The sequence below is a fragment of the Manihot esculenta genome, chromosome 10 (genome assembly GCF_001659605.2).
Source record: "Manihot esculenta cultivar AM560-2 chromosome 10, M.esculenta_v8, whole genome shotgun sequence".
In the NCBI taxonomy this organism is placed as follows: Eukaryota; Viridiplantae; Streptophyta; class Magnoliopsida; order Malpighiales; family Euphorbiaceae; genus Manihot; species Manihot esculenta.
Window position 1 is genome coordinate 2280726 of NC_035170.2, and position 121896 is coordinate 2402621.

The following is a 121896-nucleotide window of genomic DNA, read 5'->3' on the forward strand; positions in this document are numbered from 1 at the left end:
AAATTTGAAAAAGACCCAGCTAAAAGGGAAGGAGAGATCAATTAATAAATGGACTCCACAGGACAAGACACTTCAGGAAGTAAAATCACGGACTCCTTAGCTCAACTAAAAAGACGAATTCGCCACTCAACTCGAACTAACCCATAATGAACGAAGTACTCAAACAAAGTATAAAAAGCAATAATTAAGTGCACGGTCCGAACCTGGATGATTGCTAGAAAGGGGCATGGAAAAGAGGTCGAATGCCCTGGGTTCACAACAGAGACAAAGATTGGAACCGCCTGAGGTATGAAACCTATTTTAATAAGCCTATCTCTCTAAATGTTATATATAACTGAGCTCGGCTTGATGCTAAGCCCCGGATTAGGCCAATCCAATTAACAAAGTCATGAAAGAAGAAGTTTAACCAGTTACTAAGAGTTAAGTAAGTTAAGGGTGAGTTGAGAGCACATATCATCAAAAGTCTTCTTTGCTATTATGAATTAGGGAAACTTTATAAGTCCAGTAGGACAAAAGACTTCGACCTCAAAGAGACATAGACAGATCGGCGAAGCCAATGAAGCAATTTGAATAAAAAACAATCTAAGTATAAATAAAAATGTAAGCCATAGACAAATTTCATCCATCACTAAGACACGTGTTCTTAGATCGTCATAAAAACTTAGACAGAGAAGTAAAAAAGAGAAAGACAACACAAGCTTGGAAAAGAAATTATAGCTTTTATTTATTCATTCATCAACAATTACATCCGGCAAAATAACACTAAGAGACTCAACCTCAGTAATTACAATTGTCATCTACACTAAGTACATTGCTGTCCCTTGAGAGTCTGGTATCCCCCGCGAGCAACACTGCATCATCGCCCTCAACCTAAGATCCTTGAGGCCCATCATCACCCTCTTCTCGAGGTCCAGTTGGCAAAGAAGGAGTGCCCTTAGGTAAGGGATTATCATCCTCCCCATAGCACATCTCCTCCCCATCAGAATCTACTTCAGAGGCTAGGAGCCAAGCTAATGGGGTGGAGGGGGCATCCCTAGACTCTTTCAGACCTTGGTTGAATCCGAAAGTAAACATGCGGAAAGCTCTGTGCCATATCTCATTTTTCATCGTATTAGAAGTTTTGAATTCTACAAGTCGTGTCTCACAAGCCTCCTCAATCCTGGCTTTCAGCTCAGGGGAGTCCTTGTAGTGTTGAAGATGTTCCTCACAGACTTGCCTGATTTCAATCTTGAACTCCGAATAGTCCTTGTACTCTTGTAAACGTCTCTGACAAGTCTGATCTATCTCAGCTCTCAACTCAGCAGACCCCTTATACTCCTGCAAACGCTCTTCACATGCCAATCGGGCCTTGTCCTCAGTAAGTTTGGCATCCTCGAGCAGGGTAGAACATCTCCCCTCTAGGACCTTGACATCTTGACAGAGTTGTTGTTGCTGGAGTTTTAATTTCTCTGCTGCCAAGGTCAAGCCTTTCAGGTCTTCAGCGCGCTTGCTCAGCTCCTAGAAAATCTGAGCTAAGGCCTCTTCCCTCTGGAATATCATCGTCTCAAAACGGGCCTGGACGTCATCACGATCTGCGCTGGCTATCTCACATTGACGCCAGGCCTCATCCCGCTGAGCCATAACCCCATCCCTCTCTGGTTGGGCTTCCTCTAGAGAGGACAACTGCTCCAAAAATTCATCGCGACGAGACTCTGCTGCAGCTACCCTCTCATCTGCCCTCCTAACAGCATCCCGTGTCCAAGTAACTCCTCTTTAAAGGTCTTCAGATGTTCGTGAGTTGCGACGAGCTGACCCCGGGCGTCACTTGTTGCCATGAGATTTTCCTCATGGTGGGCCTCCTCAATTTGGCGGTCCACCGAGCTCCGGAGTGCCTGGTCACGAGCATCGATTTCCATAAAGACACCCATCACCTAGCGGAAAGAAGACGCAACAAATCAGAAAACAACAGGAACAACAACCCAAAACAGAGGAAATAACTCACCATGAGGAGCATCTCCCTAACTGTGTCCCCTAGCTCCCCCCGAGTCCAGGAGCAAAAACGCCACCTGCTCTCGGGTAGAGCAGGCTAGAAGCCCGGTGAGAGCAAGAAGACGTGGGTCTGAGGCATCAGTGACCCCATCAAACATCATCTCCCGTAGCAGCTCGGCAAAAATGCTCGCCGAGGACTGGTGAGTGATGTCATTAGCATTCAGGATCTCATTGTTTGGGATAGAGTATAGCGGCTCCACAGCGGATTTCTCCTTCTCGACGTGAGGCAGAGCTGGAGCAGGTTGTTTAGAGACTCGGGCCTTCTTCGAGACTAGAGCCATGGTAGGAGCCTCGGTGCAAGGAGCTTGCTTGCCAGCAGCCTTCTTGAGAACAATGCTACCACCGGCCGAGGACCTCTTTGTGCGAGAGGCAGCAGGAACGGCTTTGGCCTTTGCCCCATCCTTAGGGATGTTTTGGCCAACTAGGATGACCTCAGCCCCACCTTCCGAAGCACCCTCAACAGTTGGGAGGACCTCAACGCTCTCCCGAAAGACGACCCCAGTAGTAGAAGCGACCTCACACTTTCCTGGCAAAGTGTCCTCAGTGAATTCCTCAATGACGATGAGCTCCTGGGACGTTGGAACTGAGGTCGGCTTGGACTTTGGAGCCTTGGGAGACCTAGAGAAAGAATGAGATCAGCTGCAACTGGAGGACTTAGAAGCTCCCGAATGGAGATCCTTGGAGCCCGGCGCTAAAGCACGGGAAGAGGTCGGGGCAGGAGGAATAGCTCGACCAGTTGATTGGGGGGAGATGATCTTGACCTCCTGAGTCGCATCAGCCACTGACAGGCCAGCTCGGAAGGCATCCAGAGCAGCCCTCATGCTCTCCCGAGACAGAACAAAATTCTTCGGGGGCTTGATATTCTTCATGGGAAGTTTGGAAGCTACAAAGAAACAAAAATCAAATGAATTAGGAGCATACCCAATAAAAGATGAAAATAAAGGAAGACAATACATCAACAAAGCAAATATCGGCGTCCTTGTAGTCCTGGAGACTAGACACAAACATGCACTTCTCAACATCATACTTTCGCTTAACAGAAGTCGGCCTGAGAAGGCCAACCTGCTCGGAGAGGGTTAGCTAAGGAAGGTCGTTACAGCCCGGGGGCACGTCCCGCCAGAGAATATCCACCTGTCAGGACAACCCAGGACCTCCCCTCAGCTCTACCACGGCGAACCCCTCTTCTCAGCCTTTGATAGAATCTTTTTGTTCCGAGAAGATAGAAAAACCTCTCCGGGAGGCAAAGTAATAAAAGCACTGGCTAGCACGGACCACGCGGAAAAAGGTAGAGAACAGACGAGCTGTAGGAGTGAAACCTCAGCTCAGACAGACAGACTCAAAGGAACATATAAAGAGGATCGAGTTGGGGGCAAGCATACGAGGGGTTATTCCGAAAAATCTGAAAACCTCGACAAAGAATGGAGAGAAAGGAAAGGTCAGCCCAAACTCACGCTGTTTGACAAAGAAGACTAAGTTGCGGTCCCTCTGAGGATCAATAAGGCTAGAGGGAGGAGGATCAGGAAGAACAATCCTTTTGTTGCGAAGAGGAGCCCTAATCCGAAACAGAGGAGTGTCCAAGTACTCCCGAGAAAAAAAGGTCGCGAGAGAAGAAGGGGTGACATTGGACTCTAGGTTCAGTACATCAAAAAGTTTGGGACCTTCCATTATAGAGTAAAAGACGTACCTTAGAGATAATTTCGCAAGAAAACAGGAGAAATGAAGCACACGGAGGGCGAACGAAGAAAAAGAGTTCTGCAAAGTTTTGGAGTTTTTTTTTTGAATTTTGAAGACAGTAAAGCAAGGAAGAGACATTTTGATAGGAACAGTCCTAGAGCCGCGAGATCATAATGAATTATAAGGATTTACCCCCTTATCACTCATGCAATAATTGCTGAGGAGGTAAAGGGGCAATTGATAACCGCTAGGCTTCACCACCCTAGGATGAGGTTAGGCCCGAGAAGACAGTACTGGCCCAAAGCCCATGAAGCCTTTAGGGCCGACTAGTCCAGCGCCTTCAGCCTTGATCCAGACGCGTGGAGTGGATCAGGTCACTCATAACCCAAGTCCAGTAAGAGGAAGCTCAGCCCAGTGAGGTGACAAGAGGAAGGACAGCGAGCCCAGTCACTTTGTAGCCTTACCCGCATGCGCGCCGAAGAGAATTAAATGACCGACTGGCTTGGAGAGAGTGTCTGATGCTTTCGTACGTACGGACTTGCGTGACAGAAGCAGATAACACTGTAGCAGCGCTATGCTCTGAATCTCAGAACATTAAAATGTATATATATTTAATATTGTGCATTTTTTTTATATTTGTACTAATAAATAATTTATTATTAATATTTAAATATAGTAGCGGATTGAATACTCAATCTAAAGTTGAATCTATTTAATATATATAATACTTGCATTTATTTTAAATTCGATCAAAATTTATTATTAATTTATTTAAAAAATATTTAAATTCATTTAGTTTATGAAATTTAAAACTTTATCTAATTTGACTTCCCTCAAAAGATAGTAGAAACTTTTTTTAAAAAATTTATATCAATAACATAAATATTTAATTTGCATTAAAAAGACAAGTAATGACTTCGAGAATTTTGAGTGATATCATTAGTTAAATGGTTGCGGAAAAAATGTCACAGAAGATACGCGTATAGAATGGTATAAAGACGGAGAAGAATAGAGTTCGAGTCATAATTTGATACTAGAAATTGACTGAAATGTCAAATAATCAACGTACAATACGTCAAAAACTAGTTTGATTTTATATGCACCTAAGAATTTGAGATTCCATTGCCAGGTAACAACAAAAACTTCATTGTTTTTTCTCTATTTGATATTATTTATTTTATATTTTAATAAATTTTTATAAAATTATATAAATTTTTTTAAATAATAATTAGTTTAATTAAAAATTTTAATTTCTTTATTCCCAAAAAAGAAATTATTATAAATACCAAATGCTTACCCTGATTTTTTAATAACTCAACTCCCTATCTTCATCATCAAAATTTGCTAAAGAGAATGGCCAGTCTACTGTGGTTTGCTCACTCTATCTGCTTTCTTTTGTTTCACTTGCATTTTCAAGCTTTCCCTTCTCTATCTTTTTCTTTCAATTCCTCCTCTGCAGCCATACAGTGCCAATATGATCAGAGTCTTGCCTTACTCCAATTCAAGAAATCGTTATCCGTTAAAAGTGCTCCTTCTCCCTGGAGTTTCCTTCACCACCCTAAGCCTTATCTCAAGACAGAGTCTTGGAAAGAGGGCACAAATTGTTGTTCGTGGGATGGGATCACATGTGACACGGAAACTGGTAATGTTATTGGACTTCACCTTTCTAATAGCTTGCTCTATGGTTCCATCTATTCTAGCAATCCTCTTTTCTCTCTTCGCCATCTCCGAAAACTCGACTTGTCTTTAAATGATTTCAACCACTCTCGAATTGTTCCTCAGTTTGGCCAGTTTTCCAAGTTAACACATCTTAATCTAAGCTATTCTGGTTTTGTGGGTCAAATTCCTTCAGAAATTACTTACCTGTCAGGTTTGCTATCTCTTGATCTTTCTCGGAATTATGGTTTGATATCAGAAACCACTACTTTTACAAAGATTGCTCGAAACCTAACCCAATTACGGGAATTAGACTTGTCTCGTGTAAAAATGTCTTTGGTCCCACTTAGTTCCTTGATGAATTTGTCTTCTTCTTTGACTTTTCTCAAACTTAAGAGTTGTGAATTGCAAGGAAAAATTCCAGATATCAGTCATCTATCCAAATTGGTTTCACTTGATATTTCTTGGAATTATGGTGGTTTGTCAATGGAACCAATGATTTTTGACAAGCTTGTTAGAAATCTAACCGAGATAAGAGAATTGCACTTGAGTTGGGTAAATATGTCTATGGTTGAACCTAGTTCTTTAACGAATCTCTCTTCTCATTTATCATCACTTGCACTTGGAAATTGTGAATTGAAAGGAAAATTCCCAGACAACATTATTCAACGAACAAACCTCCAATTGCTCTATTTATTCGGCAATGGAGATCTCAATGGTTCCTTACCTCGGCATAATTGGAATAATTCTCTCAGGTCTTTGTCTCTTTCTTTTACACAATTTCCAATTTATTTGGACTATGATTTTATCAGTAATTTGAAGTCTTTAGAAACTTTGGGGCTCAGCAGCTGCAATTTTAGAGTTTTAAATTTGGAATTGTTGGGTAAATTGACTGAACTCTCTAAGTTGGCCCTTTCCTCCAATAATTTCAGTGGTCGAATTCCATCTTCCTTTGGAAGCCTTAAGCGACTCTCTCATTTATACCTCTCTTATAACAATTTCAGTGGTGAGATTCCCTCCACTTTTGAAAACATTAGACAACTTCAGATTTTGTGGCTCCAAAATAACCATTGCAGTGGTCCAATTCCTCATTATTTTACAAACTTCACACTGCTTTATATTTTAGATTTATCAAATAATCAATTTACAGGCCCCATCCCTTTTCAAGTAAGCAGGCTTTCAAGTCTACTGCACCTCGATTTATCCAATAACTTGTTAAATGCAACAATACCACCCTCTGTGTTTACCCTGCCTGAGTTGTGGTGTTTAATCCTCAACAATAACCAACTTACCGGTCATTTAGGTCCATTCCAAGACAATCCATTGAGATATATTGATTTGAGCAATAACATGTTGCATGGCTCCATTCCAAGTTCCATTTTAAAACTTGCGGACTTAACTGTTCTCATTCTTTCATCTAATAAATTGGTAGGAGAAGTTTCTTCAGCAGTTTGCAACCTAAACTCTCTCCAAATTCTTGACTTGTCAAACAACAGTTTGAACGGCTTCATCCCACAATGTTTAGGAAATTTCACCAATAATCTCTCAGTGCTACATTTGGGCACGAACAATTTCCATGGAACCATCCCTGAGACGTTTTCTGCAAGCTGCAGCTTGAGATATTTGAACTTAAATGGCAATCAATTGCAAAGGAGAATCCCGCCGTCCATTTCCAATTGTAGAAATTTGGAAATTTTAGATCTTGGATACAATAAAATAGAAGATTCATTCCCCTATTTCCTGGAAACCCTTCCGGAGCTGCAAATTCTAGTTCTAAAATCCAATAAACTCCATGGATTGGTGAAATGGTCCTCTACCTACTACTCCTTAAAGCTACGAATGTTTGACCTCTCCAACAACATGTTGAGCGGACCATTACCTTCAGGGTATTTCAATAATTCCAAAGCAATGATGAACTCTGATGTGAAGATGGAGTACATGACGGCACCAAATTATCCTTACGATTATTCTGTGAGTCTGACACTCAAAGGAGTTGAGATTGAGTTGGTGAGAATCCAGACACTTCTTACAACCATTGATTTGTCAGGCAACAAATTCACAGGGGAGATCCCACAGTCTATTGGAAAGCTTAAAGCACTTAAGTTGCTCAACTTGTCTCACAATCAACTCACGGGCAATATTCAACCATCATTGAGGGAATTGTCCAATTTGGAATCACTAGACCTCTCTTCAAATTTTCTTGTTGGAAGGATTCCTATGCAGTTGACAGATTTAACATTTCTGCAAGTATTTCGGGTTTCAGATAATCGACTTGAAGGACCCATACCTGAAGGAAAGCAGTTCAACACATTTGATAAAAGTTCATAGGAAGGAAATTTGGGATTGTGTGGATTTCCACTAGAAAAATGCAATAATGGGGAGAGGCAAAAACAAGAAATATCCAAGGAAGATGATTCCAATTCTAAATTTGGATTTGGGTGGCAACCTGTAGTGGCAGGGTATGGATTTGGAGTAATATTTGGTATTGCAATGGGATATCGTGTGTTTAAAACAAGAAAACCAATATGGTTTGTGAGGATAGTTGAAGGACAAAGACGTCCAAATCCAAAAAGATTCAAAAACTAGGATTTCTTGGTATTTACAGGTAATGTTTGGTAATATTTGTTTCTTCGCATGTAATTTCATCTTAATCAACTTTCTTTTTAACACGAGTTTCTTACAATTCTTCTTCTTTTTCTTTTTCTTTTTTCATGAAATTTCTAACATGTTAGGTAGATGAAGAATAAGTGAGCAGATGCAAAATGAAGATACAGATCGGACATGAATGCAGTGGAAAACAGAGCATTATATTTCTTTTTCCTTTTTTTTTTTCCTTTTAAAAATATTGTCTTTAATATGTATAAAATATTAAAATGAAGATTTTAAATAGAAAAATTATTTCTTGATCTGGTGACAATTCGGTCGGTTTGATTTTAAATCGAACCGAATCGAATAAATTAAAAATTAATATTATAGTATTTACAAAAATCGAATCAAACTGATTTTAATTAAAAATTGAATCGAACTGAACCAGATTCAGTTCGATTCTGTATAAAGTGTAAAATTTATTAAAAATCGAAATTGATTAAATTGAAAAATAATATATTATTATTACTAATCGGTTCGTTTTTTTTTAATTTTTTTATCAAAACTGGACCGAATTAAAATAATCAAAATTTTTAAAAATATTCAAAATGTTTTATTTTTAAAATCATTAAATTAATTAGTGGCGAGTAGTATTCGATTCAAATCGAAAAAAATCGACTGAATCAAATTAATTTAAAAATTCAGTTCAATTTTTTACAGTTTCAATTTTTTAATTCACTCTCATCAATAAATATAAAGAATTGTTCCGAATAGAATTTCTTAAATTATCTTAATAATATAATTTTAAAGTCATAGTTAAATTAAAAATCTTTACATATGAAAAGTGTATGATATTATGAAACCGGTGAGGTTTTTTTTGTGATTTATTGTATTTTTTCTGAAATTTAATAAAATTTATAAGTAATTATTCATTAAACTTTCAATAACAAATTAATTTTTAAATTTATTTTTTATTCAAAATAGTTTTTTTATTAAAAGAAATATAAATTACTGTTAATTAATTATAGATAAGAGATTTTAGATTTTTTAATGATGAAAATACTATTTTAAATGTTAATATTATTTTTATAATAGACCGTTATTTTATATATTATTTTAATAATAAAAAAATTAAAAAAATATTATTTTAATTTCCATTAAAAAGACCAGTAATGATCAATTTTGAGTGATATCATTATTTAAATGGTTGCGGAAAAAATGTCACAGAAGTTATGCATATAGAATGGTATAAAAGATGGGGAAGAATAGAGTTTGAGTCATTCTTTGATATTAGAAATTAAGTCCGTGCAATGGGTCGGTTCGGTTCTAAATTAAATCGAATTGAAAATATTGAAAATTGAATTGTGAAAATATTAAAAACTGAAAAAAACTGATTATAAAAATATAATTGAATCGAATCGAATCGATAAAATTCGGTTCGATTCAAATCGAAATTTATAATTTTTTTTAATTTTTTACTTTTAATTTCAGTAAAATTATTTAATAAATATTTCCTATAAATTTACTAATAAATATTATCTCAATACATAATGATAATACTTAAAAAATCTATAAAAATTCATGCAAAATTTAAAAATACATATAAAATCAGTATTTTACATAATAAAATTATATATAAAATCAGTTTTTTGGTTTTTCGGTTATTTAATACGTTTAAATCGAATCGAATCGAAAACCGAATAAGTTAGAAAATACTAATCGAACCGAACCGAATATTCTAATTAATCGAACTATTAAACTGAAATTGATCGATTCAATTCAAATTTTCAGTTCAAACCGATTTATGCGCCCCTACTAGAAATTGACTGAAATGTCTAATAATCAACGTACAATAAGTCAAAAACGTGTTTGATTTTATATGCACCTAAGAATTTGAGTGATATCATTAGTTAACATAGTTTCTTACTATTCTTTTTCTTCTTTTTCTTTTTTCATGAAATTTCTAACATGTTAGGTAGATGAAGAATTAGTGAGCACTGAGCAGACGCAAAATGAAGATGCAGATCGGACATGAATGCAGTGGAAAACATAGCATTATATTTCTTTTTCTTTTTCTTTTGTTTTTAAATATTGTCCTTTTAATATGTATAAAAAATTAAAATAACTTGATGTATTATAGTATATAGTGAATATATAAACATGAAAATGTGAGACAAAATTTGAAAAAAATTAATAATATTTAATTTATTAATATTATTATTTTAATTTGTTTATTATTAGGTGTATTTGAATAAATCTGAAATATTTGAGGTTTTATTCTCGATCTTTCATTTAAAAACCATATTTAAGAGAAATGTATAATTTAGTTTTGAAAAATAAAACTTGTAATGGGAGTTTTTCTTTTTGTAATTTTTATGTTGGGTTAATTTTTATTGTTTAAGAATGGAAAAATTTTATGAAATTATGTAAAAATTTTAAACACAAAAATTATTTCTTGATCTATTGATTTTAGGGGTGAGCATTCGGTCGGTTCGATTTTAAATCAAACTGAACTGAATAAATCAAAAATTAAAATTTTAGTATTTATAAAAATCAAACCAAACTAATTTTGGTCAATAATCGAATCAAATTGAATCAGTCTGATTCAGTTCGATTTGATCAATTTTGATTTTTAATAAATTTTTTATTTTTATACTTTATTTTTAGTATTTTAAAATTTAATTAAAATATTTTAATTTTAATATGATCTAATTTCTCAATATTATTGAAAATAACATATTATTATCACTAATCGGTTCGGTTCAATTTTTTTTATTTTTTTAATCAAAACTGAACCGAACCGAAATAATCAAAATTTTTAAAATTAAAAACCGGACTGAAATGAATAAAAAATTAAACTAAAATTTCAAATTAATTCGATTCGATCGATTTTTTCGATTTGAACTGAATACTCTCACCTCTAATTAATTTAATGGTTTTAAAAATAAAACTTTTTGAATATTTTTAAAAATTTCCAATAACTATTGATGACCGCTGGATTTCTTCACCCTGGTCCAGAGCCTCAATCACAGCCAAAAGCCCATCAAGCAGAGGCCCACACGCCTAATACACGAGGCAAGCTTGGCTCGTTCAACCTCCAAGGCCGGGCTCCACCCCGCTCTCTCATTCAGGCCGGCCTAGCCCGCGCAAGGCAAGCCTCCTCCTCTTGGGCTCAGCGTCCGGCCCAACTCTCGGCCCAGCCCAGCATCCAGAGCCATTCTCAGACAGCCTGGCAGATCCGCTCGAGCGTACGCACGAGAAGAATCAGAGGCCGTTATGTATGGAGCAGGCGGTTGATACCCTCGTACGCCCGAATCTGTATGTCAGAGACGCGTGTCCCAATCATGGAGAGGCCTTTACACGTCACCAGTAAGCAAAGCGCAATGGATAAAAGGGGAGCCCCCACCCCATATAGATTAAGTTGGAGAAAGTTTTACTCTTCAATATTAAGCATTATTCTGTAATACAAAACCCTTGTAAAACCCTATTCTATTGGATCTCAGATCATCAATTGGCGCCGTCTGTGGGAAACGAAGGAGATCTTTTCATCACCGGAGTTTTCACTTTCAAAACCCACTGAGATCCACGATGGCAAACCACCAAGAAAGTAACCTTAACATTCCAAATGACCTGAGCTCTGCCCAAGAAGGGCAGCAGTTCTCTTTTTCTAGCCCAACAACGATGAATAACCAAACGCCTGTTCCCCTTAATCCCTCGCCAAGCTTGGCAGGGAATACTCCCACTATGACCCTGTCTAACCAAGACATTCAAACCATGGCTCTCCAGTTGCAGAGTACCACCCACTGGTTGGGGCAAATAATGCAGCAGAGGGGCCTTAGCACCCCAGTAAATGCACTCCCAGTAGTGGAGGAACCCAGAACCAATGAGCCCCGACCCACCTCTGACCGCCTCCAAACTAACAGCCACGATACCGGAGAAGAGGAAGAACCACAGGCCCGAATCCATGCGAGGAGGGCGAAAGAGATGATAGAAAATGAGGAGGCGGATAACTATACCGCCGAAACAACCAGAGAGACGGGAACGGAAGCGGAGGAGGAGGAGGAATACAGCCCGGAAGACGAAAAGATGAACCAAAAGTTGAAAAAGTTGAAAGAGCAGCTCTTAACCGAGCTAGGTAAGAAAGACCTGAGCCTAACCTCTTTGCCTACTTCTTCTCCTTTCTCAAAGGTGGTGCAGCAAGAAACTGTCCCTAAGAAGTTCATGATGCCGTCAACGGCCGCCTATGACGGAACTGGTAACCCAAGGGAGCACTTCATGAACTATAAGACATTCATGGAGTTGCAAACTGATAGGCGGTTGTCGAAGCCGTCAAAAATAAACCTATTAAACGATCAACAAATAAATTTGCAGATAGTGGCAATAGGGTCGAACCACAGGGAATTGACACTAAAGACCTTCCTAATAATGACCAAGGTAAATAAATAACAAATAATTAAAAGAGGGGGTTTTGATTTGATGAATTAATATTAAACAGCAAAAGAAAGCAATAATTTAAAGATGAGTAAATCAATAGGAGAAAAGCTTCTAGTTGAAGAGTGGATCTTTTTCAGATTGTTTAGAATTGATCATTGATTCTTCAATACTCTTGTTTATCTCAATAAATTAGTTTAGGATGTGGAAGACGCTTCTCACAATCCAAATTCCTCCTTAGTTCTAGTTTGATTAGGAAACGTTCGCTAATCAAACACTCATCAACAAGTTGCCAAGGAACGTCCTTGGGGCATTGTAGCATCGAACAACTGTTGACTGCATTAAGACTTAGAGAAACCCAATTCTATCCTTGCCAACCGCGTGGTCAAGTTTAGATCATGCAATTTGATTAAATGTGTATTTGAACAACCTAAGCAATTACGGACCTAAATCATTCAAACAATATTACTTAAGCAATTTAAAAGCAATGGACCCTTATTGATTCTAAAAGCAAAGTAATAATTATGGAAAGATCAAATTGCATAAATATTGAAAGCAAACAAGAGTTTAACAATGGAGTTTTAAATCTCCCAATTCATCACAAAATCTGAAATTCACCAACTTCAACTAGAAAAGAGAGAGTTTAGCCACTCATGGTGGACTAAATACATAAAAGGATGAAAAGAAAAGAAAAGTGAAGATGCTGGAGAGTTTCTGGCGAGTTGAGTTGCTGATCAGAAGATAGCTTTTGCTGGTTTTGAGACTCCCCTTTTATAGCTGAAGAATTCTCTAGGGTTTTGAAATCCCTTTTTGATTTGGTGTTGGACTCCTCTTTTTATGTTGAATTTAATTGCAATTGGATTTCCTTGGATGAGAAGCTCTTTCGTGGCTCTTGGATTTGTGTTGGAAGTGATTGGATTGGATTTGGACTTCTGAAAATTCAGATTTCTGTTTGCTGCCCATTTTCCCGCTCTGCTGTAATTTTCTGCTGTCAGAGTGATTTGCCCGGTGATTTGACCAGTTTCTTCAAGTGATTGGGCAAATCACTGACCAGATCGCTTCTCTGTGAGTCAGTCCTCTATGTCTCTGCGAGTGATTTGGCCAGTGATCTTCGATTGTTTTGGTCAAATCACCTGCCCATATCACTGCTGTCTGTTGCCTCCGGGTATCTGCTTTAGCTTGATCTGGGCAGTGATTGGAGCAGATTTTCTGGTGATCTTGGGCAAATCACTGGGCAAATCATCCTTTTGTAAATTTTCTGCACTTTTTCTCCCATTTTCCAATTTCTTCCTTTTCTGTAAAAACAAGACAAAAACCATAAATTAAACTGAAAAATGTGTAAATAAGCAATAAAGAAGATAATAAAAATGTGGCTAAATTATGCTTGATCACAAACTCTTTCAGATGCCTTAATGTGTAAGGTGTTCCCAACGACGCTCTTGGGACCAGCACGAGCGTGGTTCAATAGTTTGGAGGTCGGAAGCATTAAAAGCTTTGGAGATCTCGCCACTTGTTTCATCAGCCGATTCATAGCCGGGGTGCCAGCAGATAGGAAGACGAGCTATCTGGAAACAGTGAGACAGAAAGCGGGAAAATCACTCAGAGAGTATGTCGCCCGTTTCAACACTGAGGCCCTACAGATTCCCGAGCTTGACGAAGGAAGGGCGGTGGAGGCCATGCAAAAGGGAACAACCTCTGCCGAGTTCTTTGGCTCTCTAAGCAGGAAACCTCCGACCTCGTTGGCTGAGCTGATGAAGAGAGCGGAGAAATATATAAGGCAGGATGATGCCTTGGTAACGAGTAGATTTGCCAAAGGGATGGCAGGAAAAGAGAAAGCCCCAGAGGAGAGGAGGCCAGAGAGACACGAGAAGAAACATGGGAAGAGGCCTGAGCCGTATAAGCAGGACTGGGAGAGAAGGGATTAAAGGCCTCCTCCCCATCCACGAGTTCTTGAACCAAGAATGCTCCCTCCTTGGGTTCCTGAGAAGCCAACTCCCCTCAACGCCTCCAGAGCCGAAGTGCTCATGGCAGTCTAGGATAAGGAGTTTCTCCAGTGGCCAAAACCCCTGAAGTCGGAAGCAGACCAAAGGAACCCTGACAAGTATTGTCAGTATCACCGGACGCATGGCCATGATACAAATAACTGTTTTCAGTTGATTGCGGAGATTGAGAGGTTGATAAAAAGGGGGCATCTCAAGAATTTTGTGAAGAAACCGGAAGGACAAAGGCTTCAGCCCGGTCCGGCAACTCAGATGCCTAGGAGAACAGGAGCTGGACCAGTGAATGATGGGTCCAGTGGGACCATCAACATGATTGTTGGAGGAACGGGAGGACGGATGAGCCGTCGAGGAAAGAAGAGAAACCGGGAAGGGGAGACCAGCAATGGTGAAGTCATGCAGATCGTGGGACACTCTCCCATAACCATCGCTTTCTCTCCGGAGGATGCACAAGGCATTTAGATGCCTCATGATGATGCGCTCGTCATTGAGGCTGTCATCAATAATTTTCGAGTGAAGAAGGTTCTGATAGATGACGGGAGTAAGGTCAACTTACTGCCATACCGGGTTTTCCAGCAGATGGGAATTCCGGAAGAACAGCTGGTTCGAGACCAGTCACCAATCAAAGGGATCGGAGGCGCGCCGGTGCTCGTTGAGGGAAAGGTGAAGCTGGCTATCACCTTGGGAGAAGCGCCTAGAGCTCGCACTCATCACGAGGTATTTGTGGTAGTCAAACTCCCGTTGTGTTACAATGCAATTTTGGGGAGGCCTGCGTTGTTCGATTTCGAAGCTGTCACTAGCATCCGGTATTTGGCACTCAAGTTCCCAACAGAGGAAGGAGTGGGAATAGTCCGGGGCAGCCAGGAAGAAGCAAGGGCGGTATACTTGGCCACAGTAACAGAAACAAGCTCAACGGGAGAAGCACTTGACTCGGAAGTTCTGGAGGTCAGGGATGAGACAAAAGAAGCCCGGACAGAGCCAGTTGGAGAATTGGAGACTTTCCCCTTGTCAGAAGCAGAGGCATGCAAGGTCTTCAGTCTCAATGCCGGCCTCACCGAAGAACAAAAAGGTGAAGTCATGGCCCTGATCCGAAGTCATGCGCCAACCTTCGCATGGAAGCCTTCAGACATGCCAGGAATTGACCCTAAGGTGATGACGCACAGACTGAATGTCCTCCCTGAGGCTAAGCCAGTGAAGCAGAAGAAGAGAGTAGTGGGAAGAGAAAAGCAGCAGGCCACCCGGGAAGAAGTGCAGAAGCTAGAGGAGGCAGGCTTTATTAGGGAAGTGATGTACCCGCAGTGGTTGGAAAATCCTGTGTTAGTCAAAAAAGCCAATGGCAAATACAGGATGTGCATAGATTTTACCGACCTAAATAAGGCCTGCCCTAAAGATTGTTATCCCCTCCCCAATATTAATAAAATGGTCGACTCAACGGCCGGTTTTGATTATATGTCTTCTTTGGATGCTATGTCTGGTTATCACCAAATCCCAATGGAAAGATCGGATGAGGAAAAGACCTCGTTTATAACTGAAGACGGGACTTACTGCTACAGAGCTATGCCTTTTGGGTTGAGAAACGCCGGGGCAACTTATCAAAGATTGATGAATAAAATCTTTAAAAACCAGATCGGCAGGAATGTAGAAGTATACGTGGATGACATGGTGGTCAAGAGTTCAACTTTCCAACAACACATAGCAGATTTGAGGGACGTATTTGGGGTGCTAGATCAATACAAAATGAAATTGAATCCAGCAAAATGTGCCTTCTTCATCAGGGGAGGAAAGTTCTTGGGATACATGGTGAGCGGAAAAGGCATTGAGCTCAATCCGGAGAAGGTGGAAGCCATATTAAATATGCCGGAGCCGACCTGCGTAAGGGACGTCCAGAGACTAACCGGGAGAGTAGTGGAGCTCAACCGATTCATGTCGAGGTCGGCAGAAAAGTGCTTGCCATTCTTCAAGAAGTTAAGGAAGGTGCCGAACTTCGAATGGACAGAGGACTGCCAAAAAGCCTTCACAGAACTTAAGAAATATCTCAGCTCGCCCCACGTGCTTAGCAGTCCCATAAAGGGAGAAGAACTTCTGATATACTTGGCGGCCTCAGAACAAGCAATCAGCGCAGTGCTAGTAAGGGTGGAAGAAGGAGAGCAGAAACCTGTTTTCTACGTCAGCAAAGTACTCAGAGACACTGAGGTCAGATACTCGAACATTGAAAAGATAGCCTATGCCCTATTGCTAGCAGTCCGGAAATTCAAAGTTTATTTAGAAGGCCATCAAGGGGTTGTAATGACAGACCAACCCTTAAAAAAGATTCTACACAGGCCGGAAACTTCAGGGCGGATGTTAGCATGGTCCGTGGAAATCAGCCCTTACTGTCTAGAATACCGACCTCGGACGGCTATAAAATCTCAAGCGCTGGCTGACTTCATAGCAGAATGCGCATTCAATGAGGAGAAAGGAGGATCATCCTCAGAGATACCAAGAAAGGAGGGAGAGCTTTCCCAAGAATTTAGCTGGAAGTTGTTGATCAAGCATAATTTAGCCACATTTTTATCATAATTATTATTGCTTATTTACACAATTTTTAGTTTAATTTATGGTTTTTATCTTGTTTTTACAGAAAAGGAAGAAATTGGAAAATTGAAGAAAAAGTGCAGAAAATTACAAAAGGATGATTTGCCCAGTGATTTGCCCGAAAATCTGCTCCAATCACTGCCCAGATCAAAGTTAAAGCAGAAACCCGGAGGCAACAGACAGCAGTGATTTGCCCAACAATTTACCCAAGAAACTCGAAGATCACTGGTCAAATCACTCACAGAGACACAGAGGACTGACTCACAGAGAAGCGATCAGGGCAGTGATTTGCCCAAGCACTTGAAGAAAACTGGTCAAAGCACCGGGCAAATCACTTTGACAGCAGAAAATTACAAAGAGCGGGAAAATTGGCAGCAAACAGAAATCCGAATTTTCAGAAGTCCAAATCCAATCCAATCACTTCCAACACAAATCCAAGAGCCACGAAAGAGCTTCTCATCCAAGAAAATCCACTTGCAATTAAATTCAACATCAAAAGAGGAGTCCAACACCAAATCAAAAAGGGATCTCAAAAACCCTAGATGAGAGAATTCTTCAGCTATAAAAGGAGGACTTCCAAAACAGCAAAGGCATCATCTGTTCAGCAACTAAACTCGCCAGAAACTCTTCAGCATCTTCACTTTTCTTTTCTTTTCATCCTTTTGTGTATTTAGTCCACCATGAGTGGCTAAACTCTTTCTTTTCTAGTTGAAGTTGGTGAATTTCAGATTTTGTGATGAATTGGGAGATTTAAAACTCCATTGTTAAACTCTTGTTTACTTTCAATATTTATGCAATTTGATCTTTCCATAATTATTACTTTGCTTTTAGAATCAATAAGGGCCCATTGCTTTTAAATTGCTCAAGTAATATTGTTTGAATGATTTAGGTCCGTAATTGCTTAGGTTGTTCAAATACACATTTAATCAAATTGCATAATCTAAACTTGACCACGCGGTTGGCAAGGATAGAATTGGGTTCCTCTAAGTCTTAATGCAATCAACAGTTGTTCGATGCTACAATGCCCCAAGGACGTTCCTTGGCAACTTGTTGATTAGTGTTTGATTAGTGAACGTTTCCTAATCAAACTAGAACTAAGGAGGAATTTGGATTGTGAGAAGCGTCTTCCACATCCTAAACTAGTTTATTGAGAAAAACAAGAGTATTGAAGAATCAATGATCAATTCTAAACAATCTGAAAACGATCCATACTTCAACTAGAAACTTTTCTCTTATTGATTCACTCATTTTTAAATTATTGCTTTCTTTTGCTATTTAGTTTTAACTCATCAAAACAGACCCCCCTCTTTTAATTACTTGTTATTACTTGCCTTAGTCATTATTAGGAAGATCTTTAGTGTCAATTCCCTGTGGTTCGACCCTATTGCCACTATCTGCAAATTTATTTGTTGATTGATAATAGGTTTATTTTTGACGGCTTCGACAACCGCCCATCAAAAATTGGCGCCGTTGCCGGGGAATTGATTTAAACTAACGTATTTTCCCTTTATGACCAGGTCTGGCCGTAAAGACACACTTCTTTACGACCCTGAGATTGAAAAAACTGCCAAGAGCTTAAGGAAGCAAGCAAATTTGAGGAACCAAGCCTCAAAAGCATCTTCATCAACAACACCATCTCATAGACCACCTACTGCCCCTGCTGAAGAAATTTCTGCACCAGCAGAAACTTCCACCACCACACTTGCTACCACTGATTTAGCACCAGAAACTGAATTTCTGGTCATGGCAGAAAATCCAGCAATGGCGGCACCACCTGCTGCACATGTAGAAGCTGAAAATCAAGCAAGAAACATGCCCATCCAAGCACCCCAGGCACGGGAAAGAACTCTCGGAGAGTTAGCTGAACCAACAGGAGATCAAACACCCTTATGCATTGAATATCCCCTATTGACAGCACCATTCGAGCTAAGGATAGGGCTGATTCATCTCCTACCTAAATTCAGAGGCCTAGAAAATGAAGATCCTCACAAGCATTTGAAGGCATTCCATGTTGTGTGCTCAACCATGAGACCCCAAGGCATTCCAGAAGACGATATCAAGCTTAGAGCCTTCCCTTTTTCCCTTGAAGACTATGCCAAAGAGTGGCTATTCTACTTGCCACCCGGATCCATCACATCATGGGCTGATATGGTAAGAGCATTCTTGAGAAAATTCTTTCCAACCTCAAAAGCCATAGGCATCCGTCGAGAAATAAGTGGCATAAAGCAAAAGCACTCTGAAGGCTTGTATGAGTATTGGGAAAGGTTCAAAAAATTGTGCACAAGCTGCCCTCGGCATGATATTTCTGACCAATCTCTCATTGAGTACTTCTATGGAGGATTGCTACCCTCAGAGAGAAAATTTATTGACGCAGCATGTGGAGGAACAATTGAAAAAAAATCACCTCGAGAGATGAGGGACTTAATTTCCTCCATGGCTGCAGCTTCTCAACAATTTGGAGACCAAGAGCTGCCAACAAGGAATGTAAATGAGGTGAGTAATTCCATTTTATCATCCCAACTTTCTGAACTCACCAATGCTGTCCGTAGCCTTGTTGTGAGTCAAACCCAACAAGTTCAGCAAATTCAGCAGCCCAAGCCATGTGGAATATGTGCAACAACCACCCTACTGATCTATGTCCTTCCCTTCAAGAGGAGGACCAGCAAGTCAATGCTATTGGAGGTTTCAATGGGCAAAGAAGGTATGATCCCTATTCTAATACTTATAATCCAGGTTGGAGGGACCATCCAAATTTCAGTTATGCAAGGGGACAGCAATATCCAAGCCACCAGCAAAGAAACCAAGCTCAAACTGCACCACAGAATTCTAATGCATCTCTTGAAGAGATTGTGAAAAATTTGGCAAATTCTGTGCAGAATCTTGAGAAACAAATGGGGCAAATGGCTTCATCCTTGAACAAAATTGAATCACAAGGAAAGCTACCTTCCCAAACTGAGGTAAATCCAAGACAAAATGCTAGTGCCATCACATTGAGGAGTGGAAAGGAGTTGCAAGACAATAGGGCTGAAAAATTGCAAAAACAGGCCATGAATGAAATTCTGCCAGAAAGTGATCAGGGCAGTGATTTGCCCAGTTCACCAGTAGAAACTGACCCGATCGCTGGGCAAACTGAGTTGCCCAGCAGTAATTTGCCCAAAATTCCAGGGAAGGCAGAAAGTGATTTGCACAAATCAACAGACCAGGCAGAACCAAGTCAAAGGCAGAAACAACAACCTATGGAGAAATTCAAGGTACCTCCTCCCTTCCCAAAGAGATTTGCAAGGTCCCAAAAGGAGAAAGAGGAAAAGGAGATACTTGAGACACTCCGCAAGGTGGAAATTAACATTCCCCTACTTGATGCTGTGAAGCAAATTCCAAGGTATGCCAAATTTCTCAAAGAGCTATGCACCAACCGAAGGAAACTTGCTGAACGTGAAAAGGTAAGTGTGGGGGAGTGTGTTTCAGCTGTCATCCAAAGGAAACTACCAGTCAAATGCAAGGATAGAGGAATGTTTGCGGTTGTAATACCCGGCTAGACTCCGGTATCGGAATTCCTACCGTCCGGTGGAATCTCGGATGTCGGAGATCTCTAGAAGGGTAGAATCATGTTTTTATGAAATGTTTTCATGTTTTTAATGGTTTTGAGTACGAAGTTTAATGAGTTTTTACATGAAAAGTCCTTGGAGGAAAACCCAGGTTCGGCCGCCGAAAGTCAAGTTCGACCGCCGAACATGCATGCGTTTTGGAGGCACGTTAGGCCCCCGAAAGCATGAGTGAGGGAAGTAAAGGTTCGGCCGCCGAAAGTCAAGTTCGGCCGCCGAACATTTGCATGGATACGGAGGCACATTCGGCCCCCGAACGTGGTCTGGCCAGCCACTATAAAAGGGTCCCTTAGCCGAAAACGGGCGAGCTTTTTTCCCCATTTTCGGCCAAGGTGAGCTTCCCGCTGTCCCTCACCCATTTTCAATGTTCTTCCTCTAAATCTTTCAATATTTTCACTTGTTTTCACTTGGTTTTGAAGATTTAAGCTTTTGAAACAAGTTTTGGAGCTTTGGGAACTCAGGAGCTCATTTTCGTGGATCTCCAAGTTTAGGTCGTCTCCCTCTCGATCTTCAAGAGGTAAGAGCCGATCTTAAGCTCCTTATGAGTTTTAAATAAGTTTTATGCAAGATCTATGGGTAGAAATGCATGTTAGGTTATATGTTGATGTTATGGGTATATATTGATGTTTTGAACAATGTAGCTTGTTTGTGTGTGATTGAAGTGTTGTAGATGGGGTATATGTATGTTTGAGGCCCCTAGGAACTTGTATGCATGTTTTGGTTGAGATATATGCATGATTTATGGTTTTGGGAAGCAGGAGGTTCATTTGAACCAAGTTTCTGCCCGTTTGGCAGAAACCAGGTTCGGCAGCCGAAGGGAGTTTCGGCCGCCGAACCCCTTTTGTGGAGGCAGCATTCGGCTGCCGAAGGTGCCCCCGAAAAGAGACTTTCGTCTCTGTCTGGCACTTTCGGCCGCCGAAGGTGCCGCCGAACCTGCCTGACTTTCGTCTCTGGAGGGACTTTCGGCCGCCGAGCCTGCCGCCGAAAGTGCCCTGTTCAGCCACTCCATGCATATCTCTATGTGATATTTTCAGGATGTTTTAGGGGGTTTTTGGGGAATACTTTAGAGTTATGTTCAAGTATGTTTGGTCCCTCATTTGAGTCCACCTGTGTAGGTTCGGACTCGAGGAACCGAGGACCCCAGCAGTGAGTTCAGCTGCGGTGTTGTCAGAGTCAGCCAGAGGTGAGTGGAACTAAAACTAAATCTTTTAAATTAAATGCTTTATCATGTTCCATGCATCATGATTATGCAATAGGATGATTGCATTAGTTTTCACGAATATGCCGCATTGCATAAATTGTTGTTGATGTGGGTGAATGTTGGATGACCCAATTAGTCCAAGACAGGAAGACCAGGCCCCATGCTACAGGCCTGGCACAGAGTAAGAAAGACCAGGCCCCAGTCTACAGGCCTGGCACAGAGTAAGGCACGGTTATGGGACTCGAAGACCAGGAGCCCAGAGGAGGCCCTGGAAAATGGTAAGTAATGTATGTTATGACAGGAAGACCAGGCCCCATTCTACAGGCCTGGCACAGAGTTAACTTGGACTAATTGGTGACAAGTTCACCCAACCCTTATGTGAATTGTTTGTGTTATGATGCATTCCATTTGAGCATAGTGTTAATGTGTTTTACTAGCTCTACTCACTGGGCTTTTAGCTCACCCCTCTCCCTTTACCCCCTCAGGCTTGCAGGTACAGTATAGTGCGGGAGTCCGGATAGAGTAAAGAAGTTATGCCTTTGTAATAGCTAGTAATGGACATGATCAAAAATTGTAATGTAAAAGTACAGTATAGTTATGTAATGAGTTTTATGGATGTTAGTATGTGCTTGACCATAGATTGTTGTATCCCTCTTTATACATGATCTTAGAGATTTTGATGATGTTTATGTAAACCAGCTCAACACAGGTTATGTTACCCCTTAAGGGCACTGATGAGATCTCACAGAGGGATCAATGTCATATTAATGTTTATGCACAGGTTGAGTTTGGTTGATGAGTATGCAAAGGAAAGTTTTAATTTTTATGCTTATTGTTGATCATGTATGGGATTATACAGCTTTACAGGTATTATGTTAGGCTTGCTACGGGTCCCGGCGGCCTTAAGTCGACCCGGATCCTAGCGCCGGTAGCGGTCCGATTTTCGGGTCGTTACAGAATGGTATCAGAGCCCTAGGTTCATATGGTCGGACCTAGAGTGTCGGGCTCATAGAGGTTATAGAAGGTCAAGCACAATAGGAGAAGATCATGTCCACTAGGATAGGATGTGGAGTCCTGTCTTGCATGATGATGTGAAATGCCATGACTGTATGCATGCGCATTAATGATATGCTATGATATGTGATGTATGTGATGAGGGTTCATGTGTGCCCACATGAACCATATGATGCTAATGTTGCTTGTGATGTGCACTGTTTTTTCAGAAAACAGGATGAGAGGAACTCGTCGATCAGCAAGATTGACTGGAGTACCACCTGAGGATGAGGGCATGAGCGCCCGTCCTCCAGCATTGCCTAGGGCAATGTCTAGCAGGTCCAACAGGGACAGAGTAGCAAGAGACCCTAGAAGGTCTTTGGATCTGGGTAGGAGCAGGTCAGTCAGAGGAACAGTTCAGGGAGGAGCGTCAGAGGATATGGGGGATGATATGGACGTAGAACAGAGGAGGGATGGCAGTTTGGGAGTCAGTATGCCAGAAGAAGGAATGGGAGAGTCCCAAGGAGGCACTCAGGCCTCGGGATTTGTACAGCCACCTCACTACCCACATTTCTCACAACATCCCGGGTATTCGATGGGAGGTACATCGGATTACCCTAGTTTCACCCCTTATCCCACACAGATGCCATACCCACCATACTACCCACCATACTCTCAGTACCCAATGTATCCACCTCCACCCTACTATCCAAATCCAGCAAATCCTACCTCAGAAAATGTTGCACCATCTCCACCACCTGCAGAACCAGCAGCCCCAGTTGTTCAGCCACCTAGACCTAGCTCAGCCAGTGGGAGCAAGGTTAAGATGACAGACTATATGAAGCTGGGTGCTCCCCAGTTTGAAACCGGTAATGATCCGTTCGTGTACTTGGAGCGGGTCAAGACAATTACAGACGAGATAGGGGCGGATGACAGTAGAGCCATTCAGATGGCCGGGTTCACGCTTAAGTGCAAGAAGGCACGGGAGTGGTTCAAGAATTATGTGAACCCGAGAGTGGACAGCATGACTTGGGAAGAGTTTGCAAACGAGTTTGCAGGATGGGCTTTCCCTGATAGTTCAAGGGAATTGAAGATGATAGAATTCGAGCAGTTGAGGCAAACTGATGACATGAGTATAGATGAATATACTGACAGGTTTATGGAGTTGCTGCCATTTGCAGGGCAAGACCTTAGCACAGACCAGAAGAAGTCGAGGAGGTATATCATGAAGCTCCATCCCAGGTATTCCTCCTTGGTACAGTCAGCACATAGAGAGAGTTTTCACGCCATAGTAGACATGGCTAGGAGAATGGAGGCTAGTGCCATCGTTCAGGGGACAGTCAAGCAGACAGTGGCACAAGCTTCTGGTTCTAAAACTCCGGGAGGGGGAAGGGTAGATCCCTCTACCTTGAGTGCAGCAGCTTCAGGCAGTAAGAGATGGAGTAAACCCAAGGGTAAGAAGAATAAGTTCTGGAACAAGGTCAAATCTAGTCTGGGATTTGGGAGTGGCTCAAGCTCTGGTGCGGATAATGCAATTTGTGCGAGGTGTGGTAGACCACACAAGGGAGTATGTCGGTTTGGGGCGAACGTCTGTTTCAGATGTGGTCAGGAGGGGCATATAGCTAGAGATTGTCCAAGAGCGGCCCCGATGGCTCAGTCCCAGCAGACAGCTTCAGGCAGTGTAGCGCAGCCAGCAGCTCCAGCCATGACTCAGGCCAGTGGCAGAGGCAGAGGGAGAGGAGCAGCCTCTTCTTCAGCGGGTTTCAGAGGTGAAGGTCCATCAGCCCCAGCACGGATCTTCACAATGACACAGCAGGAGGCAGACGCATCCAACACTGTGGTGGCAGGTAAACTCGTCATAGGTTGTTCGGATGTTTATGCATTGATGGACCCTGGTGCATCTCATTCATTTATTGCTCCGAGAGCCGTCCAGAGGTTGGGGTTGATGATCTCTGGGTTAGAGTGTCCTCTCTGGGTCAGTGGACCCAAGTGTGATCCATCAGTGGCAGAGTCAGTCTGTCAGTGTAGTCCAGTTTTTGTTGAGGGGAGATGCATGTCCGCCGACCTTGTGGTTCTAGATTTGACAGACTTTGACGTCATTCTAGGGATGGACTGGTTATCTACCCATGGTGCTACCTTGGACTGCAGAGACAAGGTAGTCAGGTTCAGAGGTCAGGATGGATCAGAGGTTGTCTTCAGAGGAGACAGGAGAGGTACACCTAGAGGTATGATCTCAGCTCTTCAGGCTCATAGGTTGCTTAGGAAGGGATGTCAGGGGTATTTGGCTCATGTGAGAGAGCTAAATAGTCAGGTTAGAGAGCCCGCCTCGGTGCCAGTGGTTAGAGAGTTCTTAGATGTGTTCCCAGACGAGCTGCCAGGTTTACCACCTGCTAGGGAGATAGAGTTCGAAATAGAACTGATGCCTGGAACCCGACCGATCTCTATCCCTCCCTACAGGATGGCGCCAGCAGAATTAAAAGAGTTGAAGGAGCAGTTACAGGAGCTGGTAGACAAGGGCTTCATCCGACCGAGTACCTCACCCTGGGGTGCTCCAGTTCTGTTTGTGAAAAAGAAGGATGGATCTCTTAGACTTTGTATCGACTACAGGCAGTTGAACAAAGTCACTACCAAGAACAAGTACCCATTGCCAAGGATCGACGATCTATTCGACCAGCTAGCAGGAGCGGGTTGTTTCTCCAAAATAGATCTGAGATCGGGGTACCATCAGTTGAGGATCAGGGAAGAGGATGTGCCAAAGACGGCTTTCAGGACCAGATATGGGCATTTTGAGTTCCTTGTGATGCCGTTCGGGTTAACTAACGCCCCTGCAGCATTCATGGACCTCATGAATAGAGTGTTTAGCCAGTACCTGGATCACTTCGTTATTGTCTTCATAGATGATATCTTAGTGTATTCCAGGAATGCAGAGGAGCATGCCCATCATCTGCGGTTGGTTTTGTAGACCTTGAGGGAACATGACTTGTATGCCAAGTTCTCTAAATGTGAGTTCTGGCTGAGGAGTATTTCATTCTTGGGGCATGTAGTGTCAGAGAATGGGATAGAGGTGGACCCCAAGAAGACAGAGACTGTGGCTAACTGGCCGAGACCCACTTCAGTGACTGAGATCAGGAGTTTCTTGGGTTTGGCCGGTTACTACAGGAGGTTCGTTCAGGACTTCTCAAAGATAGCAGCTCCTCTGACCAGACTAACCAGGAAGAATCAGAAGTTTCTGTGGACCGACCAGTGCGAAGAGAGTTTTGAAGAGCTCAAGAAGAGGTTGACTTCAGCACCAGTTTTAGCTCTGCCATCTAGTGGAGAGGACTTCACAGTCTTTTGTGATGCGTCCCGTGTGGGACTGGGTTGTGTACTGATGCAAAATGAGAGGGTAATTGCTTATGCTTCTAGGCAGCTAAAGAAGCATGAGTTGAATTACCCCACACATGACCTTGAGATGGCAGCAGTAATCTTTGCGCTCAAGATGTGGAGGCACTACCTCTATGGGGTAAAATGTGAGATCTTCACAGATCATAAAAGCCTGCAATACATCCTGAGTCAAAGAGACTTAAATTTGAGACAGAGGAGATGGGTAGAGTTGCTGAGTGACTATGATTGCAAGATTCAGTATCATCCGGGTAAGGCGAATGTTGTGGCAGACGCCCTAAGCCGGAAGTCACTAGGCAGTCTATCCCACATCACGGCGGAGAGAAGACCAGTGGTGAAGGAGTTTTACAAGCTCATTGAGGAAGGTCTACAGTTGGAGTTATCTGGTACAGGTGCCTTGGTCGCTCAGATGAAAGTGACACCCGTGTTTCTGGAGCAAGTGGCTCAGAAACAGCATGAGGACCCAGAATTAGTGAAGATTGCCAGGACTGTTCAGTCAGGCAAGGACAGTGAGTTCAGATTCGACAATAAGGGGATCCTCCGCTATGGGAGTCGTTTATGTGTACCAGATGACATTGGGTTAAAAGGAGACATTATGAGAGAGGCTCATAATGCAAGATACAGCATTCACCCCGGAGCCACCAAGATGTATCAAGATCTAAAGAAGGTTTACTGGTGGCCAGCTATGAAGAAAGAAGTGGCACAGTTTGTGTCAGCCTGCGAAGTATGTCAGAGGGTGAAGCTGGAACATCAGAAGCCGGCTGGAATGCTTAACCCGCTACCTATTCCAGAGTGGAAATGGGAAAATATAGCTATGGATTTCGTAGTGGGGTTACCGGCGACGTCCAACAGATTGGACTCCATATGGGTGATTGTGGACAGACTCACCAAATCTGCTCACTTTATCCCTGTCAGGAGTGGCTATTCTGTGGACAAGTTGGCGCAGGTGTACGTTGATGAGATAGTCAGACTGCATGGGGTTCCTGTTTCTATTGTGTCAGATAGAGGACCCCAGTTCACCTCCAGGTTTTGGCGGAGTCTGCAGAATGCTATGGGTACTAGGTTGGATTTCAGCACTGCCTTCCATCCACAGACAGACGGACAGTCAGAGAGGACCATCCAGACCATAGAAGATATGCTGAGAATGTGTGTGCTGGACTTTGGCGGTTCTTGGAGGCAGCATCTACCTCTGGTGGAGTTTGCCTACAATAACAGTCATCATGCTAGCATCGGGATGGCTCCATATGAAGCTTTATATGGAAGGAAGTGCAGATCACCTGTTTGCTGGGAAGAGGTAGGAGAGAGGTCCTTAGCAGGACCCGAGCTAGTAGAGATCACCAGCAGGGTGGTGCCCATGATCAGAGAAAGAATCAAGACAGCTGCAAGCAGACAGAAGAGTTATGCAGACATCCGCAGAAGACTAGTAGAGTTTCAGGAGGGGGATCTGGTATTGCTCAAGGTGTCTCCAATGAAAGGAGTGGTTCGGTTCGGGAAGAAGGGTAAGCTGGCTCCGCGGTACATCGGACCCTTTGAAGTCCTGCAAAGGATTGGGAATGTATCGTACAAGCTGGATTTACCTGCTTCGATGGAGAGAATCCATCCGGTTTTCCATGTTTCTATGTTGAGAAAGTTCGTGTCAGATCCGGGCAAGGTTCTTAGTGAGCCTGATGTGGAGATCCAAGAGGATCTCACCTATGTTGAGCAGCCAATACGGATCTTAGACACCCAGATCAGAAAGCTAAGGAACAAGGAAATTCCGATGGTGAAAGTCCTGTGGAACCACCACAATCTGGAAGAATGCACTTGGGAGACACGGGAGTCCATGCTCCGGCAATATCCTCATCTCTTTTAAGGTTAGTCTCTATGTGTTTTATGTGTAGGTTGTGTTGTTTACCTTGCATGTGCTAGTTGAGGAACATTCGGGGACGAATGTTCTTAAGGGGGGGAGAATGTAATACCCGGCTAGACTCCGGTATCGGAATTCCTACCGTCCGGTGGAATCTCGGATGTCGGAGATCTCTAGAAGGGTAGAATCATGTTTTTATGAAATGTTTTCATGTTTTTAATGGTTTTGAGTATGAAGTTTAATGAGTTTTTACATGAAAAGTCCTTGGAGGAAAACCCAGGTTCGGCCGCCGAAAGTCAAGTTCGGCCGCCGAACATGCATGCGTTTTGGAGGCACGTTAGGCCCCCGAAAGCATGAGTGAGGGAAGTAAAGGTTCGGCCGCCGAAAGTCAAGTTCGGCCGCCGAACATTTGCATGGATACGGAGGCACATTCGGCCCCCGAACGTGGTCTGGCCAGCCACTATAAAAGGGTCCCTTAGCCGAAAACGGGCGAGCTTTTTTCCCCATTTTCGGCCAAGGTGAGCTTCCCGCTGTCCCTCACCCATTTTCAATGTTCTTCCTCTAAATCTTTCAATATTTTCACTTGTTTTCACTTGGTTTTGAAGATTTAAGCTTTTGAAACAAGTTTTGGAGCTTTGGGAACTCAGGAGCTCATTTTCGTGGATCTCCAAGTTTAGGTTGTCTCCCTCTCGATCTTCAAGAGGTAAGAGCCGATCTTAAGCTCCTTATGAGTTTTAAATAAGTTTTATGCAAGATCTATGGGTAGAAATGCATGTTAGGTTATATGTTGATGTTATGGGTATATATTGATGTTTTGAACAATGTAGCTTGTTTGTGTGTGATTGAAGTGTTGTAGATGGGGTATATGTATGTTTGAGGCCCCTAGGAACTTGTATGCATGTTTTGGTTGAGATATATGCATGATTTATGGTTTTGGGAAGCAGGAGGTTCATTTGAACCAAGTTTCTGCCCGTTTGGCAGAAACCAGGTTCGGCAGCCGAAGGGAGTTTCGGCCGCCGAACCCCTTTTGTGGAGGCAGCATTCGGCTGCCGAAGGTGCCCCCGAAAAGAGACTTTCGTCTCTGTCTGGCACTTTCGGCCGCCGAAGGTGCCGCCGAACCTGCCTGACTTTCGTCTCTGGAGGGACTTTCGGCCGCCGAACCTGCCGCCGAAAGTGCCCTGTTCAGCCACTCCATGCATATCTCTATGTGATATTTTCAGGATGTTTTAGGGGGTTTTTGGGGAATACTTTAGAGTTATGTTCAAGTATGTTTGGTCCCTCATTTGAGTCCACCTGTGTAGGTTCGGACCCGAGGAACCGAGGACCTCAGCAGTGAGTTCAGCTGCGGTGTTGTCAGAGTCAGCCAGAGGTGAGTGGAACTAAAACTAAATCTTTTAAATTAAATGCTTTATCATGTTCCATGCATCATGATTATGCAATAGGATGATTGCATTAGTTTTCACGAATATGCCGCATTGCATAAATTGTTGTTGATGTGGGTGAATGTTGGATGACCCAATTAGTCCAAGACAGGAAGACCAGGCCCCATGCTACAGGCCTGGCACAGAGTAAGAAAGACCAGGCCCCAGTCTACAGGCCTGGCACAGAGTAAGGCACGGTTATGGGACTCGAAGACCAGGAGCCCAGAGGAGGCCCTGGAAAATGGTAAGTAATGTATGTTATGACAGGAAGACCAGGCCCCATTCTACAGGCCTGGCACAGAGTTAACTTGGACTAATTGGTGACAAGTTCACCCAACCCTTATGTGAATTGTTTGTGTTATGATGCATTCCATTTGAGCATAGTGTTAATGTGTTTTACTAGCTCTACTCACTGGGCTTTTAGCTCACCCCTCTCCCTTTACCCCCTCAGGCTTGCAGGTACAGTATAGTGCGGGAGTCCGGATAGAGTAAAGAAGTTATGCCTTTGTAATAGCTAGTAATGGACATGATCAAAAATTGTAATGTAAAAGTACAGTATAGTTATGTAATGAGTTTTATGGATGTTAGTATGTGCTTGACCATAGATTGTTGTATCCCTCTTTATACATGATCTTAGAGATTTTGATGATGTTTATGTAAACCAGCTCAACACAGGTTATGTTACCCCTTGAGGGCACTGATGAGATCCCACAGAGGGATCAATGTCATATTAATGTTTATGCACAGGTTGAGTTTGGTTGATGAGTATGCAAAGGAAAGTTTTAATTTTTATGCTTATTGTTGATCATGTATGGGATTATACAGCTTTACAGGTATTATGTTAGGCTTGCTACGGGTCCCGGCGGCCTTAAGTCGACCCGGATCCTAGCGCCGGTAGCGGTCCGATTTTCGGGTCGTTACAGCGGTCTCATGCAAAATAGGCAATGTGGGAATTAAAAAGGCCATGTGTGACCTTGGAGCTTCAATAAATGTCATGCCTCTGTCTATTTTTAACTTGCTGAATGCAGGTACACTGAAGAGCACCAGCATTGTGATCCAACCAGCTGACCGATCCATTGTCTACCCCAAAGGAGTGCTAGAAGATGTGTTGGTGCAAGTTGACCAATTAGTCTTTCCAGCAGATTTCTATGTTATTGACATGGAGGAAGACAAGAGCAACACCACCTCTGATATCTTACTTGGGAGACCATTCTTGAGCACAGCAAGAACAAAAATTGATGTGCATGATGGCACATTGACAATGGAGTTTGAAGGGGAAGTTATCAAATTTAATGTTTATGATGTCATGAAATTTCCCAATGATGTTTCTTTTGTTTATGGCCTTGATGTTATTGATGATTTAAGTCAAGAAGTGTTTGATTTTGATCAAGAAAACTTACTTTATGAAGGTCTTTGCAGGAGAGAAGAAGTGGACAGCAACATCTCTGAAGCAGACAAAACAGCAGACTGCTGTAACTTGCTGGATATGGGCGATTTGCCCAGTGATTTGCCCAGAACACCAGAAAATCTGCTCAAATCACAGCTCAAATCAGACAGCAGGCAGACAGAAAACCAGCAGACAGAAAATGCACCAGAACTGAAACCCTTGCCTAACCACCTCAAATATGCCTACTTGGGAGCTGGAAATTCACTTCCAGTAATCATCTCCAACCAGCTCAACCAAGAAGAAGAGGAAAAGCTCCTGGATGTGTTGAGGAAACACAAGAAGGCAATTGGGTGGACATTGGAGGACATAAAGGGTATCTCACCATCAACATGCATGCATAGGATTCTCATGGAGGAGGAATGCAAACCTGTTCGTGAGGCACAAAGAAGGCTGAATCCACCTATGATGGATGTAATACCCGGCTAGACTCCGGTATCGGAATTCCTACCGTCCGGTGGAATCTCGGATGTCGGAAACCTCTAGAAGGGTAAAAGTATGTTTTTATAAAATGTTTTCAAGTATTTTAATGTTTTTAAGTATGATTTTAAATGAGTTTTTACATGAAAATAACTTTAGAGGAAAACCCAGGTTCGGCCGCCGAAAGTCTAGTTCGGCCGCCGAACATGCATGTGATTAGGAGGCACGTTAGGCCCCCGAAAGCATGAGCAGGGAAGTTCAGGTTCGGCCGCCGAAACTGAAGTTCGGCCGCCGAACTTGCATGTGTTTGCGGAGACACATTCGGCCCCCGAACGTGGCCTGGCCAGCCACTATAAAAGGGTCCCTTAGGTCCACACGGGCGAGCTTTTTCTCCCCGTTGTCTGCCAAGGTGAGTCTCCGTCGTCCCTCCCTCGATCTTGAGCTTTTCCTTCATTTTTCCATGATTTTTACAAGTTTATAATCTTTATTTTGAAGATTTACAAGTTTAAAGCACGTTTTGGAGCTTTGAGGTTCAAGAACTCAAATCTCCCTCCTTCTCGAGCCAAGGTCGTTTCCTCTCGATCTTCAAGAGGTAAGAGCCGATCTTGAGCTCATTATATGTTTTACACAAGTTTTATAAAGTTTTATGGGGTAGAAATGCATGTTAGGATATAGTTGAGCTATGTTAGGTTTTATATGCTTTTTGAACAATGTGGCTTGTTTGTGGATGATTGAAGTGTTGTAGATGGGGTTTTTGTTTATTTGAGGCCCCTAGGAGCTTGTTTGCATGATTTGAATGAGTTATATGCATGTTTGGAGGTTTAGGAGGCGAATGTGCATCGAGGAGCCAAGTTTCTGCCCTTCGGCAGAAACCAGGTTCGGCAGCCGAAGGACTTTTCGGCCGCCGAACATGGCTGGGAAGGCAGGCCTTTCGGCTGCCGAAGTTGCCCCCGAAAAGAGACTTTCGTCTCTGTCTGGGACTTTCGGCCGCCGAAGGTGCCGCCGAACCTGCCTGGGTTTCGGCTCTGGAGGGACTTTCGGCCGCCGAACCTGCCGCCGAAAGTGCCCTGTTCAGCCTTCCTTTGCATGTTTTTGCATGATTGTTTTGAGGAGTTTTAGGGGGGTTTTGGGGGATATTTCTAGAGTTATGTTCATGATGTTTGGTCCCTCATTTGAGTCCACCTGTGTAGGTTCGGACCCGAGGAACCGAGGACCGCAGCAGTGAGTCAGCTGCTACAGAGTATTGTCAGAGCTAGCCAGAGGTGAGTGGAATAAACCTTAAGTTTTTAAATAAATGAAATAAAAATTTTTGAGCACGTTCATGCATCATATATGCCATGAGATACAGTAGGTTGTTTGCATTAGTATTCACGAATATGCTGCATTGCATAATATGTTGTGGATGTGGATTGGTCATTGGATGATCCTTTAGTCCTCTTATAGTATGATATGATGATGTTATGGGACGGTTTGCCAGTGAGGCCCATTCTACGCCCCTGGCCAGAGTAAGAGAAAGACCAGTGAGGCCCATTCTACGCCCCTGGCATAGTGGTATGTTATGCTACAGATATAGTAAGAGAAAGACCAGTGAGGCCCATTCTACGCCCCTGGCACGATTGGATTATGTTGAGGACTATAGGTGACAATACCATCCTTATGTGATTTGTTTGTGATGTGTTGCATTTCATGAAAGCATGAAATATTTTTAATATATGTTTTTCTCTATTCTGCTCACTGGGCTCTTGTAGCTCACCCCCCCCCCTAATATCAGATGTGCAGGTACAGGGTAGACCAGGAGGTTAGCCAGAGATTTGAAGTCATGCTTATGTAATAGATAGAACGTGGACATGACAAATCGTATTATGATGTAATGTTATAAATAGACATGTTATGTATTATGTTACAGAGGATAGAGATTGTGCTTGACCATATGAGTTTTGTAATCCCTTTTATTACATGATCTCAGATGTTTTATGACATAGATGTAAACCAGCTCAACATACGTATGTTGCCCATTGGGGCATTGATGAGATCCCTAGAGGATTAATGTACAGTTATGATTATGTAAGATACAGGTTGAGCTTGGTTGATATATGAGTATGTTTACAGATTCTTTGAGTTTGGTTGATCATGTATGGGATTTACAGGTTTACAGGTTTTATGATAGGCTTGCTACGGGTCCCGGCGGCCTTACGCCGATCTGGATCCTAGCGCCGGTAACGGTCCGGATTTCCCGGGCTGTTACAGAGTGGTATCAGAGCACTAGGTTCATATGGTCGGACCTAGAGTGACGGGCTCATAGAGGTTATAGAAGGTCAAGCACAATAGGAAAAGTCATGTCCACTAGGATAGGATGTAGAGTCCTGTCTTGCCATGATGATGTCATATGCCATGATTATATGCATGTGCATAAATGATACGCTTTGTATGCCATGTATGTGATGAGGGTTCATGTGTTTCCACATGAACCATATGATGCTGATGCCTGTAGGTTATGTGCTGTTTTTCAGAAAACAGGATGAGAGGAACCCGTCGATCCGCGCGATTGACTGGAGTCCCACCAGAGGATGAGGGCACGAGCGCCCGTCCTCCAACATTGCCTAGGGCAATGTCATGTAGAGCAAACAGAGAAAGAGCAGCAAGAGACCCTAAAAGGTCTTTGGACCTGGGTAGAAGCAGATCAGTCAGAGGAACAGTTCAGGGAGGTATGTCAGAGGATGTGGGGGATGACATGGATGTGGACCAGAGAAGGGAGGGCAGTTTGGGGATGAGTATGTCAGAGGAAGGTATGGGAGAGTCCCAAGGAGGCACTCAGGCCTCGGGATTTGTTCAGCCACCCCAGTACCCACCCTTTCCACATAATCCTGGGTATTCAATGGGAGGTACATCGGATTACCCTAGCTTTAGCCCTTACCCCACATATATGCCATACCCACCTTACTATGCACAGTACCCCATGTACCCACCTCCACCATACCATCCAGATACAGCACACCCTACTCCAAGGGATGCTGCACCACCTCCACCACCACCAGCACCTACTGTCCCAGAAACCCAAACACCTAGACCTACCACATCTGGAGGGAGCAAGGTCAAGATGACCGACTACATGAAGTTGGGTGCTCCACAGTTTGAAAGCGGTGATGACCCATTTGTATACCTTGAGAGAGTCAAGGTGATAACAGATGAGATAGGGGCGGATGACAGTAGAGCCATTCAGATGGCTGGGTTCACACTAAAGTGCAAAAAGGCACGTGAATGGTTCAAGAACTATGTGAACCCTAGGGTGGACAGTATGTCTTGGGAGGAGTTTGCCAACGAGTTTGCAGGATGGGCTTTCCCTGAAAGCTCCAGGGAGTTGAAGATGATAGAGTTTGAGCAGTTGAGGCAAACAGATGAAATGAGTGTAGATGAATACACTGACAGGTTTATGGAGTTGTTGCCATTTGCTGGGCAGAACCTTGACACAGATCAGAAGAAGTCAAGGAGGTATATCATGAGGCTCCATTCCAGGTATTCCTCCTTGATACAGTCAGCAGATAGAGAGAGTTTCCACGCCATAGTAGATATGGCTAGGAGGATGGAGGCTAGTGCTATCATAGAGGGCAAAGTTAAACAGTCAGTGGCACAGCCTTCTGGTTCCAAGACCCCAGGTGGGGGAAAGATAGATCCTTCTTCCTTGAGTTTAGGTAGTAAGAGGTGGAGCAGTACCACCAAGAAACTAAAGAAGAACAAGTTCTGGAGCAAGATCAAATCAGGTTTGGGATTAAGAAGTAGTTCGAGCTCTGGTGCAGATAACGCTGTTTGTGCAAAGTGTGGTAGACAACACTGGGGAGTGTGCCGGTTTGGGACAACAGCTTGCTACAGATGTGGGCAAGAGGGACACCTGTCACGGGAGTGTCCTAAGGCAGTCCAATCAGCACAGCCTCAGCAGACAGCATCAGGTAGTGTAGCACAGCCAGTAGCTCCAGCTGCTGCACAGGCCAGTGGCAGAGGCAGAGGGAGAGGGTCAGCCTCTTCTTCAGCAGGGTTTAGAGGTGAAGGTCCATCAGCACCAGCACGGATCTTCACAATGACACAGCAGGAGGCAGACGCATCTAACACCGTGGTGGCAGGTAATCTCATCATTGGGTGTTCTGATGTGTATGCATTGATGGACCCTGGTGCATCCCATTCTTTTATTGCACCGAGAGCCGTTCAGAGGTTAGGGTTGATGGTCTCTGGGTTAGAGTGTCCCCTATGGGTCAGTGGACCCAAGTGCGACCCGTCAGTGGCAGAGTCAGTCTGCCAGTGTAGTCCAGTTTCCATAGAGGGAAGATGCATGTCCGCCGACCTTGTGGTTCTAGATTTGACAGATTTTGACGTCATTCTAGGGATGGACTGGTTATCTACCCATGGTGCTACCTTGGACTGCAGGGACAAGGTAGTCAGGTTCAGAGGTCAGGATGGGTCAGAGGTAGTCTTCAGGGGAGACAGAAGGGGTACACCTAGAGGTCTAATCTCAGCTCTTCAGGCTCGTAGGTTGCTTAGGAGGGGATGTCACGGGTATTTGGCTCATGTGAGAGAGCTAGACAGTCAGGTTAGAGAGCCCGCCTCAGTGCCAGTGGTCAGAGAGTTTTTAGATGTTTTCCCAGACGAGCTTCCAGGATTACCACCTGCTAGGGAGATAGAGTTTGAAATAGAGCTGATGCCTGGAACTAGGCCTATCTCTATCCCTCCCTACAGGATGGCACCAGCAGAACTGAAGGAGCTAAAGGAACAGTTGCAAGAGTTGGTGGACAAGGGTTTCATCCGACCGAGTACCTCACCTTGGGGTGCTCCAGTGCTTTTTGTGAAGAAGAAGGATGGATCCCTCAGGCTATGTATCGACTACCGGCAGTTGAACAAAGTCACCACCAAGAACAAGTACCCGTTGCCAAGGATCGATGATCTATTTGACCAGCTAGCCGGAGCAGGTTGTTTCTCCAAAATAGATCTGAGATCGGGGTACCATCAGCTGAGGATCAGAGAAGAGGATGTACCAAAGACAGCTTTCAGGACCAGATATGGGCACTATGAGTTCCTTGTAATGCCGTTCGGGTTAACCAACGCCCCTGCAGCATTCATGGACCTTATGAACAGAGTATTCAGACAGTACCTGGATCACTTTGTTATTGTCTTCATAGATGATATCCTAGTGTATTCCAGGAATGCAGAGGAGCATGCCCATCATCTGAGGATAGTTCTACAGACCTTGAGGGAACATGGCTTGTATGCCAAGTTCTCCAAGTTTGAGTTTTGGTTGAGGAGCATCTCATTCTTGGGGCATGTAGTGTCAGAGAATGGAATAGAAGTAGACCCCAAGAAAGTGGAGGCTGTGACTAACTGGCCAAGACCCACCTCAGTGACAGAGATTAGAAGTTTCTTGGGTTTGGCTGGTTACTACAGGAGGTTCGTTCAGGACTTCTCGAAGATTGCAGCTCCTCTAACCAGATTGACCAGAAAGAATCAGAAGTTTGTATGGACAGACCAGTGCCAAGAGAGTTTTGAGGAGATTAAGAAGAGGTTGACATCAGCACCAATGTTAGCTCTGCCGACTAGCAATGAGGATTTCACAGTGTTCTGTGATGCATCCAGAGTAGGCTTGGGTTGTGTGTTGATGCAGAATGGCAGGGTGATAGCTTATGCTTCTAGACAGCTGAAGAGGCATGAGTTGAATTACCCCACACACGATCTCGAGATGGCAGCGGTTATCTTTGCACTCAAGATGTGGAGGCATTACCTCTATGGGGTAAAATGTGAAATCTTTACAGATCATAAGAGCCTGCAGCACATCTTGAGCCAGAGAGAGCTGAATTTGAGGCAGAGGAGATGGGTAGAGCTGCTCAGTGACTATGATTGCAAGATCCAGTACCATCCGGGTAAGGCTAATGTAGTGGCTGACGCCTTAAGCCGGAAGTCACTTGGCAGTCTATCCCACATCACGGCAGAGAGGAGACCAGTGGTGAAGGAGTTTTATAAACTCATGAATGAAGGTCTACAGTTGGAGTTGTCTGGTACAGGTGCTTTGATTGCACAGATGAGAGTGGCACCCGTGTTTCTGGAGCAGGTGGCTCAGAAACAGCATGAGGACCCAGAGTTAGTAAAGATTGCCAGGACTGTTCAGTCAGGCAAAGATGGTGAGTTCAGATTTGATAGTAAAGGGATCCTCCGCTATGGGAACAGGTTATGTGTACCAGATGACATAGGGCTAAAGGGAGACATTATGAGAGAGGCTCATAATGCAAGGTACAGCGTTCACCCCGGAGCCACCAAGATGTATCAAGATCTGAAAAGAGTGTATTGGTGGCCAGTTATGAAGAGGGATGTGGCACAGTTCGTGTCAGCCTGCGAAGTATGTCAGAAGGTGAAGCTGGAACATCAGAAGCCGGCTGGAATGCTTAACCCGCTACCTATTCCAGAGTGGAAATGGGAAAATATAGCCATGGATTTTGTAGTGGGGTTACCGGCAACATCCAACAGATTAGACTCCATATGGGTGATTGTGGACAGACTCACCAAATCTGCTCACTTCATTCCAGTTAGGAGCAACTACTCTGTGGATAAGTTAGCGCAGGTCTATGTTGATGAAGTTGTCAGACTGCATGGGGTCCCAGTGTCTATAGTGTCAGATCGAGGGCCCCAGTTCACCTCCAGGTTTTGGCGGAGTCTGCAGAGTGCTATGGGTGCCAGGTTGGATTTCAGTACTGCCTTCCACCCCCAGACTGATGGACAATCAGAGAGGACCATCCAGACAATAGAAGATATGCTCAGAATGTGTGTGCTGGATTTTGGCGGTTCTTGGAGGCAACATCTACCCTTGGTGGAGTTCGCCTACAATAACAGCTATCATGCCAACATAGGGATGGCTCCATATGAAGCTTTGTATGGGAGGAAGTGCAGATCACCCGTCTGTTGGGAAGAAGTAGGAGAGAAGGCCTTGGCAGGGCCTGAGTTAGTAGAGATCACCAGCAGGGTGGTACCCATCATCAGAGAAAGAATCAAAACTGCTACAAGCAGACAGAAGAGCGATGCAGATATCCGCAGGAAACAGGTAGAGTTTCAGGAGGGGGATCTTGTATTGCTCAAGGTGTCTCCGATGAAAGGGGTGGTTCGATTCGGGAAGAAAGGTAAACTAGCTCCACGATACATCGGACCCTTCGAGGTCTTGCAAAAGGTTGGGAATGTGTCGTACAAGCTGGATTTACCTGCCTCAATGCAAAGAATCCATCCGGTTTTCCATGTTTCCATGATAAGGAAGTTCGTGTCAGATCCGGGCAAGGTTCTTAGTGAGCCTGATGTGGAGATCCAAGAGGATCTCACCTATGTTGCGCAGCCAGTACGGATTTTGGACACTCAGATCAGAAAGCTAAGGAACAAGGAAATCCCGATGGTGAAAGTCCTTTGGAACCACCACAATATGGAAGAATGCACCTGGGAGACACGGGAGTCCATGCTCCAGCAATATCCCCACCTCTTTTAAGGTTAGTCCCTATGTGTTTCATATGTATGTTGTGTTTGTTTTGAGGTGCATGTACTAGTTGAGGAACATTCGGGGACGAATGTTCTTAAGGGGGGGAGAATGTAATACCCGGCTAGACTCCGGTATCGGAATTCCTACCGTCCGGTGGAATCTCGGATGTCGGAAACCTCTAGAAGGGTAAAAGTATGTTTTTATAAAATGTTTTCAAGTATTTTAATGTTTTTAAGTATGATTTTAAATGAGTTTTTACATGAAAATAACTTTAGAGGAAAACCCAGGTTCGGCCGCCGAAAGTCTAGTTCGGCCGCGAACATGCATGTGATTATGAGGCACGTTAGGCCCCCGAAAGCATGAGCAGGGAAGTTCAGGTTCGGCCGCCGAAACTGAAGTTCGGCCGCCGAACTTGCATGTGTTTGCGGAGGCACATTCGGCCCCCGAACGTGGCCTGGCCAGCCACTATAAAAGGGTCCCTTAGGTCCACACGGGCGAGCTTTTTCTCCCCGTTGTCGGCCAAGGTGAGTCTCCGTCGTCCCTCCCTCGATCTTGAGCTTTTCCTTCATTTTTCCATGATTTTTACAAGTTTATAATCTTTATTTTGAAGATTTACAAGTTTAAAGCACGTTTTGGAGCTTTGAGGTTCAAGAACTCAAATCTCCCTCCTTCTCGAGCCAAGGTCGTTTCCTCTCGATCTTCAAGAGGTAAGAGCCGATCTTGAGCTCATTATATGTTTTACACAAGTTTTATAAAGTTTTATGGGGTAGAAATGCATGTTAGGATATAGTTGAGCTATGTTAGGTTTTATATGCTTTTTGAACAATGTGGCTTGTTTGTGGATGATTGAAGTGTTGTAGATGGGGTTTTTGTTTATTTGAGGCCCCTAGGAGCTTGTTTGCATGATTTGAATGAGTTATATGCATGTTTGGAGGTTTGGGAGGCGAATGTGCATCGAGGAGCCAAGTTTCTGCCCTTCGGCAGAAACCAGGTTCGGCAGCCGAAGGACTTTTCGGCCGCCGAACATGGCTGGGAAGGCAGGCCTTTCGGCTGCCGAAGTTGCCCCCGAAAAGAGACTTTCGTCTCTGTCTGGGACTTTCGGCCGCCGAAGGTGCCGCCGAACCTGCCTGGGTTTCGGCTCTGGAGGGACTTTCGGCCGCCGAACCTGCCGCCGAAAGTGCCCTGTTCAGCCTTCCTTTGCATGTTTTTGCATGATTGTTTTGAGGAGTTTTAGGGGGGTTTTGGGGGATATTTCTAGAGTTATGTTCATGATGTTTGGTCCCTCATTTGAGTCCACCTGTGTAGGTTCGGACCCGAGGAACCGAGGACCGCAGCAGTGAGTCAGCTGCTACAGAGTATTGTCAGAGCTAGCCAGAGGTGAGTGGAATAAACCTTAAGTTTTTAAATAAATGAAATAAAAATTTTTGAGCACGTTCATGCATCATATATGCCATGAGATACAGTAGGTTGTTTGCATTAGTATTCACGAATATGCTGCATTGCATAATATGTTGTGGATGTGGATTGGTCATTGGATGATCCTTTAGTCCTCTTATAGTATGATATGATGATGTTATGGGACGGTTTGCCAGTGAGGCCCATTCTACGCCCCTGGCCAGAGTAAGAGAAAGACCAGTGAGGCCCATTGTACGCCCCTGGCATAGTGGTATGTTATGCTACAGATATAGTAAGAGAAAGACCAGTGAGGCCCATTCTACGCCCCTGGCACGATTGGATTATGTTGAGGACTATAGGTGACAATACCATCCTTATGTGATTTGTTTGTGATGTGTTGCATTTCATGAAAGCATGAAATATTTTTAATATATGTTTTTCTCTATTCTGCTCACTGGGCTCTTGTAGCTCACCCCCCCCCCCCTAATATCAGATGTGCAGGTACAGGGTAGACCAGGAGGTTAGCCAGAGATTTGAAGTCATGCTTATGTAATAGATAGAACGTGGACATGACAAATCGTATTATGATGTAATGTTATAAATAGACATGTTATGTATTATGTTACAGAGGATAGAGATTGTGCTTGACCATATGAGTTTTGTAATCCCTTTTATTACATGATCTCAGATGTTTTATGACATAGATGTAAACCAGCTCAACATATGTATGTTGCCCATTGGGGCATTGATGAGATCCCTAGAGGATTAATGTACAATTATGATTATGTAAGATACAGGTTGAGCTTGGTTGATATATGAGTATGTTTACAGATTCTTTGAGTTTGGTTGATCATGTATGGGATTTACAGGTTTACAGGTTTTATGATAGGCTTGCTACGGGTCCCGACGGCCTTACGCCGATCTGGATCCTAGCGCCGGTAACGGTCCGGATTTCCCGGGCTGTTACAATGGAGGTTGTTAAGAAGGAGATTGTGAAGCTCCTAGACATTGGGGTAATCTACCCCATTTCTGACAGTAAGTGGGTGAGCCCCATCCATGTGGTACCAAAGAAGACTGGGATTACCATTGTTCCTAATTCTGAAGGAGAGCTAGTACCCACTCGTGTACAAAATGGGTGGAGAGTTTGCATGGACTACAGGAAGCTCAACACAGCCACAAGGAAGGACCACTTTCCCTTGCCCTTCATGGACCAAATGCTTGAGAGACTTGCTGGAAAGAGTCATTACTGCCTCCTAGATGGATATTTGGGATTTTATCAAATCCCCGTTGCACCTGAAGACCAAGAAAAGACCACTTTCACATGCCCATTTGGCACATTCGCATTTAGGAGGATGCCCTTTGGTCTTTGCAATGCACCAGCCACTTTCCAAAGGTGCATGATGAGTATTTTTTCTGACTATGTGGAGAAGATCATTGAAGTCTTCATGGATGACTTTACGGTGTATGGCAACTCATTCCATGAATGCCTAGCCAACTTGGAAAAGATACTTCAAAGATGTTTGGAGACAAACTTGGTTCTCAACTATGAGAAGTGCCACTTTATGGTCAGCCATGGCTTAATCTTAGGCCATATTGTTTCAGCAAAAGGGATTGAGGTGGACAAAGCCAAAGTTGACACCATCAAAAATCTGCCCTATCCAACCAGCATTAGGGAAATTCGATCATTCCTTGGACATGCTGGTTTCTACAGGAGGTTTATCAAGGATTTTTCTAAAATAACTCAGCCTCTTTGCAGATTGTTACAGCAGGATGTACCCTTCAACTTTGATGACAGCTGCAAATCAGCCTTTGATTTGATCAAATCATTCCTAATCTCTGCCCCAGTCATCCAGCCACCTGATTGGACCCTCCCATTTGAGATAATGTGTGATGCCAGCAACTTTGCTGTAGGTGCAGTATTGGGACAGCGTATAGGTAACTCCCCTCATGTCATTCACTATGCCTCACGCACCCTAGATGCTGCACAATGCAATTATTCCACCACGGAAAAAGAGTTACTGGCTGTTGTATTTGCATTGGAGAAGTTTAGACCCTACCTACTTGGTACAAAGGTGATTATATACTCAGATTGTAATACCCGGCTAGACCCCAACATCGGAATTTCAACTTTCCGGCGGAATCTCCGTTGGAATTTAGAATTTTCGGATGTCGGAACTCTCTAGAAGGGTAAAGCATGTGTTTTCTAAAATGTTTTAATGTATTTCATGGTTTTAATGAAATGAAAATTGAGTTTTTGAAAAGAATAGGCCAAGGAGGAAGGACCCAGGTTCGGCCGCCGAACCTCAAGTTCGGCCGCCGAACATAGGGTTGTTTCGGGAGTGCTTTAGGCTTCCGAAAGTGTCGAGGGCAGAAACCAGGTTCGGCCGCCGAACCTCATGTTCGGCCGCCGAACTTGCATGAGTTTAGGAGGCACGTTAGGCCGCCGAAGGAGGTTTAGCTGGCCACCTATAAAAGGCCCTCAGACCGAAAATGGGTGAGTTTTCTCCCCATTCTCGAGCTCAGGTGAGTTCTTGCCCTCCTTTGGTCATTTTCATGCTTTCTCTTCAATCTTTCACGTTTTTATGAGTTTATGTTGGTTTTTAAAGAGTTTTAAAGCTTAAAGTTCAAGTTTTGGAGCTTCGAGGATTCAAAGAGTTGCTTCCTCCCATCTCCAAGTTAGGGATCGCACCAACCCTCGATCTTCAAGAGGTAAGTGTAGATCCTTGCTTCTCTAGTGTTCTAATAAAGTTTTAAGCAAGTTTTAAGTTGTTTTATGGGGTAGAATGCATGAGTAAGCTTAGGTTGAGTTTATGGGTTTAATGTTATGCTTTTGAACAATGTGGTTTAAATGTGTGTTGATGATGTGTTGTAGTTGGGGTTTAAGGTATTTTGAGACCCCTAGGAGCTTGTTTGCATGATTGGTATGAGTTTTTGCATGTTTGGGAAGTTTGGGAGGCGTATATGCATAGAGGAGCCAAGTTTCTGCCCTTTGGCAGAAACCAGGTTCGGCAGCCGAAGGACTTTCGGCCGCCGAACATGGCTGGGGAGGCAAGCCTTTCGGCTGCCGAAGTTGCCCCCGAAAAGAGACTTTCGTCTCTGTCTGGGACTTTCGACCGCCGAAGGTGCCGCCGAACCTGCCTGGGTTTTTGTAATACCCGGCTAGACTCCGGTATCGGAATTTCAACCGTCCGGTGGAATCTCGGACGTCGGAGACCTCTAGAAGGGTGGAATCATGTTTTATAAAATGTTTTTATGAAATGTTTTTAAGTTTTAATGGTTTTAAGTGTGAAATTAAATGAGTTTTTGCATGAAAAGTCCTTGGAGGAAAACCCAGGTTCGGCCGCCGAACATGCATGCGTTTTGGAGGCACGTTAGGCCCCCGAAAGCATGAGTTAGGGAAGTTCAGGTTCGGCCGCCGAAAGTCAAGTTCGGCCGCCGAACATTGCATGGATGCGGAGGCACATTCGGCCCCCGAACGTGGCCTGGCCAGCCACCTATAAAAGGGTCCCTTAGCCGAAAATGGGCGAGCTTTTTCTCCCCATTTCGGCCAAGGTGAGCATTCCGCCATCCTTCCCCAATCTTGAGTTTTTCCTTCCTTTTTCCATGATCTTTACAAGTTTATAACTTTGTTTTTGAAGATCTTTGAGCTTAGAACGAGTTTTGGAGCTTGGAGACCAAAAGTTGGAACTTCTCCCATCTCCAAGTTTAGATCTCCTCAACCCTCGATCTTCAAGAGGTAAGAGCCGATCTTAAGCTCAATGTATGATTTAAACAAGTTTTATGAAGTTTTTAAGGGGTAGAATGCATGTTAGGGTATATGTTGAACCTATGGGTTTTTTATGACTTTTTGAACAATGTAGCTTGTTTGTGTGTGATTGAAGTGTTGTAGATGGGGTATATGTATGTTTGAGGCCCCTAGGAACTTGTATGCATGCTTTGGTTGAAAAATATGCATGTTTGGAAGGTTTGGAGGCGAAATGTGCTAAGGGAGCCAAGTTTCTGCCCTTTGGCAGAAACCAGGTTCGGCAGCCGAAGGTACTTTCGGCCGCCGAACATGGCTGGGGAGGCAGGCCTTTCGGCTGCCGAAGTTGCCCCCGAAAAGAGACTTTCGTCTCTGTCTGGGACTTTCGGCCGCCGAAGGTGCCGCCGAACCTGCCTGAGTTTCGTCTCTGTCCAGGACTTTCGGCCGCCGAAGGTGCCGCCGAAAGTGCCCTGTTCAGCCACTCCATGCATATCTCTATGTGATATTTTCAGGATGTTTTAGGGGGTTTTTGGGGAATATTTTAGAGTTATGTTCAGGTATGTTTGGTCCCTCATTTGAGTCCACCTGTGTAGGTTCGGACCCGAGGAACCGAGGACCCCAGCAGTGAGTTCAACTGCTTCGGTGTTGTCAGAGTCAGCCAGAGGTGAGTGGAACTAAAACTAAATCTTTTAAAATTAAATGCTTTATCATGTTTCATGCATCATGATTATGCAATAGGATGATTGCATTAGTTTTCACGAATATGCCGCATTGCATAAATTGTTGTTGATGTGGGTGAATGTTGGATGACCCAATTAGTCCAAGACAGGAAGACCAGGACCCCATGCTACGGCCTGGCACAGAGTAAGAAAGACCAGGCCCCAGTCTACAGGCCTGGCATAGAGTAAAACACGGTTGTGGGACTCGAAGACCAGGAGCCCAGAGGAGGCCCTGGAAAATGGTAAGTAATGTATGTATGACAGGAAGACCAGGACCCCATGCTACGGCCTGGCACAGAGTTAACTTGGACTATTTGGTGACAAGTTCACCCAACCCTTATGTGAATTGTTTGTGTTATGATGCATTCCATTTGAGCATAGTGTTAATGTATTTTACTAGCTCTACTCACTGGGCTTTTAGCTCACCCCTCTCCCTTTTCCCCTAGGCTTGCAGGTACAGTATAGTGCGGGAGTCCGGATAGAGTAAAGAAGTCATGTTTATGTAATAGCTAGCAATGGACATGATCAAATTGTAATGTAAAAGTACAGTATAGTTATGTAATGAGTTTTATGGATGTTAGTGTGTGCTTGACCATAGAATGTTGTATCCCTCTTTATACATGATCTTAGAGATTTTGGTGATGTTTATGTAAACCAGCTCAACACAGGTTATGTTACCCCTTGAGGGCACAGATGAGATCCCACAGAGGGATCAAAGTTATGTTCATAATTATGCACAGGTTGAGTTTGGTTGATGTTTATGAAAAGAAAAGTTTTAATTTTTATGCATGTTGTTGATCATGTATGGGATTATACAGGTTTACAGGTTTTATGTCAGGCTTGCTACGGGTCCCGGCGGCCTTAAGTCGACCCAGATCCTAGTGCCGGTAGCGGTCCGATTTTTGGGTCGTTACAGTTTTGGCTCTGGAGGGACTTTCGGCCGCCGAAGGTGCCGCCGAACCTGCCCTGTTCAGCCTTCCTTTGCATGTTTTCTATGCATGTGTTGAGGTTGTTTTAGGGGGTTCTTTGGGGAGTTGTTTATGAGTTATTAGAGTAAGTTTGGTCCCTCATCTGAGTCCACCGGTGCAGGATCGGACCCGAGGAACCAAGGTGTTTAGCAGTGCCAACTGCTTCAGAGATAGTCCAGAGCTAGTCCAGAGGTGAGTGGAACTAAACTTAATCTTTTTAAATGAGAGATGAAATATTTTAAGCATGTTCATGCATCATGAATACCATGTTATGTAATAGGTTGTTTGCATTAGAATTCACGAAGATGTTGCATTGCATAATTTGATGATGATGATGCGGATGGATGTTGGATGATCCTTTAGCCCTCAAATATGATATGATATGACCTGATATGAAATTATATGACATGCATATATGATATGAGATAGAAAGACCAGGCGTGGCCTAATCGCCCCTGGCACAGAGGCACAGAGTAGAAAGACCAGGTGAGGCCTAATCGCCCCTGGCACAGAGTAAGAGAAGCCCAGGTGTGGCCTCATCGCCCCTGGCACAGAGCATTGTTGATCTTCTATGATGTGAGATTTATGTGTAGAGGGCTATTGGTGACAAATTCATCCTTGATGTGTATTGTTTGCGAAATGATGCATTTCATGATAGCATGTGTTTTAATGAACCGTTTTTATAGTTTCTGCTCACTGGGCTTTTTAGCTCACCCCTCTCCCCTAACCCCCAGTTTGCAGGTACAGGGTAGACCAGGAGGTCAGCAAGAGTAAGAAGAAGTTTTATGTAATAGAATAGAAGTGGACATGATGTAATGTAAGAGTATGTAATGATGTGACAGAATGTATAGTAAAGTTATGTTATTGAGGTTATAGTTGTGCTTGACCCTATGAGTTATGGTTATCCCTTTGTTACATGACCTATAGTAATGTTTATGATGTTTATGATAGTCCAAGCTTAATGTATGATGAGATACCCCATTGGAGCATTTGATGAGGGCTCCAGTGGAGGTTTATGTTTATAGTCATGTGCATGCACAGGTTAAGCTTGGATAAAGGAAAGAAAAAGTTTACAGTTTATGTATGTTGTTGATCATGTATGGGATAAAACAGGTACTCAGGTTGTATGTTAGGCTTGCTACGGGTCCCGGCGACCTTATGTCGATCTGGATCCTAGCGCCGGTAGCGGTCCGGATTTCCCGGGCTGTTACACAGATCATGCTGCACTAAGGTATTTAATCAAGAAAAAAGAGTCCAAACCTAGGCTGGTGAGATGGATATTGCTGTTACAAGAGTTTGACTTGGAGATCCGTGACAAGAAAGGCAAGGAGAACCTTGTGGCTGACCACCTCAGCAGAATTTTTTCAGAAGAGGAACCATGCCCCATCAATGAAACCTTCCCCGATGAGCACCTCTTGGCTGTCCAGGAAGAAGAACCATGGTATGCTGATATTGCTAATTTCCTTGCCACAGGTGTTTTACCTACTGATTTGCCCAAACACATGAGAGACAAGATCAAGAAAGATGCAAGGTATTTTGTGTGGGATGAGCCTTACCTATGGAAGCATTGTGCAGACCAAGTCATAAGGAGATGCATCCCAAATCATGAGATTTCTTCTGTCCTAACTTTCTGCCACTCTTACAGCTGTGGAGGTCACTTTGGGCCACGCAAGACAGCCTTAAAAGTCCTTGAAAGTGGACTATTTTGGCCTAACATCTTCAGAGATTCTTATTTATTTTGTAGGTCATGTGCAAGATGCCAACAAATAGGAAACCTTGGCAAAAGAAGTGAAATGCCTCAAGCACCCATCATGGTGTGTGAAATCTTTGACATATGGGGCATTGACTTCATGGGACCATTCCCACCTTCCTTTGGCAACACCTACATACTACTTGCTGTGGATTATGTGTCCAAGTGGATTGAGGCCAAAGCAACAAGAGCTGATGATGCAAAAACAGTGTGTGATTTTGTAAAATCCCACATTTTTTCAAGATTTGGACTGCCCAAAGCCATAATCAGTGACCGAGGCACCCATTTTTGCAACAAGGTAGTAGAAACTCTCCTCAAGAAGCACCATGTCATCCATAGAACATCTACTGCCTATCATCCTCAAACAAATGGGCTGGCTGAAGTATCAAACAGGGAGATCAAGTCCATCTTGGAGAAAACGGTCTGCCCAAATCGCAAGGACTGGAGTACACGCCTCAATGATGCATTATGGGCATATAGAACAGCATATAAGACTCCAATTGGGATGTCCCCATATAGGCTGATTTATGGGAAAGCATGCCACCTACCTGTGGAACTTGAACACAAAGCCTATTGGGCTGTGAAGAGCTGCAATCTTGATAGAGAAGAGGCTGGAATTCACAGGAAATTACAGATTCAAGAGCTTGAAGAGATTAGGCGTGATGCATATGAAGCTTCATGGGATTATAAAGCAAGGACCAAAGCCTTCCATGACAAAAACATCTCCAGAAAACACTTCCAGGTTGGTGATAAGGTTTTGCTTTTTGATTCAAGGTTCAAATTATTCCCTGGAAAGCTTCGGTCGAGGTGGATTGGACCATTCTTGGTTGAACATGTCTACCCACATGGAGCTGTTGACATTCAGAGCCCACAAACAAGCAAAGTTTTCAAAGTTAATGGGCATCGTTTGAAGAGATTCTATGAGGGATTTACTGTCCATGTTGTGGAGGAGGTCCCCTTGGATCCCCCTTCCCAAGATTGCTGAGCAAGACACTGAAGTCCAGCCCAAGACAGAAAACAGGGCGCTACTGGGAGGCAGCCCAGAAGCAGTGATTTGCCCAGTGATTTGCCCACTGCTTGCCCAAATCGCCGGGCAAATCGACTGAATGTACCATAATCACAAGTGATCGGGGCAGTGATTTGCCCAATTGCCCAGATAAACCTACCAGATCACCGGTCCAATCACAAGATCAAGCACGTCATCAGCTAAAGGCGTGAACAGTACCAGCTTAGCAACTGCAAAGGAGGAGTGATCTGGCCAACGTGATTTGCCCACTGCTTGCCCAAATCACTGGGCAAATCACCCTGTCAAGAATCCAGAAGGCCAGCATTAAATGATCAGGGCAGATCACATACCCTAATCACTTTAAGTAGTCTTTTCTTTTATTTTTTTTATTTTTACGCTAAACTACTGTTTGTATCTCTTCTTCTTCTTCTTCGAGCTTTCTCCTCTCCGACCACCACTCACCCACCGGCGAGCTCAGGACCACCATGGTAAGAATCAAGATGAGGGCCACCGGCGGACCATTCATGTGGAAGAAATTAGGGCTACCCAGACCACCCAGCCACTCTGACAGTGACGATGAAGCGTGGGACACACCACCAACAGCCACCACCAGCACCGAGACGCCACCGGCCACTGAACCAGTGACAGGACGCACCGACTCACCGGCCGTCCAGACATATCGCCGGCAAAAGAAACGGCAAAGAACGCCGCCACCTTCATCCACAATAGCCCCGACGGCAAACCCTGCGGGCGAAATACCACCTGAAGCCACCACTCCCTCCGGCCACGGCAAGAAACGGCTAAGAACTCAGTCGCCACCAAGATCAGAGCCAGAGCCGGAACCCACCATCGACATACATCCCGCAGGACTCAAAGAAAGTGGTGCGCCAACTAATTCCACCAACGCTGTGCCCACTGATGCGCCCACGGACTTGCCCAGCGCTATGGCCAGCGATGTGCTTAGCGATTTGCCCTCTGCTCCCACCATTGATGTGCCTACTGATGCGCCCAAGGATCTGCCAAGCGCTATGCCAAGCACTGATGCGCCCACTGGTGCGCCAACTGATTCCACCAGCGATGTGCCCAACGCTGTGCCCAGCAATATGCCAAGCAATGTGCCTAGCGATGAGCCTACTGACTTCACCAGCGCTATGCCCAGCGATGTGCCCACCGATGCGCCCAGGGACTTACCAAGTGATGTGCCTAGCGATGTGCCCACAGACACACTCAGTGATATGCCCAGCAATTTGCCCAGGCCAACACACCCAGATCACATCGTCAAAGCACTGACATTCAACAAAATTTCTGAGCGCACCAGGCTGCTTAAAATCTCATCCCTACCATATCACCCAGGTAAGTATATCCACCATGCCACCCTTGGAGCACTGAGACTCCATTCCCAGGTACGTTCTCTAATTTCTGCTATTGGCTGGGACACTTTCTTCCTCCTGCGCATGCCCTCCTTCCTGGAACTCACACAGGAGTTCTTCACCACATTCTATTTTGATAAACCTGCCATGCACAACATACACACACCTGGCACCATTGGATTCAGATTGTTGGGGAAGCGATTTCGCTTATCCCTGCAGGAGTTCGGCATAGCCATGGGCTGTGAATGCCCACAGTCCACCTGGGACTTCCCTGCTGAGTTTGATCCAAGCTCTGTGTACTTGGAACTGAGTGATAATCCCCCAGAACCATACTCACCCACTAGGTCCAAGGACCTATACCTCAGCAACCCCAGTCTGAAATACCTTCACAGATTCCTATCCTACACATTCTCTGGGAGGAAGGATGCTTCAAACATCCTGACCAGAACTGAGTTGTATATTCTGTGGTGCATGCACAGGGGAAGGAAAATTCATCTTGGATATTGGGTTGCCACCCAACTATCTAGCATCATTCAGTATAGCAGGCCACTGATTTTTGGCCCCTTGATCACTGCCATTGCAGTGAATCTAAAACTTTTGCACCCAGCATATACTGACCTCTCCCCCACCCCCAAAACAACCCCCTTGGACCTACGCACATTGGATGATATGGGGTTGCTTTGCAAGGTGGGGGATGTTTTTTCCATTGCACCTGCAGGTCCAGTAACGCCACGCCATGAGCGTGTTTTCAGAAGGAAGAAAGTCACCATAAGCACCACCACCCAGCAGCCAGCCACTATAGCAGCCCCTGCAGATGAAACAACACAAGCAATAGGGCAGGAACCTGCAAATGAATCACCTCCAGCAGCCCCCCAGCAGGATGCTCCTCAGCCACCTGAAGACGAAGCCCCCAACCAGACAGTAGAGGCTCGTCTAAGTAGGATTGAAGATCGAATGCAATGGATGGAGCACTTGTTGGACCTGCTGGTGGACCATTTTCTGCCCCAGCACCATCACAGATAGCGATTTCCCCAGTGATTTGCCCAGTACTTGCACAAGTCACTAGTCAAATCACCCCCAGGCCAGGAAATATCTTTCCCTTTTCTCCTTCAATTTTCTATATGTCTTTGCACACATTGAGGACAATATGTGGGATAGGTGTGGGGGTACTGGAGAGTCTTTATTTACTGATCACAAAATCTTCCCATCTTTTTATTTCTTTTTGTTTCTTTTTTCTTTTTGCATTATTTTTACCCCTTTTTGCTTTGCACACACCAGAATTTTTCACACTCCTAGCACACACACAGAGAATTTTGTAGCTAATTGCTTTATTCAAACATAGATAACAAGGTTGAAAGAGTGCCCTTATCTCATGACCCCATTGATTTGCCACCCCTTTAAGCTTAAATTGAATCATTCACAGTATGTTGCCTTCACTTTGGGAGTTTTTCTCTTGAAATGAATCCTTAAATGTGCTAAGGTCAAGAGAAATAAAAATACAAATGCATGCAAACTTAAAGCTAGTGTAACTCCCTATGAGTTGATTTGCCCAAACTATCATAAAAAAATCAGCACAAAGCACAAATCATAAACCTGTTCCAATGGTCTAAAACTATGAACTGTGCCTAAAAGCCACTTGGAGAAGTTACTGACTGAGTAACCGGGGGTGTATCACCCATGTACACAATCGCGTAAAAAGGTCAGTAAATTTTTTCAAGCAAATAAGTTTCGATGGTCTAGACTATGAACAGAGCTAGTAGCCACTTGAACAAGTGACTAACTGAGTAACCGGGGGTGTATCACCCATGTACACAATCGCGTAAAAAGGTTAGTGATTTTTTCAGGCAAGGATAAGAATAAGTGCTGCTGAAAATAAAAACAAAAATAAAAAGAAATAGAGAAGAAAAGGGGCAAGTCACTCCTAGGGGTTACATTAAAACTAACATAAAGTAATAAGCATGATTGAGCCAAAAACCTTTCTCTTGACCATGGTAGGTAAAAGGAAACAAGGGAAGGAGAGGATGACCTTAGTGCATGTACTCTATACTGTGATACTTCAGTTTAGGAGTCTAGGGGGGGCTGATTAAGTGGAACTTAGGCTCTAAAGAAAAAGGGGGCTTGATTGGCTAAGTTATTTGTTGCTTGAGGACAAGTAAAAAGCTAGGTGTGGGGGTATTTGATCAAGCATAATTTAGCCACATTTTTATCATAATTATTATTGCTTATTTACACAATTTTTAGTTTAATTTATGGTTTTTATCTTGTTTTTACAGAAAAGGAAGAAATTGGAAAATTGAAGAAAAAGTGCAGAAAATTACAAAAGGATGATTTGCCCAGTGATTTGCCCGAAAATCTGCTCCAATCACTGCCCAGATCAAAGTTAAAGCAGAAACCCGGAGGCAACAGACAGCAGTAATTTGCCCAACAATTTGCCCAAGAAACTCGAAGATCACTGGTCAAATCACTCATAGAGACACAGAGGACTGACTCACAGAGAAGCGATCAGGGCAGTGATTTGCCCAAGCACTTGAAGAAAACTGGTCAAAGCACCGGGCAAATCACTTTGACAGCAGAAAATTACAAAGAGCGGGAAAATTGGCAGCAAACAGAAATCCGAATTTTCAGAAGTCCAAATCCAATCCAATCACTTCCAACACAAATCCAAGAGCCACGAAAGAGCTTCTCATCCAAGAAAATCCACTTGCAATTAAATTCAACATCAAAAGAGGAGTCCAACACCAAATCAAAAAGGGATCTCAAAAACCCTAGATGAGAGAATTCTTCAGCTATAAAAGGAGGACTTCCAAAACAGCAAAGGCATCATCTGTTCAGCAACTAAACTCGCCAGAAACTCTTCAGCATCTTCACTTTTCTTTTCTTTTCATCCTTTTGTGTATTTAGTCCACCATGAGTGGCTAAACTCTTTCTTTTCTAGTTGAAGTTGGTGAATTTCAGATTTTGTGATGAATTGGGAGATTTAAAACTCCATTGTTAAACTCTTGTTTGCTTTCAATATTTATGCAATTTGATCTTTCCATAATTATTACTTTGCTTTTAGAATCAATAAGGGCCCATTGCTTTTAAATTGCTCAAGTAATATTGTTTGAATGATTTAGGTCCGTAATTGCTTAGGTTGTTCAAATACACATTTAATCAAATTGCATAATCTAAACTTGACCACGCGGTTGGCAAGGATAGAATTGGGTTCCTCTAAGTCTTAATGCAATCAACAGTTGTTCGATGCTACAATGCCCCAAGGACGTTCCTTGGCAACTTGTTGATTAGTGTTTGATTAGTGAACGTTTCCTAATCAAACTAGAACTAAGGAGGAATTTGGATTGTGAGAAGCGTCTTCCACATCCTAAACTAGTTTATTGAGAAAAACAAGAGTATTGAAGAATCAATGATCAATTCTAAACAATCTGAAAACGATCCATACTTCAACTAGAAGCTTTTCTCTTATTGATTCACTCATCTTTAAATTATTGCTTTCTTTTGCTATTTAGTTTTAACTCATCAAAACAGACCCCCCTCTTTTAATTACTTGTTATTACTTGCCTTAGTCATTATTAGGAAGATCTTTAGTGTCAATTCCCTGTGGTTCGACCCTATTGCCACTATCTGCAAATTTATTTGTTGATTGATAATAGGTTTATTTTTGACGGCTTCGACAACCGCCCATCAGTTGTACGTAGACGGAGCATCAGGCTCTGAGGGCAGTGGCGCTGGGATAATGCTTAAGGGGCCGGAGGGCTTTAAGGTATGTTATGCCTTGCGGCTAGAATTCAAGGCTTCTAACAATATGGCCGAATATGAAGCCTTGGTGAACGGAATGTTGGTAGCTCTGGAAGTAGGGGTAACCGACCTCGAGGTGAACAGTGACTCTCAGCTGGTGATCAACCAGGTGACGGGAGTATATCAGGCCAGAGATCCCATCATGCAGAATTATCTCGATAAAGTAAAAATTTTGGAGGCCGAACTCACAAGTGGAGGAGTTGTTATCAGATTTCAGAGGATACCTCGAGATGAAAACGAGGAGGTAGACCTGCTTAGTCGATTGTCCAAAGAAGAGCTAGAGCAGCTCCCCGATGAAGTATATATACAGCATGTCCATACACCTGCTTTCAAAAAGACAAATACGATACTGCAGGTGGAACAGAGCCCAACTTGGATGACTCCCTATCTAAAATACTTGGAGAAGGGCGAGCTCCCTGAAGATAAAGACGAAGCCAGAAAGATAGCAGCTCGAGCCGCCAATTACCAAGTAATAAGGAGAACCTTGTACAGAAAAGGGAAATCCAGTCCGTGGCTCCGATGTGTGAGTCCGAAAGACGCTACAAAGGTAATGGAAGAGATACATAGAGGCCTATGTGGAGCACACGAAGGAGCGGGGACATTGGCCAACAAAATATTCAGGCAAGGATACTATTGGCCTACTGTCAAAAAAGAAGCAGTAGAGTTTGTCCGGAGGTGTGACACATGTCAGAGATTTGCCAATGCCATCAGGACCCCTGCCACTCCTCAGGCAAGCATATCCAGTCCATGGCCTTTCTCACAATGGGGAATCGACATCCTAGGACCTTTCCCCAAGACTACGGGGCAAAGGAAATTCGTAGTGGTGGCTGTGGAGTACTTCTCAAAATGGCCAGAAGCAGAAGCAATAGCCACAATCACAGCTCGCAAGATGATAGACTTTGTGTGGGGACATATCATCTGCAGATTTGGCATACCTAGAGTGCTTATCTCAGACAACGGCAGACAATTTGACTGCAGCACTTTCAGAGCCTTCACAACGAACATGGGCATATGGCATAAGTTTTCCTCTGTAGCTCATCCTCAGACTAATGGCCAAACAGAAGTCACTAACAGAGCTATCCTCCAAGGTTTAAAGAAACGGCTGGATGGCGCAAAGGGGAATTGGGCAGAAGAACTCAATAGCATCCTATGGGCACTCCGAACCACTCCCAGAGTGCCCACTAAAGAAATGCCGTTTGCACTTGCTTATGGCACAGAAGCCGTAGTCCCAGTTGAGTTGCAGATTCCCACTCATCGAGTCCAATTCGTTAGTGAGAATAATAATGGGGACAAGTTAAGGAGCAACCTGGATGCTCTTGAAGAAGTTAGGGAAGAAGCCCAAGTTCGAACTGCTGCTTACCAACAACGAGCAGCGAGATATTACAATCAGAAGGTCAGAGAAAGAAGCTTGAAGGTGGGAGACCTGACCTTAAGAAACCTGGAAGCTACAGGAAAAAGAGCAGCCGCAGGCAAATTAGCACCGACCTGGGAAGGTCCTTTCAAGGTGACAAAAGTGGTCAAGCCAGGGGTATACCGAATCGAAGATATGCAAGGAAACCCTGAGCCCCACGCTTGGAACCTCCAGCACCTAAAGAGGTATTTCCCTTGAAATATTTGTAAAGAAAAACATTGTATTTTGACAAATATGAGTAAATAAAATTGTTTACACAATGTGATTATCTTCATGAATAATATTCTTCCATGAAAAGGAAAGAACAGGGCTCAGAAAGATCCCTTGAAAAAACAAGACCTCAGAAAAAATAAGACCTCAGTTAGGCACAAAACCAGCTGAGATGACGAAGCGATAGTAAGGCCAATGAGCCTGAATCTTGTGCAAAACCTCAAGAAGTACAAAAAACTGCCGGCGGGACCCCGAGGTCACCCCGGAACAAAAGCAAACAGGATCCCGTAAGATCTCCTGAAATAAAAAACAGCCGGCGGGGCCCCGAGGTCACCCCGGAACGGCCAGTGAGGATCTTAAAGATGCCTCCCGGAGCATGAAGACCGGGATCCCCTAGAACTCCCGGGTAAACAAAGAAGACCGGGATCCCCCAGAACTCCCAGGAAAACAAAGCAAAAAACAGCCGGCGGGGCCCCGAGGTCACCCCGGAACGGTCGGTGAGGATCTTAAAGATGCCTCCCGAGCATGAAGACCGGGATCCCCTAGAACTCCCGGGTAAACAAAGAAGACCGGGATCCCCCCCAGAACTCCCGAGAAAACAAAGCAAAAAACATCCGGCGGGGCCCCGAGGTCACCCCGGAACAAAAGCAAACAGGATCCCGTAAGATCTCCTGAAACAAAAAACAGTCGGCGGGGCCCCGAGGTCACCCCGGAACGGCCGGTGAGGATCTTAAAGATGCCTCCCGGAGCATGAAGACCGGGATCCCCTAGAACTCCCGGGTAAACAAAGAAGACCGGGATCCCTTAGAACTCCCGGGAAAACAAAACAAAAGACTGCCAGCGGGGCCCCGAGGTCACCCCGGAACAAAAACAGCCAGGATCTCGTAAGATCTACTGAAAACAAAAATGGTCGGTGAAGGCCTTAAAAGCCTCCCGAAATGAAAATTTTCCATGCAGGAACAACTTATAAAAATACAGTTCCGACCTCACAAAAGAGAGAACCCAAAACTACCAAGGCAAAATCAGGTTCCGACCTCCCGAAGAAGTTCGGGGCACAATAGTTAAGAAGTGCCGACCTCGAAATAGGTGCTAACGCTAAAAGCTTGAGGCCGAGCTCCCAGCTCGGATAGGCTTACATCCTCAAAAACTCAAGGTATGAAGGCCAAAGAAAAAGGCCGAGCTCCCTCTCTAAAGAGGCTCATAAACGAAGAGGATAAATGAAGGAGAAAAAGGCTACACTCCGAGCCCAAATCAGTTTACCTGGAACAGACATCCAAATTCACAACCAAGAAGGAAGGGCTAAAAGCAAAAAGCAGACATACTAGTCGCCATTAAAAGGTATGAGATTTAAATTCTCAGCCAAGTAGCTTATGAATGAAAGTACACAGTATAAATATTGCAAGTACGAAAGACAGAAATAAATTTCAAGATATATAAAGAACAAGAGTAGTTTGAGAAGAAAGAAAACTAATATTTCATTAAAATAGCTATCTGTCTGACGAGGTGGGAGGATAAATAGTCCTTAAAGGACTTACATCAGTAAGAACATCCTCGCCTACATTATTTCTATTTACAGACACATCTGAAGGAAGCTCAGTGTCCTTTGGATCAGAGCTCTCAACATTAACAGGAGCAACCTCTGACCCAAGGCAGAGGTCCTCCTTCTCAGAATCAGGGTCATTTTCCTCTGACCCAAGGACTTCCACATCCTCCCCTCCCAGCTCGGATTCTTCTGAGGAAGACACAGCTGACTGGCGTCTAACGCGACATTCTCCTCGGGGCATAGGAAGATCATCCTCCCCATATAACACTTGCTCGCCATTTGAGTCCACTTCGGGCTTGCGAAGCTCTGCCAAAGGAGTATCAGGAGCACGTCTAGCTTCTCTCAAACCGCGATTGTAGCCGGTTACATACATACGGAAGGCTTTCTTAAAGACAGCCGACCCCATTTCACCAGAAGCTTTGTACTCATTGAGATGTTCTTCACATGCCTCAGCTATAAATTCCTTAAACTCAGAAGAGTCCTTGTAGTCCTGAAGATGAGCCTCACAGGCCTGCTCAATTTTCCCCTTCAGCTCCTCAGACTCCTGATACTCCGCTATACATTGCTCGCGCACTAGCTGAGCCTTATCTTCAACATGCTTTACTACCCCAAGCAGGGCTGAACACTTACGCTCTAAGGTCCTGACTTCATGGTTGAGTTGCTGGTGGCGAAGGTTGAACTCTTCAGCCGATGAAGCCAGGTCCCTGATACGCTCTGAACTCGTGCTCAACTCCTGCTCAAGGACCTCCACCCGAGCTAGGGCCATTTCCTTCTGAGCTTTCACCTCCTTCAGGTGAGCCTGAAGTCCTTCAAAATCAGCCTTTAAGGCCTCATATCGATGCTGAACCTCAGCCTTTTGGCTCACGGCCTCATCTCTTTCACGAAGAGCCTCTGTCGTAGAGGACAGCTGCTTTAAAACTCCTTCGCAGCGAACCTCCAAGGCAGCTGCCCTCTCATCAGACACTTTGAGAACCTCACGAGTCTGAGACAGCTCTGCTTCTAAGGAAGAGGTATGCTTTGCTGTCTCAACTGCCCTCTCATCAGCCTTCTTAAGGGCCTCCAGTGCAGAGTGCAACTCCACCTGGAGGGACTGGATCTGCTCCTGGGCGGCTACCAGATTACCCCTCGCGTCACTAGTTGCAGATAAGTTCTCCTCCAGATGCGCCTCTTCAATTCGGCGATCTAGAGATTCCCGGAGGGAACGATCACGGACATCCACCTCCATAAAGAGGCCCGTCACCTAGTATGAAAAAACAACCGTCAAGAAAAAGAAGCTAAGCAAACTGAAAAGAAGGGGAAAAATGATTTACCATCAGAAGCATTTCCCTGATCGAGGATCCGAGCTCCTCACGAGAGCGAGATCGGAAGGATGCTTGCTCCTTAGTAGAACTGGCTAAGAGACCAGTCAGGGCAAGAAGACGAGGATCCGAAGCCTCTGTAACTCCGCCAAACATTTGCTCTCTAAGAAGGTCAGCAACAGCACTGGCCGGAGACTCGGAGGTAATGCCCGACGCGTTCAGAGAGTTGTCAGGAGAAGGCAACGAAGGCTTGGCAGCAACACTTTTCCCTTTCCCAATGGAAGGAAGAGCTGGAGAAGATCCTGCGGCAGCCCTGGACTTCTTCCGAACAGGGGATGGGGCAGATGTTCCAGAAGGGGCTGGGCGCTTGTCCCCGGTCTTCGATGGAATGCCCTCAGAACCTTCAGGCTCAGTCCTCACAGGGGCAGGGGCATCTTGAGTAGAAACCTCAGGAACTGGGTCCTCTATAAGGACGATCTCCATCCATGTCCCAGAGACCTCCTCGCCTTCAGTAACAGGGGACTTAGACTTTCCCCCTGATACCCTTTCTGAAGAATGGGCGGTACCCTGCTCCACTTGTTCAACACCTTGGTTCTGCTCCACAACAGCTAGGGGGGCTTCCCTCCCGACCTCTGAAGAAGCTGGAGCAGACCTGGACCCTTCAGCCGGCTTAAGAGATGAGCTCGACCCACCACGGCTAGATGGCCGAGATACCTTAGTGCTGCGAGAGCTCGGCTTCGAAGCTCGAGAAGGAGCTTTGGCGGGAGGTCGGCTAACCTTCTTGGAGGAAGCAGCTTGAACCACCTCCGCAGCGATCTCAGTTACCGAACGCCCAGTTCCAAAGGCGTCAAAAATTGCATGCATGTTGTCCCGAGATAGGACAAAGTTCTTGGGAAACTTGATGTTGTCCATTTTAACTTCGGAAGCTGCAAAAAACACAAAATTATGAAGGGTCAGCGTACCTTCTGATATTAGCAAAGAAGAAACAGAATAGCTGGACAAAGCACTATACCCGTGTCCCGGATATTCCTAAGATTGGACACGAACATACACTTCTCGACGTCATACTTCTTCTCAACAGAAGTCAGTCGAAGCAGCCCCACCTGCTCAACAAGACTCAATTGGGGCAGCTCGTTGCAACCCAGAAAGATCTCTCCCCAACTTAGATCCACCTCCCACGTTCGGGCGGACCCTAATTTCAGCTCCGCCACAAGGAAATTCTCTACCCATCCCTTTATAGAGTCCTTGTACCCCGTGAAAAGAGACAACCCATTACGGGGGGAAAAGTAATAGAAGTTTTGAACCGCCTTAACCAGGCGGAAAAAAGTAACAAACAGACAGGCTGTGGGTGTAAAACCCCAACCCAGGCAAATAGCCTTAAAACAGGACATGAACAAAATGGAATTTGGGGATAACATCCGAGGAGTTACCCCGAAGTATTCAAAGACCTCAATAAAGAAAGGGGTAAAAGGAAAGGGTAAACCAAACTCTCTCTGTTTCAAGAAAAACACTATACTATGACCCTCTTGGGGATCCACCAAACCCGGAGGGTAAGGGTAAGGAAGGACTATCCTTTCATTTGAAAGGGGCGCTCGAATCAGATACAGAGGAGTATCCAAGAGCCTCCGGGAAATGTACTTAGTTATATTGGAGGGAGTAATATGCGACTCAATGTCAACAACATCAGGAAGTTTTGAATTTGCCATGGAAGAACAAGGAAGCGTACCTGAAAATGCAATAAGGTGAAAAAAGCAGAAGGAATTGCAGGAAGACAGAGGACAGAGAAGGGCTAGTTTCTTCAGAAGACAGAAGGAATTCGAAATGAAAGGCAATAATGAGACGGAACGTTGATTTGAACAGTTTTGTCTTGGAGCGGCACGATCATTAATTACTCTCGAAGTTTACCCTCTCAACGGTTAGATAATAACCGGCGAGAAGGTAAAGGGGCAAGAGGATGATCGCTGGGCTTCTCCACACCCATCAAGGGCCAGGTCCACAATGATAGCCCATCACTCAAGAGCCCATTTGCCATCTACATAATACAAGCCCAACTCGTCAGTCAGAACAACTTAGCCTACAAAGATTTACCACTTTATCAATAAAGGGGCAAGTCATGAAAAGACTCAAAGGTACAAGCAGATGGGAGCATAATAAAGGTCAAGTCTGCTCATCACTTAAAAAGATATAAGATTTGACTTATAGTTATTGATAAAGGTTACGAAGATCGAAAAAAAGAGATAAGGGCACCTCGGAGTCATACTGTAATACCCGGCTCGAGTCCGGCATCGGAATTCCTGTAGTCTGGTGGAATCTCGGGTGTCAGAACCCTCGAGAAGGGTAATGCATATGTTTTCCACGGTATTGTCACTTGTTTTCATGTTTTGAAGTAGTAAAAGAAGTGAGTTTTGAAAGAAAAGCAACAAGGGAGAAAGGCAAAGGTTCGGCCGTCGAAGGTCACTTTCGGCCGCCGAACATTGCATGGTTGTGGCTTCACGTTCGGCTGCCGAAGGTGGTCTGGCCAGCCACCTATAAAAGGGCCAAGGGTCGGTGGAAGGAGGTTATTTCTCCTCCACTTGCAGCCAGAGGTGAGTTTCAGCCTCTCCTACGTTGACTTTCATGTTTTCCATGATTTTCATCAAATCTTTCAAGAGTTTTAAGAGTTTTGGTGACTTATGAAGGTTTTGAGCAAAAGAACCAAGTTTTGAAGCTTGGAGCTTTGGAAGAGCTTTTCTTCATATCTCCACGTTAGGATCCTTCATCCTCAAGTTGTGTAAGAGGTAAGTGAAGATCCTGAGCTTCTTTGATGATTTTGAAAGTTTTTATGCAGTTTGTATGGGTAGTATACATGTTTAGGTTTAGGTGAGGTTTTTGGTGATTTGTGGTGGTCAAACATGATTAAGTGTTATGTGCTCGGTTTGTTTGGGGTTTTAGGGTAGGTTTAGACCCCTTTGTGCATATATATGTGTATATGCTAGTTGGGAGTAGTTGATATGCATGTTTGTAGGTTTTTGGGCAAAGTTTGCATGAAACAGAGCAGGGTTCTGCCCTTCGGGCAAAACCAGGTTCGGCCGCCGAAGGAAGGTTCGGCCGCCGAACCCCTTGTGGAGGCAGTTTCGGCTGCCAAAGGTTGCCCCCGAAAGCTAGGCTTTCGGTTTAGACAGAGACTTTCGGTCGCCGAAAGAGGAAGTTCGGCCGCCGAAAGTGTGTGAGTTTCGTCTCTGGACGAGACCTTCGGCCGCCGAAGGTGCCGCCGAACATGCATGAGTTTCGTCTCTGGAGTGGGGTTTCGGCCGCCGAACCTGCCGCCGAAAGTGCCCTGTCCAGCTTTCTTTTGCATGTTTTATGTGATGGTTTTAGGTTTGTTTAGAGGGGTTTTGGGGAGTTTCTGAGAGATGTTCTTGAGTAAGTTTGGTCCCTCATTTGAGTCCACCTGTGTAGGTACGGACCAGAGGCATCAGGGAGGTCAGCAGTGAGTCCAGTGTCATAACCTGCAGAGTCAGTTCAGAGCAAAGTAAAGGTGAGTGGAATATACCTTAATGTTTTAATATGCTGAATATTTTATCATGCTTCATGCATCATGAATATGCTATAGGGTGAGTGCATTAGTGTACACAAAGATGATGCATTGCATTTATCCTTGTACTTGGCATTGCTCCTTGTACATTGCTTATGTGAGACGGCACGGACTTCGTGAGGATTCATTAGCCCTCAGAGGAAAGACCTGGAACAGCCCTACGGGGACCAGGCACACAAAGACCTGGAACAGCCCTACGGGGACCAGGCACATGGTACTTAGGTACCCCAGATGAGATAGAGGGAGTTTTGATCCGTCCGGCCGAGGTGATGTGATTCTGTGTTGCATTCCATGAGAGCATGTTTTATCACCTGTTAGATTATTCCTATTCTACTCACTGGGCTCTAGTAGCTCATCCCTCTCCCCTAACTCCAGTTGTGCAGGTTCAGAGGTCAGAGAGAACTCAGCAGGGTACAGGAAGAGTACAGAGTATTGTAATAGCTAGTGTGGACATGTAACTGTATAGAGATATGTAAATGTACAGAGATAGAGTCTATGTAACTGTATAGAGAATAGTGTTTGACTTATAAGACTTGTAATCCCTTTGTGGAGTCACATGATCAGGTTATGTATGTTTCTTTATTGTTGTATGTTTATGAGCAAAAACCAGGCTTAACATTATGAGTTTGATCCGCCTAGAGCCATGAGGAGCTCTAGTAGGGATTGGTAGAGCACAGAGAGAGTGCATGCACAGGTTAAGCCTTGGAATGAAGAAAAGTTGTATGTTTTTACAGCAACTGTATGATCATGTGTGGGATTTCACAGGTATATAGACAGGATAGCAGGCTTACTACGGGTCCCGGCGACCTTAAGTCGATCTGGATCCTAGTGCCGGTGGCAGTTCGGTTTTCGGGCTGTTACACATACAGAGCTGAGAGCTCAAAGTTCAACTCAAAAACTAAAGACCGAGCTCACAGGTCGGTTAGTTCAGCTCGGGAAGCATAACTTGAGAGCTCAGTTGGCTAAAGAAACTCAAAGGCTCAATCCATTGAGGACCGAGCTCACAGGTCGGTTAGTCCAGAGTTCAGGAAACTCAAAGGATCAATCCATTGAGGACCGAGCTCACAGGTCGGTTAGTCCAGAATTCAGGAAACTCAAAGGATCAATCCATTGAGGACCGAGCTCAAAGGTCGGTTAGTTCAGCTCGGAAAAATAAATCGACAGCTCAGTTAGTTAAGTAGGTCCGGAGTTCGGCTCATCAACTAAAAGCGAGAGCTCACAAGTATGGTCAGACCAGTTCGGATAAAGCAAAACAAAGTTTAGTTGGCTAAAGCTACGAAGAAAAGCAGTCTCAATACTTCATCCATGACACAGAAAAGAATAAGCTCAAGTATGAACGAAAAACAAGAATTTCATTAAAAGAAAAGCACATTACAGCACGTTACAAAGGCCTAGGTCTACATTACAGAATGAAAGACTATCCTTAAAGGATTTACATGTCCGGATACTTCACCATCTACGTTTACATCGACCCTACTATTCTAATCTTCAGTCCGGAGGAATTCTCGCAGCTCGGAATGTGAGTTTGGCAGAAAAGACCAAGATCTGTCTCGCCATTATAGGGGAACTGAACAAGTTGATTCCCATAAGTATTCCTCACTGTTCCCCTATAATAGGTCGACACCCTGATCGCCCAAATGTGATTCACGATACATACGGACAGGATATAATATCCGAGCTTGTCCATATGCACCGTGAAAACATGGGCTTCCTAGTTACGGCTTCAAGGAGATCGCAGAGCATGCATTCTAAGGCATCGCCAGAAGCTTGACTAAGTGCAGCAGATCTTAGTCTCGCATAATACTGGTACTTCACACAAAAGGGAACAATAAGCTGAGCATTTTTGCCACTTCCATTTATATCAAAAGCAGATAACAGGGGTATCGGGAAAATTTCCTTTTCTTTCCCGAAGGAAGGCAAAGTTAGAGCAAACTCCTCAACAGCCCGGAATCTCTTTAGAGCCCGAACAGCAAATGGAGGAGGTCGGCCAGACGACCTGGGTGAGACAGTTCCAGCTACTGGCCGAATGGTCCCACCCATCGACCGCCCTACCGAAAGGACCTCCAAAGCAACGTTCAGACTCCTTAAAGGTAACCTCAAATTTTCAAGAATTTTGAGCTGACCCATTTTTATCTCAGGTACTGCAAAAAAGTTTCAAAACAGAGACAAGTCAGAACAATCCTCTATCAAGATGATAAAAGCAAAAATTAAGGCAAGCTTCTGAAGCAACAAAGCAATACAAACTCGAGCTCACCTCCAGCCATTTGAAAAAGGCGTCAAAAGGATCCTTTGCAGATAAGACAGGACAATTTCGCCGGAAGAAGGAAGTAGACAGAAAACTGGAACGGAAGAACCCCTTGTTCCAACAAAAGGTTTGAGAATGAAGAAAAGCTGGCGTTGATATATACCCGGAGTCTGAGGCCCTAGCACAGGATAGAGTTATACTAGACTCTAAGCTAGCAATGTCAGATGTTCATGGAAAAGGAAAGAAAGAACATGTCCAGATGATGATGACAGGAAAGCAAAGACAACAGAGAACACAAAGAATAGAGAAAAGCCAGGAAAAGGAAAGAGCAGATAGGATTCAGAAACTGCGCAGCAACAGAAAGATGAAAGGATGTTATTAAGGCACCTGAACACGAACAGACGCGGTCATAATGGTTCTTGATATTCACCCCCTCGGCAGTTGGAGCAATAACTACCGAGAAGGTGAAGGGGCAATTGATGACCGCTGGATTTCTCCAAAGCCTCAATGACAGCCAAAAACCCATCAAGCAGAGGCCCACACACCTAATACATGAGGCAAGCCTGGCTCGTTCAACCTCCAAGGCCGGGCTCCACCCCGCTCTCTCATTCAGGCCGGCCCAGCCCGCGCAAGGCAAGCCTCCTCCTCTTAGGCTCAGCGTCCGGCCCAACTCTCGGCCCAGCCCAGCATCCAGAGCCATACTCAGACAGCCTGGCAGATCCGCTCGAGCGTACGCACGAGGAGAATCAGAGGTCGTTACGCATGGAGCAGGCGGCTGATACCCTCATACGCCCAAATCTGTATGTCAGAGATGCGTGTCCCAATCATGGAGAGGCCTTTACACGTCACCAGTAAGCAAAGCGCAATGGATAAAAGGGGAGCCCCCTCCCCATATAGATTAAGTTGGAGAAAGTTTTACTCTTCAATATTAAGCATTATTCTGTAATACAAAACCCTTGTAAAACCCTATTCTATTGGATCTCAGATCATCAACTATATTTCAACTTTTTAGCCAAAAATAAAATTTTATTTATATCTGGATTACCAAAAAAAATATTTATATCAGTTTCAATTTCCTAATTCACTCTCATCAATAAATAAAAAGAATTGTTCCGAATAGAATTTCTTAAATTATCTTAATAATATAATTTTAAATTCATAGTTAAATTAAAAATCTTTACATATAAAAAGTGTATGATATTGTGAAACCGGTGAGGTTTTTTTGGTGATTTACAGTAATTTTTCTGAAATTTAATAAAATTTAAAAGTAATTTTTCATTAAATTTTCAATAATAAATTAGTTTTTAAATTTATTTTTTATTTAAAATATTTTTTTATTAAAAAAATATAAATTACTGTTAATTAATTATAGATAAGAGATTTTACATTTTTTAACGATGAAAATACTTTTTTAAATGTTTATATTATTTTTATAATAGATTATTATTTTATATATTATTTTAATAATAAAAAATAAAAAATTATACTCACACGTTTAGTTTGATGATACATGTATTTTATAATAAGTGTATTTGAATAAATCAAAGAGATTTTAAATTCTACTTATTCTTAATCTCCAATTCTCAATTTAAAAATAAAAAATTATTATTTTAAATTTTAAAAATCGAGTGAATTTATGAATTTTATTCATTATTTTTCTTATTTATTGTTATAATAAATAATTTTATTTTTAAAATATAAATTTAATATTTGGTAAATATAAAAATATAAATATAAAATTTTTTATACTTAATTAAAATTAAAAATTAATTTTTGTACTCACATATTATAGTCAGAGTATGTTTAAATTGATTTTTATAAGTATAGAAATTTTTATAATTATAGAAAATTGATTTTTATATTTTAAATATTAAATTTATTTATAACGATAATAAAAAAAATAATGGACACTAATTTTTGAAAATTAAAATAATAATTTCTCAATTTTTTATATTAAAATAATAAATAAAAATAATTTTTTATTAAAAAAGAAAATATTAACCTCTTAAAAAAGTATTTTAGTTATTAAAAAATTTAAATTTTATAATCAATGGTCAATTAATAGCAATTTATATTTTTTATTAATGAAATAATTATTTTATTATATTTTTTTGGCAGCTACAGGACAAACTACTTCATTTTGATAGTATTCGTTCTGGGTAAGCCAAGGAAGCACAGATATTAGTAAATTAAATTATGAGTTTTGGGTTCTAATTCATTTCCGTAATTAGGAGTAGTTTTGTTGTATTTTGGTTTCAGGGGTTGCATGTCTCACAAGGCCGATGGCTATTCTTGCTGCTGCTTTGACAGCTTTAAGCTTTGCTTTTCTTAATGATAGGTATTCTACTTTCATTATTGAATCTTTGATTTTCTTATGGTTGTCTAATGCTTCAATTGTATCGTTTCCCTCTTAGGTTTTCTAAAAATGACATTAGTAGTTCTAAAATTTGTTGGATCTTGTATGAGGGTGGCCGGTGGTAATCATTTGTGTTATTCACAAAGTACAAATTTACCTTATGTTATTCATACGTAGCAGTGTGGGTTTTCCCTTCGAAGGTAGGTTGAATTAAGGTATAACTTCATGCTACTGAAATTGATTTTGCTGTTGCATGTCAAAAGAATTAAAGATATGCCTTTAGAAACATCTAAGTTGTTACTCTTGTGTCGTAGAGTATATGTGCATGTAAATTCTGAAGGATTAAATCGTTGAAGACTCATGCTTAAAGTCCATGTAAAAGCTTGGGTAATTTGCGAACCAGTCAATAGAGAGGTGATCACTCAATGATCACTGTGTTGGTTTGTTTAGTTACTTAAAATGCCTTGTCTACTTTTTAGCTTGTAATCTGACTATGAGATAAGCGTTGGCTGTCTTACTTGCAGTCAAGAAATTACATTTTCTGCGATAAAGAGAAGCATGGAGAAATAACTTGGCAATTTTATTATTTGGAGCTATATATTTACTTAATCAGACATCCCATTTCATAATGCTTTTTTTGTTAAGGTAATAGCACAGACGCGTTTCTTCTTTGTTGAATCATGTGTTCGTTCCCCATGTTTTTGCCATGTTGTTTCAAAGCATGGAAGTTAATCTACCAACTCCACCCCATGGCCTGGCATGTAGGATATGCATATGCCTTTAACTTGTTCTTAAGTTTGCAGTGGATAGAGAATCTATTTTTCCTACTTTTTGGTGCTGAAGGTTTATTTTTCAGTTTTTCAGCTACTTTCAGTGAAAAGGTGACAAGAACAGTAAGAAAGTTCTCTCCACATTTGGCAGCAAAGATGAGGCCTCCTCACATGTTAGTTGATGCTCAGTTGCTTTTCTATGTTTGTTTCTTGATTGGATAGAAATTGTGCTTACCCCACTTGTATTTACAGGCCTGTCATTCGTGGCCGTCCTTCATCCAAAAAATCAGTATACATCTGTGGCCAACCTCGTGGGGTGTTTGTCTTCTTATTCTCAGCTGGTTGTTAGATTTCTCAAAACTTTATTCTCAATCAGTAGGTCAGTACTGATCTGTAATGGTTCTATGAATTTTGCCTGATCAAATGATTTTCTTTTCTCAGCCAGTTTTATTCTGTGGTTCACTTCTGGCACTCTGCTGTTTGTTTTATGGGCATTTGGCATCAGCCTCCTTGGTAAATTCTTCATCCTATATATAATGCTTTGAATAATTCCTCGTATGATATTTCAGTTTTAATGAGCCAGTATATTGTTGCTTGCAGTTACAGTTCTTCATGCAAGTGTCAGGACACCTAATCTGAAGGCACGCCTCAACACATTCCGGGAAGAATTTCGTGCTGTGTGGCGCAATTATAGTGAGCTGTGACTGGTCATGGAGTTGAAGTGTACCACTCCATCCCTCATTCGCAACTTCAATTTCAGTTAAGTTGCAAGTATTCTTTGTAAATATAAACAAATTGTCAGCTCATTCGATGGAGGATGTTAGAAAAAAGAAAAAAAAATATTCTGCTTGATTTTCTTTTTTCCCTTCTGTGTTATGAAGTGCCCATATATTTTTCTTAAATAACTATGACCTTCTTCTGTGATTTACCCGGAGTTCGAAAGTCAAAGAAAGAACTGTCGTTTTATTATCGATTTTATTTCTTCTTGTTATTCTTTTTTTGTTGCATCTATTTATTTTAATGAAGAGCTTGTTTGAATCTTGGACTAATATCAAATTTAAGACAAATACTTTGTACTGTTCTCCTCTTCCACTGTATCAGGGTATGCCATAATTCATTAGCCCTCCTCTTTGGCAAAGGAAATACTTTGTACTGTTCTTTCATAAAAAAAATAAATGGATTCACTTCAATGTCTCTTTTAAGTCCATAATAAGTCAGATTCACCTAAAAATAGAAGTTCATAATAAGATGGTGCCGGCAAAGAAGGGAAAAGGTATTACTTAACAGGTTAATGATTAAGTGGTGGTGCTGGTTAATGGGTGGTATTATTAGGGGTAGTGCTGTGACAAATACTGTGATGGTTGTGGTTGCTGATATCAGACAATCAGTGGCTTTGCTGCAGCTGCTCAAATGCTGATGCGGGCTTTCGTTGCCGGTGGTTGCAGCAGCGGCGAAAGCCAACATGATCTTTCGTGGCCTCTGATTAGTGAGATAGGTTTGGTGATGGAAGACTTTTTATACACTTTAATAAAACTTTTTATACACTTTAATCAAATAATATAAATTCGATTAAAAAAGCAAATAAAAATATATTTCAAAGAAAAAGGAACTAATTTTACAATTGGACGATGAGAGATGCAAATTCTTGCAAGGCTAAGGCTTTCTTTGGCCAGAAGTTTGAGATCTTATCTGCACATTTTGAAAAACTTATGAGTAATAAGTTTTGTTTGGAGTTTGATTTTTTTGGATTGATTTTTTATATATAAGCTTTCTTTATATATATAAAAAAAGACAAATAATGACTTGAGAATCATTTTAAGTAAACGGCCTTGGAAATAAATGTCAGAGAAATTATCATCCACTTGTTATGCGTAAAGAAAGGTAGAGTATGCGTAAAGAAAGGTAGAGAATCATTCAAATTAGAAATTGAATGAATTGTCTAATATCAAAGAAAAAACAAATTTAGAAAATTGAGTTTTAACTTTAATTCATAAACACCAAGAAATTTGGAATACAAAGAAAACTCCATTCTGATAGAGATACTCTAATTAAAAGTTAATCAAGTGGTTTCATATTTTAATAATGTTTAGAGAAAAAATACAGACACTGTATTTAAGAGTAGATATGATTAAAATTTAAATAAATTAAATATGTAAGATTAGAAAATAAGAATAAATCTTGTTGTAGTTTTTTACGGCAAATGAATAGAGATTGAAGTATAATAATAAATTCTTAAGAATTTAATGGTTAATGAATATAAATTTAGCCATTTTTGGTTATATTATATTAATTTTTAAAGATTTTAATTAAATTATAAATTAATAAAAAATATAGCTTTATGTATCATATAAATATAATAAAATAATTCATATGAAATTATCAAGTAAACAAGATATTTAAGTTCTAAAATTAGATACTATTATAATAAAATTTATAATTTTAGAATTTTATCAATTTTTTAAAAATTTAAATTAAATATTTTTTTATACTAATCCATGTATTTTAAATGCAAACTTTTTATTTTATTAGTAATATCAATAAATAATAACATGAGAATCTTTTTAAGCAAATGGTCATGGAAATAAAAGTCATATAAATTATATTCCACTTGTTATGCGTAAAGAACGGTACAGAATCATTAATATTAGAAATTATGAACTTTAATTTATATATACAAAAAAATTTGGAATGCCAACAAACACTTGTTACATTCTTGATGGCTCTACTCCGACAGAGATTTTTTTTCTTTTTTTTTAATCAAGAAGTTAGGAAAAATCAACTTTGGTACCTCCAAAATCGATATATATATATACTGTTGTAAACTATTTTAATCGGGATTTAGCAATACTGAAAAAAATAAGTCAAGTCGCTGCCAATAACAACAAATATTCATAATATTATAAATACTAAATGCTTGCCCTGATTTTTTAATACCTCAAAGTTCCCAACTTTTTAGCTTTCTTCAACAGAATGGCTAGTCTAGTATGGCTTGCTAGCTTTCTCCTTTTGTTTCACTTTCATTTTCAAGCTTCAGTTTCCTTTTCTTTGAATTCCAACTCTTCAGCAATGTTGTGCCAACGAGACCAGAGTCTTGCCTTGCTCCAATTGAAGGAAACCTTTTCCATTGCAAAGGCTGTCTTTGTCCCTCCTTATTATCCCAAGCCTTATCTCAAGACAAAGTATTGGAAAGAGGGCACTGATTGCTGTTGGTGGGATGGGATTACATGTGATATGGAAACGGGTAATGTAATTGGCCTTCACCTTTCTAATAGCTTATTGTATGGTCCTATCTATTCTAACAATCCTCTTTTCTCTCTTCGCCATCTCCGAAAACTCGACTTGTCTTTTAATGATTTCAACCACTCTCGAATTGTTCCTCAGTTTGGCCAGTTTTCCAAGTTAACACATCTTAATCTAAGCTATTCTGGTTTTGTGGGTCAAATTCCTTCAGAAATTACTTACCTGTCAGGTTTGCTATCTCTTGATCTTTCTTCGAATGATGGTTTGATATCAGAAACCACTATTTTTACCAAGCTTGTTCAAAACCTAACCCAATTACGGGAATTGGACTTGAGTTATGTAAACATGTCTGTGGTTGCACCTAGTTCCTTGATGAATTTGTCTTCTTCTTTGACATCTCTCCAACTTAACTCTTGTGAAATGCAAGGAAAAATCCCCGATATCAGTCGTCTATCTAAATTGGTTTCACTTGATCTTTTTTGGAATGGCGGTTTGACAATAGAACCAATGGTTTTTGACAAGCTTGTTAGAAATCTAACCAAGATAAGAGACTTAGACTTCGGAGATGTAAACATGTCCATGGTTGAACCTAGTTCTTTAACGAATATCTCTTCTCATTTATCATCACTTGCACTTGGAAAATGTGAATTGAAAGGAAAATTCCCAGACAACATTATTCAACGAACAAACCTCCAACTGCTTGATTTATTCGGCAATGAAGATCTCAATGGTTCCTTACCTCGCCATAATTGGAATAATTCTCTCAGGTCTTTGATTCTTTCTTTTACACAATTTCCAATTTATTTGGACTATGATTTTATCAGTAATTTGAAGTCTTTAGAAATTTTGGAGCTGAGGAGCTGCAATTTTAGAGTTTCAAATTTGAAATTGTTGGGTAAGTTGACTCGACTCATTATGTTGGATATCTCCTCCAATAATTTCAGTGGTCAAATTCCATCTTCACTTGGAAGCCTTAAGCGGCTCTCTTATTTATACCTGTCCAATAACAATTTCAGTGGTGAGATTCCCTCCTCTTTTAAAAACCTTAAACAACTTCAGATTTTGTGGCTCGAAAATAACTTATTAAATGCAACAATACCACCCTCTGTGTTTACCCTGCCTGAGTTGTGGCGTTTAATCCTCAACAATAACCAACTTACCGGTCATTTAGGTCCATTCCAAGACAATTCATTGAGCTATATTGATTTGAGCAATAACAAGTTGTATGGCTTCATTCCAAGCTCAATTTTCGAACTTGCGGACTTAACTGTTCTCATTCTTTCATCTAATAAATTGGTAGGAGAAGTTTCTTCAGCTGTTTGCAACCTAAACTCTCTCCAAATTCTTGACTTGTCAAACAACAATTTGAACGGCTTCATCCCACAATGTTTGGGAAATTTCAGCAATGATCTCTCGGTGCTGCATTTGGGCATGAACAATTTCCAAGGAACCATCCCTGAGACGTTTTCAGCAAGAGGCAGCTTGAGATATTTGAACTTCAATGGCAATCAATTGCAAAGGAGAATCCCTCTGTCCATTTCCAATTGTAGAAATTTGGAGATTTTAGATCTTGGAAACAATAATATAGATGACTCATTCCCCCATTTCTTGGAAACTCTTCCGGAGCTGCAAATTCTAATTCTGAAATCCAATAAACTACATGGATTTGTGAAAGGGTCCTCTACCAATTATTCCTTCTCAAAGCTGCGAATGTTTGACCTCTCCGATAACATGTTGAGCGGACCATTACCTTCAGGGTATTTCAATAATTTCAAAGCAATGATGAACTTTGATGTCAAGATGGAGTACATGAGGGCACCAAATTCTTCTTACGATTATTCTGTGAGTCTGACATTCAAAGGAGTTGAGATTGAGTTGGGGAGAATCCAAACACTTCTGACAACCATTGATTTGTCAGGCAACAAATTCACAGGGGAGATCCCACAGTCTATTGGAAAGCTTAAAGCACTTAAGTTGCTCAACTTGTCTCACAATCAACTCACGGGCAATATTCAACCATCATTGAGGGAATTGTCCAATTTGGAATCACTAGACCTCTCTTCAAATTTCCTTGTTGGAAGGATTCCTATGCAGTTGACAGATTTAACATTTCTGCAAGTATTTCGGGTTTCAGATAATCGACTTGAAGGACCCATACCTGAAGGAAAGCAGTTCAACACATTTGATAAAAGTTCATATGAAGGAAATTTGGGATTGTGTGGATTTCCACTAGAAAAATGCAATAATGGGGAGAGGCAAAAACCAGAAATATCCAAGGAAGATGATTCCAATTCTAAATTTGGATTTGGGTGGCAACCTGTAGTGGCAGGGTATGGATGTGGAGTAATATTTGGTATTGCAATGGGATATCGTGTGTTTAAAACAAGAAAACCAATATGGTTTGTGAGGATAGTTGAAGGACAAAGACGTCCAAAGCCAAAAAGATTCAAAAACTAGGATTTCTTGGTATTTACAGGTAATGTTTTGTAATATTTGTTTCTTCGCATATAATTTCATCTTAATCAACTTTCTTTTTAACATGAGTTTCTTACTATTCTTTTTCTTCTTTTTTTTCTTTTTTCATGAAATTTCTAACATGTTAGGTAGATGAAGAATAAGTGAGCAGATGCAAAATGAAGATACAGATCCGACATGAATGCAGTGGAAAACATAGCATTATATTTCTTTTTCTTTTTTTTTTTTAAATATTGTCTTTTTAATATGTATAAAAAATTAAAATAACTTGATGTATTATAGTATATAGTGAATATATAAACATGAAAATGTGAGACAAAATTTGAAAAAAATTAATAATATTTAATTTATTAATATTATTATTTTAATTTATTTATTATTAGGTGTATCCGAATAAATCTGAAATATTTGAGGTTTTATTCTCGATCCCTCATTTAAAAACTATATTTAATTTGTAATTTTTATGTTGGGTTAATTTTTATTGTTTAAGAATGGAAAAATTTTATGAAATTATGTAAAAATTTTAAACGGAAAAATTATTTCTTGGTCTATTGATTTTAGGGATGAGCATTTTGGTCGATTCGGTTTTAAATCAAACTGAACTGGATAAATCGAAAATTAAAATTTTAATATTTATAAAAATCAAACCAAACTAATTTTGGTCAATAATCGAATCAAATTGAATCAGTCTGATTCAGTTCGATTTGATCAATTTCGATTTTTAATAAATTTTTTATTTTTTATACTTTATTTTTAGTATTTTAAAATTTAATTAAAATATTTTAATTTTAATATGATCTAATTTCTCAATATTATTGAAAATAACATATTATTATCACTAATCGGTTCGGTTCAATTTTTTTTATTTTTTTTATCAAAACTGAATTGAACCGAAATAATCAAAATTTTTAAAATTAAAAACCAAACTGAAATGAATAAAAAATTAAACTAAAATTTCAAATTAATTCGATTCGATCGATTTTTTCGATTTGAACTGAATACTGCTCACCTCTAATTAATTTAATGGTTTTAAAAATAAAACTTTTTGAATATTTTTAAAAATTTCCAATAACTATATTTCAACTTTTTAGCCAAAAATTAAATTTTATTTATATATGGATTACCAAAAAAAATATTTATATCAGTTTCAATTTCCTAATTCACTCTCATCAATAAATAAAAAGAATTGTTCCGAATAAAATTTTTTAAATTATCTTAATAATATAATTTTAAAGTCATAGTTAAATTAAAAATCTTTACATATAAAAAGTGTATGATATTGTGAAACCGGTGAGGTTTTTTTTTGGTGATTTACAGTAATTTTTCTGAAATTTAATAAAATTTTCAATAATAAATTAGTTTTTAAATTTATTTTTTATTTAAAATATTTTTTCTTAAAAAAATATAAATTACTGTTAATTAATTATAGATAAGAGATTTTACATTTTTTAACGATGAAAATACTTTTTTAAATGTTAATGTTATTTTTATAATAGATTATTATTTTATATATTATTTTAATAATAAAAAATAAAAAATTATACTCACACGTTTAGTTTGATGATACATGTATTTTATAATGAGTGTATTTGAGTAAATCCAAGAGATTTTAAATTTTACTCATTCTCAATCTCCAATTCTCAATTTAAAAATAAAAAGTATTATTTTAAATTTTAAAAATCGAGTGAATTTATGAATTTTATTCATTATTTTTCTTATTTATTGTTATAATAAATAATTTTATTTTTAAAATATAAATTTAATATTTAGTAAGTATAAAAATATAAATATAAAATTTTTTATACTTAATTAAAATTAAAAATTAATTTTTGTACTCACATTTTATAGTCAGAGTATGTTTAAATTGATTTTTATAAGTATAGAAATTTTTATAATTATAGAGAATTGATTTTTATATTTTAAATATTAAATTTAATTATAACGATAATAAAAAAAATAATGGACACTAATTTTTGAAAATTAAAATAATAATTTCTCAATTTTTTATATTAAAATAATAAATAAAAATAATTTTTTATTAAAAAAGAAAATATTAACTTCTTAAAAAAGTATTTTAGTTATTAAAAAATTTAAATTTTATAATCAATGGTCAATTAATAGTAATTTATATTTTTTATTAATGAAATAATTATTTTATTATATTTTTTTTGGCAGCTACAGGACAAACTACTTCATTTTGATAGTATTCGTTCTGGGTAAGCCAAGGAAGCACAGATATTAGTAAATTAAATTATGAGTTTTGGGTTCTAATTCATTTCTGTAATTAGGAGTAGTTTTTGTTGTATTTTGGTTTCAGGGGTTGCATGTCTCACAAGGCCGATGGCTATTCTTGCTGCTGCTTTGACAGCTTTAAGCTTTGCTTTTCTTAATGATAGGTATTCTACTTTCATTATTGAATCTTTGATTTTCTTATGGTTGTCTAATGCTTCAATTGTATGGTTTCCCTCTTTGGTTTTCTAAAAATGACATTAGTAGTTCTAAAATTTGTTGGATCTTGTATGAGGGTGGGTGGTAATCATTTGTGTTATTCACAAAGTACAAATTTACCTTATGTTATTCATACGTAGCAGTGTGGGTTTTCCCTTCGAAGGTAGGTTGAATTAAGGTATAACTTCATGCTACTGAAATTGATTTTGCTGTTGCATGTCAAAAGAATTAAAGATAGGCCTTTAGAAACATCTAAGTTGTTACTCTTGTGTCATAGAGTATATGTGCATGTAAATCGTTGAAGACTCATGCTTAAAGTCGATGTAAAAGCTTGGGTATTTTGCGAGCCAGTCAATAGAGAGGTGATCACTCAATGATCACTGCGTTGGTTTGTTTAGTTACTTAAAATGCCTTGTCTACTTTTTAGCTTGTAATCTGAGTATGAGATAAGCGTGGGCTGTCTTACTTGCAATCAAGAAATTACAAAGAGAAGCATGGAGAAAATAACTTGACAATTTTATTATTTGGAGCTATATATTTACTTAATCAGACATCCCATTTCATAATGCTTTTTTTGTTAAGGCCATAGCACAGATGCGTTTCTTCTTTGTTGAATCATGTGTTTATTCCCCATGTTTTTGCCATGTTATTTTCAAAGCATGGAAGTTAATCTACTGTAGAAAGATAATATTTTGTTATATTTCACGATAGAGATTATAATCTATTTATACATGAGAGACGGCATCTAAACAGGAAGGAAAATCAAGTATATGATTATATGATTATATGATCCTTAAGATTAAGCAATTGACCATCTATTAATATTTACTTCCTATATTAATATATTTATTTCCTATAACCTATATTAACATATTTACTTCCTAAAACCTATAACACTCCTACTCAAGTTGGAGAATAAATGTTAATCATGGCCAACTTGTTACATATATAATCAACTTCAGCCATAAAAACAACCAATCCAAAACAATCAAAATAAACAAAGGATTAGAAGAACTGAACTCGTGAACAGTACCCGACGAACAGTGCCCGATGAACAAAGCCCTAAGTCTCCAAATGTTACCCTTATTGATAACCTAAATAAACAGAGTTCTAAGTTTTCAAATGTTACCCTTTATGGGTAACCCAAATAAATAAAGTCCTAAATCTCCAAATGTTACCATTTATGAGTAATCCAAATGAACAGAGGTCTAAACCTCCAAATATTACCATTTATGGATAATCCAAATAAACAGAGTTTTAAGTCGCTCTGATACCATGTAGAAAGATAATATTTTGTTCTATTTCACAATAGAGATTATAATCTATTTATGCATGAGAGACAGTATCTAAACAGGAAGGAAAATCAAGTATATGATTATACAATCCCTAAAATTAAGCAACTGACTCATCTATCAATATTTACTTCCTATAACCTATATTAACTTATCTACTTCCTATAACCTATAACATTTACCAACTCTACCCCATGACCTGGCATGTAGGATATGCATATGCCTTTAACTTGTTCTTAAGTTTGCAGTGGATAGAGACTCTATTTTTCCTATTTTTTGGTGCTGAAGGTTTATTTTTCAGTTTTGCAGCTACTTTCAGTGAAAAGGTGACAAGAACAGTAAGAAAGTTCTCTCCACATTTGGCAGCAAAGATGAGGCCTCCTCACATGTTAGTTGATGCTCAGTTGCTTTTCTATGTTTGTTTGTCGATTGGATAGAAATTGTGCTTACCACACTTGTATTTACAGGCCTGTCATTCGTGGCCGTCCTTCATCCAAAAAATCAGTATACATCTGTGGCCAACCTCGTGGGGTGTTTGTCTTTTTATTCTCAGCTGGTGTTTAGATTTCTCAAAACTTTATTCTCAATCAGTAGTTCAGTACTGATCTGTAATGGTTCTATGAATTTTGCCTGATCAAATGATTTTGTTTTCTCAGCCAGTTTTATTCTGTGCTTCACTTCTGGCACTCTGCTGTTTGTTTTATGGGCATTTGGCATTGGCCTCCTTGGTAAATTCTTCATCCTATATATAATGCTTTGAATAATTCTTTGATGTAGGACTATTTAGACTCCGTCAAGAGTTGTAATCAATATTGTTTGGTTAAGACGAAATAAGAGAAAAGATAGGCTAAAAGACGAAAAGTCTTATTGAAATTTCTTAAAAATTGGAAAGTTAGTTTCTAATAGCCAAGGGAGGCTATTTATAATAGAAATAAAATCCTAATATGCAAAAATAATTCTAATCCTAATAGGAGTTTAAAATCCTAATAGCCAAGGGAGGCTATTTACAATAGAAATAAAATCCTAATATGCAAAAATAATCATAATCCTAATAGGAGTCTAAAATCCTAATAGCCAAGGGAGGCTATTTACAATAAAAATAAAATCCCAATATGCAAAAATAATCCTAATCCTAATAGGAGTCTAACTGTTCCATATCATTCCCTTCCACTTGTAAAGAACTCGACCTCGAGTTCAATATGAAAAACAAAACCCTAATATGAAAAATTATGAAAATACCCAAAATATCAAAAAAAAAAAAATTAGAATGCAAAAGTTAGCCTCGGTCTAAATCTGCCGTAAAATCCAAGCCTAGTTGCTCCATATCATTTCCTTCTACTTGTAAACAACTCGTCCTAGAGTTGTCATCAGCAGGGTAGTACTGAAATAGATCTGCCATATTAAACGTCTTGGAAATTTTCATCTCATGTGGGAGATCAAGAATATAGGCATTGTCATTGATATTCTGAATGATTCGGAATGGACCAATCTTCTTGGCGTCAAGCTTTTTCTGTCCTCCACCACGCTCCTTGCTTAAATACACCATAATTTGGTCATCGACATTGAAGGACTTGAAACGCCTATGTTCATCAACTGTAACTTTATATTTGTCATTGGCTTTTGTAAGGTATTGTTGTATCTGTTTGAAAACATCCACGTGCTGCTTTGCCAAGTTGCTTGCGGTAATACTGTTGTGAGAACCTGTGGGAAAGGCAATAAGATCAACTGTATACTCTGGGACTTTCCTGTACACAACAACAAACGGTGACATCTTTGCGGAGCTATGGGCAACATTATTGTAAGCAAATTCTACCTGGTCTTGGAGGATTTCACTCTCCTTTGGACTCATCTCGTAATGAGGCAGATTCGATAACTTTGATCTAGGAATGAGATCAATCTGATGTTGGATATCCTGCGGAGGTGGAAGCTTGGGTGATTCCTCCACTATCTTAGGAAACTCCTTCAACAGCTCTTTGACGAGTGGTGGTAAAGGTGGTGCATCCTCAATTGTACTTTTTTCTCTCACCAATAAAACTAGTGTGCCTCCAGATTTCTCAACTGCGTCTGATAGCTTATGCACTCCCGTAGGAATAGCAACATCATTCTTCTCTTCCACTTTAGAATGTTTCGCAGAACTGGAAGGCAAGATAGTAATCTTCTTTTGATTCCACATGAACATGTATGAATTTTCCTTCCCCTTATGCAAAGCACCAACATCGAACTGCCAAGGATGACCTAGCAAAATTCCACAGCAATCCATATCCACAACATCACAATTAACAAGTTCAGTATAAGATTTACCAATCAAGATAGGCACGCTGCAAATTCTGTTGACCTCAATTGTCGGACCTTCCTTAATCCATCCGACTTTGTATGGCGAAGGATGCGGCTGTGTAGGCAACTGCAATTTCTCCACCAATTGCTTAGCTATCAGATTCTCACAACTGCAACTATCTATAATTAGCCTGCAAATTGCCTCTCCTACTCGATATTTTGCCTGGAAAATCTTCCTCCTTTGCGTCTCATCCTCCTGTTTTGTTGAACATAAGATGTTCTTCACCATATAGGTGACTTTAGTATTGGCGGCCATAAGATTGGCGACTGGTTGGGGGTGTGCGGCGGCGGCGGGTTGATGGGTTCCCTGCTGCAGGGTCAGTTGTCCGATCATCTCCCTCAATTCTGCCAAAGATGCCTCAATCGCAGCAAGTCGCGCCTCTTGGTTATCTGTCATGGTCGAACTTCGCTCTGATACCAATCTGATGTAGGACTATTAATCAAGCATAATTTAGCCACATTTTTATTATATTTATTACTGTTTATTTACACATTATTTAGCTTAATTTATGGTTTTTACCTTGCTTTTACAGAAAAGGAAGAAATTGGAAAAATGGAGAAAAAGTGCAGAAAATGACAGAAAAGTGATTGGGTCAGTGATTTGCCCAAATCACTGCCCAGATCAAGCTGAAGCAGAAACCTGGAGGCAACAGGCAGAAGTGATATGGGCAAGTGATCTGCCCAAATCACTCGCAGAAACTGGCCAAATCACTCGCAGAGACAGAGACAGAAACTGGACTGAATCCCAGAGAGCGATTGGGGCAGATTGGGCAAGTGATTTGCCCAAATCACTCGTAGAAACTGCCAAAATCACCTTGACAGTAGAAATTAACAGTAGAGGCGGGAAAATAGCAGGGAACCAAATTTTGAATTTTCAGAAGTCCAAATCCAACTCAATCACTACCAACACAATTCCAAGAGCTACGAAAGAGTTTCTCACCTAAGGAATTCCAGTTGTAATTAAATTCAACATCAAAAGAGGAATCACAAGCCAAATTAAAAAGGGATTTCAAAACCCTAGAAGGATGGAATTCTTCAGCTATAAAAGAGCAACCTCCAAACCAGCAAAGGGCATCTTCTGATCAGCTACTCAGCATCTTCTCCCCTCGCCAGAAACCCTGCAGCTTCTTTCCTTTTCCTTTCTTTTCATCTTTTGTTCATTTAGTCCACCATGAGTGGCTAATTTCCTTTCTTTTCTAGTTGAACTTGAGGAAATTCAGTTTGTGATGAATTGGGAGATTTAAAACTCCATTGTTAAAACTCTTATTTGCTTTCAATATTTATGCAATTTGATCTATCCATAATTATTACTTAGCTTTTAGAATCAATAAGGGCCCATTGCTTTTAAATTGCTTAAGTAATATTGTTTGGATGATTTAGGTCCGTAATTGCTTAGGTTGTTCAAATACACATTTAATCAAGTTGCATAATCTAAACTTGACCACGCGGTTGGCAATGATAGAATTGGGTTTCTCTAAGTCTTAATACAGTCAACAGTTGTTCGATGCTACAATGCCCCAAGGACGTTCCTTGGCAATTTGTTGATTAGTGTTTGATTAGCGAACGTTTCCTAATCAAACTAGAACTAAGGAGGAATTTGGATTGTGAGAAGCGTCTTCCACAACCAAAACTAATTTATTGAAATAAAGCAAGAGTCTTAGATAATCAATGATCAATTCTGAACAAACTGAGATATACTCATACTTCAACTAGAATCCCTCTCCCATTGAGATTTTCATTCATTTAAATTATTGCTTTCTTTTGCTGTTCAATATTAATTCATCAAATCAAACCCCCCTCTTTTAATTATTTGTTATTTACTTATCTTGGTCTTTATTAGGAAGATCTTTAGTGTCAATTCCCTGTAGTTCGACCCTATTGCCACTATCTGCAAATTTAATTGTTGATTGATAATAGGTTTATTTTTTACGGTTTCGACAACCGCTTATCAAAAATTAGCGCCGTTGCCGGGGAATTGATTTAAACTAACGTATTTTCCTTTTATGACCAGGGCTGATCGTAAAGAAGCTCTTCTTTACGATCCTGAAATTGAATGCACTGCCAAGACCTTACAAGCATGGCTACGGTAAGTATGTCTTTTCTCTCTTCTCAAATTTCTGAACTAACCTCTATTGTGAGGAATTATGGTATAGCTCAAGCTCAACAAGTTCAACAACTTTAGCGAAACAGACCATGTGAGATTTGCACATATGTAGGACACCCAACTGATCGATGTCCTACACTTTATGTGGATTACCAGCAAGTACATGCCTTTGGAGGATTCAATAGCCAACCAAGACATGATCCCTACCTTGATACCTACAATCCATGTTGGAGAGACCACCCGAATTATGACTATGCAAGGGCTAACTACTACCAAAACTATCAAGCCCAAGCAACACCTCAAAACTCCAATATGGAACTTGAAGAGATGGTGAGGAAATTGGAAATTTCTGGGAAAATTCTCCAACAGCAAGTGGATCAAGCGGTCAATTCAATGAACGCGCACATATTAAGAAGAGAGGAAGAGCTTCAAGATCTATGGGACGATGACGAAGAAACAGACCAAGCTGTTGAGTCTGCTGCACAAATCACCACTACACTTGAAGCTGAACCAGATACCCGATTCCAGGTTACTGCAGAATTTTCTGCACCAGCAGAATTTTCTGCACCAGCAGATTTTTCTACACCTACAGATTTTGCTGATGCACCTGCTGTAGAATTTTATGCACCAGCAAAATCACCCACTGCCACGCCTGCCACTGCTGAAATTGCACCAGAAACTAATTTCCAGATTACTGCAGAAAATCCAGCAATGGCAGAACCCCCTGTTGCACGTGAAGAAGCTGAAGTTCAAACTGGGAACCTACCTGTCCAAGCTACTGAAACAAAGACAACAACTGCTGTCAATAATTCTGAACCAGCAACATTCCCAGCATAGCCTGTTGCTGAACCAGCTGAATCAGAAATATACACTGCAGAAACAGCACCTGCTGTCCAAAAATCAGCAACTACTGAAATTGCCCCAACCGAACCTGAACCTGCTGAAACCTCCACAATTACACCAGAAATTGCTGAACCTGCTGTTGTCCAAAAATCAGCCACCTCAGAAACTGCCCCAACTAAACCAAAAGTTGCTACACTTGCTGAACTAGCAACATATGTCACTGAATCAGTACCAGCACCTGCTGAAGCTCAGATCGCATCCCCCGTTGCTGACCAAAAACCAGCAACTGATGAATTTGTTGAACCAGCACAGCCCACTGTTGTGTTTGTCCAAACAACAAAGGCAGAGCATTGTTCACTCAAGCAGCCAGCAAAGAAGCAACAAGTGGGACAAATGGCTTCATCCTTGAGTAAGCTTGAATCACAAGGAAAGCTACCCTCCCAAACTGAGATAAATCCAAGGCAAAATGCTAGTGCCATCACATTGAGGAGTGGAAAAGAGCTGCAAGACAGTAGGGCTGAAAAATTACAAAAACAGGCCATGGAAAAAAATCTGTCAGAAAGTGATCAGGGCAGTGATCTGCCCAAATCACCCAGACAATCTGCCCAAATCAGTGAGCAGACAGACATGACAGAAGGTGATCAGCCCAAATCACCAAATGATCTGCCCAAATCACCTAAGCAAACAGACTCTGTCTCGCCCAAGTCACTGGAGCAGACAGACTTGACAGAGAGTGATTTGACCAGTGATTTGCCCAAATCACTGGCCAAATCAGACATCAAACAACAGAAACCAGAGCAGACAGCAGATACACCAAATCTGAAACCCTTGCCCAGCCACCTCAAATATGCATACTTGGAGGCTGGAAATACACTTCCAGTAATTATTTCCAACCAGCTCAGCCAAGAAGAAGAAGAAAAGCTCCTTGATGTGTTAAGGAAGCACAAAAAAGCAATTGGGTGGACCTTGGAGGACATAAAAGGCACTTCAAGACCATTTGGTGGAGGCTCATCTCACCAGAATCAAGGACAGAATGCAGCATATGAAGTACTTGCTGCAGCTCCTGGAGGACCATTTTCTGCCCCACCACCATGACAGACAGTGATTTGACCAGTGATTTGCCCAAATCACTGGTCAAATCACCCACAGGCCAAGAAGTCATTTTCCCTTTCCTTCTTAAATTTTTTATATTTATGCTTATACATTGAGGACAATGTTTGTCATAGGTGTGGGGGTATTGTTAGGTTATTTTTGCATTGATTCCATCATCTATTTGTTTCTTTTTGTTTCTTTTTGCATTATTCTTACCCCTTTTTTGCACACACCAGAATTTTTTTCACACTTCTTGCACACACACAGAGAATTTTGTCTTAGCTAATTGCTCTACTCAACATAGATAACAAGGTTAAAATAGCTTCTTTATCTCATGACCCCATTGATTTGTCATCCCTTTAAGCCTAAATTGAATCATTCACAGTATGTTACCTTCACTTAGGGAGTTTTTCTCTTGAATTGAATCCTTAAATTTGCCAAGGGCAAGGGAAATAAAAATACAAATACATGCAAACACAAAGTTAGTGTAACTCCCTATGAGCTGATTTGCCCAAACTATCATGAAAAACCAGCACAAAGCACAAATCATAAACCTGTTCCAATGGTCTAAGACTATGAACTGAGCCTAATAGCCACTTGGAGAAGTGACTGACTGAGTAACCGGGGGTGTATCACCCATGTACACAATCGCGTAAAAAGGTCAGTGACTTTTTCAAGCAAATAAGTTTCGATGGTCTAGACTATGAACAGAGCTAGTAGCCACTTGAACAAGTGACTAACTGAGTAACTGGGGGTGTATCACCCATGTACACAATCGCGTAAAAAGGTTAGTGACTTTTTCAGGCAAGGATAAGAATAAGTGCTGCTGAAAATAAAAATAAAAATAAAATAAAAAGGAGAAAGAGAAAAGGTGGCAAGTCACTCCTAGGGGTTGCATTAAACCTAACATAAAAGAATAAGCATGATTGAGTCAAAAACCTTTCTCTTGACCATGGTAGGTGAAAGGAAACAAGGAAAGAAGAGGATGACCTTGGTACATGTACTCTATACTGTGTTGCTTCAATTTAGGAGTCTAGGGGGGGCTGATTAAGTGGTATTTAGGCTCAAAAGAAAAGGGGGACTTGATTGGCTAAGTTATTTATTGCTTGAGGACAAGTAAAAGGCTAGGTGTGGGGGTATTTGATCAAGCATAATTTAGCCACATTTTTATTATATTTATTACTATTTATTTACACATTATTTAGCTTAATTTATGGTTTTTACCTTGTTTTTACAGAAAAGGAAGAAATTGGAAAAATGGAGAAAAAGTGCAGAAAATGACAGAAAAGTGATTGGGTCAGTGATTTGCCCAAATCACTGCCCAGATCAAGCTGAAGCAAAAACCTGGAGGCAACAGGCAGAAGTGATATGGGCAAGTGATCTGCTCAAATCACTCGCAGAAACTGGCCAAATCACTCGCAGAGACAGAGACAGAAACTGGACTGAATCCCAGAGAGCGATTGGGGCAGATTGGGCAAGTGATTTGCCCAAATCACTCGCAGAAACTGCCAAAATCACCTTGACAGCAGAAATTAACAGCAGAGGCGGGAAAACAGCAGGGAACCAAATTTCGAATTTTCAGAAGTCCAAATCCAACTCAATCACTACCAACACAATTCCAAGAGCTACGAAAGAGTTTCTCACCTAAGGAATTCCAGTTGCAATTAAATTCAACATCAAAAGAGGAATCACAAGCCAAATTAAAAAGGGATTTCAAAACCCTAGAAGGATGGAATTCTTCAGCTATAAAAGAGCAACCTCCAAACCAGCAAAGGGCATCTTCTGATCAGCTACTCAGCATCTTCTCCCCTCGCCAGAAACCCTGCAGCTTCTTTCCTTTTCCTTTCTTTTCATCTTTTGTTCATTTAGTCCACCATGAGTGGCTAATTTCCTTTCTTTTCTAGTTGAACTTGAGGAAATTCAGTTTGTGATGAATTGGGAGATTTAAAACTCCATTGTTAAAACTCTTATTTGCTTTCAATATTTATGCAATTTGATCTATCCATAATTATTACTTAGCTTTTAGAATCAATAAGGGCCCATTGCTTTTAAATTGCTTAAGTAATATTGTTTGGATGATTTAGGTCCGTAATTGCTTAGGTTGTTCAAATACACATTTAATCAAGTTGCATAATCTAAACTTGACCACGCGGTTGGCAATGATAGAATTGGGTTTCTCTAAGTCTTAATGCAGTCAACAGTTGTTCAATGCTACAATGCCCCAAGGACGTTCCTTGGCAATTTGTTGATTAGTGTTTGATTAGCGAACGTTTCCTAATCAAACTAGAACTAAGGAGGAATTTGGATTGTGAGAAGCGTCTTCCACAACCAAAACTAATTTATTGAAATAAAGCAAGAGTCTTAGATAATCAATGATCAATTCTGAACAAACTGAGATATACTCATACTTCAACTAGAATCCCTCTCCCATTGAGATTTTCATTCATTTAAATTATTGCTTTCTTTTGCTGTTCAATATTAATTCATCAAATCAAACCCCCCCTCTTTTAATTATTTGTTATTTACTTATCTTGGTCTTTATTAGGAAGATCTTTAGTGTCAATTCCCTGTGATTCGACTCTATTGCCACTATCTGCAAATTTATTTGTTGATTGATAATAGGTTTATTTTTTACGGCTTCGACAGCCGCTTATCAACTATTTAGACTCCGTCAGGAGTTGTAACCAATATCGTTTGGTTAAGACGAAATAAGAGAAAAGATAGGCTAAAAGACGAAAAGTCTTATTGAAATTTCTTAAAAATTGGAAAGTCAGTTTCTAATAGCCAAGGGAGGCTATTTATAATAGAAATAAAATCCTAATATGCAAAAATAATTCTAATCCTAATAGGAGTCTAAAATCCTAATTGCCGAGGGAGGCTATTTACAATAGAAATAAAATCCTAATATGCAAAAATAATCCTAATCCTAATAGGAGTCTAAAATCCTAATAGCGAAGGGAGGCTATTTACAATAGAAATAAAATCCTAATATGCAAAAATAATCTTAATCTTAATAGGAGTCTAACTGTTCCATATCATTCCTCGTATGATATTTCAGTTTTAATGAGCCAGTATATTGTTGCTTGCAGTTACAGTTCTTCATGCAAGTGTCAAGACACCTAATCTGAAGGCACGCCTCAACACATTCCGGGAAGAATTTCGTGCTGTGTGGCGCAATTATAGTGAGCTGTGACTGGTCATGGAGTTGAAGTGTACCACTCCATCCCTGATGCGCAACTTCAATTTCAGTTAAGTTGCAAGTATTCTTTGTACATATAAACAAATTGTCAGCTCATTCGATGGAGGATGTTAGAAAAAAGAAAAAAAATTATTCTGCTTGATTTTCTTTTTCCCCTTCTGTGTTATGAATTTCCTATATATTTTTCGTAAATAACTTTGACCTTCTTCTGTGATTTACCTAGAGTTCGAAAGTCAAAGAAAGAACTGTCGTTTTATTATCCATTTTATTTCTTATTGTTATTATTATTTTTTTGTTGCTTCTATTTATTTTAATGAAGAGCTTGTTTGAATCTTGGACTAATATCAAATTTAAGACAAATACTTTGTACTGTTCTCCTCTTCCACTGTATCAGGGTATGCCATAATTCATTAGCCCTCCTCTTTGGCAAGGGAAATACTTGTCTGAATTCGATTCAACATGGATTGAAACACCTGTAAGATACAAATAAGTTGGTTCCTTCATGAAAAAAATAAATGGATTCACTTCAATGTCTCTTTTAAGTCCATAATGAATCGGATTTACCTAAAAATTTCTATACTGGCAATGCTCATAAGATGGTGCCGGTAAAGAAGGGAAGACAAAAGTGGAAGAGGTATTACTTAACAGGTTAATGATTATACTGATTAAGTGGTGGTGCTGGTTAATGGGTGGTATTATTAGGGGTAGTGCTGTGACAAATACTGTGATGGTTGTGGTTGCTGATATCAGACAATCAGTGGCTTTGCTGCAGCTGCTCAAATGCTGATGCGGGCTTTCGTTGCCGGTGGTTGCAGCAGCGGCGAAAGCCAACATGATCTTTCGTGGCCTCTGATCAGTGAGATAGGTTTGGTAATGGAAGACTTTTTATACACTTTAATAAAACTTTTTATACACTTTAATCGAATAATATAAATTCGATTAAAAAAGCAAATAAAAATATATTTCAAAGAAAAAGGAACTAATTTTACAATTGGATGATGAGAGATGCAAATTCTTGAGAATCATTCTGCACATTTTGAAAAATATATTTCAAAGTTTGAGATCTTATCTGCACATTTTGAAAAACTTATGAGTGATAAGTTTTGCTTGGAGTTTGATTTTTTTGGATTGATTTTTTATATATAAGCTGTATTTATATATATAAAAAAAGACAAATAATGACTTGAGAATCATTCTAAGTAAATGGCCTTGGAAATAAATGTCAGAGAAATTATCATCCACTTGTTATGCGTAAAGAAAGGTAGAGAATCATTCAAATTAGAAATTGAATGAATTGTCTAATATCAAAGAAAAAAACAAATTTAGAAAATTGAGTTGTAACTTTAATTCATAAATACCAAGAAATTTGGAATACAAAGAAGGCTCCATTCTGATAGAGATACTCTAATTAAAAGTTAATCAAGAGATTTCATATTTTAATAATGTTTAGAGAAAAATTAGACACTGTATTTAAAAGTGGATATGATTAAAATTTAAATAAATTAAATATGTAAAACTAAAAAATAAGAATAAATCTTGTTGTAGTTTTTTACGGCAAATGAATAGAGATTGAAGTATAATAATAAATTCTTAAGAATTTAATGGTTAATGAATATAAATTTAGCTATTTTTGGTTATATTATATTAATTTTTAAAGATTTTAATTAAATTATAAATTAATTAAAAATTTAGCTTTATGTAATAAAATAATTCATATGAAATTATCAAGTAAACAAGATATTTAAGTTCTAAAATTAGATACTATTATAGTAAAATTTATAATTTTAGAATTTTATCAATTTTTAAAAAATTTAAATTAAATATTTTTTTATACTAATCCATGTATTTTAAATGCAAACTTTTTATTTTATTAATAATATTAATAAATAATGACATGAGAATCTTTCTAAGCAAATCGTCCTGAAAATAAATGTCATATAAATTATATTCCACTTGTTATGCATAAAGAACGATACAGAATCATTAATATTAGAATTTTTGAACTTTAAATTTATATACACCAAGAAATTTGAAATGCCAACAAAAACTTGTCACATTCTTGATGGCTCTATTCCAATAGAGATATCTGTTTTTTTTTTCAATATTTAATTTTTATTTTTTATATATTAAGATGTTAGGAAAAATCGACTTTGGTACCAACAAAATTACTTTAAGCGGGATTTAGCAATACTGAAAAAGATAAGTCAAGTCGCTGCCAATAAGAACGAATACTAATTATTTTTCCACATTCATAATATTATAAATACTAAATGCTTGCCCTGATTTTTTAATACCTCAAAGTTCCCAACTTTTTAGCTTTCTTCAACAGAATGGCTAGTCTAGTATGGCTTGCTAGCTTTCTCCTTTTGTTTCACTTTCATTTTCAAGCTTCAGTTTCCTTTTCTTTGAATTCCAACTCTTCAGCAATGTTGTGCCAACGAGACCAGAGTCTTGCCTTGCTCCAATTCAAGGAAACCTTTTCCATTGCAAAGGCTGTCTTTGTCCCTCCTTATTATCCCAAGCCTTATCTCAAGACAAAGTATTGGAAAGAGGGCACTGATTGCTGTTGGTGGGATGGGATTACATGTGATATGGAAACGGGTAATGTAATTGGCCTTCACCTTTCTAATAGCCTCTTGTATGGTCCTATCTATTCTAACAATCCTCTTTTCTCTCTTCGCCATCTCCGAAAACTCGACTTGTCTTTAAATGATTTCAACCACTCTCGAATTGTTCCTCAGTTTGGCCAGTTATTCAAGTTAACACATCTTAATCTAAGCTATTCTGGTTTTGTGGGTCAAATTCCTTCAGAAATTACTTACCTGTCAGGTTTGCTATCTCTTGATCTTTCTTGGAATTATGGTTTGATATCAGAAACCACTATTTTTACCAAGCTTGTTCAAAACCTAACCCAATTACGGGAATTGGACTTGAGTTTTGTAAACATGTCTGAGGTTGCACCTAGTTCCTTGATGAATTTGTCTTCTTCTTTGACATCTCTCAAACTTCACTCTTGTGAAATGCAAGGAAAAATCCCCGATATCAGTCGTCTATCTAAATTGGTTTCACTTGATCTTTCTTGGAATTATGGTGGTTTGACAATAGAACCAATGGTTTTTGACAAGCTTGTTAGAAATCTAACCAAGATAAGAGACTTAGCCTTCGGAGACGTAAACATGTCCATGGTTGAACCTAGTTCTTTAACGAATATCTCTTCACATTTATCATCACTTAGACTTGGAATTTGTGAATTGAAAGGGAAATTTCCAGACAACATTATTCAACGAACAAACCTCCAACTGCTTGATTTATTCGGTAATGAAGATCTCAACGGTTCCTTACCTAGGCATAACTGGAATAATTCTCTCAGGTCTTTGTCTCTTTCTTTTACACAATTTCCAATTTATTTGGACTATGATTTTATCAGTAATTTGAAGTCTTTAGAAACTTTGGAGCTCAGCAGCTGCAATTTTAGAGTTTCAAATTTGAAATTGTTGGGTAAGTTGACTCGACTCATTCTGTTGGATATCAACTCCAATAATTTCAATGGTCAAATTCCATCTTCACTTGGAAGTTTTAAGCGGCTCTCTTATTTATGTCTTTAAAATAATAATTTCAGTGGTCAAATTCAGATACTTAGAAGTCTTAAGCGGCTCTCTTATTTATACCTTTTCAATAATAATTTCAGTGGTCAAATTCCATCTTCACTTGGGAGTCTTAAACGACTCTTTTATTTAGACCTTTCCAATAATAATTTCAGTGGTCAAATTCCATCTTCACTTGAAAGTCTTAAGCGGCTCCCTTATTTAGACCTTTCCAATAACAATTTCAGTGGTCAAATTCCATCTTCACTTGGAAGTCTTAAGCGACTCTTTTATTTACACCTTTCCAATAACAATTTTAGTGGTGGGATTCCCTCCTCTTTTAAAAACCTTAAACAACTTTATACATTGGGGCTCCAAAATAACCAGCTCACCGGTCGTTTAGGTCCATTCCAAGACAATCCATTGAGATATATTGATTTGAGCAATAACATGTTGCATGGCTCCATTCCAAGCTCCATTTTAAAACTTGCGGACTTGAATGTTCTCATTCTTTCATCCAATAAATTGATAGGAGAAGTTTCTTCAGCAGTTTGCAAACTAAACTCTCTCCAAATTCTTGACTTGTCAAACAACAGTTTGAACGGCTTCATCCCACAATGTTTGGGAAATTTCAGCAATGATCTCTCGGTGCTGCATTTGGGCATGAACAATTTCCAAGGAACCATCCCTGAGACGTTTTCAGCAAGAGGCAGCTTGAGATATTTGAACTTCAATGGCAATCAATTGCAAAGGAGAATCCCTCTGTCCATTTCCAATTGTAGAAATTTGGAGATTTTAGATCTTGGAAACAATAATATAGATGACTCATTCCCCCATTTCTTGGAAACTCTTCCGGAGCTGCAAATTCTAATTCTGAAATCCAATAAACTCCATGGATTTGTGAAAGGGTCCTCTACCAATTATTCCTTCTCAAAGCTGCGAATGTTTGACCTCTCCGATAACATGTTGAGCGGGCCATTACCTTCAGGGTATTTCAATAATTTCAAAGCAATGATGAACTTTGATGTGAAGATGGAGTACATGGGGCAACCAAATTATTCTTACGATTATTCTGTGAGTCTGACACTCAAAGGAGTTGTGATTGAGTTGGTGAGAATCCAAACACTTCTTACAACCATTGATTTGTCAGGCAACAAATTCACAGGGGAGATCCCACAGTCTATTGGAAAGCTTAAAGCACTTAAGTTGCTCAACTTGTCTCACAATCAACTCACGGGCAATATTCAACCATCATTGAGGGAATTGTCCAATTTGGAATCACTAGACCTCTCTTCAAATTCTCTTGTTGGAAGGATTCCTATGCAGTTAACAGATTTAACATTTCTGCAAGTATTTCGGGTTTCAGATAATCGACTTGAAGGACCCATACCTGAAGGAAAGCAGTTCAACACATTTGATACAAGTTCATATGAAGGAAATTTGGGATTATGTGGATTTCCACTAGAAAAATGCAATAATGGAGAGAGGCAAAAACCAGAAATATCCAAGGAAGATGATTCCAATTCTAAATTTGGATTTGGGTGGCAACCTGTAGTGGCAGGGTATGGATGTGGAGTAATATTTGGTATTGCAATGGGATATCGTGTGTTTAAAACAAGAAAACCAATATGGTTTGTGAGGATATTTGAAGGACGAAGACGTCCAAAGCCAAAAAGATTCAAAAACTAGGATTTCTTGGTATTTACAGGTAATGTTTTGTAATATTTGTTTCTTCGCATGTAATTTCATCTTAATCAACTTTCTTTTTAACATGAGTTTCTTACAATTCTTCTTCTTTTTCTTTTTTCATAAAATTTCTAACATGTTAGGTAGATGAAGAATAAGTGAGCAGATGCAAAATGAAGATACAGATCGGACATGAATGCAGTGGAAAACATAGCATTATATTTCTTTTTCTTTTTTTTTTTCTTTTAAAAATATTGTCTTTTACATATATATAATATATATAGAGGGAGGAGAATTAATAAAATAATTTCAATTTCATCGTCACTATTTAAACTTTTACATATATATAATATATATAGAGGGAGGAGAATTAATAAAATAATCTCAATTTCAATTATTATATAATTAAAATAATTATTTCAATTTATTTAAAAATTATTTAAAATAAGAGAATTAATAAAAAGAATAATTAAATTAAATTCATGCAAAATCTTAATTTCAATTAGGAGGATAATGTGAATATATATTATGAATGACCTCTCAAAGGAGATTATGAAATCTTTAGCAAGTCTCTTTGTGAATATATATTAATTTTTATGTTTACTTTTAATTCCATAATTAATAATAAATTTAGTATATTATCTTTAAGACATTGTATGTTATAAGATATTTAAGCAATACATTACATGAATTAAATAACTTGATGTATTATAGTATATAGTGAATATATAAACATGAAAATGTGAGACAAAATTTGAAAAAATTAATAATATTTAATTTATTAATATTATTATTTTAATTATCAAATAAAATTTAATATATAGCACTCGCATATTTAATTTAATGATAAATACATCTGAATAAATCTGAGAGATTTTAAATTTTATTATATGTCTTAAGTCTCGATTTTAAAAATTAAACAGAAAGGTATAATTTAGTTTTAAAAAATAAAACTTGTAATGGGAGTTTTTGTTAATTTTTATTGTTTAAGTTGGGAAAATTTTATGATATTATGTAAAAATTTTAAATTTAAAAATTATTTTTTTATCTATTAATTTTAGGGTGAGTATTTAGTTAGTTCGGTTTTAAATCAAGTCAAATTGAATAAATCAAAAATTAAAATTTTAGTATTTATAAAAATCAAACCAAATTGATTTTAGTTAAAAATCGAATCAAGCTGAATTAGTCTGATTGAGTTGGATTTTGTTCGATTTGATTGATTTTAATTTTTAATAAATTTTTTATATTTTATTTTTAGAATTTTAAAATTTAATTAAAATATTTTAATGATTTAATTTCTTTATATTATTAAAAATAATATATTATTATTATTAATCGGTTCGGTTCGTTTTTTTTTATAATTTTTTGATCAAAATTAAATCGAATCGAAATAACTAAAAAATTTTAAAATTAAAAATCGAATTGAACAGAAATGAATAAAAAATCAAACTGAATTTTTAAATTAATTTGATTCGATCGATTTAAATTAAATACTGCTCACTTCTAATTAATTTAATGATTTTAAAAATAAAACTTTTTGAATATTTTTAAAAGTTTCCAATAACTATATTTCAACCTTTTAGTCTAGTTTAAGAAAAATAAAATTTTATTTATATCTAAATTACTAAAAAAAATAATATTTATATCAGTTTCAATTTCTTAATTCACCTTCATCAATAAATAAAAAGAATTGTTCCGAATAAAATTTCTTAAATTATCTTAATAATATAATTTTAAAGTTATAGTTAAATTAAAAATCTTTACATATGACAAGTGCATGAAATTGTGAAACCGGTGAGGTTTTTTTGTGATTTACAGTAATTTTTGTGAAATTTAATAAAATTTATAAATAATTATTCATTAAATTTTCAATAACAAATTAGTTTTTAAATTTATTTTTTATTTAAAATATTTTTTTATTAAAAAAATATAAATTACTGTTAATTAATTATAGATAAGAGATTTTACATTTTTTAACGATGAAAATACTCTTTTAAATGTTAATATTATTTTTATAATAGACCGTTATTTTATATATTATTTTAATAATAAAAAAATAAGAAATTATTATTTTAATTTTATGAATTTTATTCATTATTTTTCTTATTTATTGTTATAATAAATAATTTTTATTTTTAAAATATAAATTTAATATTTTGTAAATATAAAAATTACAGATTTATAAATTAATGATTAATTTTATATTTAATTAAAAATTAATTTTTATATTTAAAAATTCGTCTAAATTAATTTTTATAAATATAAAATTTTTTATACTTCATTAAAATTAAAAATTAATTTTTATACTCACATATTATAGTTGGAGTATGTTTAAATTGATTTTTATAAGTATATAAATTTTTATAATTATAGAAAATTGATTTTTATATTTTAAATATTAAATTTATTCATAACGATAATAAAAAAAATAATGGACACTAATTTTTGAAAATTAAAATAATAATTTCTCAATTTTTATATTAAATTAATAAATAAAAATAATTTTTTTATTAAAAAAGAAAATATTAACCTCTTAAAAAAGTATTTTAGTTATTAAAAAATTTAAATTTTATAATCAATGATCAATTAATAGTAATTTATATTTTTATTAGTGAAATAATTATTTTATTAAATAAAAATTAAATTTAAAAATTAATTTATTATTAATGAGAGATTATTTTATAAATTTTATTAAAATTTAGAGATATTACTGTAAATTATTATTATTATTTTTGGTCTTTTTAAAAGGGCTAGAGGGTGAGAAAACAAGTCCAGTTAGTATACGGGTCCAAGTTATGGTGCTGGGTTAGGGTCAAAGCCTGCCCAAATTGTGGACAGAAAGCCCAAAATGAAGCCCATGTATAACTTATCCTTACTCCTCAGCCGTGCAACGCCTGAGCTGAAAGGTGAAAGGTGAAAGGTGAAAGTTGAAAGGTGAAAGGTGAAAACATAAGAAGGTTTGATGAGGGACGACCAGCAAAACGACAAAGTTATTGACGTTTTAATTGGCGCGTGGAAGCCCACTCCCTTCGTAAAAGTTGAGCTTGTACACCAGTCCCTCCTTCCTCGGCCAGTCCTCTCTCGTCTTCTGGTTCAGTTTGCTTCCAACCTACGAAAAGGTAAATGTTTTTTTTTTTTTTTTTTTCTCATTTTTCCAAACCCTAAATTTCGAATCTGCTGTTACAATCCTTAATTCCCTCTATTTTCATTGACTTTTAATATGCAATGTCTCTCTAAAATCTGAAAAAAGAAGGAAAAAAGGAAAAAAGGAAAAAGAAAAGCTGCTTTCTCCCTATTCTCAGTGCTGGATCCTTTCACTACATCCATGGAGGAGTCTCACAGCAACCTCCCTACTAGCCATTTACTGGGCTCTGTTCCTGTAAGCACTGGCTTTTTTAGCATTGATTATGATTGATTGTTCATGTTTCGATGTTATTTTTTTTGGTGGTTATTCATTCTTTGTTTGGCATTTTGGGTTTTTTTATGTCGAAGCATTTTGGGGTTTAATTTTGAAGTAAAGGTTTTGGTAATCAATTGCATAATCTACATTGATAAAGTTTTGGTTTGTTTGGAGAAGTCGGTGCTTTTTGGTTTTTGAAGAAATAGGAGTTTAACTATGACCGAGTTCAATAGTAACGCTATTCTTAAATATGGAATTTTGTGGGTGAAATAAAAGCTTTTTTTTTTTAAAGGATAATTTCATTTTTATTTATGTTGATTTAAGTGAAGTGCGTGAAGCTTGTTGATGCAAAATAGATTTGGGTAAAAATAGTTCAATTAGAGCTTTTTTAAAAGCATAATTTCATTTTTATTTATATTGATCTAAGTGAAGTGCATGTAGCTTGTTGATATAAAATAGATTGGGGTATTTGTCTTTTTCTTTTCCTGTTAATCTTGTTTAATAGATAATTTGATTAGTGGTTTTTTAAATGAATAATTTCATTTTTATTTATATTGATTCAAGTGAAGTACATTAAGCTTGTTGATGCAAAATAGATTGGGGTATTTGTCTTCCCCCCCTCTTAGTATTGTTTTGCAGGTAATCTGATTTAGTCTCTTTCTTTTTCCTCCTTGCCTTATAGGCAGTGGTCAGTGAAGAAAAAAGTACCACCACCTATGAAGGTATAATTCATTCTCATAAAAATGTTTGGCTAATGATCATATTGAACCTGTATCCAAAAGCTAGTATTTTGAAAAGAAAAAATTGTTTGTGAATTTGTATGTAGTCCCCGAGGCAAATATGCAGACATTCCCTCCAAATAATAATAGGGGAGGAGGTAGCAGCCGTGGTTATCAAACTCTTGGAAATCTATCGGGTATGGTTGTTAAATATTTAATTTCCATGGTTTTGAGTGTCCTATTCTGGTTTATTGATCTTGGCTTATGTTCTTTTTATCCTAAGCATTTCTTGCTATTATTGAATTCTTGTCTTGGTCATATATGTTGTTAGGTTTATGCAAATTGGTTCTCAAACAATGTGCAAAAATTTACTTGTATGCTATGCAGAATTTGTACATGCATATATGCATGTTCACATTCCTTTGCCTGTAAGGGCAATTGCTTTGATTGGAAATGTGAAAAGTAATAGGCTAATAACACCATTTTGGTGAAATCCATGAAAACTGAAACTGCTGTGGATTCTCCCATTACAGTTGGTTTTACTTAGCATTAATATGTGTTCATAGGCATTCTGGCTATAAATGAGAAAGTCCAATTTTAATATTTTCCCCTTCTCAATATGTAAGATTTACATCATCACCAAAAGATATAAATCCTAGGTTTATATTCTGTTTCATATACCCCAATTTGGTGATTGAAAATGCCTAATGGAGAGACGACTCCTCACCAATCACCGGCTGTCGTACTCCCTTTTCTGTTCTCGTCCTTCAGTTCAGTCCCGCAGCCACGGCCACCCACCCACCCAGTCGCCTGTCCCGCAACCACTTATCAACCCACTGGCCAGAGTCTCTTCTCTCCATCCTTCGCGTCTTCAGTCCCGCAGCCACGACCAACCAACCACCCACCCAATCGCTAGTCCCGCAGCCACCCACCCACCCACTCGCTAAAGCCAGAGTCTCTTCTCTCCATCCTTCGCGTCTCTCTCTCACGGCCATCTCTCGCGTCTCTCTCTCACAGCCGTTGCTCGCGGCTCGCATCTCTCCGTGACGACCGTGGCTCGCATCTCTCCCTTACAATCGTGGTAAATTATAATTATGGAGTAGTTTAAACTTAATTTTTTTATATTTTTGAAACTATCTAATACTAGTTTTGGATGTCTATATTTTGATGTTGTTTGAATTATTTTATAATTTAACTATTATATTTGATTAAGTATATTAGGTTAGAAGTTGTTGATTAATTTGGATTTTATGATTAATTGATTGAATTTTATGATTAATTAAATATATCAATAACATAAATATTTAAACATTTATATCAATAACATAAATATTTAATTTGCATTAAAAAGACAAGTAATGACTTCGAGAATTTTGAGTGATATCATTAGTTAAATGGTTGCGGAAAAAATGTCACAGAAGTTATGCGTATAGAATGGTATACAAGATGGAGAAGAATAGAGTTTGAGTCATAATTTCATACTAGAAATTGACTTAAATGTCTAATAATCAACTTACAATAAGTCAAAAACGTGTTTGATTTTATATGCACCTAAGAATTTGAGATTCCATTGCTAGGTAAGAACAAAAACTTCATTTTTTTTCTCTATTTGATATTATTTATTTGGGTAAACTACAATTTAGTCCCTCTAGTTTAGTGAAATACAACCTTTCGTCCCTCTGTTATAAAAAATCATCAATTTAGTCACTATGATTTTTAAAAACTATACCATTGGTCCCTCCCGTTAGATTTTCAGTTAAGTCACTTTTAATTTTAATTAAAAGACTAAAATATCCATAACAGCTCCTTCTCTAATACTTTCCACGACTTTGTATATTTTTTTTCTTTTTCTCTTTATTTCTCTCTCTCTTTCCAGAAAGAAAAAAAAATTAATAAAGGATGTCGATCACCAGTTGCTCACCGGATACCAGCGGCGGATGGGAGAGAAGATATCTGAATAAAAATTACAAGTGTGGCATTAGGACTACTGTGAGGATTTTCTGAATCTGAAAGGAACAAGAACTCGCTCTCTCGACATCAATGGCTTCCATATCTCTTTTATAGCTTCTGTTTCTAATCCCAAAATCCATCTGAAATGACGACACAACACTGTTTGGCGATGACATTGCTACTTCTTCTTCTGCCTCCTCCGCTGATAATCTGTTCACATCAAACCCTCTGCCTGATCCGACCCGATTCAAACATCATTATAACGTTAAGAACAAAAAGTACCCGCAAGTTATAAAGCGAAACATGCAAAACTCAGATCTTCAACACCGTAGCAAAGCTGTGATGCATTAAAAATCACAGAATAAAAAGGAGAAAAGAATTTCACCTCAGAATCAGTAATTTGATATCGGACAACAAATACAGAGCGTCGCCTCCTTGAATTATTATCGGAATTAACCTGTCCCCCGACATAGCCATTTCGACCATTAGCTTTCCCTTCACCAACTCTCGAACCGTGCCTCGACACGGACCTCCCTCTTCTCTGCGACACACTGACTTTATCCCCAGAGCTGACATCATCAATTCTCGAATAAGAACGGCCTCGATCAGCAGAACTGAAGAACTGAACAGCGAGATCGTCGAGAGTAACATCCGGGAAACCCAATCCCCTAACAGTGTTGACGAACTTCCCTCTTGGAAGGGGCGTGTCGCCAGATAAGTTATCCCCTGATGGAGGCAAAGGCCGGGAGAAACGGCTGAGGCTCCGAGAGCGGTGGTGAGCCGAGGAGCTTTGATTGGAAGAAGAGGAGTCATCGGTGGACGAAGCAGAGGATTTCGCAATGGGGGTTCGCTTGGTGGTGGACCTGAACGCCGAAGTGGCCATTTGGGAAGAAGCATGGGTATTTTAGTCTTTTAATTAAAATTAACGGTAACTTAACTGAATCTAACGGGAGAGGCCAATGGTATAGATTTTAAAAATCACAGTGACTAAATTGATGATTTTTTAAAACAGAGAGACAAATTCTGAAGGATTGAATCGTGGAAGACTCATGCTTAAAGTCGATGTAAAATCTTGGGTATTTTGCGAACCAGTCAATAGAGAGGTGATCACTCAATGATCACTGTGTTGGTTTGTTTAGTTACTTTAAATGGCTTGTCTACTTTTTAGCTTGTAATCTGACTATAGATAAGCGTGGGCTGTCTTACTTGCAATCAAGAAGTTACATTTTCGGCGATAAAGAGAAGCATGGAGAAAATAACTTGACAAGTTTATTATTTGGAGCTATATATTTACTTAATCAGACGTCCCATTTCATAATGCTTCTTTTGTTAAGGCAATAGAACAGAAGCTTTTCTTCTTTGTTGAATCATGTGTTTATTCCCCATGCTTTTGCCATGTTATTTTCAAAGCATGGAAGTTAATCTACCAACTCCACCCCATGGCCTGGCATGTAGGATATTGATATGCCTTTAACTTGTTCTTAAGTTTGCACTGGATAGAGACTCTATTTCTCCTATTTTTGGTGTTGAAGTTTTATTTTTCAGTTTTGCAGCTACTTTCAGTGAAAAGGTGACAAGAACAGTAAGAAAGTTCTCTCCACATTTGGCAGCAAAGATGAGGCCTCCTCACATGTTAGTTGATGCTCAGTTGCTTTTCTATGTTTTTTTCTCGCGATAGAAATTATGCTTACCACACTTGTATTTACAGGCCTGTCATTCGTGACCGTCCTTCATCCAAAAAATCAGTATACATCTGTGGCCAACCTCGTGGGGTGTTTGTCTTCTTATTCTCAGCTGGTAGTTAGATTTCTCAAAACTTTATTCTCAATCAGTAGTTCAGTACTGATCTGTAATGGTTCTATGAATTTTGCCTGATCAAATGATTTTCTTTTCTCAGCCAGTTTTATTCTGTGGTGCACTTCTGGCACTCTGCTGTTTGTTTTATGGGCATTTGGCATCGGCCTCCTTGGTAAATTCTTCATCCTATAGATAATGCTTTGAATAATTCCTCGCATGATATTTCAGTTTTAATGAGCCAGTATATTGTTGCTTGCAGTTACAGTTCTTCATGCAAGTGTCAGGACACCTAATCTGAAGGCACGCCTCAACACATTCCGGGAAGAATTTCGTGCTGTGTGGCGCAATTATAGTGAGCTGTGACTGCTCATGGAGTTGAAGTGTACCACTCCATCCCTGATTCGCAACTTCAATTTCAGTTAAGTTGCAAGTATTCTTTGTACATATAAATATTGTCAATTCATTCGATGGAGGATGTTAGAAAAAAGAAAAAAATTATTCTGCTTGATTTTCTTTTTTCCCCTTCTGTGTTATGAAGTTCTCAGATATTTTTCTTAAATAACTTTGACCTTCTTCTGTGATTTACCTGGAGTTCGAATGTCAAAGAAAGAACTGTCGTTTTATTATCCATTTTATTTCTTATTGTTATTATTTTTTTTGTTGCATCTATTTATTTGGATGAGGAGCTTGTTTGAATCTTGGACTAATATCAAATTTAAGACAAATAGTTTGTACTGTTCTCCTCTTCTACTGTATCAGGGTATGCCATAATTCATTAGCTCTCCTCTTTGGCAACTTGTCTGGATCGGTTCTTCATGAACCAAATCACATCTAAAACATAAATATAATGTGTTTTTTTTTTTTTAAATTATGTTCAGTAACACCAATTTAATTTGCCTGAAAAGACAAGTAATGACTTGATCATTCATCTCATTAACTTCTTAGAGGGACAAGGCAAGTGACAGGAGCCACACATGGCCATAAAGGTAAATACACAAGCATGGACTTTGAAGAGAAACCTGAGATGAATATATATAAGTTTAACTCAGGAAAACCCCTTACAAACTAACCGGTCGCCCAATCCAAATCTGAAAAAAACCAAACTCACTGTCTATACTGCGAAAAAGAGATCTTTGTCCTGAAGTATAAATGAACTTTACTGTTTTTGAGTTATTATTCAAAATTTGTCTAAAAAAAAAAATATCGAACTGATTCGATTTTTAGGTGAGTTAAATTCGAATTTAATTTTTAAATTCACTTAGTAAATGATTTAAATTTGAGCTCTATAATATTTGATTTGTTAAAACTCGTGAACTTAATTCGTTTTCGAGTTTATAAATAAGCTCACTAACAGACTTACGAACAGTTTTATTAAATAAACTGAAATTAATATTATAAAAAAATAAATTAGTTTTACATATATTTTTATAAATCAAATTTAAATTTATTAAAATTTAATTTTATATAATTTAATTATATTTTTAAAACTTACATATATTCAAACTCTTAAAATTTAAGAATTCACTTTTTTATAAATTTATGAGTTAATTTATATATATAATTAAATTTAATTTAATTTATATATATAATTAAATTAAGTTTATTTTTTATAAATTTACGAGTTAATTTGTATATATAAATAAATTAAATTATTTGTAAATTAAAATTTATTATATAAATAAATTAAATTATTTATAAAATATTAAAGATTAAATTCAATAAAAATTTAATTTGTCTAAATTCATTTACTATATGAGTTAAATTTAAATTTATCAATATTTGATTCAAATTCGAAACGAGTAAAATTTAAATTTAATTTAAATTTAAATTTTTTTTAATGAATCTAGTTTGAGTTCTTTAAATCTCATCTTGACTCTATTTATTTAGATCTGTACCCTCGCCCTCGCCCTCGCCCGTCACAATATCCAAATCCAACTTTTCTGAGTTAGCTAGAAATAGCCACCATTGAAAGAATCTCTCATATCTCCTACAAAACTCAAAAGTAACAATAAGTTGAGGAGTTGCCGGTCACAATACCTACAAATCCAACTTTTTCTAATTAGCTAGAAATAGCCGCCGCTCACAGAACCTCTCAGATATTTTTAAAAATTCAAAGGTAACAACAAGCTGAGAGGGGTGCAATCGATCAGAAACATGATCCATGCACCTTCGGGCTCTGAACCACGAGGGGACCGACTACGAGAGACACTGAGGTTACACTTACAATTTCGAAAATATACTATTTGTCAATATTTATTTATCATTAATAAAATTTTATCAAATAAAAAAAATATCATTTTAAATAAAGGGACGATTATATTTAATAAATTTTTTATTTAAAATATGAACAATTAAAGTGATATAACGATAAATTTATTTAAAAAAATATCAATTCTAAAATTTAATAAAAATTTACAATCATTCAAAATTAAAGTCAGTTAAAAAACATTTAAATGTGAAAACTGAAGAGATTGAACCACCTGCAAACAGTCATAAGAATGCAACTATTAAAAAATAAAAAATTTCGTCACAAAAATCAAAAAGTGAGGAAAAGCTAAAATTTCAACAATAAACTATACTCTCAGAATTTTCCACAATAAAATCGTAACTAATAAAATTTTGAGATTGAAACAAAAACTCATCAATTTGATAAAACCAACTGAAATTATCCAAACTTTACAAATCTCGGCGGAACAGAATTGCCAAAATCATGCAATCACAGTCTTGTCGGTCTATTTCAGCAGCCGGTCTATTTCAGCCGCGAAAATCTCCATATAACCCAGTTTCCTACATAAATAACAAAAAATTATATTTTCCACATAAATAATAAAAAATAGTCAATTTTTCATATTGAAACTTTACAATAAATACAGTACCATCATTTCCAATAAACTTATTTCACCGTTTCAAAAGTTACCAAATATTTAAATAAATTTTAATTCTCATAGAATCCAACAATATAACTTATATTTTCTTTCAAATAAATAAAAATTAATTATACAACCAAGAATTTCTTTTCCTATATCTTTAAAATTAACATTATTAAATTGTCAATTTTTAGATTAAAAGCCACTTTTTATCTAAAATTATATATTATATTGAGAAGACTAATAGCATTAATTATTATTATTTCTTTTCATTTTTACTTTATATCTCCTAGACACGGTAATTAATTTTATTATTTTCCAAACTTATTTTATTATTTTTCTTTCACTTTCTTTTAGTTACGTCACTTTTGAAATAATTACAATAAACTCGAGCTCTTATGAAAATAAATTATCATTATATTAATATTTGTATTTATTTTTATTTGTTAATTGTATACACTTTAATTATTTATACATAATTTTTTATTATAAAAATTTTGTCTAGTATAATTTTTATTATAAAAATTTTGTCTAGTATAATTTTTTATTATAAAAATTTTGTCTAGTTATATTAAGTTTATTTTATAGAAAATTAAATTTATTTTATTTGCAACTTTTTATTTTTTTTAAATTTCTATTAGATGCTCGTAGAAATAAATGTTACAATTTTTTTATTATAATAAAATTGTATCTTTATTTTATTTATATATAATAAATTTTACTGTCAAATTAATTTAATTTTTTTAATATTGTGATTATAAGCGTATATATATTTAATATTGTGCATTTTTTTATATATTTATACTAATAAATAATTTATTATTAATATTTAAAGATAATAGCGGGTTGAATACTCAATCTAATTAAATTTATTTTAAATTCGATTAAAATTTATTATTAATTTATTTAAAAAATATTTAAATTCATTTATTTTGTGAAGTTTAAAACTTTATCTAATTTGACTTCCCTCGAAACTTTTTTTAAAAATTTATATCAATAACATAAATATTTAATTTGCATTAAAAAGACAAGTAAAGATGGAGAAGAATAGAGTTTGAGTCATAATTTCATACTAGAAATTGACTGAAATGTCTAATAATCAACGTACAATAAGTCAAAAACGTGTTTCATTTCCATTGCCATGTAACAACAAAAACGTGTTTCTCTATTTGATATTATTTATTTTATATTTTAATAATTTTTATAAAATTATATAAAACTTTTATTTTTTTAAAATAATAATTATTTTAATTAAAAAATTTAATTTCTTTATTCCAAAAAAAGAAATTATTATAAATACCAAATGCTTACCCTGATTTTTTAATAACTCAACTCCCTATCTTCATCATCAAAATTTGCTAAAGAGAATGGCTAATCTACTTTGGTTTGCTCACTCTATCTGCCTTCTTTTGTTTCACTTGCATTTTCAAGCTTTCCCTTCTCTATCTTTTTCTTTCAATTCCTCCTCTGCAGCCATACAGTGCCAATATGATCAGAGTCTTGCCTTACTCCAATTCAAGACATCGTTATCCGTTAAAAGTGCTCCTTCTCCCTGGAGCTTCCTTCACCACCCTAAGCCTTATCTCAAGACAGAGTCTTGGAAAGAGGGCACTGATTGCTGTTGGTGGGATGGGATTACATGTGATATGGAAACGGGTAATGTAATTGGCCTTCACCTTTCTAATAGCTTCTTGTATGGTCCTATCTATTCTAACAATCCTCTTTTCTCTCTTCGCCATCTCCGAAAACTCGACTTGTCTTTAAATGATTTCAACCACTCTCGAATTGTTCCTCAGTTTGGCCAGTTTTCCAAGTTAACACATCTTAATCTAAGCTATTCTGGTTTTGTGGGTCAAATTCCTTCAGAAATTACTTACCTGTCAGGTTTGCTATCTCTTGATCTTTCTTGGAATTATGATTTGATATCAGAAACCACTATTTTTACCAAGCTTGTTCAAAACCTAACCCAATTACGGGAATTGGACTTGAGTGAAGTAAACATGTCTGTGGTTGCACCTAGTTCCTTGATGAATTTGTCTTCTTCTTTGACATCTCTCAAACTTGAATTTTGTGAAATGCAAGGAAAAATCCCCGATATCAGTCGTCTATCTAAATTGGTTTCACTTGATCTTTCTTGGAATTTTGGTGGTTTGACAATAGAACCAATGATTTTTGACAAGCTTGATAGAAATCTAACCAAGATAAGAGACTTAGCCTTCGGAGATGTAAACATGTCCATGGTTGAACCTAGTTCTTTGATGAATATCTCTTCTTATTTATCATCACTTGGACTTCGATATTGTGAATTGAAAGGGAAATTTCCAGACAACATAATTCAACGATCAAACCTCCAACTGCTTGATTTATTGGGTAATGAAGATCTCAACGGTTCCTTACCTCGGCATAACTGGAATAATTCTCTCAGGTCTTTGTCTCTTTCTTTGACACAAATTACAATATATTTGGACCATGATTTTATCAGTAATTTGAAGTCTTTAGAAACTTTGGAGCTCTGTCAATGCAATTTTAGAGTTTCAAATTTGAAATTTTTGGGTATGTTGACTCGACTCATTACGTTGGATATCTCCTTTAATAATTTCAGTGGTCAAATTCCATCTTCACTTGGAAGTCTTAAGCAGCTCTCTTATTTATACCTTTCCGATAACAATTTCAGTGGTGAGATTCCCTCCTCTTTTAAAAACCTTAAACAACTTCAGGAATTGTGGCTCCAAAATAACCATTGTAGTGGTCCCATTCCTCATTATTTTACAAACTTCACACTACTTTATGTTTTATATTTATCAAATAATAAATTCACAGGCCCCATCCCTTTCCAAGTAGGCGGGTTTTCAAGTCTAATATCCCTATATTTATCTAATAACTTATTAAATGCAACAATACCACCCTCTGTGTTTATCCTACCTCAGTTGCGCTATTTATTGCTCGACAATAACCAGCTCACCGGTCGTTTAGGTCCATTCCAAGAAAATCCATTGGTTCATATTGATTTGAGCAATAACAAGTTGTATGGCTTCATTCCAAGCTCAATTTTCAAACTTGTGGACTTGAATGTTCTCATTCTTTCATCCAATAAATTGATAGGAGAAGTTTCTTCAGCAGTTTGCAACCTAAATTCTCTCAAAATTCTTGACTTGTCAAACAACAGTTTGAACGGCTTCATCCCACAATGTTTGGGAAATTTCAGCAATGATCTCTCGGTGCTGCATTTGGGCACGAACAATTTCCAAGGAACCATCCCTGAGACGTTTTCAGCAAGAGGCAGCTTGAGATATTTGAACTTCAATGGCAATCAATTGCAAAGGAGAATCCCTCTGTCCATTTCTAATTGTAGAAATTTGGAGATTTTAGATCTTGGAAACAATAATATAGATGACTCATTCCCCCATTTCTTGGAAACTCTTCCGGAGCTGCAAATTCTAATTCTGAAATCCAATAAACTCCATGGATTTGTGAAAGGGTCCTCTACCAATTATTCCTTCTCAAAGCTGCGAATGTTTGACCTCTCCGATAACATGTTGAGCGGGCCATTACCTTCAGGGTATTTCAATAATTTCAAAGCAATGATGAACTTTGATGTCAAGATGGAGTACATGAGGACACCAAATTTTTCTTACGATTATTCTGTGCGTCTGACACTCAAAGGAGTTGAGATTGAGTTGGTGAGAATCCAAACACTTCTTACAACCATTGATTTGTCAGGCAACAAATTCACAGGGGAGATCCCACAGTCTATTGGAAAGCTTAAAGCACTTAAGTTGCTCAACTTTTCTCACAATCAACTCACGGGCAATATTCAACCATCATTGAGGGAATCGTCCAATTTGGAATCACTAGACCTCTCTTCAAATTTTCTTGTTGGAAGGATTCCTATGCAGTTGACAGATTTAACATTTCTGCAAGTATTTCGGGTTTCAGATAATCGACTTGAAGGACCCATACCTGAAGGAAAGCAGTTCAACACATTTGATAAAAGTTCATATGAAGGAAATTTGGGATTGTGTGGATTTCCACTAGAAAAATGCAATAATGGGGAGAGGCAAAAACCAGAAATATCCAAGGAAGATGATTCCAATTCTAAATTTGGATTTGGGTGGCAACCTGTAGTGGCAGGGTATGGATGTGGAGTAATATTTGGTATTGCAATGGGATATCGTGTGTTTAAAACAAGAAAACCAATATGGTTTGTGAGGATAGTTGAAGGACAAAGACGTGCAAAGCCAAAAAGATTCAAAAACTAGGATTTCTTGGTATTTACAGGTAATGTTTTGTAATATCTGTTTCTTTGCATTCTTTTTAACATGAGTTTCTTACAATTCTTCTTTTTCTTTTTTCATGAAATTTCTAACATGTTAGGTAGATGAAGAATAAGTGAGCAGATGCAAAATGAAGATACAGATCGGACATGAATGCAGTGGAAAACATAGCATTATATTTCTTTTTCTTTTTTTTTTCTTTTAAAAATATTGTCTTTTTAATATGTATAAAAAATTAAAATGAAATTATTCATCGTCACTATTTAAACTTTTACATATATATTGACTTCAAAAAAAAAAAAAACTTTTACATATATATAGAGGGAGGAGAATTAATAAAATAATCTCAATTTCAATTATTATATAATTAAAATAATTATTTCAATTTATTTAAAAATTATTTAAAATAAGAGAATTAATAAAAAGAATAATTAAATTAAATTCATGCAAAATCTTAATTTCAATTAGGAGGATAATGTGAATATATATTATCAATGACCTCTCAAAGGAGTTTATGAAATCTTTAGCAAGTTTCTTTGTGAATTTATATTAATTTTTATGTTTACTTTTAATTCCATAATTAATAATAAATTTAGTATATTATCTTTAAAACATTGTATGTTATAAGATATTTAAGCAATACGAATTAAATAACTTGATGTATTATAGTATACAGTGAATATATAAACATGAAAATGTGAGACAAAATTTGAAAAAAATTAATAATATTTAATTTATTAAGATTATTATTTTGATTATTAAATATTTTTTTAAAAGTGATTGCAGAAAGATAATTTTAATAAAATTTAATATATAATTAATACTTATAGATTTAGTTTAACAGTTAGCGTATCTCTCGGGTTTTATTCCCTAATCTTCAATTTTCAATTTCAAAAACTAGAGAGAAAGGTATAATTTAGTTTTGAAAAATAAAACTTGTAATGGGAGTTTTTCTTTTTGTAATTTTTATGATGTGTTAATTTTTATTGTTTAAGAAAGGGAAAATTTTATGAAATTATGTAAAGATTTTAAACAGAAAAATTATTTTTTGATCTATTAATTTTAGGACTGAGCATTCGGTCGGTTTGGTTTTAAATCGAACCGAATAGAATAAATTGAAAATTAAAATTTTAGTATTTATAAAAATCGAACCGAACTGATTTTAATGAAAAATTAAATCGAATTGAATCAGTCTGATTTAATTTGATTCTGTTCGGTTTGATCGTTTTTGATTTTTAATAAATTTTTTACTTTTACACTGTTTTAAAATTTAATTAAAATATTTTAATCTTAATATCATATAATTTTTCTATATTAATAAAAATAATATATTATTATCATTAATTGGTTCGTTTTGATTTTTTTAATTTTTTTCTGATCAAAACTGAAGCGAACTGAAATAACCGAAATTTTTAAAATTAAAAACCGAACCGAATTGAAATTAATAAAAAATCGAACTGAATTTTTAAATTAATTCGATTCGATTGGTTTTTTCAATTTGAATCGAATACTGATCATCCCTAATTAATTTAATAGTTTTAAAAATAAAACTTTTTAAATATTTTTAAAAATTTCCAATAACTATATTTCAACCTTTTTAGCCTAGTTTAAGAAATAAAGAGGATCGAGTGAAACAAGAGGATCGAGTTGGGGGCAAGCATACGAGAGTTATTCTGAAGTATCTGAAAACCTCGACGGAGAGAAAGGAAAGGTCAGCCCAAACTCACGCTGTTTGACAAAGAAAATTGAGCTGCGGTCCTTCTGAGGATCAATAAGGCCAGAGGGAGGAGGATCAGTAAGAACGATCCTTTTGTTGCGAAGAGGAGCCCTAATCCGAAACAGATGAGTGATATTGGACTCTAGGTTCAGTACATCAGGAAGTTTGGGACCTTCCATTATAGAGCAGAAGACCTACCTTAGAGATAATTTCGCAAGAAAACAGGAGAAATGAAGCACACGGAGGGCGAACGGAGAAAAAGAGTTCTGCAAAGTTTCGAAGTTATTTTTTGAATTTTGAAGACAGTAAAGCAAGGAAGAGACATTTTGATGGGAAAGTCCTAGAGTTGCGCGATCATAATGAATTATAGGGATTTACCCCCTTATCACTCATGCAATAACTGCTGAGGAGGTAAAGGGGCAATTGATAACCGTCAGGCTTCACCACCCCAGGATGAGGTCAGGCCCGAGAAGACAGTATCGGCCTAAAACCCATGAAGCCTTTAGGGCCGACTAGTCCAGCGCCTTCAGCCCTGATCCAGACACGTGGAGTGGACCAGGTCACTCATAAGCCCAAGTCCAGTAAGAGGAAGCTCAGCCTGGTGAGGTGACAAGAGGAAGGACAACGAGCCCAGTCACTTTGCATCCTTATCCGCATGCGCGCCGAAGGGAATTAAATGGTCGACTTGCGTGGAGAGAGCGTCTGACGATTTTGTACGTACGGACCTGTGTGACAGAGGCAGGTGGAGGCAGGTGGCACTGTAGCAGGGAGGCCGTTAGATATCACTAGCAGACAAAAGAAAAAGGAATAAAGGGAAAGGAACTCCTTCCTCTCTATCTAAACTTACAACAATTACTGTAAATGCTATTCTTTGATTTCGGAACATTAAAGTGTATATATATTTAATATTGTGCATTTGCTGTTGCATGTCAAAAGAATTAAAGGTATGCCTTTAGAAACATCTAAGTTGTTACTCTTGTGTCATAGAGTATATGTGCATGTAAATTCTGAAGGATTAAATCGTTGAAGACTCATGCTTAAAGTCCATGTAAAAGCTTGGGTAATTTGCGAACCAGTCAATAGAGAGGTGATCACTCAATGATCACTGTGTTGGTTTGTTTAGTTACTTCAAATGCCTTGTCTACTTTTTAGCTTGTAATCTGACTATGAGATAAGCGTGGGCTGTCTTACTTGCAATCAAGAAATTACATTTTCTGCGATAAAGAGAAGCATGGAGAAAATAACTTGGCAATTTTATTATTTGGAGCTATATATTTACTTAATCAGACATCCCATTTCATAATGCTTTTTTTGTTAAGGTAATAGCACAGACGCGTTTCTTCTTTGTTGAATCATGTGTTTGTTCCCCATGTTTTTGCCATGTTGTTTTCAAAGCATGGAAGTTAATCTACCAACTCCACCCCATGTCCTGGCATGTAGGATATGCATATGCCTTTAACTTGTTCTTAAGTTTGCAGTGGATAGAGACTCTATTTTTCCTTTTTTTGGTGCTGAAGGTTTATTTTTCAGTTTTTCAGCTACTTTCAGTGAAAAGGTGACAAGAACAGTAAGAAAGTTCTCTCCACATTTGGCAGCAAAGATGAGGCCTCCTCACATGTTAGTTGATGCTCAGTTGCTTTTCTATGTTTGTTTTTTGATTGGATAGAAATTGTGCTTACCACACTTGTATTTACAGGCCTGTCATTCGTGGCCGTCCTTCATCCAAAAAATCAGTATACATCTGTGGCCAACCTCGTGGGGTGTTTGTCTTCTTATTCTCAGCTGGTTGTTAGATTTCTCAAAACTTTATTCTCAATCAGTAGTTCAGTACTGATCTGTAATGGTTCTATGAATTTTACCTGATCAAATGATTTTCTTTTCTCAGCCAGTTTTATTCTGTGGTTCACTTCTGGCACTCTGCTGTTTGTTTTATGGGCATTTGGCATTGGCCTCCTTGGTAAATTCTTCATCCTATATATAATGCTTTGAATAATTCCTCGTATGATATTTCAGTTTTAATGAGCCAGTATATTGTTGCTTGCAGTTACAGTTCTTCATGCAAGTGTCAGGACACCTAATCTGAAGGCACGCCTCAACACATTCCGGGAAGAATTTCGTGCTGTGTGGCGCAATTATAGTGAGCTGTGACTGGTCATGGAATTGAAGTGTACCACTCCATCCCTGATGCGCAACTTCAATTTCAGTTAAGTTGCAAGTATTCTTTGTAAATATAAACAAATTGTCAGCTCATTCGATGGAGGATGTTAGAAAAAAGAAAAAAATTATTCTGCTTGATTTTCTTTTTTCCCTTCTGTGTTATGAAGTTCCCATATATTTTTCTTAAATAACTTTGACCGTCTTCTGTGATTTACCTGGAGTTCGAAAGTCAAAGAAAGCACTGTCGTTTTATTATCCATTTTATTTCTCATTGTTATTATTTTTTTTTTGTTGCTTCTATTTATTTTAATGAAGAGCTTGTTTGAATCTTGGACTAATATCAAATTTAAGACAAATACTTTGTACTGTTCCCCTCTTCCACTGTATCAGGGTATGCCATAATTCATTAGCCCTCCCCTTTGGCAAAGGAAATACTTGTCTGAATTCGATTCAGCATAGATCGAAATAGCTCTAAGATACAAATAAGTTGGTTCTTTTATGAAAAAAATAAATGGATTCACTTCAATGTCTCTTTTAAGTTCATAATGAATCGGATTCACCTAAAAATAGAAGTTCATAATAAATCGGATTCACCTAAAAATTTTTATACTGGCAATGCTCATAAGATGGTGCCGGCAAAGAAGGGAAGACAAAAGTGGAAGGTATTACTTAACAGGTTAATGATTATACTGATTAAGTGGTGGTGCTGGTTAATGGGTTGTATTATTAGGGGTAGTGCTGTGACAAATACTGTGATGGTTGTGGTTGCTGATATCAGACAATCAGTGGCTTTGCTGCAGCTGCTCAAATGCTGATGCGGGCTTTCGTTGCGGGTGGTTGCAGCAGCGGCGAAAGCCAACATGATCTTTCGTGGCCTCTGATTAGTGAGATAGGTTTGGTGATGGAAGACTTTTTATACACTTTAATAAAACTTTTTATACACTTTAATCAAATAATATAAATTCGATTAAAAAAGCAAATAAAAATATATTTCAAAGAAAAGGGAACTAATTTTACAATTTGTTTGGCCAGAAGTTTGAGATCTTATCTGCACATTTTGAAAAACTTATGAGTGATAAGTCTTGCTTGGAGTTTGATTTTTTTGGATTGATTTATATATATATATATATATATATATATATATATATATATATATATATAAAGACAAATAATGACTTGAGAATCATTCTAAGTAAACGGCCTTGGAAATAAATGTCAGAGAAATTCATCCACTTGTTATGCGTAAAGAAAGGTAGAGAATCATTCAAATTAGAAATTGAATGAATTGTCTAATATCAAAGAAAAAACAAATTTAGAAAATTGAGTTTTAACTTTATTTCAAAAACACCAAGAAATTTGGAATACAAAGACGGCTCCATTCTGATAGAGATACTCTAATCAAAAGTTAATCAAGAGATTTCATATTTTAATAATGTTTAGAGAAAAAATACAGACACTGTATTTGAGAGTATATATAATTAAAATTTAAATAAATTAAATATGTAAGACTAGAAAATAAGAATAAATCTTGTTGTAGGTTTTTACGGCAAATGAATAGAGATTGAAGTATAATAATAAATTCTTAAGAATTTAATGGTTAATGAATATAAATTTAGCCACTTTTAGTTATATTATATTAATTTTTAAAGATTTTAATTAAATTATAAATTAATAAAAAATTTAATTTTTATTTACGTATTATATAAATATAATAAAATAATTTATATAAAATTGTCAAGTAAACGAGATATTTAAGTTCTAAAATTAAATACTATTATAATAAAATTTATAATTTTAGAATTTTATCAATTTCTTTTAAAATTTAAATTAAATATTCTTTTATACTAATCCATGTATTTTAAATACAAGCTTTTTTTATTAGTAATATCAACAAATAATGATATGAGAATTTTTCTAAGCAAATGGTCATGGAAATAAATGTCATATAAATTATATTCCACTTGTTATGCGTAAAGAAGGGTACAGAATTATTAATATTAGAATTTTTGAACTTTAATTTATATACACCAAGAAATTTGGAATGCCAACAAACACTTATCACATTCTTGATGGCTCTATTCCGACAAAGATATCTGTATTTTTTTTTTTTAAATTTATTTTTTATATATCAAGATGTTAGGAAAAATCGATTTTGATACCTCCAAAATTACTTTAAGCGGGATTTAGCAATACTGAAAAAGAAAAGTCAAGTCGCTGCCAATAAGAACAATTACTTTTCCCACATTCATAATATTATAAATACTAAATGCTTGCCCTGATTTTTTAATACCTCAAAGTTCCCAACTTTTTAGCTTTCTTCAACAGAATGGCTAGTCTAGTATGGCTTGCTAGCTTTCTCCTTTTGTTTCACTCTCATTTTCAAGCTTCAGTTTCCTTTTCTTTGAATTCCAACTCTTCAGCAATGTTGTGCCAACGAGACCAGAGTCTTGCCTTGCTCCAATTGAAGGAAACCTTTTCCATCTCTCGTTATTATCCCAAGCCTTATCTCAAGACAAAGTATTGGAAAGAGGGCACTGATTGCTGTTGGTGGGATGGGATTACATGTGATATGGAAACGGGTAATGTAATTGGCCTTCACCTTTCTAATAGCTTCTTGTATGGTCCTATCTATTCTAACAATCCTCTTTTCTCTCTTAGCCATCTCCGAAAACTCGACTTGTCTTTTAATGATTTCAACCACTCTCGAATTGTTCCTCAGTTTGGCCAGTTTTCCAAGTTAACACATCTTAATCTAAGCTATTCTCGTTTTGTGGGTCAAATTCCTTCAGAAATTACTTACCTGTCAGGTTTGCTATCTCTTGATCTTTCTTCGAATGATGGTTTGATATCAGAAACCACTATTTTTACCAAGCTTGTTCAAAACCTAACCCAATTACGGGAATTGGACTTGAGTGATGTAAACATGTCTGTGGTTGCTCCTAGTTCCTTGATGAATTTGTCTTCTTCTTTGACATCTCTCAAACTTTACTCGTGTGAAATGCAAGGAAAAATCCCCGATATCAGTCGTCTATCTAAATTGGTTTCACTTGGTCTTTCTTGGAATTATTTGACAATAGAACCAATGGTTTTTGACAAGCTTGATAGAAATCTAACCAAGATAAGAGACTTAGCCTTCGGAGATGTAAACATGTCCATGGTTGAACCTAGTTCTTTGATCAATATCTCTTCTTATTTATCATCGCTTGAACTTCGATATTGTGAATTGAAAGGGAAATTTCCAGACAACATAATTCAACGATCAAACCTCCAACTGCTTGATTTATTGGGTAATGAAGATCTCAACGGTTCCTTACCTCGGCATAACTGGAATAATTCTCTCAGGTCTTTGTCTCTTTCTTTGACACAAATTACAATATATTTGGACCATGATTTTATCAGTAATTTGAAGTCTTTAGAAACTTTGAAGCTCAGCAGCTGCAATTTTAGAGTTTCAAATTTGAAATTATTGGGTAAGTTGACTCGACTTATTAGGTTGGATATTTCTTCCAATAATTTCAGTTTTCAAATTCCATCTTCACTTGAAAGTCTTATGCGACTCTCTTATTTAGACCTTTCCTATAACAATTTAAGTGGTCAAATTCCATCTTCACTTGGAAGTCTTAAGCGGCTCTCTTGGTTAGACCTTTCCAATAACAATTTCAGTGGTGAGATTCCCTCCTCTTTTAAAAACCTTAAACAACTTCAGATTTTGCAGCTCCAAAACAACTTATTAAATGCAACAATACCACCCTCTGTGTTTACCCTGCCTCAATTGCAGTCTTTAATCCTCAACAATAACCAACTTACCGGTCATTTAGGTCCATTCCAAGACAATTCACTGAGCTATATTGATTTGAGCAATAACAAGTTGTACGGCTTCATTCCAAGCTCAATTTTCAAACTTGCGGACTTAACTGTTCTCATTCTTTCATCTAATAAATTGGTAGGAGAAGTTTCTTCAGCAGTTTGCAACCTAAACTCTCTCCAAATTCTTGACTTGTCAAACAACAGTTTGAACGGCTTCATCCCACAATGTTTGGGAAATTTCAGCAATGATCTCTCGGTGCTGCATTTGGGCATGAACAATTTCCAAGGAACCATCCCTGAGACGTTTTCAGCAAGAGGCAGCTTGAGATATTTGAACTTCAATGGCAATCAATTGCAAAGGAGAATCCCTCTGTCCATTTCCAATTGTAGAAATTTGGAGATTTTAGATCTTGGAAACAATAATATAGATGACTCATTCCCCCATTTCTTGGAAACTCTTCCGGAGCTGCAAATTCTAATTCTGAAATCCAATAAACTCCATGGATTTGTGAAAGGGTCCTCTACCAATTATTCCTTCTCAAAGCTGCGAATGTTTGACCTCTCCGATAACATGTTGAGCGGGCCATTACCTTCTGGGTATTTCAATAATTTCAAAGCAATGATGAACTTTGATGTGAAGATGGAGTACATGAGGGCACCAAATTATTCTTACGATTATTCTGTGAGTCTGACATTCAAAGGAGTTGAGATTGAGTTGGTGAGAATCCAAACACTTCTTACAACCATTGATTTGTCAGGCAACAAATTCACAGGGGAGATCCCACAGTCTATTGGAAAGCTTAAAGCACTTAAGTTGCTCAACTTTTCTCACAATCAACTCACGGGCAATATTCAACCATCATTGAGGGAATTGTCCAATTTGGAATCACTAGACCTCTCTTCAAATTTTCTTGTTGGAAGGATTCCTATGCAGTTGACAGGTTTAACATTTCTGCAAGTATTTCGGGTTTCAGATAATCGACTTGAAGGACCCATACCTGAAGGAAAGCAGTTCAACACATTTGATAAAAGTTCATATGAAGGAAATTTGGGATTGTGTGGATTTCCACTAGAAAAATGCAATAATGGGGAGAGGCAAAAACCAGAAATATCCAAGGAAGATGATTCCAATTCTAAATTTGGATTTGGGTGGCAACCTGTAGTTACAGGGTATGGATGTGGAGGAATATTTGGTATTGCAATGGGATATAGTTTGTTTAAAACAAGAAAACCAATATGGTTTGTGAGGATAGTTGAAGGACAAAGACGTCCAAACCCAAAAAGATTCAAAAACTAGTATTTCTTGGTATTTACAGGTAATGTTTTGTAATATTTATTTCTTACAATTCTTCTTCTTCTTCTTCTTTTTCTTTTTTCATGAAATTTCTAACATGTTAGGTAGATGAAGAATAAGTGAGCAGATGCAAAATGAAGATACAGATCGGACATGAATGCAGTGGAAAATATAGCATTATATTTCTTTTTCTTTTTTTTTTTTCTTTTAAAAATATTGTCTTTTTAATATGTATAAAAAATTAAAAATAAAAATTATAAAACTGATAAAGTATTATTATTTTGAAACTATAGCATCTGAATAAATATGAGATGTATTAGATTCTATTTTTTAAATTTTCAATTTTTCATTTCAAAAAGTATATTAGAGAGAAAGGTATAATTTAATTTTGAAAAATAAATCTTGTAATGGGGTTTTTCTTTTTGTAATTTTTATATTTTTTAATTTTTATTGTTCAAGAAAGGGAAAATTTTATGAAATTATGTAAAGATTTTAAACAGAAAAATTATTTCTTGATCTATTAATTTAATGGTTTTAAAAATAAAACTTTATGAATATTTTTAAAAATTTCCAAGAACTATATTTCAACCTTTTAGTCTAGTTTAAGAAAAATAAAATTTTATTTATATCTGGATTACCAAAAAAAAAAATATTTATATAAGTTTCAATTTCCTAATTCACTCTCATCAATAAATAAAAAGAATTGTTCAGAATAGAATTTCTTAAATTATCTTAATAATATAATTTTAAAGTCATAGTTAAATTAAAAATCTTTACATATGAAAAATGTATGATATGGTGAAACCGGTGAGGTTATTTTTTTTTTTCATTTACAGTATTTTTTCTGAAATTTAATAAAATTTATAAGTAATTATTCATTAAACTTTCAACAATAAATTAATTTTTCAATTAATTTTTTATTTCAAATAGTTTTTTCATTAAAAAAATATAAATTACTGTTAATTAATCATAGATAAGAGATTTTACATTTTTTAACAATGAAAATACTATTTTAAATGTGAATATTATTTTTATAATAGACCGTTATTGTAATACCCGGCTAGAGTCCGGCATCGGAATTCCTGTACTCCGGTGGAATCTCGGGTGTCGGAATTCTCTAGAAGGGTAATACATATGTTTTAAGTATGCTTTTAAAGAGTTTTAAGTATGTTTTTAAAGGGATTTTAAGGTTTAAAAAGGGTTAGAGAAGTAAGTTTTTGAAGAAAAAGCAACAAAGGAGAAATGCAAAGGTTCGGCCGCCGAAGGTCACTTTCGGCCGCCGAACATTGCATGGTTTCGGCTTCACATTCGGCTGCCGAAGGTGGTCTGGCCAGCCGCCTATAAAAGGCCCAAGGGCCGGTGAGAGGAGGGTATTTCTCCTCCACCAGCAGCCAAAGGTGAGCAAAAACCCTTCCCACGTTGACTTTGATGTTTTCCATGATTTTTCACCAAATCTTCCAAGGTTTTAAGAGTTTTGGGATGTTTTGAAGGTTTTTAGCAAAAAGAGCAAAGTTTGGAAGCTTGGAGCGTTGGGAGAGATTTTCTTCATAACTCCACGTTAGGATCCTCCAACCTTGAGTTCTTCAAGAGGTAAGGGATAGATCCTAAGCTTCTAATATGTTTTTTAAAGGTTTTATGGAAGTTTATGGGGTAGTATGCATGATTAAGTTTATAGGAGGTTTTTGATGATCTATGTGTTAAGTATGTTTTAAGTGTTGTTTGATGTGTTTGTTGGGGTTATAGGCTAGTTTTAAACCCCTTTGTGCATATATATGTGTATATGCTAGTTGGGAGTAGTTGATATGCATGTTGAGAAGAGTTGGAGGAAAGTTTGCATGAAGCAGAGCAGGTTTCTGCCTTCGGGAGAAACCAGGTTCGGCCGCTGAAGAGGGGTTCGGCCGCCGAATGTGCTTAGGAGGTGGTTTCGGCTGCCTAAGCTTGCCTCCGAAAAATGAGACTTTCGTCTCTGGAGGGAAGGTTCGGCCGCCGAAGGTTGAGTTTCGTCTCTGGATGAGACTTTCGGATGCCGAATGTGCACCCGAAGGAGTGTAATAGGACTTTCGGCCGCCGAAGGTAGAGGTTCGGCCGCCGAAAGTAGGTGAGTTTCGTCTCTGGAGGGGAGTTTCGGCCGCCGAACCTGCCGCCGAAAGTGCCCTGTCCAGCCTTCTTTTGCATGTTTTATGTGAGTGTTTTAGGAGGTTTTAGAGGGGCTTTGGGGAGTCCTTAAGAGTTGTTTATGAGTTAGGTTGGTCACTCATCTGAGTCCTATTGTGTAGGAACGGACCAGAGAAACCAGGGAGATCAGCAGTAAGCACTGCTATAGAACCTGCAAAGTCAGTTTAAAGTCAGCCAGAGGTGAGTGGGACTAACTATGCATGTTTTTAAATTGGTGTTTAAAGACAATAATAGCATGAACATGAGACACGCATCATGAATGCCATGAAATATTAGGTTGTTTGCATTAGAGTTCACGAAGATGACGCATTGCATTGATATGATTGATGATGTGGATGGACATTAGGATGATTCATTAGCCCTTTGATTTTGGTATACGAAGTCCTGTGGTGCCCATAATAGGGCCGGGCAATAGCTCTGAGTCACGAAGTCCTGTGGTGCTCTTTTTAGGGCCGGGCATTTGTACGAAGTCCTGTGGTGCTCTCTTTAGGGCCGGGCATAGAGCTAAGGGATTTTTGAATCAGTCCATCCGTGATGTGAAATGTTTGTGCTTTGATGCATTCATGATGGCATATGTTTTTATAAATGTTTTTATAGTTTCCGCTCACTGGGCTATAGAAGCTCATCCCTCTCCCTTAACCCCAGTTTTGCAGGTTCAGAGGACAGAGAGAGAAAACAGAAGAGTTCAAGAAGAGTACATAGAGTGTTGTAATAGTTAGTATGGACATGTAAATGTAAAGAGACAGTGTGATGTATAGTGGATAGATGGTGCTTGATGTATAAGAATTGGTATTCCCTTGTGTATATACATGATCATTTTATATAAATGTTTTATAGTTATGTATGAAAAACCGGGCTTGACATAGTATAAGTTTGAGCTGCCTTGAGCAAAAGTGAGAGCTCTGGTAGATATGTTATAGTACAGAGATAGAGTATGCACAGGTCAAGCCTTGGCAGAAAGAAAAGTTTTAATTTTTTTACAGAGAATGTATGATCATGTATGGGATTTCACAGATACACAGAGTTCCAAGTAGGCTTACTACGGGTCCCGGAGCCTTAAGCCGATCTGGATCCTAGTGCTGGTAGCAGTTCGGTTTCCTGGCTGTTACAGAGTGGTATCAGAGCAGTTAGGTTCACATGGTCGGACCTAGATGGTTTGAAATGGGTTCACAGAGGTTAGAGTTGGTCAAGCACCATAGGGAAACATGTCCATTAGGATAGGATGTCAGTCCTGTCTTTATGATGTTGTGAAATGCCATGATTTATGCATGTGCATTATATTATATGTGATGTATGTTTGAGGTTCATGTGTATCACATGGACTATATGTTGTTGATGTAGTGTATATGTTGTTTTCCAGAGAGAGTTAGAATGAGAGGAACTCGTCGATCTACGAGATTGACTAGAGTACCACCTAAAAGTGAGGGAACAGCTGCTCGTCCTCCTGCAATGCCAAGGACAAGGACACATAGGTTAAGCAGGGAGGGAACGTCACGAGACCCTAGGAGGTCTCCGGACGAGAGCAGAAGAGGAGTAAGTAGAGGAAGAAGATTAGAAGAAGTAAGAGAGGCTATGGATGTGGATCAGGGAAGAGATGAAAGCATGGGTGTGAGAAGGTCTGAGGAAGGTATGGGGGAGTCCCAGGGAAGAGCACAGGGTCCCGAGTATCCGATGGGAAGTACGTCGGATTACTCCAGCTATGCCCCATATCCACCCTATATGCCTTATATGCCATATCCTTCTTTTTATCCACCTTACTACATGTATCCACCCCCACCTTTTCAACCAAGTCCAGCATATTCTGAACCAAGAGAAATAGTACCTCCACCACCACCACCAGAAATAGTAACCCCTGGTGTGGAAGTACAACAACCCGGTTCTTCAGGAGGAAGTAAGGTGAAGATGACTGAGTACTTGAAGTTGGACGCTCCTAAGTTTAATACTGGAGATGATCCCTTTGAGTATCTCAATGCAGTTAGGATGATAATAAGCGAGTTAGGAGCAGATGATTGCAGGGCCATAGAAATGGCAGGGTTCACATTAAAATGTAAGAAAGCCAGAGAATGGTTCAAGAACTATGTGGACCCCAAGATAGATAGTATGACATGGGAAGAGTTTGCGAACGAGTTCGCCGGCTGGGCTTTTCCGGACAGTTCCAGGGAACGAAAGGTAGTGGAGTTTGAACAGCTCAGACAGACGGAAGAAATGAGCGTGGATGAGTATACGGACAAGTTCCTGGAATTGTTACCATACGTGGGTCAGGCGTATGATACGGATCAGAAGAAGGCGAGGAGATATGCCACAAGGCTTCATCCTAGGTATTTCTCCTTGATTCTTCCGGCAGAGAAGGAGAGTTTCCACTCTATAGTGGATGCAGCTAGGAAGATGGAGGCCAGTGCCATTATACAAGGGACAGTCAAGCAGTCTGTGGCACAGTCCTCAGGTCCCAAGAACCTGGAGACAGGTGATGTTGATCTCTCCTCTTTGAACGAAGCAGATACCAAGAGTAATAAGGGAGAAAGAGGTCTTAGGAGATCAAAGAGGGGTAAGTTCTGGAATAAGCTGAAGGCAGGTCTGAGTTTAGATAGTGGTTCTAGAACAGGTACAGAGGTTCCAATGTGTGGGAGATGTGGGAGATCGCATGGAGGAGGTTGTCATTTTGGGACTACAGGATGTTTCAGATGCGGCCAGGAGGGAAGGATCAGAGTGCGCAGCGAAAGCTTGCAAAGCGCAGGGAGCAGGTGATAAAGGACTAATAGATAAAGGTTTTGGGTACTGATGCATGAAGGGCATATATGGAAGTTACAACAGTGTTTCTGGAGCAAATAGCTCAGAAACAATAGAAGAACACAGAGATGGTTAGGTAGCTAGGTATAGAGTGTCAGGCGAGAGATATGGTATTGCTGAATGTGTCTCCAATACTAGTGGAGGTTCACTATAGGAGGAATGATCAAGAAGTTGAGAAACAAAGAGGTTCCGATGGTAAAGGTTTTGGTGAACCACTATAATCTAAAGGAAGGACATCGTGGAGACACAGGAGTTTATGTTCCAGCAATACCTATGTTTGTTTAGAGTTAGTTTTCCCCTTTTCTATGTGTTTATATGTTTAAGGAACATTCGGGGACGAATGTTCTTAAGGGGGGGAGAATGTAATACCCGGCTAGAGTCCGGCATCGGAATTTCTGTAGTCCGGTGGAATCTCGGGTGTCGGAATTCTCTAGAAGGGTAATACATATGTTTTAAGTATGCTTTTAAAGAGTTTTAAGTATGTTTTTAAAGGGATTTTAAGGTTTAAAAAGGGTTAGAGAAGTAAGTTTTTGAAGGAAAAGCAACAAAGGAGAAATGCAAAGGTTCGGCCGCCGAAGGTCACTTTCGGCCGCCGAACATTGCATGGTTTCGGCTTCACGTTCGGCTGCCGAAGGTGGTCTGGCCAGCCGCCTATAAAAGGCCCAAGGGCCGGTGAGAGGAGGGTATTTCTCCTCCACCAGCAGCCAAAGGTGAGCAAAAACCCTTCCCACGTTGACTTTGATGTTTTCCATGATTTTTCACCAAATCTTCCAAGGTTTTAAGAGTTTTGGGATGTTTTGAAGGTTTTTAGCAAAAAGAGCAAAGTTTGGAAGCTTGGAGCGTTGGGAGAGATTTTCTTCATAACTCCACGTTAGGATCCTCCAACCTTGAGTTCTTCAAGAGGTAAGGGATAGATCCTAAGCTTCTAACATGTTTTTTAAAGGTTTTATGGAAGTTTATGGGGTAGTATGCATGATTAGGTTTATAGGAGGTTTTTGATGATCTATGTGTTAAGTATGTTTTAAGTGTTGTTTGATGTGTTTGTTGGGGTTATAGGCTAGTTTTAGACCCCTTTGTGCATATATATGTGTATATGCTAGTTGGGAGTAGTTGATATGCATGTTGAGAAGAGTTGGAGGAAAGTTTGCATGAAGCAGAGCAGGTTTCTGCCTTCGGGAGAAACCAGGTTCGGCCGCCGAAGAGGGGTTCGGCCGCCGAATGTGCTTAGGAGGTGGTTTCGGCTGCCTAAGCTTGCCTCCGAAAAATGAGACTTTCGTCTCTGGAGGGAAGGTTCGGCCGCCGAAGGTTGAGTTTCGTCTCTGGACGAGACTTTCGGATGTCGAATGTGCACCCGAAGGAGTGTAATAGGACTTTCGGCCGCCGAAGGTAGAGGTTCGGCCGTCGAAAGTAGGTGAGTTTCGTCTCTGGAGGGGAGTTTCGGTCGCCGAACCTGCCGCCGAAAGTGCCCTGTCCAGCCTTCTTTTGCATGTTTTATGTGAGTGTTTTAGGAGGTTTTAGAGGGGCTTTGGGGAGTCCTTAAGAGTTGTTTATGAGTTAGGTTGGTCACTCATCTGAGTCCTATTGTGTAGGAACGGACCAGAGAAACCAGGGAGATCAGCAGTAAGCACTGCTATAGAACCTGCAAAGTCAGTTTAAAGTCAGCCAGAGGTGAGTGGGACTAACTATGCATGTTTTTAAATTGGTGTTTAAAGACAATAATAGCATGAACATGAGACACGCATCATGAATGCCATGAA

At 38.9% G+C, this 121896-nt stretch overlaps 9 protein-coding genes across 11 annotated transcripts; all 9 read left to right on the forward strand.

The window, feature by feature from the left end:
- Nucleotides 1-5033: 5033 nt before the first annotated feature.
- Nucleotides 5034-8178, forward strand: LOC110624553 (receptor-like protein 9DC3). The gene is made up of 2 exons (XM_043960766.1): nucleotides 5034-7963; nucleotides 8091-8178. Exon 1 carries the CDS (start codon nucleotides 5056-5058, stop codon nucleotides 7684-7686), a length of 2631 nt encoding a protein of 876 aa, XP_043816701.1. The 5' UTR covers nucleotides 5034-5055; the 3' UTR covers nucleotides 7687-7963; nucleotides 8091-8178.
- A 56356-nt stretch (nucleotides 8179-64534) lies between these two features.
- Nucleotides 64535-67876, forward strand: LOC110624967 (PRA1 family protein A3-like). Its single transcript, XM_021770446.2, has 7 exons — nucleotides 64535-64572; nucleotides 65864-65931; nucleotides 66032-66110; nucleotides 66985-67071; nucleotides 67151-67239; nucleotides 67340-67411; nucleotides 67499-67876. The coding sequence occupies exons 1-7, from the start codon at nucleotides 64535-64537 to the stop codon at nucleotides 67600-67602; spliced, it is 537 nt and encodes a 178-aa protein (XP_021626138.2). The 3' UTR covers nucleotides 67603-67876.
- Nucleotides 67877-69788: 1912 nt separating this feature from the next.
- LOC122724935 (receptor-like protein 9DC3) lies at nucleotides 69789-72715 on the forward strand. The gene is made up of 2 exons (XM_043961233.1): nucleotides 69789-71067; nucleotides 71341-72715. The coding sequence occupies exons 1-2, from the start codon at nucleotides 69869-69871 to the stop codon at nucleotides 72593-72595; spliced, it is 2454 nt and encodes an 817-aa protein (XP_043817168.1). The 5' UTR covers nucleotides 69789-69868; the 3' UTR covers nucleotides 72596-72715.
- A 2050-nt stretch (nucleotides 72716-74765) lies between these two features.
- Nucleotides 74766-86112, forward strand: LOC110624970 (PRA1 family protein A3; the record flags this gene model as incomplete). The annotated part of the gene is made up of 6 exons (XM_043961136.1): nucleotides 74766-74829; nucleotides 74931-75009; nucleotides 76655-76741; nucleotides 76821-76909; nucleotides 77010-77081; nucleotides 85816-86112. Coding segments are annotated over 6 exons (495 nt in total), but the record flags the coding sequence as incomplete, so codon positions are not given.
- A 2052-nt stretch (nucleotides 86113-88164) lies between these two features.
- On the forward strand, nucleotides 88165-106436 carry LOC110625098 (receptor-like protein Cf-9 homolog). 2 transcript variants are annotated; one of them, XM_043961231.1, is made up of 3 exons: nucleotides 88165-88494; nucleotides 103553-106206; nucleotides 106303-106436. In XM_043961231.1, the coding sequence occupies exons 1-2, from the start codon at nucleotides 88256-88258 to the stop codon at nucleotides 106185-106187; spliced, it is 2874 nt and encodes a 957-aa protein (XP_043817166.1). In that variant the 5' UTR covers nucleotides 88165-88255; the 3' UTR covers nucleotides 106188-106206; nucleotides 106303-106436. The 2 variants fall into 2 exon arrangements, with proteins under 2 accessions (XP_043817166.1, XP_043817165.1); XM_043961230.1 differs by lacking the exon at nucleotides 88165-88494 and having other exon boundaries at nucleotides 103270-106206.
- LOC122724934 (receptor-like protein 9DC3) lies at nucleotides 89825-91280 on the forward strand. Its single transcript, XM_043961232.1, has one exon. The coding sequence runs from the start codon at nucleotides 89960-89962 to the stop codon at nucleotides 91196-91198; it is 1239 nt and encodes a 412-aa protein (XP_043817167.1). The 5' UTR covers nucleotides 89825-89959; the 3' UTR covers nucleotides 91199-91280.
- Nucleotides 94154-99694, forward strand: LOC110625096 (PRA1 family protein A3-like). 2 transcript variants are annotated; one of them, XM_021770632.2, is made up of 8 exons: nucleotides 94154-94314; nucleotides 94449-94574; nucleotides 95278-95317; nucleotides 95422-95511; nucleotides 98818-98896; nucleotides 98973-99061; nucleotides 99162-99233; nucleotides 99321-99694. In XM_021770632.2, exons 2-8 carry the CDS (start codon nucleotides 94521-94523, stop codon nucleotides 99422-99424), a joined length of 528 nt encoding a protein of 175 aa, XP_021626324.1. In that variant the 5' UTR covers nucleotides 94154-94314; nucleotides 94449-94520; the 3' UTR covers nucleotides 99425-99694. The 2 variants fall into 2 exon arrangements, with proteins under 2 accessions (XP_021626324.1, XP_021626323.1); XM_021770631.2 differs by having other exon boundaries at nucleotides 94155-94314; nucleotides 94446-94574.
- A 2405-nt stretch (nucleotides 106437-108841) lies between the features above and the next one.
- LOC110624971 (PRA1 family protein A3-like) lies at nucleotides 108842-110335 on the forward strand. Its single transcript, XM_043961281.1, has 4 exons — nucleotides 108842-109536; nucleotides 109616-109704; nucleotides 109805-109876; nucleotides 109964-110335. The coding sequence occupies exons 1-4, from the start codon at nucleotides 109520-109522 to the stop codon at nucleotides 110065-110067; spliced, it is 282 nt and encodes a 93-aa protein (XP_043817216.1). The 5' UTR covers nucleotides 108842-109519; the 3' UTR covers nucleotides 110068-110335.
- Nucleotides 110336-112383: 2048 nt separating this feature from the next.
- On the forward strand, nucleotides 112384-115395 carry LOC110625319 (receptor-like protein Cf-9 homolog). Its single transcript, XM_021770934.2, has 2 exons — nucleotides 112384-115199; nucleotides 115282-115395. The coding sequence occupies exon 1, from the start codon at nucleotides 112403-112405 to the stop codon at nucleotides 115178-115180; it is 2778 nt and encodes a 925-aa protein (XP_021626626.1). The 5' UTR covers nucleotides 112384-112402; the 3' UTR covers nucleotides 115181-115199; nucleotides 115282-115395.
- The last annotated feature ends 6501 nt before the right edge of the window (nucleotides 115396-121896 follow it).

Bases quoted from the DNA above. Each gene is read 5' to 3' on its own strand.
- LOC110624553 (XM_043960766.1), top strand. From the start codon at position 5,056: ATGGCCAGTCTACTGTGGTTTGCTCACTCTATCTGCTTTCTTTTGTTT.
- LOC110624967 (XM_021770446.2), top strand. From the start codon at position 64,535: ATGGAGCAGGCGGCTGATACCCTCATACGCCCAAATCT. The intron at 67,072-67,150 runs GTTAGTTGATGC...TTGTATTTACAG, and splicing joins AAGATGAGGCCTCCTCACAT to GCCTGTCATTCGTGGCCGTC. The intron at 67,412-67,498 runs GTAAATTCTTCA...TGTTGCTTGCAG, and splicing joins ATTTGGCATCAGCCTCCTTG to TTACAGTTCTTCATGCAAGT.
- LOC122724935 (XM_043961233.1), top strand. From the start codon at position 69,869: ATGGCTAGTCTAGTATGGCTTGCTAGCTTTCTCCTTTTGTTTCACTTT. The intron at 71,068-71,340 runs CTCCAATAATTT...ATTGAGCTATAT, and splicing joins CTCATTATGTTGGATATCTC to TGATTTGAGCAATAACAAGT.
- LOC122724934 (XM_043961232.1), top strand. From the start codon at position 89,960: ATGTTGCATGGCTCCATTCCAAGCTCCATTTTAAAACTTGCGGACTTG.
- LOC110625096 (XM_021770632.2), top strand. From the start codon at position 94,521: ATGGAGGAGTCTCACAGCAACCTCCCTACTAGCCATTTACTGGGCTCT. The intron at 98,897-98,972 runs GTTAGTTGATGC...TTGTATTTACAG, and splicing joins AAGATGAGGCCTCCTCACAT to GCCTGTCATTCGTGACCGTC. The intron at 99,062-99,161 runs GTAGTTAGATTT...TTCTTTTCTCAG, and splicing joins TGTCTTCTTATTCTCAGCTG to CCAGTTTTATTCTGTGGTGC.
- LOC110625098 (XM_043961230.1), top strand. From the start codon at position 103,296: ATGGCTAATCTACTTTGGTTTGCTCACTCTATCTGCCTTCTTTTGTTT.
- LOC110624971 (XM_043961281.1), top strand. The intron at 109,705-109,804 runs GTTGTTAGATTT...TTCTTTTCTCAG, and splicing joins TGTCTTCTTATTCTCAGCTG to CCAGTTTTATTCTGTGGTTC. The intron at 109,877-109,963 runs GTAAATTCTTCA...TGTTGCTTGCAG, and splicing joins ATTTGGCATTGGCCTCCTTG to TTACAGTTCTTCATGCAAGT.
- LOC110625319 (XM_021770934.2), top strand. From the start codon at position 112,403: ATGGCTAGTCTAGTATGGCTTGCTAGCTTTCTCCTTTTGTTTCACTCT.